The 144179-nt window shown below is 41.0% G+C and overlaps 7 protein-coding genes across 7 annotated transcripts; 2 read left to right on the top strand and 5 right to left on the bottom strand.

The window, feature by feature from the left end:
- Window positions 1–19279: 19279 nt before the first annotated feature.
- LOC115375525 (gastrotropin-like) lies at window positions 19280–20817 on the bottom strand. The gene is made up of 4 exons (XM_030074953.1): window positions 20698–20817; window positions 20406–20581; window positions 20218–20307; window positions 19280–19330 (listed from the first exon to the last, which is right to left on the bottom strand). Exons 1-4 carry the CDS (start codon window positions 20762–20764, stop codon window positions 19280–19282), a joined length of 384 nt encoding a protein of 127 aa, XP_029930813.1. The 5' UTR covers window positions 20765–20817.
- Window positions 20818–38345: 17528 nt separating this feature from the next.
- elovl8a (ELOVL fatty acid elongase 8a) lies at window positions 38346–47306 on the bottom strand. Its single transcript, XM_030074636.1, has 8 exons — window positions 47248–47306; window positions 45324–45390; window positions 44924–45111; window positions 44249–44329; window positions 43447–43503; window positions 43068–43182; window positions 42676–42803; window positions 38346–38563 (listed from the first exon to the last, which is right to left on the bottom strand). Exons 1-8 carry the CDS (start codon window positions 47251–47253, stop codon window positions 38396–38398), a joined length of 810 nt encoding a protein of 269 aa, XP_029930496.1. The 5' UTR covers window positions 47254–47306; the 3' UTR covers window positions 38346–38395.
- Window positions 47307–54512: 7206 nt separating this feature from the next.
- selenop2 (selenoprotein P2) lies at window positions 54513–60960 on the bottom strand. The gene is made up of 5 exons (XM_030075181.1): window positions 60852–60960; window positions 58553–58811; window positions 57497–57709; window positions 56800–56905; window positions 54513–56072 (listed from the first exon to the last, which is right to left on the bottom strand). The coding sequence occupies exons 2-5, from the start codon at window positions 58777–58779 to the stop codon at window positions 55728–55730; spliced, it is 891 nt and encodes a 296-aa protein (XP_029931041.1). The 5' UTR covers window positions 58780–58811; window positions 60852–60960; the 3' UTR covers window positions 54513–55727.
- Window positions 60961–62146: 1186 nt separating this feature from the next.
- On the bottom strand, window positions 62147–66838 carry LOC115375564 (THAP domain-containing protein 8). Its single transcript, XM_030075008.1, has 4 exons — window positions 66362–66838; window positions 65474–65633; window positions 64405–64580; window positions 62147–63638 (listed from the first exon to the last, which is right to left on the bottom strand). Exons 1-4 carry the CDS (start codon window positions 66509–66511, stop codon window positions 63174–63176), a joined length of 951 nt encoding a protein of 316 aa, XP_029930868.1. The 5' UTR covers window positions 66512–66838; the 3' UTR covers window positions 62147–63173.
- Window positions 66839–67002: 164 nt separating this feature from the next.
- Window positions 67003–73849, top strand: toe1 (target of EGR1, exonuclease). Its single transcript, XM_030075007.1, has 8 exons — window positions 67003–67466; window positions 68373–68413; window positions 68521–68617; window positions 69047–69205; window positions 70131–70244; window positions 70617–70765; window positions 71560–71725; window positions 72631–73849. The coding sequence occupies exons 1-8, from the start codon at window positions 67353–67355 to the stop codon at window positions 73369–73371; spliced, it is 1581 nt and encodes a 526-aa protein (XP_029930867.1). The 5' UTR covers window positions 67003–67352; the 3' UTR covers window positions 73372–73849.
- A 1547-nt stretch (window positions 73850–75396) lies between these two features.
- On the bottom strand, window positions 75397–113170 carry tesk2 (testis associated actin remodelling kinase 2). Its single transcript, XM_030074882.1, has 14 exons — window positions 112745–113170; window positions 107026–107639; window positions 105926–106045; window positions 101125–101250; window positions 97526–97572; window position 97474; window positions 89419–89565; window positions 87027–87109; window positions 84746–84830; window positions 84017–84100; window positions 82760–82846; window positions 81777–81915; window positions 79114–79650; window positions 75397–78153 (listed from the first exon to the last, which is right to left on the bottom strand). The coding sequence occupies exons 2-14, from the start codon at window positions 107146–107148 to the stop codon at window positions 77630–77632; spliced, it is 2103 nt and encodes a 700-aa protein (XP_029930742.1). The 5' UTR covers window positions 107149–107639; window positions 112745–113170; the 3' UTR covers window positions 75397–77629.
- A 4365-nt stretch (window positions 113171–117535) lies between these two features.
- On the top strand, window positions 117536–120522 carry tmem53 (transmembrane protein 53). The gene is made up of 3 exons (XM_030075264.1): window positions 117536–117751; window positions 118000–118103; window positions 118926–120522. The coding sequence occupies exons 1-3, from the start codon at window positions 117697–117699 to the stop codon at window positions 119625–119627; spliced, it is 861 nt and encodes a 286-aa protein (XP_029931124.1). The 5' UTR covers window positions 117536–117696; the 3' UTR covers window positions 119628–120522.
- Window positions 120523–144179: the final 23657 nt, after the last annotated feature.

Genomic DNA, 144179 nt, shown 5'->3' with positions numbered 1-144179 from the left:
CTTTATTCGGGTTATTGAAGGCTATTTTAGCCACATATACACCTTCATCCTAATATGACATTCCATTAAGTTTTTGGAGCAAATTGCCACACAAACCATGACCCAACTGCTGGAAATTTGTGAATGGACATATCTCATCTTGCGATAGAGCGGTGTTCTGTCCAGGAAGTTGACCCGCCTTCCATCTGATGTGTGCTGGGATCAGCTCCAGCCCCCTGCAGCTCTAATGAGGAAAGCAGCAGAAAATGAGTGGATAAATGAAACGGTCATATCTTAGGGACTGTATGTTATTTAGAATGAGGGGATTTTAGAGTTTCCAGATTCATTGGATTATTGTCTTAATTGCCATAAAGCCAATAGTCAGATTATTTAGTTCATGTAAACAGAGTCATTGATTTCAATAGAGCGATAGTGGGTTTTGTTTGTAGGGTCTTTCTGTGCTACTTTGTCATACATCACAAGCAGCAGGGAGGGGAAATACAATTAAATTGGCTCCCGTTTCCGACATTATCGGGCGTATCACAAGATGTGTGTTTGAGAAAATCCTGCCTTAAACTCTGTATCACTGCCTCGCTGCGTTCCCTTCTTTCCCATCACCACCCCTTCCATCTTCATTGCCCAGAGCCATCATTTCACCCTCAGTCACCCTCTTGGTGCCCCGCCTCCTTTCTCTCCTCCGTGCTCCGTCTCTCCACTGCACTCTATCATTCCTCCTCCTTTCACTGCCACCCCTCCCTTTCCTATCCTGTTAATGGAGCTGCCCATTGCAGGGTCCAAAAGGGATCTTGAGTACTCGTCCCAGGCGTGTGTGCGCCTTTGTGTATATGTATATGTCTGTGTGTGTGTGTGTGGTGGGGGGTTCTTAGTGATCCATAGGTTCCAGACCAGTGCACGCAATGAAGGTAGCCTGGGTGGGGCCACATGTTCTCGATCCCTCTGCTAAACAAACACACATGTATATGCACACACACACGTACACACACACACACACACACACTCCATATGAGGCCATTGTGTGGTAAATTCTGCACCAGATGGTTAGCACTCGAACTGAGGAGGTATTTCTGTGACACTAAACAAACCTGCGTGGGAGGCCATGTGTGTGTGTGTGTGTGTGTGAGTGTGTGTGTGGTGATACTATGACCAACAGCAACACTACACAAAAAATGACTTACATGTGGCCTAGCATAGATTCACTGTGGCGCTGTGTTTACTGGCAAAGGTTGAAATGGTGTCGGGAAAAGTTGCATGCTTACTTCTATTGGAACGATTGAACGAGCAGAACAGATAGAAAGATAAAATTTTTTCACATCATTTCAGCAAATCTTTTCACTGGGTAAATGTCGTGCTCAAAGGTCCAGGCTTTATTTGGAAGGAAATTGCTGGTTTACAGTAAATAAAACGGTTATTTCCTCATCTTACAGCCTACGAGTGTGAATACATACATTTTTAATGCTTGTCTTTTGCACAGTTTTGCATTCTGGCGACACCAGTGACAAGCTAATAAACTAATATCACAAGAATGAAAAAGATGAATTAAGCATCCATGAGGTGGTCATATAGTAATCACATGAATAAAAGGTTTAATATTAATAAATGCTCTCAGTGAACTTTTCTTTCGTGTTTTCTACTTGTGATACCTCCCCCTGCCTGTGATTGGTCCTGGTGTCACATGGTTGGGTGCATCACCGGGGGGCAGATTTCAACTTTACTTTTGACTGCCATGCTATTTGGAGCAAAACTTCACTGGTGCAAAGAGGATAAGCAAATACAATCATATTAAACACGAAAATGACAAAAATATTAGGGAGGGAAGCCTTAAAATATGCACCTTTCACAGTGTTCATGGGCTTTTTACGAAAACAACACTTAAACATGCATTCATTTGCGATAAAGTTGTATGTTTTCGCATCAGGCTTCCCTCTTAGTAGTTTTTATAGTTCACTTTTCGCTTATTTGTGAAACCTGTTTTTCCATATTTTGTGCCTTCATCCGATTTCAAACATGACATGGTGGCAGATCAAATAGGCACATAGGGGTATTTGCTGGTCTGTGTGGTGTTTCTGGCGTCAAACTGGTTAGACACCAGGTTTAATATGACCGTATTTGCTTTGACGACTGGTTGTGACAGTAATGCGCGCCCCCTTCCTGCATGGAGCAGCGTGAAACGAGCTCCACTTGCCAGAGCTTACAGGGTGCGGTGCTCCAGGACATGTCCATCGGTCATTTCGTCTCACTTCTTTCAACATGTACTGCCAGCTTAACAGTGGCTCGTGGGCTACTGCTCATGAAATAAGACAACCGTTTCTTGTAATTTGTTAAACGAGATTTTTGCCCCTTTTAGGCGCTTTACAGACTAATATATCATACATCATAAGCACCAGGGAGGGTGAAAAAGGCTGGTGGAGTGATGCAGGTCATGTTTCAGACATTATCGAGCACATCACTTGATGGAGGGAAACAAGGAATCAATGGCAGTGGTAATGGTTGTAGTGAAACAGTGAATTAGTCGTATTAACAGTGGTACTAGCAGGGCTGGAGCACTCTTTGAAAGGTTGCAGAATTTACCACACAATGGACTCATATGGACTGTGTGTGTGCGTGTGTGTGTGTGTGTGTGTGTGTGTGTGTGCCTATGCACCTGACCCATCTGTTTGTGCTTGGCTGTGTGTTTACAACAATTTGCGACGGCATGCGATATACTCGGTTGAAAACAAGCAAACAAATAAACAAACAACAACAACCTGTCTGTCCCATCTGTGATTTCTGTTTAAATCTCTTCCTCTCCCTGGTCAACAGTGGATGAGCCAATGAAATTTGACAGGCAGGGATGGATTTGTGAGTGTATGTGTGTGTGTGTGTGTATTGTGGCGGGGTCACAACCCTTATAATGCACTGCACTCCCGCTAATGACTGATAACATGAAAAGTGCAAGGTGTCAGCTCCCATTGCTCACAGCAATTATAGTATTGGCTGGCTAGACATACAAATACACACACACACACACACACACACACACACACACACACACACACACACATACACAGACATACACATGCATGTATGGACACATAAATAATCATGTGCATACATGCACTTTTTTATGCATACATGCATGTATGTTAGCATTGTAACAACAGTACTAACACACGCGCGCGCGCGCGCACACACACACACAGTCTAAGTGGGAATGCTGCTGTCTGGCTGTCTATCTCAAAATGCATTTCTAAATGTTCAGAGATAAAATGAAAAATTCCCTTTTAACCCATGTATATCATAATGTGCAATATATACCAACAATAGATAAATAGATAGATAGAATACAAAAACTCTATTTCTTTGTATTTTTTAAATCAAAATGCAATCCTTATTCTCTTCCTGTAAAACACAATATGATGCAAGCTTACATAGGCATGACTCAAAAATTTTCAACCAATAATATCATGACATCCACGTGTCAATCAGTCCTCTGCTTTTAGCAGCACAGAACTAAGATTCACTAGTTAGTGGGGCAAGAATTTATTCACTTTGAGGAAAGCGGAATCTGTGGCAGCTCCAGATGATGCACAAGGCATTTTACACTGGACACAAGTTAGATACTCTCAAAATGCCGTTCCATCTAGACTTTAATAACTATTCACTTACATTGAAGAGTGGGGCCACAGTCTCTCCATGTGTCTGTAGTTGCATAACAAGATGTTAAATGCAGCAAGACTGATGCAAACATGCTGCAACTGCCATAACTTGTTTGCAAATTTGCATTGTTTTCTCTGTTCCTCTAAGTTGCGTGACATGAACCGATACATTGTATATGTATCGGTTCATGTGTGTTCCGTGTTCCATTCTAATGATACAATGTATCTGTTCATGCAAAGCCTAGAGAGAGAGAGAGAGAGAGAGAGAGAGAGAGAGAGAGAAAGCCAAACGAAGATCTTTAGAAAAAGTGCAGTAACACACAGTCTCATGAATCCACAGGTTAACACACACACATGCTGCTTTCACTTGAACTTCGACATCAGAGTTTTGGTATAGTACATTTTGACTAGTAAAAGCATTTAATACAATTTTTTAAAAAAAGATTGCCAAAGCTTGGGTGGCAGCTGGGGTGGCATTGCATTTTTTTTAGGGTGCAGCTGCCTACCCAGGTAAGTTACTTGTCAATATTGTTGCTATACACACTTCACCAACATAGAGCTACAAAAGCTGTAGATTAATACACCTTTCAGCAATGGAAAATGAGCTTGACCTCAAGGTGTGTTTCTAAAGAATCAGAATCAATATCTGGTCCTTTACATTTGATTTGATGTATCTTCACTTTATGGTGAAGTTTCTAATGGCCCAAACATCAACAGCAGCATAAGCCCAAAACACCGTTTGAATTCAGTGGAAGCAAGCACTAAAAGCACTTCACTTTCAAAAAGCAAATGACCCCTACAGTGAAAATGACATCCTCTGAATATCCTTGTTCATTCACTGTAAGTCTTTCTATTTTTTTTTTTTCTATTCAGTGTAATTCAAAATACAAATAATCCTGACCCAGGCTCTTAGCACGGCAGGTTTGAATCTTGTCAGGTTTGATAATTGTTGCAAACACAAGACCACATGAAGTCATATCAATGTAGATTTGTCCTTAGGCCACCCACCCACCCACCCACCCACACACACACACACACACACACACACACACACACACACACATACTCTCTCTCTCTCTCTCACACACACACACACACACACACACACACGCACACACATCCTCTTGTCTATTCAGATTTGGCCTTGGTTTCATCAGCTGTGACATCTGAACTCAGTGACCGACAAACTAGCTGACCTGTCACTCCAGTGACAACTCACTGATTGGTGTGTGCGTGTGCATGTGTGTGCATGTGTGTATGTTTGATATGTCCAACAGTGTTTGGTTCTTATCGACTTGTGTAGGATAAAGGGAATGTCAGGGGGTAATAATCTGACATATACAGTCAGATTGATTGTGATACCTTGATATAGTGACTGTAAACAAAGGAAACCATGGTCAAACCAATTGGTAGCCTCTATCTCACAACGGTGGTATTTTTCACTGCTTTTGCCTCTCAACATGAAGACCACGTTTCCCATAAACTTCATCACCTCCTGTCGCAAACGAGGATGGTGCGAACCAAAAGAACTTATGCTCCCAATTTCAGCTTTGTGCCCTAAAGCATCTCGATGCCACACAGGGGAAATGCAGTGTGGAGGCTGCCAGTCATCTCGGCAATGGTCTTATTTCCTTACAATGCCTCAAATTTAAAGGATAATTCTAGTATTTTTCAACTTGGGCCCCATTTTTCCACCTTTTGGGGTCCAAATGACAGACAGGGACAAAAACACGGAAATCCTCTCCATAATATTGTCATCTTATAATAACAAACTTCCTACATTTGATTACATTGCAGCCCATTTCACAGCTGCCTGCTGAAGCGATTGAGTTCAATAATGGACCAATTTCAAAAATTTTTGTCCCTATCAGTCATTTGGACCCCAAAAGATGGAACAACAGGGCACTGGTTGAAAAATAGTGGCCTTATACTTCAGAATGGTAATGATTTAGTGAAGCTAGTAATGCAAGTAACACTTTTAAAATTGATGCCATAATTTCCATCTTGGCAGAGCTTGATTAGCCATGTGTGACCATTCACATCTGCCACCCAGTTTCTGCTCAGTGTTTTAAATATGTTCACATTAAGGCTGTGGGATCTCAACAAGAGAGGAAAATGTGTCATTCAATAGAGTCTTGTACCTGTTGCAACCGTCGATGTCACTGATTGTCTTACATTTTCACGGGTTGGATGGGCCAAGAGTTGCCATGGAGATGGAAACAACTGTGTGACTTTTTTGCTCAAATGGAATAAAAAAAAATATTAGCAGAGCAGCGATACAAAGATCCATTGCTTCGCTTGAGCATAAAAGCTTAAGTGGCATGCACCGGAAAAAGATCAATGTTTATAATCTGGAGACACTGTCCTCTCTTCCCTGCACATATCTATCAGCTAATGGTTAATTATCATTATTTTTAAATACGGGTTCTAATTAGCATATAACGGGAACGCCTGAGGAAAAATTGTAATAGAATTTAAACCGAGTCCTCCTGGAGGTTTTGAGCTGTGCTCTCTTAATTTGTCTTGTTTTTTAACCGGGCCAAAACTACCTGAGCACTTTTATTTAGACATTAGTGGAAATCTTCATCTGTGACAGGCGCACTCACACTGCCGGATGATGAGCATTTGCTTCCTCATTGTAACCCTCCCTCATGTCTCTTCCTATTATTCCCTTCATCATGTTTTTTTTTTTTCCAGCTCCCCTTCCATAACATGTGCGTGGGTGGGGTATGGGTGACATATGTGTTTATGTCCATGTGTGGATTTGTGGTGCTTATAGATCCGTGTGTGTATTTGCATACGTTTTTGGCGCATGCCTGTGTGTTTGTATGTGTGTGTGTGTGTGTGTGTGTGTGCGTGTGTGTGTATTTTCACTTGCTGTTGTTCCAGATATTAGAATCAAATGAACTGTGAAATAAGCTCTTTTCTCTCTCCTGAGTGTAGCTGTGGGAAATCCCTCCCCAACCCATCACACATGTTCACCATCCATCCCTCCATCTATATACCCTCCCACCTTGCCCATTATGCCTACACTAAAGCTAACATTTCATACTGAGAAGGTGGGTATAATGCAATGGATATGCAGCCAAAGAAGTAGGCATACAGATGATAATGCTGATGGAAACACTGTGTACAAACCCACATGTACCACATATTTAATGGTAATTTGCTGATAAGTAGGTACGAGAATACCCTATATTCTCAGAAAACAAGATCTTATTGGGTGCCCCAGTTTATCTAGAGGGTTTTTATACCCCATAATATCCTGATAAATAGATAAACATACTTTATATTTAAAGATAAGGTAGTATGTACTCTAAATGTCCAGAAAAAAATGATATGTATTGGGGAAGCTCAGTGTTTAATAATCAATCCTGATCCAGTTTCACAAGACAATAAGTGAAAGCACGCTGTTCTTACTTTCTAGTCCTTTTGTGCTCGTTCTCACACGGTGTTGTTTGCACAGTTATGCACTCTTCACAGTTCTTTGTATTTTATGCAGCCTTACCCTCAGGAATTATGTCCATGCTCCATTTTCCTTCAAACTTATTTCATGCTTTTCGTCCTGCTCAGTAGAACTGTCTCACGGTGCACTGTCCCAAAGCACCGTCCTCCTTTACAGCTGCGAGAATACTTTATTTCATGCTGCATGAAACTGAATGAAAGAGTTTTTTTTTTCCTTAAGTGTTTTTGGTCCTGATATCCTAGCGGTAATGTCTATTGTGATACCAGGAGGTTTGGCATGGATCCCCAAATTGAGTCATACCCAGGATGTAAAAATGGGACCTGACGCCTCTGTGCATGGCACTCAGAGGGAAGTAAATATGATTAGTAGAGGAGAAGCCTGGGCGAATCTGTGAGCATTATGTTGTATTTGCTCTGGCAGATTGGTCTGCCCCCCAGACTGATTTCATCCTGACATGGCCCGGGTCCGGTGGGACAATCACAACCGTTTATCTAATATGGGGCAGGTTTGATACAATGACTGACAGAGGAGCACCAAGATAGCTGATGTGGAGCTGTCTGTTGAATCCACTATTGCAACAGTGTTAAACAAGCTGGACGGTATATTTCTCTAAAAGAGGAACACACGACTCCACTTTAAGCTTTAGTTTTGTTTTTCTGTGCTCAACACTACGTCACATGGTTTGTTTGATTGGCTGTAAGTCTATTCAATTACACCCAGAGGCATTTCGGTCAGCGACTCTTGAGAACGCACCTTGAAAATCGAAAATAAATTGAGGGGTTCCAGGTTAATGTGCATTTGCGAAATGGTGTAACGAAGCCAAGCTAGAAAAATCCTGTACATCGAATGGAATCTGTCACATGTGACTGTATGTGATAGTGACATTATGATACAAGTGTCATTTCATTTGGCTTGGAACATAATGGCTTTAACCATCTGACGCCCAGGTACCTGCTGTCAGATATTTTGGTTTTGTTTGTTCTCTTTTGAAATGCTATCTCCAGAATACCTGCAACTATAAACTGCATTCAAAGATTCTTGCACATTCTGCAGATAAATGTATCCAAATTTCAACAATTTTAAATGCCAGCGCAACATACAAAAGCATCCAAGTTAAAAAAAAAAATAAGGCTTGAAAACTCCATTGGGCTTAGCTGAAGTGTAAAGTGGAATACATGAAGAGCTTCTTTTCAGGATTCTGTCCATTGATTTTGAGAGGAAAATGTTGACCGCTATATCTATTCCTACATTCCTTAGATGAGTGATAATTTTAATAATATTCTGCGAGTGAGTTTTACTTTAGTGCCATCTTTTTCACATGGCAACACATAAGTGCCATCTCATTTCAGAAAGAAATGATGAATCAAACCAAGTACATCTCATTTCAGAGTGATACTCTTCAAATGATGAGAAATAACTGCCGACTTTCAGAGCTTTTTTCAGAGCCCTCCGAGGAACTCAAGAGTACTGGAAAAAAATCACTTTGTGATAGTAAAATTGAATAAATCTGGTATCTCATGTCACTGATTACAGTTTTAAGCATGTAAACAGAAATGTGCAGTGGATTACATTTTTAATCCCCGGCCCTGCCCTTGCGGGGCGGTCCTGCAACCCAACAGTGGATCTCCATTAGCAAAAAACACCAGGGGAGCATCAGACCCTCACCTTGCCCTGAGGCTCTGCTCCAGTTTTCATTTATTGGTAGAGGGCAGTCAAAGACACTTGTCAGTGCTCCCATTCACCCAAACACACACAGACAGGTGCACACACACCATAAAAACATGCAAAAACACACTTACAGTACCATGTTAAAATGCTGAAAAAAGCACCCCCTCTCTCTTTTCTTAGGATAATCTCAATGTTTTTAGGATAATATTGTAGGGATGAAATTTTCCATAAGACCAGTAACCCACGCCTGGCTTATTTCTGGCCATCAACATTGTCTTCACTAGTCAGAGTTTGGAGGTACTGATGAATGGGAGATGGGAGATGACAGGTCTCCAAATCATTCATTTCCATTCTGATGCTCAATATCTAGAAAGCGGTCTTCTGTTGCTAAATTTATTAACACCATCAGAATCTGACACAACACATTTGAAATCCCAGTGACTCACAGTTTTTCTCCCATTTCTTTGATTCTTCTCCTCTGTTGGATTCTTCCCCCTCACCTCTCCGCCTTCTTTCCAGCTGTTAAACCAATTAAATGCTCACAGAGGGTAGACTGCCCACTCTCCTGTCGAGAAAAATACATGCAATAAAAGCCTTCTCGGCGCAAAGCCATTGTGTGCAGGCGAAGACGCCATCTTTAATTATGGCCTACGCCCCCCCTCCCTTCTCTTTTCCAAGCACAAGTGGGCTGTAGGTATAGACGGCGACTGGCACCGGATCAGATTGTTGGGTTCAATGCTGAATGGCTACAGAGAGCTGGTCGGGTGGACGAAGCTGATCCTGGACCAGCCCAGTGGTCCGCAGCACCACTTGAATAGCTGGTCCTGGGGGTGGGAAATGGATACTGGAATGTTTTAGAGAAAGGGAAAGGGCGGAACAGCGGCCACAGAGAGGGAGGGGAGGCAAGTATAATTATATAGGTACATAGGTGCTGTATTTATACCATTCCAACATACATACAGCTTTTTGATTCAGGCAATTTGCTAAGGACTCAGAACCTGGCGCAACATTTTCTAGATTTGTACATTTTTTGTTTATTTTAATACTGGTTTCTATAGCTTCCCAAAAGAGCAATCAGTCATGCTCTGGCAGAGACTGTCTTCGTTGTTTGTTATATTTTGTGACCTACTAAAACACCAAATTGACTCAAATGCCTTCCAAACTTACTGGGCCGCTAAATCTGATTGTAAAAAAGGAGAGGAAAGAGAGGAAAGGGATAAAAAGAGATATCTGGGAGCCAGAGAGAGAGAGAGAGAGAGAGAGAGAGAGAGAGAGAGAGAGAGAGAGAGAGAGAGAGAGAGAGAGAGATGCCTGTTAACTGCCAGCTTTATGGCCAAGGGAAAGAAAGAGGGAGCGGGTAAGGATGTCTGTAAAAGCAAAAGGGCTGGAGAGAGAAAGAGAAATCCTCAGAAAAAGAGGAGAGGTGGGTGGGCGGGGGCTGATAGAGCGATGATATCAGAGACCAAGAAAGAGAGAGAGAAATGAGGGAGTATAGAGGCCCATGCCCCTCCCCGTGCCCTGTGCCTTGAGGGGGGGACCCAGGGCAGCTCTGGGGAATGTGAGGCATGAGAGGGGAACAAAGCCGACTACTGTCCCCCAGAGAGAGGCCTTGTTCTGGGATGGGGGTACAAGGAGTCAGCCTCTCCCCATATGTATGAATGGAGGGATGGAAGACTAGCTGTCTGGATGGATGTTGGTTCCCTGGCCGGCCAGCCGGCTGGCTGACCAGTTTGCCCACAGCGCAGGCATGTCGAGGGAACCAGGGCAGGTCTGGGGAATGTGAGGCATGAGGATGGGAACAATGCCGACTACTGTCCCCCAGAGAGAGGTCTTGTCCTGGGCTATAGGGCACAAGGAGTCAGCCTCTCTGGATGGATGGATGGATGGATGGATGGATGGATGGATGGATGGACAGATAGAAAGGTGGATGGACAGATGACTGGCTGGCTAGCCGGACCAAACAATTTGAAAGATATGAAAGAGATGTACCCATTATTGTAGTCTTTTTAAACATCATCTAAAAGGAACAGTTCACCCAAAATGCAAAATTTTATTAATTCCTATAAAGTTAGGTTAAGTTATAGCTTATTGAAAACCTGTATAGATTAGTTATAGAAAAAAAGAGGCTATTTTATGTTGTATGTTGATATTTCATAACTGAATGTGAGAGTGCTGTGCCTTTCAAGAGTGCAAGAAAGACTTGCTGTGTTACTGATTATTGTTGAATTATTGAGTTAAGGACTAATATTATTATGGCACTGAAAATTGTGTTCTGTGTGATTTTTTAGAAATAAATCATATGATTTCAGAAGCAGCTGCTCACCATGTATTTTCATATAATCTGCCCTTTTTTTTTTTTAATTTATTTATATTTTCGCAAATAATATCACTGAGAAAATCATACTAGTCAGGTAATGCATAGGAAACACTGGCTTTTGCAACAAAATTTAGGATTTTGGATTACATCTTATTATATTAACTATCCCTCCAGATAGTCTGTATGATTTGGCACAATCTTCCTTGTCCCCTATATTGTTATGCATTTTGAGTGAACTGTTCCTTTAAAGTAGATCCCAAAATCCTGCAAAATCTGCACGCTCCAACTTTAGATTCATTTGCACATATGTATGGCTGGATGTGCTGAAAGCTGGATGCAGTGTTTAATATTCGCGTACTTTAACCAAGGTGGCATCATAACCTTTTGCTTTTGTGTATAACAGATGTTGTTCCATTATTCAGCGTTGCAGCCTATTGCAGAGCGATGCGGGCATGACATGTTTGCCACATCCTGCCAGCTCCTACTATCTGGATAATTTGCATTGAGTCTTTCTCAAACCTTCGCTATTCCTTTCTGTTTCCCATCTGTGTTTTTTTTTTTCATTCTCTTCACAATCTTTTACTCCCTCTCTCTCCATCTACACCACTCTCTCTTACCTGTATTCTTATTTGCATACTATCTTAATAATCACAATGATTCTGCTGCCTCCTTTTTATCAGTGGGCAAAATAGCATACCAACCTTTTGACATTCATCAATTTTCCACTTCATGTGAGGCCTTAGCATAGAGCAGTGGTACTCAACCTCTCCAGCTCAGGAGCCACATTGGCAAAAAAATACATTTTGCAAGAGCCACAACCCTAAAACATCCCTTTCCTCCATCAAACCATTATGCATTTTAGAAAATGGGCTTTGGGGATATGTTACTAAGGATTGAAAATCATGATGTATAGAGCAATAATTGCAATTTACTATTATTACCAACCACAAATGTTGTTATTGGCAGTGTTTTGAAAGCATCAAACTCATTTTAACTTCCATTCCTTTAAACTGCAGAGTAATTGCAATTTAATTACTGGTAAGTGCTGTGTAAGTGTGGAGTAGCGCAGTTCTCTTTGACTCTCCCCAGCTTTACCCTCCTCAGCTTTCTCAGCTCGGTCCACGGCTCTCCTCCTTTAGGGAAGTTGGCACTGAACCTTGAGCACCATTGCATGCAAAGAAAAACTCAACTTCTCACTCCTCTTAAATGTTTGATATTCTTCCTCAGTTTTGCCATTTTAGCTTCATGCACAGCTAGTTTTCCCACTATGACCACTATCACACTGCAAAGTGAATGCGAGACCTGACTTAAATGGCTGTGGGCGGTTCAGAAGGTTGGGGGATAGGAGCGTCAAAGACTGACGTGCCTTATGGCAAATGAAATTATTTTGACGATGCTCACGTACACCAGTTAGATTTGTTTAGACTTTACAGAACCAGAAGGAGTCATAAAAGAATCACATGTGGCCCGTGAGCCACAGGTTGAGTACCACTGGTGTAGAGCATCCACAGTGACTAAAGGGAAATAATTTTTGAGTAGTCATCATAGAGTCAGTTATAAACAATGGATCAGTTGTTACCTAATAAGAGTTTTTTCTTATTTTGTAATTACCTATTTATTCTATAGAACAGCTCATCGTACAACTTTCTAAAATGCAATGATACCAGAACAAAGGCGTGTATGTGGGCATCCTTGAACTGTCAGGGATGATATTATTCCTCTTATTTGGGCTCAAACCGATCCTCAGAAATAGTATGTTCATTCCAAGCTGTTTGAAACTCCCACACATTAAATTTTCTTTACAGTAAGCAGAACAAAAGCTCTCGCTGCTGTCATTAACCACGAGAAAAAACACAAAAACACACACACTGATACCATGATCCGGCACACATAATACGTCTCAGGACAGGATGAAGTTTGATTTCGGCGGCTGCAAGAAAGAACAAGTGCTGAATGCAGCTCACAGATCACAGCCAAGTTATGTCAGGCTGCTAATTTTTTATTAATGTGGCGCTTGGTGTGTATTGTTTGATTTTGTTCTGGTTGCGTTGTTAGGGATGTTGCGACCGGTAAAATAGCGAGGGAGTTTTTTTTTTTTTTGGAAGGAGAGAGATTAATGGTTTCAGTGTAGGAAGTGAGAAGAGACAGGAGCTTATTATGACCTGTTGAGTGAGCTGGTGTGAATGACTGTCGCATATTTACACTGTGAGGGTTTGTCGAGGTTTGTTTGGAAGCCACTGTTTGTTTTTAATTTGCTGGAATTGTGTTGGTGTGCATTAAAATGTCATGAATCAGTTATTATATATCAGGCAGCCACTGCACCACACCATCCTATGGCCCCCTCAAAGGAATGTAATACAGATGGCCAAGTGGGGTTATTCAGCTTAGGCCATGTTCCCTCATTGCAATATATATATATATATATATATATATATATATTTTTTTAGAAAACTCTTCCTCGTGTTTTGGTGTCCTGTCCACACAAAAATGACATTTTTTGGTCCCTGAAAACTAGAAAATTCTCTCCAGGAGGGAATCTTTTTGTTGTGTGGAAACTGAAACTGCTGACATCACCTTTGTTTCTTTGTGTCCGTCATCACATTTCTTCAAGTTATTTGTCATTTTCAGGCAGAGCACTGCCTTGTTGTCTGTCTATATAAACAACTTACCTTTCTGTTTGCCATCTGGCTTTGTGTCCTGCAGTTTGGGGCACTACTGGGAATTTTTTTTTTAAACCATATGTGCATTTAAAACTCAGATGATGAGATGTCAGCAAACTGCCCCAGTCACTCCTCAGCTTCTTTCAACATGCTCACATAGCGGAGAGTTGTGTGTTTTCACATTCCTCCGTGTACAGAGATATTCTGAAAATGTGCCCATGTGGATTTTTTCTGCTCAAAACTAGAAATAAAAGTTTTCAAAAATATCCATATCTATGTTGATGCAGCCACAGGAGTAATTAGGGTTGCTACCAAGTCCTTTAGACAGTAGTATAGGCCGAGTCGCCTTTGTAACCACGTGTCAACCATTTCACATTTTACTGATCTTAGTCTTGAGAGTTAGAGCGCTGAAAGGGAGTGAGGCGTGGGTGATATCAGGAGAATTAACTTCATCATCTGAAATGTAGGTGTTACTGCCCAATATAAAGTAGCATACAGTGGTGATAATTATGAGTTATATCTCCCTCAGTTAATGCTCTAGAGTCGCCTTTTGGACTTAATAAATATATAATCTAAATATTAATTGCTTTTTAAAATGATTGCTAGTGTGGGACTGCAATTTAAACCATCTCAATATAGGACTGTCCTCGTTCCACATTCAGTTCTCCTGCATGAAGCCCAGGGTTAAATCTTCCATTCGGTCTGGTCTGTGCTGCGCCTGGCATCCTATCCAAGGTGTTTCTGTGCCCTCCACCAAATGCATGCTGGGATAGGCCGAAGCATCTCCTGACCATGCATAGAAATAAGTGGGCATCAAGTCCTTCGTATAGCCCGGCACACAGGTCTGACACAGGGGAGATAGAGAGGAAGATGGTGAGGATGGTCACAGTTAACAGGGTAATGAATAATAATGAAGTGTATATACATTTTTGTGTTTGTGTATGCATGCATGCTAAATGATAGAATTCCTTTTTGTGTGTGTTAACCAAATATATTTGACCACACACACTGTAGGCACATTCACATACTGTGTGTTTGACTGGTAGACGGGGGAGAAAGCTTCATAATTCAAGATGTCGGTCTACATTAACATCGTATTAATACAGTATAAATCAGTGTGAAGCCTTTAACAGCTCCAAAACACACATAAAATTTAAGTTACGCAGTCACACATTGCCTCTGCTTGTCTCAAAGTCTCTGGCAATCAAATATAGTGAAAAATAAATCTTCATTCTGTGAAAGTGTCATGTAAACAAAGCCAGTAGTGGAGTGAGGACATTGGCCCACCACCATACTGCAATTAAGGAAGGGACCTTTAAGAGAAGGGACTGAACTCTCAAGTGTTGCACACTACTTTCATTATTCTTTCGCATCCGTGCTGGGAACTTCACACACATAGGGGAATAGGACTGTTTTTCAGAAATGGACGGAAATATTCCCATCAGGGTTAATGTTAATAGTCACCTTTACGCACTTGAGAGACTCAAAGAAAGAAAGCCAGTCAGGGAGAGAGAGACAACAAGAAACTGAGAGAACAAATGCAACAGAATCAGTGTAGGCCCATGGAGAGAAAAACTTGCGCTTCTTTGTCACATAAATACAAGCGGACAATACACGCAATTAATGCTAAGGCGAGCTGCGCAGACGTTGGGGAACTAATTCACAGCTCACTGGTTTGCCTCTCTCTCCAATCCAACCGGCCACCTTTCGCCAAGACAGGGGAACGTGCAGCCAATTACCATCGTGTTACCATGGTTATTACAGACAATGCCAGGTTATTAATGCTAAATGTGCCAATCACATCGTGGTTTTTCACCCTTTCATTATCCAACCGGGGTATTTTCCCTCCGTGGATGTTTTTTTTTGTTTTGTTTTCTCAATTGTCTCCATCCCTCTTTCATCCTCGCAGACTTACTTTTATTTCATTCTGTCTTTTCCTCTTTGTCTGATGCTTTCTCCAAAACACTGTGCAGTTAGCTGCTGGATTGTACCTGGACCTAGTGGGAGGCAGTGGAACTTCAATGGCAATCCACTGGTAGTAATTTTTTTTTTTTAATATCTTCAATGGAATGGAGTGAAACTCAGGGCCAATTTTGCAAGAATTTACCACGGCTATTTGAGACTAATTCACCAGTCTTAAACCATTTCAGGAAATGAACACAAAGTCATCAAGAAATACAGGTCATGTGTTGTGGACATGAATAATTTTCATTTCTTTGCCACCAAAGGATAATTATTAGGATTGAAGAACTGGAAAAATTGGGCACTCCATTTCCAAGTGTTTGTCTAATGAAAGGGTTAGGTAGTGTTTCATTTTGGGCAAGTCGAAAGAACTTCAGCTTAAAGTTACTGTCAAGGTTGGCTGAGAAATAAACTTTATCCACAGTGGAAAATTTGCTCACCTGATTTGGGAATTCCACTCAGGTTGCAGGAGATGAAGGTAAATGTATTCACACATTTATTTCAAATGTCAAACCCCTGCCTGTTTCTAATTATCTGGTCTCAAAAGACGTCTCGTTGTCTGGTCTCCAAAGATCCCATTAGCGACTGAGGTATAGTTGTTTACAAGATTTACTCACAAAGACAACCCCTCTACCGTCGGAGGATACATTGAACTGAAATGCCTTTTTTTTGACAGTTCTCCATCCATGACTACACCTTCATTCAACAGTATCAGCACAAATGTGAGTGTTAGGTTACTTTTGGGCTCCTGGGCTTTATGAATACCACGGACACTACCTTGTGCGATCAGGGATAACATAAAAATCTCATTCAAACTTAAAATTTAATTTAGCAACCTTGTTTGGGATCATTGTAAGGCACAAAGTGTTTGGAGAAGTCCTTATTCCCTGCTAATTAACTTGCAAAGCTGTTAATCAGCATTGCCAGCATTTCATTGTCCATGCTCCGGCTTAGGTCAAAGTCAGCCACCCTTTCAAGGCTGCTTGTGAGTCCAATAGTTCACAAAAACAGAGAGACAAACACAATATGTACATGTTAACAAGCCAGTTTCTCTCCACTTCTGGTTGCCAAGATGGAGGCCAATCAGGGCCAGGCAAAATGGCCAATCAGAAACAGTAGCCCTGGAAATAGCCAATTAGACCTGTTTGTCTGCGAGGACAAAGGAAGTGATATTGCAGAGTGATTGCACCACCATTGAGCTACAAAAACATGCCCAAATGACACCTTGCTTGTTGCCTTCCAACCCTAATTTTTCTGGAGTGTAAGATGTTGATTGCATCGGCGCTGGCAAGAGATGACTTCTCATTATTACACCAAAACAATCGCCACCTCAGAGGCAAAAACCTGAGATTTTGTTTTCATTAGGGAGCTATTGAGTCGCCGGCTTTCAAGTCAAGGCCAGCGCACGTGCATGCACAAACGCTCACACACACATACACACACACACACACAGACAAAGACACGCACACATACACACACACACTTACACTGAGGATCAGGTCTGGCAAATTTATTCTAAAGATATGTACCTTTCTCCAGTCGACTTAATGAAGCTGTAAATTTAGAGACATGAGAGCCTTTACAGTGCTCCTCTGAGAGCTTCTACACTGTTCCTGGGAGTGAGCTGGTTAATTAACTGATTGTTTGCTTGGCTGGGAGCCACACAGAAATAGGATAGAGACAGTCAGAGTGTGAGAGAGGAAAGAGGAGGAAAAGAGAGGACAGAAGAGAATAGAAGGACAGGGGAGAGGAAAGAAGTAGCGAGCAGACAAGAGGAAGTGAAGGGGGGGAGGGCAAAAAAGGGAAAGTACAAAGGAGAGAATGGAGAGGAAATGGACAGGTGAGAAGAAAAGGGAATAAAAGAAGAGAAGCGCATGGAGAAATAGAGACGATAGCGCCGCAAAGACCGAGAATGGGGGAAAAAGAGGAGGAGAGATGATAAGAGGAGAGGAGCAGCGAGGGGAGGACGTGAGGATCAAGAGAATGGAAGAGAAGCAGAGAGCAGATTAGCCAGCGGCTCGGCCAGCATCCACTCTGCTCTCTCTCTGTTATCGGCAGCAAAAGCAGGCAAACCCACTGAAGGTCCTTCTGGCTCCGACGCCTCTACAGCTCGCTCTGTCGCTCTGACGGCTGACCGGTTGGTCGGTCCACAAAAATGTCCCCACCCTTTGGCAGCCACAGTTTTCACCCGAGGAGGCTGAAATTTGGCATGGAGGTCAGGTGTGTGTGTGTGTGTGTGTGGAGGTGTGTGTTTGTGTTCATGCCAATTGGCTGAACGAAGGCATGGCAATGGGAGTGGCCTATCAGGCTTGCACAAGATTTTGTGGAAAGGTCAGTCATGAGCCAAAGGACAGCTGAGTATCTGTTCACGTTAACTGGTTAAAAAAAAAAAAAAAAAAAAAAAAAAAAAAAGGGGGCGTGGCAGTGGCAGTGGCCTGTAACAAAAAGGTGCATAAGTTCTAAACGTATTCACATAATATGGCAAAATATGGAGTGTTGTTGACACTTGTGGGAGGCATCATCGGTTGCATCAGAGTCCCTGTTTGAGTGATGTGAATTAGCCCCGCCCTCTTTAGCCACGCCCCCTTCCATGACTCATTAACTGTTTGTATTAGGCACTTGTTGGAGTTGCCACTGGATTAAACAGAGTTCATTTTCATTGGCGAGGATTAGCCACGAGCCCTATACTTGAGCCACGCCCCTTTCATAACTCATGACCCATTTCTCATAGACTATTGTGGGAGACTTCAAAGTCTCTTAACAGTATTCCATCACTGTAATAAAGTCGCCCACATTAGTTTTCCTAAAAGCAGAAGCACTGTTGTGCTTTCATGACTTCCACCATAAAGTAGTCCAAGGGAAACGTTTGCTTTACACAGCCAATTATCAGCTCTGTGGTTTATGAATGGAGAAGACCTTGTTAGCTGCAGAAGCAGAACATTATAAGGTCACTGTTTCGACCAAAAATTCAAATTTGAAAATGACAGGATTTTGATTACATATTGTCTTCAAATCTTCAAATCCTTATACCCCTGCATGATTTGCAAAACGGTTTATTATGTAAATGCCATATGTAAAATGTGGGTAAATTGTAGTAAGTGGGCAAAACATTCAAAATAACCAGTATGGACCTTTACAAATAGGAACCAACATCTCCATGGAAGACAATGACGCATTTGCAAGATGTCCACTGGCAACTTGGATCCACTGGCTTCCTGTGTCAACACATAGTAATTTATCTAATTTTCCTTACTCTAATTTTGACAAAATATCTCTCTTTAATGAGGAACAACTAAGAACAGTCTCTTTTTAAAGTGAACACTGGCTGCAGAGTCTTCACTTATTATGTCCAGAACTCAAACATGGTCCTTGCAAGTACAGACACACACACACACGCACACACACACACACACACACACACACACACACACACACACACACACACACACATACACACACACATAAGCACAGAGACACAAGCTCATATTGGTATTAAAATTATAGTTTATTGATTGCAACAGTGGTTGTTCTGAGGTCTGCACTTGTTGTAACTGAGGCCAAAGGTCAGCGTTTAGATCTTCTTGCTGGTTCTCTTCAGCACGACAGCCCCAGCTTTGGAGGTCTGGAGAGAGAGAAAGAGGGAGAAGGAGAGGAAAGAAATACAGAAGTAAATTATTAAGGGCTATTCCAGTGCCTTGGTGTAGTTTTCTGTGTACCATCAAACAATCAACAGAGTCTCCCATGGCCCAAAAGAAGAGAAAATAGTTTATCATGTCCCTTAATCTAGACAGCATCATACCAATGGAGAGAAAAATGGAAATGGTGACTGTCACAGTGCCCAGAATAATTTCCTGGTGATAAGAGTATACATTTCAGCTGGGAATTGATAGCTCTGCTATAAAATGAAGGTCATTGGGATATTAAAATTCAGACAAACATTCAGCCGCTCAATCATTTCCACTGGAGTGGCCTGGCCCTCCATTCTCCTGTGACATCAGATATTAAACTCTTAGTTATCTAGTCCCAGTGTTTCATCTTATTTTTCACCGAGTGAAAGGATCAGCCAGTGGGGTGAGAAAAGTCTTGCTTCCAATCCAGATCACCTTGTTAAAAGAATTTTCTCAGATCAAGTGGACTTTCTCGGTAGTAGCGGTGGTGCAAGATATTAACATAAAATTCCTGAAACAGGTTAAATTGTGTAGGAAACAGGTGGAATTGTCTCCTATGGATCGATAGACCTTTTAGCTGTTTCATCATTTAGGAAAAATAAGATTTAAAGAGTGAATATGAGAATGTGTTGTTAGGATGGGTATTTTTTCAGCGTTTCAGCTTTGAAACTTATTTTCCTTACTAGCTCATTGAACTACTGTAGGCCATGAAAATATAATTCATAAATTCTTAAACTGAGTGACATTAACCTTAACCTGTGTCAGTGAAACTTTAATAATCCCCGTAGGGTTTTGTGCTATTTACTTAACATGATAAGACACTATCCTTGTTTCTGCTCACCTCTATGAGCTTTCCTCCGCTGATCTCAGATGTGTGGTGGTAGTTGGGGAAGTCCACACACAGCTTGCCTCCCTCCATGTACACTGTAGCCTGTAGACACAAAGATGATATCAGACAGACTGACATTACAGAATCCCTGGAAACAATCAACCATCATCCATCATCCTGCCTTTCCCGTCTCTCCTCACTTTGAATTTCTTCCCTCCGATGGTCTCCATGTCACACTCCTTGCCGACAGTGAAGGTGTTGGTGACTTTGGCGTTTGTGGGGTAGACTTGCGTCCACGAGAAGGTGTCGCCGTCCTGGGTCACCTCTGTGATCAGCTTGTAGTCACGGCCCTTCTCAATGATGTCAGCAGGAATACCTGGAAGGCGATATTTCAGTGCAATTAGAAGAAGAATCTACACAATAACAAAAGGAGCATAAAGCTGCAAGGATGATTTCATAACTAAAGCTAAAGTTTGGAGTCGGCGGTCTCACCAAGCAGCTTGCAGAACTCATCGTATCCCTCCTGGGTTTCGGTTTCCCATTTTCCGGCGAAGGCCATGTCGAGCTGAGTGCTGGTGAGTGGAGGAGTGAGAGAGGAGATGCCGAGGCAAGCTTGGGGAAGAGCAAGGTACTGAGACCAAGACCGTCTCTGTTTATATACTCCCTCCTCTTCTGCAAGTGATGACACAAGTACAATTACAGCTGAGGATGATGACACCGAGAGGACAATTGCCTACGAGGGAAAGGGAACGGGCAATAATTCACATAAGCAGGCCGTGAATGTTTATGGAGTTTCCAAGCAGTGAGTAAAATGCTGACAACTCATCAAGGTGATGTAGTGGTCCATCCTCTAGGTCAATGAACTCTCCTTCAATGGCTTTATGGTCACACCCTTGACTTTTACTGCCAGGGATTCTGCTAGGACGGGTACAAATAAAACACAGAGTTGTGTTATAAAACGCTATATATCAATTTTGGAAGAAAATATATCATTGTTTGAAGTTGATCATTTGTTATCACAAGGGGCTGGTCTGTAAAATGGATCGTTATCTGCTCATCCAAGGACTTAATTCACCTCTTCTCATTTATACAGCACCACAATATGTTTACATTTTGTGCCAATCCGTCAGTTTATGAGTACATTAAGAACTTTTTTTTTTTTTATGAATGGGTGTGGAGAGGACCTCTTGTTTGAGTAACTTGCAGTAGTAATGCAAGCTTGGGACTATACATGGCCACACCACACAACCATAACACATTCACATGTCCCTATCCTGTGTGTACATTGTATCACATTTTGAATGTGTGCTCGATATTGAGATGAAAAAAAAAAACAAACAAAAAAAAACACTGATGACCAGAAAAGGGTACTTCTCATTTTCTATAATCAGTGGAAGAGATATACTGTAGAGCGTGTGCCGTAATTTGATTCATGACAATGTATTTTTGATTACTACAGTAAACTGCAACTGATTCCAGAGACTACATGGAGAAACTGAGTTATCAGTGTGTTATGAGTGTTTTATGAGTGTTATTATAAAATATACACAGTTTCAGACACTGTCTGCTATAACTCAGTTGTTTCAGGAGTGTAATCACTCCTGGATTAGCCCAATTTATGTGACCTTTATGCACAGAACACTGAGGGTTTTAAAAGTGAGTTTTAAAACATTTAAATGGAAATATGATGTACAGACTGTCCTGCCCTGATACCAGCCTACAAAGTAGTGGCAAATTAAAGAGTCCTGAGCACACCTGTTAACATTACACTGAAAAAAGGGCTTCATGAATGATTTGATTGAATCGATTTTTAATGATGTGTTGCAGTATTCGGTGGGATAGTGAAAATATTATAGATCAGTTCTTAGTAATTAAAAGGTTTATTTAAAAAAAAAAAATCACTGCATTTAGGAGAGCAGGGCATCCAGTAAACAGCAACACAGTAGAAAAAAATGAAAAAAAAACAAAAAACAAAAAAAACCCACTCTGCATCCATGAATCCTCATGCTGACCTTCTTCTTTTTCCTCTCCTCCTCCTGCTTCTTCTTCTTCTTCTTCTTCTTCATCTTCTTCTTCTTCTTCTTCTTCTTCTTCTTCTTCTTCTTCTTCTTCTTCTTCTTCTTTTATTGGCTGGTGCTGTTTGATTGAATGACTTGTCATCACTACATGTTATCCACTAATGTTTTACATGGTGCCATCTTTCCTGGAGGAGATGCAGCAAACACATCAAATGTGCCTGGTGTTTAGGCATAACATCAACTTTTTTTTTTTTTTTTTTTTTTTTTAGAACAGTTAAAAACACAGAGGATTTCTGAAACAGGAGGACAGCAGGACAGAAAGGTAAAATACAGAGGAAAATAGGAGGGTTGAGGGGAGGCTGGTCAAAAAATAACAAAGCACTGTATAAATCTGATAAAACCTGGTGAGGTATAGCCATCTTGTTAATAGAATTATAAAATAGTGGTTGAAAATGATCCATGAAGCTGACTCCACCTGAACCAGCTCAGGCTTCCAGCTGGCAGAGAGACAAACTGTGAATAGGTAAAAGCTCTTTATGCTGCACTTAACTTCACTCTAACACAATACAGCCATTTTCACAGACCATTGAGGGTGGCTCTGCACCGACTATGGCCTATGTCAGCTCGGCCTTGGAGCTCTTTATAGACATATAAACATACAATTGGTCAATACCCTAAAACACAGCCACAATCACAATCACAGGCACACACACACACACATGCACACACACATGCACGTTCACACAAGGGGTCAATGTCTTGCAGTGCACAAGTGCAGTTAAAATCTAATCCCTAGTTGTATTTTACGTTATTACCGTAGTGCACTTACAATATCTTCTGTCTTTTACAGCAACTTTGTGTGTGTGTGTGTGTGTGTGTGTGTGTGTGTGTGTGTGTGTGTTGTGCTTTAGGACAGGACTTCACCTTGGGATTCGTTTGACCTTCAACCCTCCTTATGAAACTTCCACAGCCTCTGGTCAAATTCGGCACGGTATTTTTCCACCGTATTTTTCACTCATCCTGATAACATTTCCTGAAATGTCATCTAGGCATTAAAAAAACAATGCTGCTATCCCCTTTTTGTTTTTTTTAATAGGCTTTGCCGGTCACATATTAAGCCTTTTGTTAATGATTGGCTTTCTGACATTTTTGTTGCTGCTGTCACTTCCCCCAGCCTGATAGTCACAACCTGGTTCATTTGTGGCTGCACCCACAAAACACACCCCAAAAGCCAGAGAGCGAAAAACCATTATTTCAGGAAAATGAGGAATTTATTTGTACACATAAGGCCACTAATAGGGTATGATATATCCTGCTTATTTATGGGTAATCTGCTGTCAAAAGCTTGCATAATGTGGCTTAAATATATTGTCAAACATGGTCAAACATGGCTAAATGCTCTGGATGCATTAATCAGGTGCCCACCTACCTTTTCATTGATGACAACACCACTGCCTATCACATATAAAATATAAGAACTGAGGTCAAATTTTGCCACAATTGGAAGTGAGTGACTGTAATGCAATTTACAAAATGCATGACTGGCAAAGTTTTAATTGTGTGGCCAAGCAATGTCATATCAGTGGTGGCTGCAGTGGTAAATTGTTGGGGATAATGTGATCATTTGGCTGGTGTATTCCATTGTAAATAGGGTAACAGGGTAACGTAATTTGTTTAAACAAAAATGAGGTCTACACTGTGTAAGTCATTGCAAAGAATATGCAGCTTAGCAAGTCATTTTTAGTTTCATGTTTCAAAATTAAAATCTTGTTTTGCATAAAAATGCCAGTGTGATGAGACAATCCCACTCGTTTACAATGGTAATCAGCTTTCAAAATTCCTGAAACAAGTGAAACTGCACTGGTCTCCAATGCCAAAGGACACATCTCATCCCATCCAGAAAAAATAGATTTTTAAAACACTACACGTGGGACTAAAGGACTTGTTAAGAGGTGTATTTTTGCAGTGAGGGGGAAAAAAAGGCAGTTTCCAAGCAGCCAAACGTCTAAAATGCCATGAATGCGGCAAAATGTTGTGTCTCAGCTCAGCTACTTCATTCACAATGTGCTGGACGTGTGAGCGGGAAATGAATGCTGGTTCTCTTTTAATTTGCACGTTTAATTTGAATTGTTAATTCATCTCAAGGTCAACAATTTGTTCAGTAAACACCAGGCCAGGGCCGGGGAGATGACACAATGAGCAGTCAAACTTTATAATCGGTGTTGCAACAGCGTGGTTACACTGTAATAGGAGGCTGTAATTTTGACATTTCGCTGAAACGTTTCCTTTAGTCTCTTTGATGGAGCCTGAATCCCACTGGACAATAAGTAACTAGGATCTCTGCAAGTTACTGATTGTCCAATCACCCGATTTCTCCCAGTCAGTGAAGTCACTCTTTACTCAAGTCTCTCCTCTCCTCTCGTCTTTATTACAGGCATCTTTCTATATGGGGCCGATGAAGATGAGGTTGATGACGATGAATAGGAAGAAGAAAAAGAATAACACACACACACACAAAAAAAAATGCAAACCAGGAGTTAACCAAGAACAAGAGAGAGGAAGAGGGGGAAGGAAGAAAAGATTCTAAAGAAAGATACATACAGATAGATTCCTTTTTATCTACAGCTATAAAGGGGGGATTTGCGATGGAGGAATTAAAGGAGGGGAGGCCTTGATATGCAAATGAAGCTGCTGTTAATCAAAGCAATAAGATTAGCCTTCCAAATTGAGATGAAGAAAGGCTCCATTATCTGGGCCGAGTGTCATGTTTAATAACGCGGAACGGCATGGTAATTCACTACTGACGCAACTTTGTGTGTGTGTGTGTGTTTAGATGACTATGTGTGTATGTGGGAGACAAGTGTGTGTGTGTGAGAGAGAAAGAGAGAGAGCGAGAGAGAGAAAGTAAGAGGCAAAATATATACAGAGAGAGAATTATGTGTGTGAACGAGACAATGAACTTGTCTGTGTGTATGCATGGGTGTCACTGAGAACGAATGTGTTTGTGTGTGTGTGTGTGTGTGTGTGTGTGCGTACATGTGTGTGTACATGTGTGTGAGAGAGAGAGGAAGGGAGAGATGGTGAAAGAGCGACAGAAAGAAGAAGAGCTCATTCCCCTGGGAAAGAGGCGAGTGCATATGTGCGTGTGTGTGTGTGTGTGTGTGTGTGTGTGTGTGCGCTTGGCTTTGATGCAAAAATGTTATACTACATTGTATGGAGGAGGGTACCCTCAATGCATGAGTAATGGTGTGGTAAATGCTACATAGCAACCTTACACAGATACAGGCACACACACACACACACACACACACACACGCATATACACACACACACAATACACAAAAGACAGAGGCAGAGGAAGATGTGCGCTGCTGAAAAAAACACTAATACTAATACTGAAATTAAAGCAAAGTTACATAAGTCTGGATGTAAACATGTTTAACCATGCAGGCCACAGCAGAGCAGCGGGTTTGCTTAAATAGTGCACATACGTGCGCACATACATTTCCCATCATGCCTTGAGACTGGATACACCCCTAAACCAGGGCATTATGTCACGGTGCAGCTTATTAGTAAAATAACACGTCCTCCTCCCTGTTCAACATCAGCCATGGATGAAAGCAGCCCAGTCGGCAAGAAAAAATGTTGGTATTTTACGCTTCTGCGAACCAAGGATATGTTGAAATGTCAAGTTTTCAAGCTTTGTGATATAATCAGTATAAAAGTATATAAAAAAGTTAATATTAAAGGATGTTAGCTCACATTTGGTAACATTAACCATGACTTTCTCCTAACCTTAACCACGACAGTAAACCTTTTCCCAACCTTCTCCTTAATTTAGGGCTGATTATTGGACCTCAAGGTAATTATGTGAACCTTTTACAGAGCCAAAGGGTACAGATGTGTTCCCAAGCAGTAAAAGCTACATAGATGGACTGTTTCCTCTAAATGTTAAGATACAGCATCAGGAAACAGCATTGGTTAGGTCAAATACAATAAATAAATAAATAAATAAATAAGGTAAAATGTTAATTTAATGTAGATTTTTTATTTGTAGGCTATGGTTAAGTAGCCTTGAAATAACATAAGTTTTTTTTTTTTTTTTTTTTTTTTTTTTTTTTTAGATTTGTGGCTATGAAAAAATAGGTCAATATTGTAGTTATACTATACAAACGAGGCTGTTCTCTAAAAGGTACAAATAAGTCCCCATTGTCAATGTTACAAAAGCTGCACATTTTAAAGGCTTCTGTCCCAGCGACAAGTCATTGTAAAGGTACAATTATGTGCTTTATGACTTTCAATGTGTCAGCAAAATTTCCACCTATTTAACAATAAATGCCAAAGAATTCACTAAATGTTGATTACTTTTATATCAACATCCCATTTCTTCTGCAGTGCCTTCAGAAAGTATTCAGCCCCCCTTCACTTTTTGCAACTTTGTTATGTTGCAGCCTGATGCTCCTATCGTTTCAATTAATTTTTCCTCTCATTAAGCTACAGTACCCCATAATGACAAAGTGAAAACAGAATTGTCGAAATTTTTGTAAATTTATTACAAATAAGAATCTGCTTAATTCCTAAATCAATTATCCTACGCTATAATAAAATAATCAATTCAATCAATAAAAAACCTGTAAATGTAAGTCTGGTAAACCACATTTTATATTCAGTATTCCCTCCGAGTTTCCCAAAGGTGTCAATTGTGTGTGTTTGTGGTTTAAATCTGCTGCCAAGGACGTTTGTTTACTGTGACCGTAGCAGCGATACAGCTGAAAACAAGGAGAGAGACGTGAAAAAGAAGCAAAAACAGAGCCGACAGAACACTGTCAGTGTCAGGCTGTTGTTTCACACACGCTTTGAGCTGTGCTGGACCTCTTTATATAGGTTTTGTTATTTAACCAATTTTGGTTTTTGCACTGGTCAGGGGGTACTAGGCTGAAAAAATATTTCAAAGGTGGGGTACATTACTGAGTAAAGTTTGAGAACCAAGGGTTTGCGCCATGAGCGAGTGAGTTTATGGGTCAAGTTTGGCTCCAAAATCAGAGAATGTATGAATCGTGAGTTTTTAACATGACTTGTCATTCTGTCCGCATGTAAGAGTACTTTGCTTCCAGCTCAGTGTCAGGATGCCACCGGTGCCTACAACAATAAACAAAGCCACCACGTCCAAAGAAAGCTGGCCTCACCGACTTTCCAGCGCTACATTATCTTTTTGCCTCTGTCATGCCTTTGGCGTCCTTTGGTACCACAGATGTGCTTTATTTCCGAGAACCACCAGCCCTAACAATACCATGGGATGGGAACAGAGCTGTAGTCATTATACCAAAGTGTCACAATTTTAATTTCAAAATGACATAGTGGCGTTTAAAAGCGCTGTAGGTAGCACCTTCAGCGTGGGAGACAGCGGGTTTGACTGGGAAGGCAGAGCTGCCTCAGTAAGTCAGGCGACATATCAGTATCATTAAACTGTGAGACAGAAATAGGCCACGGTCGTCTACAGCAGTAAGCATTCTGTTGTTATCTTCACTGTTTCTCAATCCATCCTGACAGCCTTACTATCCTTTGGGGAAGGAAACTGTAGTCACTGGTGATTGTAAAGGCTCAACCCTCCCACTTCTTCATCCAGGGAGCCAAATTATGCCTGCATTAATATTTCATATTACATGGGACTTGCGGAGAAACCACATGTGTACTCAGCCCTTTGTCTTTGTGTCAAATGAAATGTGCTCGGCAATCATCAGAGGGTGAATTGAGGTGGTGAGGGGAGGGGCGGGGGCTGGAGGGGAGGGGAGGGAATAGCGGAGGGGGACGGGGGGGATGGGGAGAGGAGGAGGACAGGAGACGGAGAGGTGAGGGAGGAGACGAAGGGAGGGAAAGAGTAGAGCGAGGAGTTGAGAGGAAAGGAGGAGAAAATAGGAGCGATAGGAGAAGAGTCCGTCAGAGCCGAGGGCGAGGGAGGAGAGCTGAGATGGGGAGAACAGATGAAAGCCAAGTCGAGCAGAGGGGAGGAAAGCAGAGAGAGGGAAGGAGAGAAATACCTTGCTGCTCTAAATAATGTAGAGAGGTGAAGGCGCACAGTGGGCCGAGCAGGAGACAAAGGGCCTGCTTAACAGATGTGAATGTTTCACACGGCAGAGAGCAGGTCGCGGAAAACCAAACACAAGCCTTTAATTACGCGGGCCAGCTCATTTCAAGACCTACAGCATTTATGACCAAGCACTCCAACATGCAGACACGGCTGAAGGTGCAAAACTGGGCTGTGAATCAGGGACTCCATTTCATTTTAATCTTTCAAAACTCACAGGCCAATGAATATTTTGCATGGGGATATGTTACCACTTTGCTGAAAGTTTTTTGTTGACTCTCCGGTTTAATCGGCAAGCCAACTTGTTTTTGCTGAAAAAAAATGTCTGTGCAATGAAAGTTTGAATGTAAGCTGTGCCAGAAACGCCAGTGCATCAATGAATTTAATCCTTTGAAACCTGAGCAAATTCACTCAGTTTCTCTCAAAACCATGGGAAAGAGGTCATGAGAAAATTATCAAAAAATGACCTGAAAATGTACAAAAGAGCCAGAAATAAAATCTAATTATTATAAATATATAATTAAAGAAAATTACTATAAATTACCACAAAATTGCCACAGAAAATTACTTAAAAAGGAAAGAAAATAGCAAAAAAAAAAAAAAAAAAAAACACCAAATAAAATAAAATAAAATAAAATAAAATAAAATAAAATGCATCTTGTTTCAGTTTGGTTTCAAATGGGTAACAGTGGCATACTGATGCTTAAAAATGCCATCCGTAAGATGAGTTAATGCACTGTATGTAGGAATTGGTCTGCATTCACTTAAAATGACACTTGGTTCTTTTCTTCTTTTCTACTCTTCTCCCTCTGTGTCTGCCTCTCTCTGTCTCTCTCCCCCTCTCTCTCTCTCTCCCTCTCTTCACTGCACAGTTGGTTGCTTTTGTCTTTCTCTCCTCCTCCCTCGGTCTTTGTCTCTCTCCTGTCTCTGTCCCTTGTCTGCTGTCCCTTCTCCCACCCCGTCCCAGTAACCTCGGGGTCGTGGACTTTGCCAACGTGACACGCCAACCTAGAGGTCCCGCTGCAGACTGGGGCGATGTAGGTCGCTGAAGCCAACGCAGGCGCTCCAGAGGCGAGAGGGCAGGACAAGTCATCCAGATGTCACACACTGACCTCGAAATGGCCTCGTCTGCCTCTGGTCCTCAAGGCACCACACTGAGAAAACGCTGACGTGTGTATCTGTGCATTGAGCATTACTGGTTACCAACATTTTAACTGAAAAGCTGCCTTCATCATCAGATTGTGCCCTAATCGGTTCATGAAATTCACAAAATCCAGGTGGAATTTGTCATTTCTTACATCCAATTTGAGAGTTCGTCAGCCTGTGTTGTCAATCTGTCTTTGAACTCAAATTCTGTTTCATTCCTACATGTGGCTGCTAGATGTACAGTGTGGGTGTGTGCTGAGAAGTGTGTGTCAGACAGGCCTGACTGCGGGCCAGATTTAGATCTGATAAGCTGGCTACCGATGGAAATGTCAGCGCAGTGTGAGAGAAGCGAGGCCAAGATGACTGGGTGGAAGCTGCAACACACACACGTTGGCCTTTTTGTTATTTTCCACCCAGTCCTCAGACACCGTGCATTGACGGAGCACTCCTTACTCGCAAACAAATCGCGAAAACAGCTTAATTGAATTAATCTCATAATCGGAGAGAAACCAATAAGTGTGAGCGTGCAAATAGAGCGCGTGTATCTCAAAGGTTTATCTGTCAGTTTGTTTACGCTGTGTGGTATCGGCCTGCGCTCACAATGCCCTGGCCTGCATCATTCATGTCTTTATCTCCATGTTGACTGAGCTGATCAATTTATACAAAGTCAAATAGAAGTTTAGAGGCTATTAGTTACAGATAAGACAACGGTGAAATTGAGCACTGAGAGGCTTTACATGCCAGGCTACTTTGTAATTAATGCAGATTATTTGTGACCCCCATTTTCTGAAGCCTTAAATCAGTGTGAAGATATCCGAAGTTGGGATGAGAGAACCTCGGCTAATTTCAGTCTTTAATGCTGTGAGAGAGTGTGTGTCACTGGACGAGGAGACCGACGACAGAAACTGCGGCTGTGAAAGCTCTGCCTCGCTTGTTGTATTCCCCAGAAATTCTTTGTAAACGGATTCACATCAGTGCTGAGAATTTTTATTTTTTTTTTTATATTTTTTTTACAGCTGCATTAGGCAACTTCACACTTTGGTGTCCCCAAGTAGCAGCAGGAGATAACTGTGAATTTGTGAACGTTTGAAGGACGAACCGTGCAGAGGAGGGCTGTCGCTCTCTGCTGCAGCCCCATGTCGTGAGTTAGGCTCATCAGACGATCACAGCTCTTGCCGTGTGCAGATTTAAGCCTCTGAAACCTGAGGAACTTGCCTGCAGGCTTTTGTTTGGAAAGTTTTAAAGTTTTTGAAGGGTTTTTGATTGAAAAAGTTGTATTTTGTGTGTTTATTTATCAATTATTTGGTACTTTTCTTGCATTATGATTTTATTTTATGTTTCAATTTTGGCGTAATTTATTGCAATGTATTATAATTATGTTTCCTTATTTGTGATTGATTTTATGGTAAAATTCTTGTAACTTTAAATACAGTATTGTAATAATTATAAATAATTTTCTTGAAATTATTTTATTTTATTTTATTTTATTTTTTTATTTTTCTCTTTTTTATTTTATTATTATTATTTTTTAAACTAGTATTTTGATACTATTCCACAAATTTTTCTTGTAATTTTCTTCCTTAATTTTTTGGTCTTCTGAGTTGTTGTTTTTTTTTTTTTTTTTTCAATATTTTATTTTATTTTATTTTATTTTTTATTTACTTTTACTCAGTTATTTTTGGCATTTTTATGGTTCTTATGGTTCTTACGGTTTTTATGGTCTTTTCTCGTATTTTTTTTTCTGCCTTTGGTGAGTGTGTGTGTGTGTTTGGCTTCTGTGGCTCCTGTCAAACAAATCTCACACTTGTGATCGTCTGAACCAAAACAAACAATTAAAGCCATAAATCAGGCTTATCTGTCCTTCAGGATAAATTGCACAACGCTCAGTAACTCTGATAACACTGATACAGGTGGCCGTGGGTACATCCCATTGTCCATAAATGGGGACAGTGTCACCAACAGATGGGGTTTCTCTTGTTGGAAGCAGACACACAAAGGCATGTGCTCACACACACACACACACACACACACACACACACACACACACACACACACATACACACACACACACACAAACACACACACACAGTAACTGTGTGACTGATAGGTGCTTTTTAACAAGGGAAAATTTGACCTTGAGGTGTGAAAGGCTGATTTAGATAGATAGAGAGAGAGAGAGAGAGAGAGAGAGAGAGAGAGAGAGAGAGAGAGAGAGAGACAGAGGTTTCTGAGGAGAGTGAACACTGACTGGACAGGATGCCCACAGTTTATCTGAAGCTGCCCAGCACTTTCATATAAACCTACTCTCTCTCACCTCATAACTGTTGGAAAAAAAAACAAAAAAAACAACTCAAAGATGTAAACCCTTCAAGGAAGCTGAATAAATACAGAACACAATGTGTGTTTGTGTGTGTGTGTGTGTGTGTGTGTGTGCTCTTTACATGGGAACTCTTAGTTCCCTTTATTTCTTTTCAAAAATATTTACAATATTGCAACTTCAAAGGTGCTTTTCTCATGAGAAAGTGTAACGTCTTGTCTTTAAAAAATAGTTAAATGAATAAATAAATGACTTCAAGTAAAAATGTGAGAAAAGGTCAAATATAAAAATTTTAAAAAATTGCTGCCTGATGAAACACACACACACTCACACACTCACACACACACACACACACACACACACACACACACACACACACACACACACACACACACACACACACACACACAGAAGTATCTTCATTGGCTAAAGTGGCAAAGAAAGGGAATTTCATTCTTAACAAGTTGCCAAACCGAACAGTTAGCAAGTTTTTATTTTATTTTCAAGACAACTTGTCATTTAAAGATTTCTATTTTTGCATTTGATTTTAGAGCATTGTTTTCTTAAACCACTGTCTTTTGCCAGCATTTCTAAAAACAGCTTGACTTGCCACAAACAGAAACAATAAGCATCGAAAAAAAAATCATCAAACATAGCCTCCTTGTAATAACGTAATCAGTATATACAGTATGTGCCCACCTAAGAGGTAAGCCACAATTCAATCAATGCACAAGACTGTGTGTGTCAGTAACACCATGTCTTCAGCTGCGATGCAAGAGAAATGAATAAATAACATTAACAACCTGCTGTAGATAGGCATTCCCCAACTGGATTAATATTGTAACTAAACTTATTCCGAACACATTAGCTGGCCAGATGTGGGTATAATCCAGAGGAAATAAACATTATTTAAGGTGCCCATTCCTTGTGGATGCTTTTTGAGGGGGGAGATCAATAATGTGATATTGTGCATTGTGATTTCTTTTGCACCAGATAACGCTGAAGTTCTCCTGGGGTGTGTGCATGTGGATGAGGCCTTCATTGTAAGGCAAACAGAGTCAGTGAGCTGATATGGAGAGCAGCATTTGCACAGCCCTGAGCACAGGTATTAAATTACTGACCGTTTTAATGCAACAGTATCAATCAATACGAGAGTAATGCAAGAATATCAGTCCAACAGTGGAAAATCTATAGGGCAGTTTTTTTTTTACATTTTGGAGCAAATTATGGTAGATTTGAATCAATGGCATTTAAGACAGCAGAGGTAGCATAATTCATTTCTGCAGCATGGCACACACAGTGAAAGTCTGCTTTGAACCCGGTTCGCTGACATTCATCTGCCAAGAGACAACAGAAATGCAAAGAGTGCATTTTTTGTAAATACTTCTGTCTTTCAAAAAACAAAGACACACTTGGTATGAGTCATGTAACCAGCAGTAAAATAAATATCACTGACAAGAGGTTGTGCGCTTAAGAATTTCAGTGGCACGAAAAAAAAAAGAAGAATCAAACTCCCTGAGGATGATCCTGCAGAGAGTCCGAGCTCCTCTCCTCCAGAGGAGAGATCCCTCTGGAGCTCCAAGCTGATCGATCCCAGCGAGCCTGTCGGCACGTGGCTGAGCCTCACACGGCTCCCAGCGCTGAGCCTCTCTCCGACTCCTGCCAGCACCTGGGGGTGTCCAGGCCCAGCAGCTCTCAGCACTCTGTGAGGGCGCCACCTCCAGGTGCAGCAGCTGCATCGAAGCGAATGAGAAAGATGCCTGCTGTTCTGAGGGAGAGGAAGAAGCAGCGAGAGAGAGGAGACGGAGAGAGGAGCTCTGCTGGCAGGGGGCGCAAGAGAGCTGCTGGACAGACAGACAGACAAAGGCCTGCCTTCAAACAAATGCATAAATCATTCTAACCCACTTTTAGTCCTGACCAAACAGGGCTTTTTATCCTCACTGATTTGGCAAATGGAGCAAATTTGGCATCAGTATGTTTTAAAACTGATTCAACATTGTGATTTATTTTCAACATTCCCTCTAGTTCTCTTCTCTTCTCTTCTCTTCTCTTCTCTTCTCTTCTCTTCTCTTCTCTTCTCTTCTCTTCTCTTCTCTTCACGCTCTTGATTTCAGGACACACTCACTCACCTTCCACTTATGTATCCAGGAATCTGTATTGGCAACTACTTGAAGCTTTCTACTTGTAATTGCACGCACACACACACACACACACACACACACACACACACACACACACACACACTTGATAGAGAGGTACTGGTTGGCTGATTGGCTGATTAAAACTTGGTTGTATGTGGCTGAGTGCGCTCGTATCACGCTGAGATTGCTGCAGCCTCTTGTTAACCCTCATTGTGTGAAACAGCCCAGTGGCTCACCTTCAAGCACTCTCATCAGCCCCTCATTCCCCCAGCTCTTGCTCACTCTCAGCAATTGTGTGTGTGTGTTGTGTATGTGCGTTTGTGTGTGCATGTATATGTTGGCCTGCACAAAAAGTCTGTTTGTGCACTGAGTGTTTAGTGAGGGTGGACAGAGGGTGTGCACGTGTGTCAGTGTGTCTGCATCCACATTACAGGTTAGACTGATCTATCAGTCTGTTTATATTAGCCTCTTTTTTATGATTAAAAACTGGATGTGATGGATGTGATGCAGATTATTATCCATTCCTTCTTTTAACTATGACACACATCAAAACCAGGGTCACAAGATTATTAATATTATCATTAATAGTAGTAGCATAATTTTATTAGTAATAATTTATTGCAATGGGGAAAACACCTCACATTTGTAATTTTAAGTGATCTTTTTTGGCATGAAAATGCTAAAATATGAATAATATCCTCCCAAAATATTGACTCTTTGCAGCTTGAATTCAAAAATGTGCATGCATTGGCCTTCAGAAACGCCTGTGTAATGTGGAGTGGTTTTTTTTTTTTTTTTTTTTTTTTTTTTTTTTTGGTGCGCACCTGTGTGTGCATGCCCATACCAGTGTGTGTTGTTGTGCTCTTGTGTACGAGTGTGTCCCGCTGCCCCTCTCACTAGCTTAATAGTTAACAGCGGTAGCTATGAGAGGGCTTCAACACCCCTCCCACCCCCGCCACCACCGCCACCACCTCCTCACCCGTCCCCTCACCAAACTGATTATTAATTACAGTGTATCTCTTCAGCCGACCGCAGCCCAAACACTGTCCAGCACTGTTGCCAAGGAGACCGGCCAAAAAAGAAAAGAAAAGAAAAGAAAAGAAAAAAAAACTCATTCACAAACAAGATTTAGGAAACCCATATATAAATACAGTCATAAAACAGCAATTCAGTTGAGTTTTCCAATCGATTCACTCATTTCTGTTTCTGCACCCAGCTGGGACCCGATTAAACAAACAAACAAACAAACTAACTAACGAACTAACTAATCTATGGAAAGGTCATGTAATCATTTCAGAAAATCCTGCCTTTCAATCATCAGTCAGTCCAATAATAACCAGTTTTGCCATTGACTGAATGAATGTGCGACGGTACATCCAGTATCATCTCTGTGCTTTTGCCATCTGCTCCATTTTGGACATTTGGTTTATCTGGAGGGTCATTTTATGGCCCTCATGAAGAATTGCTACAATTTTCATATAATATTCCTGTGGGAATCTACAGAGAGTCTGTGGTACTTAATTGTGACTTTAAAGAAACTTTATGGCACTTTATGGTGTTGTTATCTCCTGTGCCATCACTATCATATTCCTAGTGGGACTTAGTGATGCTCGCACAGTGTTCTTCCAAAATATATCATTGGAAGAGTTTCTTGCACAGATTCAGAGTAACCTCAGCTGACACCTAAATAGATTAGCATCATCTCATAAGCACGGCAGAGCACTAAATAATGAAAACACTGAGATGAAACTGCTACCAGTCATCTGGTTGCACAACAGTCAGTCGATCAAAGAGATTATGTGCCAAAAAGTCAGTCATGCCTGAGCTGCACTGCGCTGTGCAATAATCAACCTGGAGCTGTGCCTGCAGCAATGCTAAGGGACATACGTCTCTAAATGGGCTTCTGGCACTCAGCTGCATGGGACTAAAGCTGAGAGGTGTGTGTGTGTGTGTTTGTAACACACACTCATGATGGGATAGAGTGCAGATATACTGCTTGCCAGCAGCACACAATGACTTGTAATACTGCACAAGTGTGTCCAGTGTTTTTTTTCTTTTTGCACTGACCATATTGTGACGGTTATTACACACAACTGTGCACACATGTGCGCGCACACACACATTCACACATACACACACACATATACACACAGACACACACACACACAGTCCACAAAGTGCTTACTGTCTCCTGAGTCAGCCAAGTGCCAAACATCATACAGGAGAACGTGGCTTGAATTTTGAATGTGTGAATGTGTGCGTGTGTGTGTGTGGCAGGCATGATTTCAAACGTGAAAAGCAGCTGCGATGTCATTCAACACAGCAGCCAAGCAACCAAGGTCTAAAGTTGTGCTGTAAAAGACTGTGCAAGATTACGGACCGTTGGTTATCTAAGTCACTTTTCACCAGCTAACACAACAACGGACTGATCTTTGGAAGAGCTCCCACAATATCATCAAAGAAACTAGTAGAGCCAGTTAGTAGGGAGGCGATCAAAAGGAAGTGCAGCACAAAAAAAAAAAGAAAGAAAAAGAAATTTGACCAACTGTTTATTTACATATTCAAAATAAAATAGATAAGCTGGGGTGACTGCACCTAAGGCTCCACCTTGTCCATTCATTTTCTATATCAGGACACTTCAAGCATTTTCATGTTAAATTAGCCCTTGGTAGGGCAGGATATCTACAAATCCAAGTGGTGGATGAAATAAGTCAACAATATATGTGGATATGTACTACATAATAAGGAACAGGGCCACTCCCCCCCCCCCCCAGAGCAGCTCAATCATGCTTTGCTGTAAAACCCCTGCTGATGTTGTGGTTTGAGGGCTTCCTTTATCTTTCTCCCAAGGCAAACCCACCTGGATGAATGGAAAAGGGTTGGAAAGCCTTTCATCAAATCACATTCCTGTTTTCCATTGCTCAGGACTCTGGATTTGGCGCTCCTTCTACACCAAAGTTGTGTGTCTGTGTGTGCTGTCGCTGGACACAAGCCCTTTCTCAATAGCAGGCCTGGCATAAATACCGGCTTTGCGAAGCGGACAATGTTCAGCTGAGTCATAGCTGCTGTGATTTAATTCTGCGGTCACTTTTGAGGCTGCAGTTTTGTGGGACGTGGCAACTATCTGAAGTGTCTGTGAGCTTCAAGCAGCCACTGCTATGCCTCTGTATTTATTTGTGTCTGGAACAAGTTATCGTGATTTGCCAGACTGATGCCCTTGGAGCATTCTTTTTTTTTTTTTTTTTTTTTTTTTTGGACCAGCAATTCGAACACCAAAGATTTGACCTCTTTTTTTCCCCCTGTTCTTAGTCGCCTGGTGTTGCTTTGAAAACTGGCATATAAAAGTGGTGATTATCCGACTGTTTTAAAGCTGACACATAGGGCTGATTGTTATTCAACTTAATATGACTCGCCTGTGTAAGCTGCCTTTGTAATTGTGATTTAGTTACTTCAAAGTCCTTTTTCATGTGGTGCTCTGTTATTTTGTCCAACCCCTGTAGAGTTTGGAACAGAGGAGAGTCAAAACCAATATGCTGTTGAAGATAAAAAGAGAGACAGAGAGGGGGAGAGAGAGCTAACGGAGTGTGAAAAGGAGATGACGGCGAGGGAAATCTTTACATTCATTAATGCATGAGAGATAGATAGGCTTAATTCACCGACTCTTCCACCAGTCCTTTCATTTCTGTCCACAAGGGGGAGTGGAGGGGGAACATATGCAATTGCAATGGGGACCAGGCCCCCACAGTTATACCCTTACAACATGAGAGAAGGGAAGGAGGGGTCCTCAGATGGAAAGAGGGATTAAACGAAGTGGGGAGGGGGACACCAATTTACATAAGAGGAGGGGGACACGGAGAAGGTGGGAGTTGGAGCTAATGAAAGCCAGAAGTTGATTGGCTGGGACTGGCAGCCAATGGCTGGAAGAGGAACTAAAGCGACTCAACAGGAGATTAGATTAGAGGCAAAGACTGCTGAAGAGGGAGGGAGGGAGGTCCGCCCGGCTTTATTTCAGTTTGGCAGGAAGACCCTTCTCCTCTGAGGACCGATGGGGGGATGGGAGTGATAGAGATGAGGCTCGGGTGTGTATCTGCGTGTGTGCATGTGTGTGAAGCTGTGCACAGATACACATAAATCATAAATATTCCATAAAATACAAAATGTTTATTTTGGTAACAAACATGATGAATATGCAGCACTGCAGTATCCCTCATTTTTCCTTTGACTCCGACTCCCCCGAGACGTGTTCAGATCGGTAGCTCCTCTTTCTTTTTTCCTTTCATGATATATGTTTTCATATCATATAACATGAAATACGGCGGAGATTAACATGCATCACATGCGGGCAAAAATACTGCTTCCTCAGGCCTCTCCCATGTTTACTTTGCCGTCTCTCCCTCTCATCTTCTGGTTTCACAACACTTTCATCTCACATCTTCTTTCTTTCTTTCTGCCCTCCTCTCTCTCTCTCTCTCTCTCTCTCTCTCTAGGTCCTCTTCGTCTTCTTGGCGAGGTAGCTGTGGTAGTAGAAGTTGCTGAAGAGAGCGATGAGGCTGATGGAGTAGGCCAGCACAACTGCGTTCATGGAGTCGGGGAAATCACAGTCGGCAAACAGATTGTAGGTGGTGTGGATGGTCACGATGAAAAACTGGATCTGGGGGAGCGGAGGGAGGGATTTTCAGAATCCACAACATTTTGATACGAATACATTTTCCTTTTATATAATCCATGACTAGGAGTATCTGTCTGAGATTCAACCTAAAGCCAGTTCATGAAAACTTACACATTTGCTGTTCTAAACACTGAGCGTGAATGAAAGAATGGATGTGTTTCTTGTCATTGAGACATGAGTGATGATAGAAATATATAAAAACAAGCAACAGAGAAAACAAAATAATGTCATCTAATTGGCTGCTTGGGCTCGAGTCAGTGGAACTTCTCCTCCATGGGACCCAGACTCATTAACAAAGTTTAATAGTACTCTTTTCTTTTGTGTCCAGCAGCAGCTCGTCCCTGTGACCCATTTCAGTGTCCCAAGCCACACAGTTTAATAAACCAGGTTCCAATCTAATTTCGTTTAAAAGAGACAATAAGCATTATGACTCTGCATGACGCTTGGCTTCAGTACATATGGGTCTATTGTTCGTTACATATAGACTAATCCATATCCACATGGGAGTCACAGCCCTGCAGCTACACAGGCCTCAGGCAGGCGCTGCAGTGTGAACATAATGAACACTGCACATGTAAATGACCCCCCGCACACACCTCCCTGCCCTGCATCTAGTAATTACCCACCCAACACACACATGCACATGTGACCCCTCACCAACTCACACACACACACAAACCTCCTGACCCCCAATCAACTGAACTCAACTTTCAGCTTCAGTTCACCAAATTGTGAAGCCAACTGTTAATGAAGTCTTGACCTCCAAGGTCATTACAACATGACCCACTGTATGACAGGCAGTCACAGCCGCGACCTATATGTGCTGCAGCCATATAGTAGAACAACGTAAAGAAAACGCTGCAAGACGCCTTCTCATACAGGCCTTCCATAACAGACAGATGGTGTAATAGTTAGCTGAGGTGCCTATCTGCTGCTAATCTGCCTACCTGCATGTTAGTCCAAAAGACCAGCCAGAACAATGGAAAACCTCGCAGTAGTCCCTACATTCATCACAAGTTAAATGAATACGCATATTGACATATGAATAGATGTGTGAATAGACATATATTTCAAATACACACAATACATTGAGTAAATAAGCTTTAAGGTTGTTGTAAGGTTTATTTTTTTCATTTTCACAGAACCAGGCTAACGACTCCCATAGACTTTGACTCTTTATGCTAAGCTAACACGAAATGCTACCAATAGGAATGGAACCAGTGGATGCACGGAGGTGAAAATGGTATCAAACATCTTGTCTCAGTCTGGGTAAGTTGGAAAAAAAGGCTATTTTGCCCAGAACGTTGGAGTATTTTCCTTTAAAGGGATAGTTCATCCAATTTGAAAAAGGTGATATTCTCAAAGAAGAAGCCAGTCACCTGAAGACCACCCAGTAGATCATGGGCTCCTGAGCTTTGCCAGGGAGGAGGGGCCAACTTTGAATGTTGTGTTTACAAACTGCTATCGTTAAGTCCCTCTCATTGCGCCTTTTCGTTTTGCTAATGAAAAATTAGTCTGAAATTTCTGAAACTGAAATTTTACGATAACTCGAGATACACACTTCTACTTCTAAGTAAAGTGCAAATGCAGTGCGTCATCAGTCCACACACAGAGCCACAACAGAAACAGGAATAAATCAAAGCAAACAGGTAGCAGGCAGCTCAGATGGCGCTTAATGGACTGTTAGGAGACTCGTGGATGGGGGAAAAAGTGAGACAAAGGGCTCTAGTTTCCCGGCGCAGCGCAGGGTGGCGCAGTGAGGCGCACCCTGCGCAGAGCTAGTTTCGACAGGCGCAACGCGTGAGGCGAACGGTTTCCAAGTTTCGCAGACGGATCTGCGCCGAGATGGGAGTGGCGGCGCAGCAGGGGGAGGTGTCGACAGATTCATCTTGGCGCAGTGACAGTTTCGTGCCAAAAGGCTTCGCCGAGGTGCGCCAAAAGCTCGCCTCCTGAAACCACGTCTACTTTCGGCGCAAGGCGCAGCGGGGCCGGCGCAGTGGAAGTTTGGCTGACAGGCGGGCAGTGCGCACACGTCACCACAACCTCACAGGCAGATTTCCAGAATGTCAGGCACAGTAACAATGCAATAAATACCCACAGAAAGCACTATTCAATGCTACTATCTCAGTCAGCACATAAACGTATCTCCATATCGACTGTCCCGTCACAACTGATGTCAGATCAAAGGAGATTGGCACCGTTTGGCAGCGTAATGGAAACCCAACCTGATCACCTGTCAGTCAAACAATGTGTCCCATACAGTGATGTCTTTTTTCCAGTCATGGTGTCTGGCGCTGCTCCTGTTAACTACACAGTACTTCTTCCATATATATTTAAATATTCCACTCTGAGTTTTCGTTATCCGGTAATCACCGGACTATGACTGATAAAATCTGCCAAAGTCCGGGAATTTTTAAGTGTCCGGTGAAAATATTCACAATTTGAATTTTATTAAAACAGTCAATTTCCACGTAATTTTATTTATAATAAAAAAAAAAAAAAATAGACTGCGTGATCCCTGTCTCCGGTGTACCAGAGGGAGAGAGAGAGAGAGAGAGAGGGTTTTTTTCTCGCCTGGGGGAGAACAAGGTCACAAGACTGATGCGCATTGCAAGTTGCGGAGAGACACTTGAGACTTTTGATTTTAATTCAGCTGCTGAATTAAGTTTTTATTGCATCTATTTGATTTCAAGTTGGCAGCACGCCGCGTTATTAAAATAATATGTGCCCGTTTTTTTGTTTGCAAATTGTAGTTGCAATTGTATGCAATGTTCATGTTAAAAGAGCACAGGCTTGTGCAATATTTATTTATTTATTTTAGACGTTACGCACGTGAGTCAATTGACGGCAATTTAATTTGATACAGCCTGCTTTTCAATAAAAAGATTACGCTATAAATTGACATGCCTTGATATCATTATTATATAGCCTGCATATAATTTTAAACTCAGTAAATTCAGATAATATTTGACCGGAATTTCAAACATTTGTCCGGTAAACTGAAAACCTGCCGGTCACGTTGTCCGGTGCCAATTTTTTCTAACGGAAACCCTGATTTGCCCTGCGATGGACTGGCGACCTGTCCAGGGTGTTTCCTTGCTTTCGCCCTATGAGCGCTGGGATAGGCTCCACCACCCCCCCGCGACCCTAGTGAGGATAAGCGGTTTAGAAGATGAATGAATGAATGAAACCCTGATTCCACACATATAGAAAATGTAAAATGCATCAGTTCCTTGCCAGACTCTGGGCGTTTAGAACAGCGAATGTAAAAGCTTTCATGAACCGGATTTTGTTTTAATCTCTAGTGTGTTGTTGCATCAGTAAGTGATGGAGTCGAAAGTTGCAAAACAAACATGTAGGCTATTTATATGAATATGGCGAGGATTATCCTTTGATGTAAAAACATTCATTAAAAATGGGGGCTTCACAGTAAAATTTTTATTTGCTCGTAAAAATCAATAACTTTAACAGATGGTGACAGAGCTGGAAAAAAAGAGATGCGAGGCAGGCAGGTAATGGAAAGACAGGGGACTCAGGAATTTAAGGATAGATGCATGGATGGATGGATGGGTGGTTAGATGGATGGGTGGACAGATGGATGGCAGGTAGCTCCAGCAACATTGCAACAGCCAAGACTGGCCTCACTGCGTGTGTGATGCGGCTGCTCTCTTCGTCCATGTCAAATGTGTAGACTACCACTACGCCTTCGCGCAGCGCATTTTAAAGGCGAGGACAGGGGCTCATTTGATTGGTTTAAAGTGAATCGGCTGTGTCAAACCCACTCCACGCCTTCTCTCCTCCCTTGCGCCGGTAGGAGGAACGGCGCAGTAGATGCGCCAAGGCGCACGGCGTGCCAAACTTGCAAAATCCACTTGGCCACACCCAGTTGGCGCAGCGCAGCTGCGCTGCGCCCGCGCCTCGCCAGGTCTGCGAAACTAGAGCCCAAAGTGTTTCCTGTCAGTTTTATAGAAGGGATATATTACAAAAGGAAGTGATGCATGTCTGTTCTGGTAAGGGAAAGAGAAATTTGATTTCACTCAGCATGCTGGATACTTATTACACACACACACACACACACGCAGGCAGGTACTGACCAACTGCAGGGAAGTGAGGTAGCGTTTCCACCAGAGGTATTTGGTCATGTGAGGTCCTAGAGCTGCCAGGCCATAGTACAGATACATCACTACATGGACCAGGGAGTTGATCAGGCCTATCAGAAAAGCTGCGCACAGACAGACAGGATGAGTCAGTGTGTGTGTGTGTATGTGTGTCTGCGTGTGTGTGTGTGTGTTTGTGTGTGAATGGAATCACAAGAAAAATGATTAGTTACCAGGAAGACTGAGGACAAACAGTCATGCAGTCAAACACACAGGCAGAAAAACAAACTCAGAGATAGACACACAGATAGACACATTTTTCTATGTGTGCATGAGCGTGCGTGTGTGTGTGTGTGTGTGTGTGTGTGTGTGTGTGCACGTGTGCTCACATTGGCCCCCAGCAACATATTTGACCCCAGCCCACCAGTTGAAGATCATGGTGGCATGATGGTAAACATGGAGGAAGGTCAGCTGACTGTTCTTCTTCCTCAGGATAAAGAATGCCTGGAACACACACACACACACACACACACACACACACACACACACACACACACACACACACACACACACACATACACATGCATACAAGCATGCAACCATGTGTATACATGCATGCATTACAAGCATAAATGCATGAAGAAACACACACATTTAAAGGCTTTGGGGTAGTTTGTAAAATGTCACTTAGCAGACAAATGCAGGAGTTACAAATCAAAGTGAGCCGCTGAAGGAGCCGAAAATGATTTTGTGTTCTGTTGCACTCACAGTGTCGCTGAGCTCTATGACTTTGGAGAAGTAGAACCACCAGCACACCCTGGCCATCTGGAGAACAGGGTCAAAAACGTGATATCAATCTGCTCCCAACATCCACCATCCAAGATTCATTTACTGACATTTTTAAAGGTTTTCAGCATGTGGCATCTGCTGGTGAATCATAGTTTCCCAGATACAAACATTGCTTTGTTGTCATAGTTAAAGTACACTGCAAAAATATCCCCCAAGTCTTATATACCAGTGATCAAATTGTTTGCAAGTGGGATGAGATAATCCCACTTGTTCCCAATGCAGTTTTAATTGTTTCAGGAATGTTGCTGGGAACAAGTATGAATTTGTTTAAACAAGTCAGAATAAGGCGGATCAGCCCACTAGGATCAAGAAAATGACACTTGAAAAGACACAAGAAACAACAAGTTGATTAGCATTGGAAACAAGAGGGATTCTCTCATCCCACTGGTAGATTTAATTTATTTCTCTATTCATTTTTTAGTAATTTCTATTTTTTTTTTTTTTTTTGAGGACTGAATGTGAGAGACTGTGTACTGCAATGTACTGTAATTTGAGGATATACATAAAAATTGGCATTATTTAGAGCTGTGGTCTGAAATAAACTGGGCCTATAAAGGCTGCAAAACATTATTTTCTCTCAGCAAGGCTTACACCTTCAAAATGTTTGTGTATGGACTCATAATTGAGACAAAACAGCCAATGAATTCTGGATTGGGGGAGAAATTATTTGCTGCATGAAATATCACCTAATAAAGTCCTGAGAGTTTAGGAGGAGATTTACCCTCATGGCCAGCGGGCTGTCGCTGTAGTCGACCGGCTGGCACAGCAGGCTGTATCTGGCCAACCAGGAAGAGGCTGTGAACTGCAAAGACAAAAGCTGTTTTTCATCCCTGCTCTGGTTTGCCTCCATCAGTGCAGGGAGCTTTCATCCCGGCCTGCCATGTACAAATTAGCTGAGAGAGAGTGAGTGCTACGCTGACTCACTTTCTGTTTCCCCCGGCAACTCTCACAGTAAGATGAGAGACTTTTCATATGAGGTTCACGGGACAAAATCATATCAGTTGGATTTTTGACATGAAATATTATCATATGGTATTGGTTTTGGCTCAAACTGCCAGGCATGACCCCTGCTGAGGTAACATACCAAAATACTACATATATATTTCAAATTAACAATAATAAATAAATAAATAAAATACATTGTAAATTAAAATACATGGAAATTACCATACAATTTGCACAAAAAGCAATAATAATAATAATAATAATAATAATAAATGTATCCGATAATAATAAAATTTTTAAAAAATACAGAAAACTGTGTATGTGGGAGTTGTTAAGAATTACCAGAAAATATAGCAGAAATTTTTAAGATAAAATTTTCAATTATAGATTTGAAAACAACGTTAATTAATTAAGGTCCGAGGTGTGTCCCTCCCCCTCTCCTCCTCCGTACCTCGTAGAACATGTAGGCAGACAGGCAGACCATGGAGAAGTTGTAAACTATCAGGACGGGCTTGAGGTTGACCGGCTGCCTGCGCGCCATCAGCTTTGGCCCCGCCCATATGATGACCAGGTAGCACAGGAAGATGCTGCTGATTGGTAGAGGAGAGTAGACCAGCAGCCAATCATCTGTCCTCTTGTCTGGAGGGAGAGGAAGTGACAGAGACTGGTGGGTCTTGATGTGCACAACATGCAGCCTGATGAGCAGTATTACACGGCTGTGAGGAAGATGAAGACCACCAGAAGATCTCCACTTGGAGGTCACAGATCACACTTTTTATTTACCACTGCATCACTGAGTAAAATTAATGCTATCATGCAAACACTTTCAGGAAATGAATTTAAGATCTTACCTCCATTCTCCAGAATCCCTTGGTAGAATAACTGTAATTTCTGCCACACGGTGACAGACTGGAAGCCCTGAGACAGACACAACATCAGGAGGAAGAATACTGTCCATCAGTCAAAATGAAGATGAAATTTCCTCTTTGTCAGGACAAATGATTTATTTATCTGCTATTCCTCATGTTCTTTCTTTCTGTCCTTTTTCTTTCTTTCTTTTTTCTTATAATTAATAAATGACTTCTTGTCCCCAATGCGGACAATATGTTGTAAACAGGGAATCAGCTACTCATGACATGATGTAAAACGGCCAATTTGCATTAAGAATTGGTGGATAAGGTACTTATTGTTATGGAACAAAGGACTTTTTATATCTCATATTTGCATGCAACATACGCGCACACACACACACACAAACACACACACACACCCCTTTTTACTATAAACTGTCCAGGACCCTCTAAGAACCACAAGGTGTCTGCATCCTCCACCCCTCCGCAAATGTGATTAAACCACCCAAAGATGATCTGGATTAAAATCCATGGATTATATTCACTAATCCAGTTTATAAGTATCTCATGATAATGGATATTAACCAATAATCCGCCTCATAATGAATGCGTTCATAATTTGGACCAGCAGATTATGAATTAACGTCAGCGATTGACATGTAGCAGTGCTGCCATCTAGTGTCTGATCAGCAGAGCTCAGCAAAGGGTCAGGGACACGACTCGTGGCTAAATCCACTTAAAACTGAGAAACAACGTGCTATATAACAGGGCGACCATGAAAACAAAAGCTAACTGTGTAATCTGGTGATCAAATGTGAAATCTGTTTGATTTTATTCTTCATGTATCTTATTCCAACAATAATCCTACATGCTTGTTCCTTATAATCCTGGGTTAAACTGATTTTCTAGTTCAATCCATTTGCAATGATTTACTGATGTATAGCACAACAAAAACAACTGGATGGGCCTAAAATGCAAATATTATCAACTGCATTTCACAGAATGTATGATTGAAAGCAATTTAAAGTGGTGTAAATGACAGTAATAATAATGTAATTTAATGTATCATAATGAGTTGTTTGCAGTACAAATTCATTGTGCAAGTTTCAGGATCATGAAGTTTCAGGATCTTTTCAGGAAAAGCTTAAATGAATGCATTACTGTAAGTATTAATTGCTTCATGATAATCACCAACTCAAGGTTGGCATATTTACCCTTTTATGCAAAAATCCCACCAAATGTAATTGGAAGCACTTATTGAACTTTGTTTTCTTCCTGTTTCTCCTGCTTTGCTGGACTGTGATAGAAGCAGCAGCAGCAGCAGCAGACGGAGGACGGAGCTAAGCAGTTTAGCTTCTCTGGTAGCTTCACAAGGATTTACTGAAGAAAATCCCCAACAGAACCAGGCTTCTGAAACCTGCTCAGACTGACTGTGCAGAGCTTGCCTGGAAGGAAATCCTCACAATAAAAATCATGTTCATTCTCACCAAACAGAGCAGCCTACAGTCATCATAATTATTGGACCATCATTATCAGTGCCGGTGATGAACGCCATACACCTCAGCAACCTTTGACCTTTAACTAAGACTGTACATGCCATCGACATTTGTTCTACTAGTCACCAACTGTTCCTCTAATCCTGCTCATTTCTGCTAGGAAAACAAAACTGCCGCATTGGCCTGTAACCTCTGATATTTGTTGATTCAACAGTGGAAAGAAGAGATACACACTTCAAGATTCAATGGTGCATCACCATTTCATCGCTGAAGGTAACGACACAAATGTGAGACATTTTCCTGATGCAAAAACTAAGCAAAAATGAACAAGCAAGCAAACCAGATAGATAGATAGATAGATAGATAGATAGATAGATAGATAGATAGATAGATAGAGTGATAGATAGAGTGATAGAGTGATGACATACCTTCATTGTGCAGGTGACTTCAGCTCATCCACCAGTCACAGCATGTTTCATCCCTAGTTTGTGTGGTGACCTGCGTTGGGTCAGGCAGCACTAAGGTAATCCACCTACTCTGCCTCTGTCAGTGTGTGTGTGTGTGTGTGTGTTTGTGTGTGTGTGTGTGTGTGTGTGTGTGTGTGTGTGTGTGTGTGTGTGTGTGTGTGATTGACATGACATATGGCAGTTATGTCCCCTGTGAGAGTGAATAAATAATTGGATTTCACATTTCATTAAATGCTAGGGATTTAACCAAATATTTTTTCATAGTAATCCAAAAATATTGTTTTTTTTTTTTCATAACCAGGGCTAGGGATTTATAAAGTGAATTAAATCCAACAAGAAAGTGGGTGAAGGTTGGTCTGGAGGCTGAGAATTTTTGTTTGTGAATAAAAAATTGCCCTAATAAAGAAAAAAAAAAAAAAATTACATACTGAAGACTCTTGTTCTTCTTATTTACGTAATAACATATAATATGCTTCAGGGAAAAACAATAAGACAAGTTAACAAGGGCAAAAATGTAAGAATTCAAGTCTGACCAAAATTGCATTGTAAAGTTACATTCAAAAACTAAGTGTTGTAAAGTTTCATCAACTTGCTTACAAAAAACACAAGAACTGCCCATGTCCATATATTTGGAAATCAGAGAGTTAACAGGATAGATTTTGTGAAGAATTCTGAAATGTATTTCTTTTACTTTGTTAGTAATAAAGTATTTGTGAAGTAACAGTTTTTTTCCCCCAGTCTATGTCCTCTAAATGAAAGTTCCAATAAAATTTTCCTCTTGGAGAGAATCTCTTTTTGTCTTGAAAAACTTCCCTTATATGTTTATTGGTACACCTTTTGTCATATATATTGATACCATTCAAAAGTAAAGCAGGGGTAGACGCTGGTATTTTCCCTTCACAGTAGGATAAGTGACTTTTCATTAACTTAAGTAATCCAGAGGGGATTGCTTTTATCACTGAGTTGTACTCTTTGAAAGTTATGGGAAAGTTGTGACGAGACAAAAAACTCTCATAAGAGAGGACAAAACCTTGTTTGTCTAAAACAGACAAGATATTATTTAGATTTCTCTCAAACTGTTTAGGATAAAAAAGAGATTTATTCCTTATGGTAATGTAGTCATTATTCCATAAAAAGGTTTTATGAGGAGAAAAATTGTGGATGAAGCACAGTTTCCAAGAAAGAAGGGATTGTTATTTGGACTGTGAGACTGGGAGCTTGCCAGGTGAGTAGTTGCAAGATAAAACAAGAGCATTAAAAATATGATTGGGGATATAGAACCACATTGAATTTTGATGTGTCAAACATCTCTTTAACCAGTTTATTTTAAAAGTATTTATAATATCAATAAAATTAAGAACTTCAAGGCCACCTTCCACTCTGCTGTTGGATAGAACTGCGTTTTTAAGTTTGTGAGTTTTATTTTTCCACATGAAGTCCAGAAATAATTTGTTGATTTCATTAGCTGTGGAATCATTCACACAAAGAGAGAGAGACGAAAAAGAGAGAGAGACGAAAATACCCTCAGCCTTTGATTGATGAATTAAATGTTGTATTGTATTTTTATTTATTTCTGTGTATGTTTTTTTTTTTTTTTTTTTTAAACTCATTCACGGATATATCTTTGTTTATTAATGTTGCAAAATATGAAATCTTAGAATTTAATTTCATTGTTTCATTGTTTAATGCATTTTCTTTGCATTTGTTTAAAAGCTCTCATGTAGTGTGGTGTTATTGTTTGACATGTTATGTAAATTATTTGTTTAAATAAAGCTTTTGGCGTATATAGGGGAGACCGGGGCTTGTTGTCACATGGGTAAGTTGTCACATTGTCACATTGTCACATTGCAATTATCTTCGCAGGGCGCAACAAACAAGTGGAATACTTCCTTGACATGGTCAGGTGTCATGTCCTGTCTGAGAAGAGAATAGTACATTGTGAGCTGAGGTGAGCACCAGTTAACCATTTTGTACAATCCAAAGTAAAAAATATCAACTTGATATATTTAAAAATAAGCTTCTTTCAAGTAAAAATCCCAACAGTGATAAATGTGGATTTGTTAGAGGAGAGATTAAGGCATCCTGTCATACCTCAGTCATTGTTCTGTTTTGAGCTAACTTTAAGCTAGAGCTAGCTTTAGCAAACATGGTAGTTTGGGGCACCATGTCTCATTCATTTTGGGGTTAGTTGTCACAAGACAGAAAAACAGTAACTAAATAGAGTGTAATAACATAAAATTTTATTTTCAGTAATCAATATACCCACGCTGGAATGAGACAATAATTATTACTCCACTATATTCACACAATTACAAAACGTTATCTTAACGGTAGTGTGGGCAGAATTGAGAGAGAAAAAAACAGAAAAACAGCAACACTAACATATTAGCATAATCCAAAATGTCCCTCCAATATGGGGATAATTTGGTTCATTTAAAATAAAATGGCATTTAGAAATCCTGTCTACTGTGTTGTGTTGCAAAGTGCAAACCCAGATAACTATGTGTGTACACATTACTTGTTGGCATCATGATCTCCCCTTCCTGAGTTTGCAGATCCCCACGCTGAGCTGAGGGACTCTCTATCTCTATATCCACTGCTATCAGTGACAGCAGCTCTGAGGATACAGTGTCCCTCAGTGGAAGACTCAGTCTCTGTGAGGGCTGGAAGTAACGCTCAAAGTCCAACCCAGGAACACTCTTTAAAGAAAAAAAAAAAAAAAAGAAAGAAAGAACATAGCCCAAGTTACAGATGCAGAGCACACCATTCATTCATGATACTGTAAAACAGTTTTGACAGCTAATGAGCTTCATTAAATACTGTAAACAGTAAAGGCATTTATATATTCATTAAAACTTTAAGAAACATTTACCTCATTGACTGAGCCTCCACAGGGCTCTGGACTGCAGGGGGAGAGGAACACACAGTGGGGGAGGAGAGAGGAAACTGGCTGTTAGCAGGGCAGGGGGACAGGGTCAACCTCAGAGTAGAGGGGCTACCAGAACCATGGCTGGTGGTGGTTTCAGGTGCGCCATCTTGGTCCTGAACCACAGAAATGGTTGGGTGTGACTGCTCCCTCACTGGGCTGCTTGGTTCAGCAACTGTAAAATGCTCAGGTTGGTTGGCGTCTTCATTACAATCTGAGGTGGCTCCACCCTGCCTAGTGGCTGACTCCAGTTGGTTTTCAGGGTGTTCTTCAGGTTGCATGCTGTCTGAAGAAACTTCCTTGACAGGTGAGAAAGAGAGGGAGACGTTCACATTGTACCTCCTGTTATGGGACAGCTGAGGAGTGTTTGGCTGAGGGCTCTGCCTGAGGCGGGCAGGTGTGTGGGCCAGATGAGCAGGGGAGGCATGAGACAGAGCAGTGGATCGGCGGGTGATTCTTCCAGGAGTTAGGGTCAGGGAGGAGCAGGGGGACGCCTGAGGCAACACAGCAGCACTCAGACGGCTGGATCTTCTCACTGAACCTGAAGAGATGGACAACACAATAGAAATGGGAGTTAGTCCAAATTCAGGCACGTGAACACTGTACCCTGATGGTACACTGTAAACACCCTCTGGCAGAAAACAAGTCCTAGAGATTCCCACTCCTCAAGCCATCCTAATTTGGCCAGCAGTCACTGACTATGTTTACATGCAAAAAATATATTCTGAAAAAGACAATATTCATACTAAGCTGTTTTTCTGGCTAATGAAAGTTAGTATTTCACCACTATTCCTGTTTACATGCAGCTGTGCATACTCAGATTCTCAGTTGAAAGGGGTCGATGGCCTTACATGTCATTTAACATGGAAATGTGGAACAGCTGGAACTGCTTGAGCCATTTTGCATATTTGGAAAAAAAAAAAAATCCTCTTGCGATGCAAAGTTTTCCGCTGATGGTGTATTTGTTGGACCATGCAAACACTGTCTCCTTCTTTCATCTGTTCAACGACCTTATTGAAAAAGACTGTGTTGCGATATTTGCACATATCCAAAAAACTGCTGATATCAAAACTGCAAACTATTGGCTAGTTTGTTTCTTTACAAAACACAGAGGTGACTGTAAACAGGCCAGAGGCCATGTGTCACAAACTGCAGTAAAAACCTAATTGAGATATATATGTCCAAAGAATGCGCTAACACCCAAATAATATCAGCGTATCCCACAAGTCTTTATCGGAAAACTACATTTAGAATAATGACTAATTCAGAATATTCAATCAAAACAGGCTGTTTACATACCCTGTATCAAATTCAGAATATTGTCATATTTCAAATAATAGTGGAAAATTAGTGTGCCTGTAAACATAATAATTGTTGTCTCACCTGGTAGTTTGGCTGGACTTTCAGTCTGAAAGAAACCACCATTAAACACACCAGTGTGTGGAGGTGGGGCCAACGCTGGGGGCTGTTGGTCCTGAGGTCCTGGGTCGGGACCGTCCTCAGAGATAACGGCAACCTTGGCTGCTTTCTCTGCCTCGACCGCTTGCTGTCTGGCCTTCATGGCAGCCTTAACTGCAGCCAGGCGAGACTTGGCTGCTGTGCTGCTCCCTGCTGCTTTGGCCGCTGTAGCAGAAGGTGGTTTCTGTCAAAAGAGCAAGACAGACAAAAAGTATTGGTTCATATTCACATGCTTTTCATCTCACTCTTTTTACATGAAGCACCTTTTTGTGAGCTGACAGATAAAAAGGTGGGGCTTTACCATACAGCTGACAGTTTACAGAAATCACAACCAGAATGAAAACTGAGAAACCACAAAATAGGTGGTTTGTGTCTGTCTAAAAAAGCAGGCCTTCACCTTGACTGCTTTCCTCTGCCTTGGTGGGGGCTTGTGTTCCTCAACCCAGCCTCGGGCCTCTGCCTCTTTGAGGGCGTCAAACCTCTTGTGGACGTCCTCCACCTGACAGAAGAAGCAGAAACAGGAGAGAGGGTGCCATGAAGTCAGTCTTCTATGTAATTATACAGATCCATTTCCCTTTGGTGTGTTTACATGTTGACTGTGCCCTTCTCCTGTGAGAGTCTCACCTGATAGTATACGATGTCCCAAAACCCCTGCAGGTCAGTGCAGGTGGTGATCTTCTCTCCTCGGCCCAGATCGCAGTCATCCACCAGACCGCTGAACTGGTTAAAACGCTTCTTCATCAGCAGCCTGGAACACCAAAAAACACCAAACTGATACCTGAAGATATCCTGCCCTTGTGTTCCTCAGAGTTAAGCCTAGTGCTTTGGTTAGTTTTATAATATCAGAAGTGTTTACTTTAGTTGCTAATTTTGGAAAAAAAAAAAAAAAAAAAAAAAAAAGGTGGTAAAAAATAGATAAAATGTTATGTTGAAATAAAGACCTTAGACTATTTAATGACTTTTAAGGCCTAATATTTTAAAAAATAAGACTAGGAACCTGCAAACAACCTGCACTGTGGTCACAGGCTCACAACACTACAAAAACATGTGCATACCTCCCTTCATAATTTGTAATAGAAGCCTTTCATTTTCAAATCCATTGCATATACATTTTTTGAATATGGATCTCGCAGGTTGGGGAACAGAGTCATGATGCCAAGAGCATATTTGGTTCGCACATAGGTTGGTGGGATCCTCCTTTAAAAATAAAAAATGTTTTATTTTTCAAGGTTTAAAAATATAAAAGCCCTTTATAATGTATTACTGCAATAGGAGAAAATAATTAAATTGCTTTTAACTTTTGCACAAGGTTTTGTGACAAGTACACAACCTTTTCCTAACCTGTTTTTTTTTTTAATGGATACCAACATCCCCTAAAAATATATTATTTGTAGAAACATGATTAGCACCAAGGAGAACATTCAGTGCTTACCCATGAACTTCAACCATGTCAGCCACGAGTAGGTTTACCATCTATTGCCAAGTACCATCCGTCAGTTTCTTTGTTTTTTCATACTCGCGTGCTCACCATCTAAAGGATGAAGAAGAACTAGAAAGGCAGTCACCATGTTTGCCTTTCCTGCAATAAAACCACACCTTGTCTGCACAGTATCTTTGTGTTTTAGGGTTAATAACTCATTTCATTAATTACAAAAACGGAAAGCAGGTAGCTGGATACCTCTTTTGCAGATTCCTGATCAGTGTGCTTTCTTTTCATTCCACTGTCTCTCTCAAGTATCACTGTTGCATCTGATGAATCAGATGGCACAGAGGATGATTCGGACCACACAGAGGATGAATTGGGCCGCACAAGGGATGAGGTGTCCGACACTTGCGATTCCAACAAATTGCTTGACAGATCTTGATGAAACACAACTGCAAGACAGTTAAAGAAATGTATACAGAATGTAATACACATGGTTAAAAAATAATAATAATTACTCCTAAAGGCCCACTAACAACAGGTGACCAGACTGATGACTGTAATATTTCAGCGTGTTAAACATGGTGTTACTGCTGTCGTGTGGAGTTAAGACATCTTTTTGGGTCACCAACTATTGATGAAGCAACAAGGAGTTTAACCTTTTGAGACTTGAAACAAATCTACCAGATTATTTTCAGGGTTTGTTAAAAAAAAAAAAAAAAAAAAAAAAAAAAAAAAGGCAAAAATTACAACAATTAGTAAAAAAAAAAAAAAAAGAAGAAGAAAAAAGAAAATTAGCAAAAAAAAAAAAAAAAACTCACCTGCATTTAAAAAATACAAAAAAATAATAAGTAATTAACAAGGATTGTTAAAATATATTTAGTCTCTAAAACATGCAACAGAAGACATTTTTCCTCTCATCTTGAATTACTTTAACACTTGAAGCACTGACATGTCACTGTCAAAACTTCTTTATAACCTATTTGCTCTGTAAACTATATCATGTTATCAACAGAATGGAAACACAGACATTTGGTTGTACAGTCCTCATGATCAACGCACAGCACCAACCAACACAACACTCAGTCTAGATGCTCTTCACTGTGTCAACAGCTGGGCCAAATATCAATGTTATATTGATATTGTTACATAAAACTAGGTATCATCTAGGATTACAGATATTGTTTGGTTGTGATATGGCCTGAGTGCTGTCTTTTCCTGGTTTTAAAGGCTCTTAAAGGATATCTGAAATTATTAAGCTGTTCTAGCTCTTTTACTGTCGGACTCTGCCTGCTTGGCCCTCGGTATCATCACAACATTGATATTACGATATTTGGTCAAACATATTGTGATATCTGTTTTTGACCATATCACCATCCAGTTTGATGCTGTGGAGACATTTAAAAACACAGACACATGTTGAAAATGTATCCTATTTAATTCAAAAATGATTTAAAAACTCATTCTACATTCAAGCGACTCATGAGATGAAAAGCGAGCAGCCGAGAATAAATGTTACATTTCATGTAGTGTTATCTACTCAGTTGATGACATTCTTGCTCTATTCAGCTGATGTGAACTGAATGTTACTGAAACTGGATTCAGATACTGACAGGAGCCACATGCAGCAACACTGCTGCTCAGTGTGCTACTTGAATCCATTACTGTGGCTACAGCATAATATATGCACACACTCACTTAGTTCTGCAAGTCTAAAAATGAAAAATAACTGAATCCAATAGCGATGACACCAATAGTACTGCTATAGTCCCTTTACCAATCTATAATATGATAATGAAATAAACTCCACCACTTCCCAAATTCTGTCAACACACCCATCTGGGTAAAGACTGACACTGGACTTGTTAGTATCACAGCACATCGCCTTCATGTCCTGTCCAGCAAGAACTAGAAGTGACACACGTAGGAAAGTAGTAGGGAAGAGGAAACTGAATCCAGTTTGGACAGTAATTTAACTGAGGTCTGCTGGGTGGTGCCGCATGCCGTCCCGTAACTCTGTCCGACCTGAGGTGCCAGCTGGTCCATCCCATCTCTCCTCACACATCCACCTGCAGCCTCCTGCAAGGCAGGTTTAAAACCGTGGGCTTCATTAGCGGGAGGAGACGGGAAAGACCCGGTCCCTTCATCCACACAAAGCCGAGACATGCGGCCCCGCCAGCAGAGAGAGCCACAGTCACATTACTGCCCAGGACGGATTCAACTTGTTTGCATTAAACATATAAACTGCTGCTGTCGTTTGGGAATTTGGGAAGTGATGTGTAAAGTTTCAGGCCAAAAATATCATCTATGTCTAATCATCTGTTAGTATAGTTTCTTGCATGACTATGAAATGCAGTTAATGTCATTTTTTCTCATTCCAAGTCTGTATATGATTTGTTGATATGTTATAGATAATACGGAGATTCATATTCCCAATCTTCAAATAAAAGCACAATTACATCACATTAATGCCATCTAGTGCATCACAGTGCGTCAGGTTCATGATTCATCACATCAAAAACAGCATCATAGCAAACATCTCTAATTTTAACACAAAATATATTGCGCCGTACAAAAGCCAAAATGCTAGCTAATGAAGTAAGTAACTAAAAAGACAGAAAAGGTAATAGAGATTTAACCAGCACCCTGCGTATTCACAGGATGATGACGGTGTTGGTGTGGATAACTGTGATGGTCATGATGATGATGATGAAGAGTTTGATTCTGACTTGGATCGACAGCTTGACTGTGATTTTTATTCGGGCTTGGATCGTGGTGAATGCGGGGAGGATGCTGATGAACGGCATGGTGATGATGATGATTATGATGAGGATGATGATGATGATGATGATGGCTGTCGTGAGGACCAGTTGGAGGAGCGTCGGTGCTCACTTGGATTGTGGGTGGTGTAGTTTTGTCACTGGATGTGTGGTTCATCCCCCTGGTGCTGTTCCCACCAGCAGGCAGGGTGTAATTGGCCTGGAAAAGGCAAAATACCAGTGTTTTAGTAACAAACCACATGATATGATTAAGAAGCAATAAACAGATGCTCGAAAAATCTAGTATGTATGTATATGTGAAGCATGATCACCAGCACTGGGCTCATTATTAAAAAAAAAAACAATCTATTAGTCATTACATGTTTAGTGAAATAATATAATTCATGCACTTTTGACTCCCTGGGAGCAGCAATTTGCTCTATTCTGGTGTAACCACTGGAGAGCTTCTTGACAAGCCCTGTCAAGTAATAAGCCCTGCCAACAAATGATTATTTTTTTCCCACTATAATTTTTATATGTGGGAACAAATAAATGAAATGCCTTTTCCATTGCATCCTCCAAACTGGCAAATATATCCTATTTGTCTTTGGATAACTCTGATGTTTTTGTCATTCTTTTGTTCCATAATTGTAATGAGAATACTTGAGAAAAATCCTCTACCATCTCTCAACTGAACTAGCTCAATCTTTGACTAATTATGAAAATAAATAAATATATAAATACATAAATAAATTGAGACATTGCTGGGGTGAGATGTTTTTTGTTTAGTAACTGTACTACTACTACTTTTTATCAAAGGAAACATAGGAATATTACTTTAACACTTTGTGTGCCAGCCCGACGCTCATTCTTTTCTGCAGGTACTTCTTGAGTTTGTTTTCACAGCATTCGTGTGTGTGTGTGTGTGTGTGTGTGTGTTTACTCACACATTGGCAGATATCTTTCATATAGGTGGCTCTGATTGCAGCCTCTACGTAGGGATAATATAGGAAGCTGTAAGGTAAGACGATGTGGAAGGTCAGCAGGCCACATCTAGATGGGAGACAGGGACAGAAACACACGGTGAGATTCTAAGAGGAGTTGCTTTCTTTGTTTCCACAAGCCCAAGATGATCTAGTAATAATTTTCAATATTCAGATTCATGTTCCTCTGCTGGCCTTGGGTTGAATGCTGTGCCAAAAGCTCCTTTCTAGTGTATCTCCTGCTCTCTATCCCGGTGTGATGGCTATTCATATTTAAAAGAAAAAAAAAAGCTGGTGGGATGAGTCACAATTCATTGAAAAACTACAAGGAGAGGTTGGTTCTCTTTACCCGTCATAAATTTTTGGATGCAATCCTTTTCATACAGCAAGGGCAGAATTTGGCAAAGTGGAGCGAGAGGGGGTGAGGGATAAATATGATTTTGAAATATGAAAGAGGCTAAAAAGAGTAATGAGTTCTTAAAATTTGACACAAATATGTCAATGCTGCTGAGGCGTGAACTTGCTGTGCGGTTTATGTTTGCACGGTGGATTGACATCAGAGTTCCAACCCTTTTTGTGCAACTCCAGCCTCCTTGTGAAGACCCACTTTAGTGATGCTGCTCGTGGTCAGAGGCTCTTACGTCCAGGGGCTGGGGCCTACCTGTCGTACACCAGGAAGTCATCTTTATCACCATCCAGGACCTCCCACACGTCGTCTTGCAGCGGAGCCTGCTGGTAGACGGGAATGCCAGGGGGCGCTCTTCTCTTCAGCTCCCAGTACATGGCCCTGGACAGAGGCTCGCGCTCGTTGACTATCAGGAAGGACACGTCGGTCAAGTTGCTGCGGTTCAGCTTGTCACGCAGGCCTCCGAGTCTACAGGGGGAGGGAAAGAGAGAAGAGGAACAAATGTCAACTCCCAACTGAAATCAGTGCGCAGTTCCTCTTGCAAACAAACAAACAGCATTATTAAAACACTCATCAGAGATGTAATGATTATCAAATTAATAAAGCTAGAAAAACTCCAGTATTCACTTGAATTTAGGAAGGATGCTTCACTGGACTAGATTCTAGGAGCTAATAGGCCTATTACAGTAAATATTCTTCAGAGTAACTCCATACTAAATCACTTAAGGCAGAAAAGGTTTGCTGCACTGCCCTCTAGGGGCTGAAACCTCCACACCCAAGCAGGTACTGTATTTTCAGCAGCTGTTGATGGCAAACAACCTGCTTCCACAACCCCGACTGGGTGTAGCCATAAGTGCAACATGCCTGAAAGTTTCAGGCACTCTTTAAATTAAGAACCTATTCATACCCCTGCATTGTGTGAATTACGATGAATGGTCGTCTGATTCCACAGAACTGCTAATCCACTCAGCTCTTAAATATCTGAGAAGTAAATGCTCATTCTGGATTGTTAAATGATCCTTACCCTTGCAAGAAAAAGTTTTTTTTTTTTTTTTATTGAAGTAAAAATATTAAGTTAACACAAATTAATCACAAACGTTGTGGTAACCCACTTTGGACTGCTTGAACGTGGGAATATAAAAGCTTAGTCAATGAATGATGCATGATGGCCCAAATTGGGCTTGACTGACAATTGTCTGCACCTTGTTGCTGGTTGTTATCGCACTAACTTAACCTCCATCTTGACTGCTTTAGTATTTAAGGCTGATATGGGCCGTTTACACTATGTCACGGTCAGGTGTGTTATCTTACTTGGTGGCCTGAGTGAGACAGAACTGTCAGCTGGCCTTCAGCAGCGCCACCACAACCACGTTTCCCACCAGCTCTTGCATGGGTGCCTTTCCCTGCACCTCCCAGTGGGGGGCAGGCTTGCAGATCCTGGAGGGGTCCTTGTCCCCTTCTACTTCGAGAGAGACTGCCAGGGTGCAGAGCAGACCTGGCAGGGCCGCACACAGCCACACCAACACGAGAGAGCGCATTGTCTCTCTCTGGCTGCCTAGACTGGACCTACCTGAGGACAAAGACATCTGTGTCAGTCCAAGTTATTGAGACTGGAGGACACTTGGTTCAGTGTTTTAAAGGTGCTATGTAGAGCATTCTCACATGAATTAATTGTTACCATATTAATTCTGAGACACTGTTATAATTACTTTACAGCACACTGGAAACCTGCTTTAAGACACAAAAACATATGCACACAGCATTTCCAGGGAAAATGGAGTGACAACTTTAAGTTTCTAGGAACCGTAAATAGCGGGAGGAATTTAGGACCTTCGTAAAAATCCCTCCCCATAGAGCTCTTAATTTTGAGAAAATTAAAATAAAAAATACTGTAGCACTGGTGTGAGATAGAGGGCAGCCACTGTCTTAACCATGGCCTCATGTGTTTACAGTGCTTACACTAAGGTATCACAATTAGATATTGTCCTGGATGAACGCAAGTCCAACTCCAGGGGGCGATGTAGAGCACTAAGCAAAATAAAATGAACAGCAGTCAATGGGACTTTTACCACAAACACATTTCTCTTTTGTTTGTTTTTTTTACCATTGGTAATTCTATTTGTATTCGTGAAAATTACCATATGACATTTCTATGTGAAATCTGGAAACATTCAGGAAAAAAAAAATCCTCGTGGTTGTGCAGCCAGTCAACAAAACATAGCCTGAGTGCTAGTGGAAATTGCAATTATCAATTTCACATCTTATACTAATGTCCTCATTATAACTATTGGGCCATGTAATAATGACAGTAACAGTCCTGGTAAATATCTGGAATCATGTAGAGATTGTTTTACAGCATTTAGCCCCAATGACCGCCATATATTCTGGGCTGCAGTGTTTAAAAATGCTCAGCACTGCCCTCCACTGGCCAAAACACTGTACTGCACTCATTTTCTCTTTTCAGTAGTCGGTGGCTGTGGATCAGCATTTCCTCCCTACAGAGCTTCATGATACTGATGTTCAAAAATGCAACATGTCCAATAAGGTAATAGTTACAATGGCTACCTGTCATTATTGTTGCTATGCTAGTATGTTCATAAGAGACAAATGTATGACTGTTTCTTTGTCCTAAACATCTAAAACCGTGATAATAACTAAAACAGGATCCTGAAAGTTCTGTCAGCATCAGCCAGTAACTTCACTAAGAAGCTAAAGTTTTTGAGCTCGTGAGCCAAAAGACATGAACTCAGTGTGGAGGTGACGGTGGCGTGCAACACGTGCAGACGGGCCTCTTGGCTGGACGCAGCAGAGTCGAGCTTTGGCAGGTTTCCCCTCAGCCAAAACGGGCGGGCAGTCTGATCCCAAAATAATTAAAAGCGAGCCTGCATTGTCTCTCTCATCACATGTGGAAATAATCCCTGAAAAGAGTTTGTTGTGGGGCAAACAGCTACATTAACAGACGCAATAATTAGGAACAAAGGGCCGGACAAGCAGACGAGCACGTAGACAGGAAGACAGAGAAAGACGGGGACAAAGACAAGAGAGCCTTGATGACTGAGGAGGTGATGTCCAGAGGCTACATTCCCTGTGCAAACACGCTCTAGAAAAGATCACATATTCACCCCAGATCATTCAGGTATTTTTAACACCTGTGCCATTGCGCCATGCAATCAAAAAAAAATCTTGGGGATTCTCTTGCAGGGCCAGCTTGCATGTGAGAAGCATGCTTTACCCCGTAGCTGCTGTAAAATTCCCATAAAACACAGCCTCTTGTGGCGTACTGCTCATTTATGTGACCCACAAACCAAGCTCACAAACTAAATTTAATCACATTTCAAAACGATCCAGCTTCAAAAGGCAAAAGAATACGCTTTTTCAGTTTTTTTGAAATGCAACTTTTGTAGCCGTTCTACGAAAACATGCACAAGTGATGATGAATCGCTTATTTTGAATGAATACATCAATAAATAAATCCCAAGATCTACACCTGTACATGGATGACAAGATGATATATATTTGTTAAAGCCTTTAAGACGTACTGCTTATCAATTGGTTGATGCAAGTTGGAATAAATGTCAAATACGAGTTAAAAAAAAAAGGAAACACTGACCTCTCTGTCTTCTCTCTCTCTGTGACCCACATAAACAGGCAGAGGACCCCTGTTGCTTTTAAAGCCCTTTGGGTTGACTAAGCACTTCCCCCAAAACAAACAGAGAGAGACTGACACACACACACACACAAACACACACACACAGTTGTGTAAGAGTTATGAGTCAGGACAAGTACCACAATAGGCAACCAGAGGGTATAATCTACCTATAAAGACACAAATCAACAAATCTGTAACTTTAGCTATCTTAAACAATGACACTGGAGAAATACCAGGCATTAATCAACATCCATGTCAGTATTCATTCTCATTATCACCATGGCATGATATAGCACATTTTTGAAATAATCAAATTTGTAATTGTATCATGATTCAAATGTAGTCAAAAAACAAAACTTGGCTTCAGTCTTTGAATGTTGGATATAGCGAGGAAAATGCTCACAACTTCAGATTCGTGTCTGTTTTAATCCGATGTTTGCCGTGAGCACGTCTTCTCAAGCCTCAATAAAAAAAAAAAAAAAAAAAAAACTAACAGAAAATTTAACTCTCACATACTGTCAGTCAAAAGATGAGTGCTTTTTAGAAAAATGTGCCCCCACCCCTCGCCCTCCACTACACTCTCCTTGGTGGTATTGATCTCATTACTGAGCAATATTTACTTTACTATGCCTAGATCAGGCTTTTGGACCACCACGTGATAACTAGCCCCCCTGGCTCTGTCTATGAAGAAGGCACAGAGCCAGAATCAATGTCACTCAGCAGGAGGAGGTCACTGTACCTGCCTTACTCCAAAAACAATCAACCTGTCAACCAAAGGAACCTACGTCAACTCCAGTAACTACCCACATGAAAGCCCACTAATGTGTAATCAGTGTTTTTTGTTGTCTGGAAGTTGTGTGAAGCTTTCAGTTTCAGCCTGAAGTTGTGTCGATTTGTCTTTGGCCCACTTCAAACAAATATTTCATCGTTCCGACAGAGTGATTGGGTCAAAGTCCGACCCGGGGCAAAGTGTCAGTGTTTGTGAGCTGCATTTCACAGAGAGCTACACTCACCAGTGCACAGTGTCAGTATATAGCTACTATAGTGGTATTTGATGAGGGTTGTGGGTTGTTTAAACATTTCAGAGCAGAAAGTAGAGTCACACATTTTTTTTGTATTGTTTTGTTTTTTTCATGTCAGGTCCAATCAAACGAGTGCACCAAGTAGGGTGAAAAAAAAAAAACAAAAAACAAAAAAAAACATTTGAAAATAAAAGCTAATGCGTGGGCTCCTGAATTTTAAAGAGTTAAACTGCGTTACTGGGAGAAGGTTTCATGCTTTTATTTCTTTGCTTGTTCAACTTTGAACAAGGTTCAACAACTTTTTGGAATAACAGCAAACATTTTAATTTTTCAAACATGAACAAAATCAGCAACATAAATTAAATCTATAAAAAAATAGGAGATGACAGCATTTGAACAGCATCTGTGATGGTGGGCGTTAGGGCTACAGCTGATAACGGCTTACATTGGGATTTCTTTAATTAATCCATTCATTGTTTAGTCTTAAATGTTGACAATTGTGACAAATACCCATTAAAAGTTACCAGATCCTGACCAGCAGTCAAACCTCACCATTTTGATATGAAACAGAATAAAGAAAAAAAAAAAAAACAGAAAACCTTAGACTTTGTGAAGCTTTAAGCAGCAGATGTTTGATATTTTTACTTGTCAAATGACTAAAACGATTATCAAAATTGTAATCAAGTCATTACTTGGGTAACTGTTTCACCACTGGCGTGCGTGAACTCAAACAGGATGGTCTGAAACTCAAACCAAATTAACTATTCAAACAATTCACTGATACTGAGCTTGAACATAAGCAGCAGATTCAGCAGCCTTTGTGCAAATTCTACGTCTCTTCAGACTGTCGCCCTCTCAGTGGCCCTCTCTGCTCTGCCAGAGCCTACACTGTCTCGTCTCCTCTTGACACAGCTGATCACCTACAATGCAATACAATTTCTTCTCAGGATACAAGCCTGTAGGTTGGCATTTTCATGGTAGGAAAGCACCGACAGCATAAACCTGGGCTCTCCTTGCATCTCAGATCACTGTTTCAACAAGACATGCTTTCATGGTGCTTCCTTGCAGAACTGAAGCACCGTGTGACATTTCAAATGAGTCAAGTTGCAGGTCCTGTCAAGAGAAGCATCATCTGACATTCCTCACACAGCAGCAGCAGCAGGCCCCCTCATCTTAAAGATGTATTGCCTGCAGTGGACGAGAGCCATCAAGACAAAGGTGACTATATTCTTTCACTTGACGTTTGTTTCTGCCAATATTTTTAAGGCAGCAAATTTTGCGTGTTCCTCCCTTGTTTTGATTCAGCTGGGTATGCAAAATGGCACGAGGGAAAGCCAGCACGCTCGGGACAAACCCCTAACAGTTCCTCTTCATCGTTGTCCTTAGAAACTCCTGTGGGGCTGTCGCAGGTGGCCATGAGCCCCAGGCCCAGCTCCGCCAGCTCCTCGCAGCTCATGTCCGTCGTCACCATGATCTTTGTCTCCAGGCGGTTGCAAAGGGTCCTGTAAGAGGGCAGCGGGTACCCAAGCTCTCTCAGGTACTCGTAGCCCTTGGTGCCGACCGCACAGCGGATCTTTCGCGCCCTCAGCACAGTCTCTGGGGACCAGACGGCACGTCGGGAGCGCTTGGTAAGGGACAGGGCACGGATTTGGTCCTCGTACAGGAAGTTCTGGAGGCCCTTCTCGATCCGGTCGAGCCGATACAGACGCTTTTTCATCTCCTCTGCCTGAGAGAGACACAGACAAAAAAAAAAAAGGTAATGATAAATTCGAACTGGATGCTCCAATCAATGCCCTCTCACAAAAATCTCTTGAAAATGGCTTATGCAAGCAGCAGTGCTGAGCCCTACAGCAATTCTTTGAAACAAAAAACTAAAGTAGAAACTAAAGTGGAAAGTGTTTGTCAAAAGTAGAGCACTTATCAAGATGAATGACAAGTGCTGGGGTGTGACTTGACCAACCAAAGGAGAGGAGGGCGGTACTAAACCTGCCATACTCTGTTTGTGTTTCCGCTGTTCACTACATAAAACAAAATTGTGGCTTTTGGGTTCAAAGCACGTGGAGAAGGAACTGCAGCGACAGGTGTTTACATAAATACATAGAAGGTGATTGGATCAAACATCTCTCTATTATCAGCTAACTCCAATCAGACAAATAAACCTCATTATGTTAGCATGTGCTGAAGCTAACAAAACAAACAGCAGCAGTAGTGATGGTGAAAGTAAACAAGCATATCAGTAAGCATATCACTAGCTTGTTAGCAAGATGACACACAATTCTTGCTTGATGCTGATTGGTCCGGCTGTTTTGTGGCTCCCAATCTAACGAATTCATTTCGAGCGAGGCATGCTATTTGAAAGCTAGAATTTGCTTGATGCAACACATGCTGTCTGAATACGGTGCAGTGTTTTGTGACATATGCACTAAATCATGATGGCCTCCTGCATTCTTTTAAGAAAATGAAGCGGACAGTGAGAGAGGCGGGCGTCCTACCTCCTTCTGTAGCCTGGCAGTGTGCTGCATCTCCTGCTCCAGCTGCTTCTTGAGGAGCTGACACTGCGTGCAGGGATGCTGCTCCTCGGCCTCCCGGTCCGCCTCCTCCTCCTCCAGGCCGGGCAGAGGGGTGCGTCTGGCGTAGCCATGGTCCCCAAAATTCAGATCCTTCTCCACTGAGGACACCAAACCACATTAAACTAGCTTCTCCCACTTGGGATGTTTATAACATACACACGACTCAAGCATGCCTTACAACACCATGCTGTGTCACTCTACCTGTCTTACTAGTGCTTTTTGACTTTGCAAAAAACCTTATTGGTCTTGAGCGTTAGCATCACAAGTAAACACGACCACTGCGTTTCAAAATATTTCCTCAGTGGAGAGCACACGCATGACTAGAAAGATGAAGATGTATCACAGATATTTATCAAGAATAATGGTACTGAATTTCTCTTCTGTAATTTATTGTTAATAAGTCATATTGTTGACAAGACATACTTATGATTGACAGCTACATGAATTAATGTTCTTAAACTTGATCAGGATTCCTTATATGACCAAAAATGATTTAACAAACTGAGTGCTGAAGATAATATAGGAGAAGAGCACTCCTGCTTGTGTGCTACTGCTCAAATATAGCGCAGCCCTACTAAAAAAAACATAGACACAATGACAATTCATTGTCCCCATAACCTAGCCGTGCAAAAATTAGTGTTATAGACTGTAAATCACAGGGCAGATGTTCATATATCAGGACTCCCACTGGAGACTCTGCAGTTTTCCATAACTAAATCCGACTTCTTAAATTTGTTATGCCTTCAGGGTTTGTCAATGATGTTTGAAAGGGGTAAACTGGCCCCTTTCTTCCCGAATTTCACCCAGAGAATTCCAAGAAAAAACATTTCAAAATTCAATTCACAACCGCAGATGATATAAAAAGTATCCAATTAGGTGTCATTATGGTGTAAGCCCTACTGGAGCTGATCCTGGAGTGACTGCAGGAGGGAACCCGAGTGTCAGAGCCAAATACTAAATGCTCTGCAGGATACGCCGTCAGCTTGGTTACCTGGCTCCGGTTTCAGAGGCAGCAAGATGTGTGGAGCGGTGACGGCAGGGTAGGGAGGGTCTCGCACACTGAACAGAGTGGGGATGGCGTTGGGCTTCAGCTTCTTCCCCCCAGCTGGAGACCTGGCGATCTCCTCAAACTGGCTCTGCTCAAAATGGTCCTGAGCGAGGGAAAGCAAGAAAAAGGTTTACACCTCCAAACTCATCCAATGACCAGTGAAAACACAATAAACAAGCAGCCTGCATACATACAGTAAGCTCAGAGTCCACACCTAATCATAAACGTGACTTTAAGAGGACAGTGGAGTGATACTCATGTTAATCATGATTATCAATGAAATAAAAACAGTTCTCAGTGGAGTGCTACACCCAATATCCAGTGGGCATATTCATAAAATGTGACATGGCTGGAAAATTTGGGAGGCACTGCCTTTTCAGAAATACAAAAAGAGGGAAAACAACACAAGAAACATGATTAAGTTACCATTAAGATTTTAATGATGAATTTCAAACTCAAACAATATATTCAGAGCTTAACTGAAAATATTCATCACACCACAGCCTACCCAAACTAAATAATGTTATTCTTCTAAATAATATCAGTAGCAGTACTGATGTAGAGATTGAAGACTGTGTCCAAAAACAACTTCCCTTTAAGAAGAGGTGTAGTCACCCCTGTGTTGGCAGTGCAGCTCAAAGCGAGGATGACACATTTATAACGTCCTTCCGACTTTGTTTATTTATTTATTCACTGATTACTGTTTTGTTTTATAAGCATATGTTGTTGCTCTGTCTACCTCCTTGCTGTTGTCATGAGCTGCTCTGGAAAATGACTAAGCCGGGGTTGTGGAGCAGGCTGACTCGCACGGTGAGACTCTTTGCAACTTGCCTGGCACAGTCTGGAGTGAGGAGTTGGTACAAAGTCACGGCGACAGTTCACCACCCATTTTTTCTTACGGGCAGGGTCTTTGGGGAACCTAAACAGCTGCTTCCCTATGGTGGTGGAGTTGGAGCAGTTTGGAGCGGAGCAGCCACCCATTGTGAGACTTCACAACACCCAGGCTAAATTTAGCAAAACGTTACCTTCGCTGGCAGTGGAGCCCAGCTGGGGTTTTTTACTCTAGTGCACCGACAGTTTCGCGGTGTCAAAACAACGCCAAAATAAATTAAATTAGGGTTCAGTTTTCACTCGCCGAAACCAGGGTTCTGTGCTGTAGCTGCCGTGACCGTGATAAACAAGTTCACTTTGAAATAGTCCACCAGAAATAAAATGTTTCTGACTTTGTTTGAGCCAAAATGGCGCACTTGTCCTCGACGGGTGAGTTCCGTGACGTAATGTTTATGTCTCTCCGTTGCGAACGCCTGACTGAAAACATTACAAAACACGAAAAAATAAATATATAGTCACAATTAATTTATTGATCAAATACCTTCGCACCAAATATGTAATACTATTGTTTTATTTGGCACAAAGGGTGCATATGAAAGAAAATATACAATACTTTTGTTCAAGTAATATGCCAACTGCTACAGGTTTCTTGTCGCAGGACCCCAAAAAGCACGTTGGAATGTTTACGGTAGCGTGTAAAGTTGTCAACATTTGTGAAACGTCCAGTTTAAGCGGTAACGACATCAACTCAGACAGATATTGGCTAAACAAACATACTGTAGCCTATGATATAACAAGCCAGCTATGGGCAGTGCATATGTATGAAGCGCAGCCGAGCATGAAAACTCTTGTAAGGTAGCGACGGTTAGCTCAGTGCTAACGTTGACTGGAAATAAGTGTGCAGCAAACTGTGTCAGCCAGCCGGTCTCGGCAACGATTTAACAACCAGCTCCCTGAGTGAGTGAGCCCGCTGGCTGAGGTTCACACCAACATGACGTCCTCAATGGTGGTTCCAGTTATCGACGTTCAGGGTGATAACTTTAAAGAGCTGTGGCCCGCCATGGTGCTGGCCATCAAAACCGCCTCCTTCGTCGCAGTGGACACGGTAAACGGCACAGACGTGTGTGTGTGTGTGTGTGTGTGCGTGCGTGCGTGCGTGCGTGCGTGCGTGTGTGTGTGTGTGTGTGTTTTAGAATTGATTTTAAAGTTTTGTACTTGTTCATAAAGTTTTAAATGACGGTGCTCCGCCATACATCAGCACTCTTTCATTTGCTGTTGCATCTGCATCACTAAGATCCTCCACAGCTTCTCTTTTAAATGTTCCTGAATCCCGAGGCTGCCTTCTGTTTTTATGCCCCTAAACTAAGACTAAAATATGCATTGTTATCATATCGTTATCTAGATATGAACATGTGAGATAATAATGTCTCAAGAGGCAATGATATGGATGATATCAAATTTATGGTTAGGGTTAGCCTGACACACTGACTGGTCTGTTATGATAAAAAAAAATATTTTGTGAGGTAACTGCATTTTCTACATCCATTTGGTAATATTGTGATGTTTTTAGAAGAATGCTTAATCTTCACTGTTGCTTCACTTAAAATTGCGAATACATGTGAACCCATAGTCATATTGTCTTTTGTATCGCTACAGAATGACATCAGAATGGCAAACTCATCTGGTGTTTTTAAAAGGAATCTAAAGACCTAGCGTTTTAATTGGGCTTTTATTTTGGAGTAACGTTACATCCTGTTTTTCAGTGTAATCATTGGTTATTTTTATCCTTTTGTTTATTATTTTATTTATTTGTTTTTAACATTTTATGTTTTTTTTATTGTCCAGCAACATTAAATTTTTTGTATGAGTTCTTTTAATCTTGCAACGTGAAGCACTTTGGGCTGCATGTTTGTATGACAGGTGCTATATAGATAAAGTTGAATAAATGTTCAAGCTCAAAGTACTACCAAAGTGGAACAACCGTGATATGATTTTTTTTTTTCCCCCACAGGAGCTGAGTGGTCTTGGGAACAGGAAGGCCCTACTGGCTGAGTGGGTAAAATTAGTAGCATCACGCAGCAGCATCTCTCGTATCAGTGTTCATCTGATTTTTATTTTGAGGTCGTTCTGAAGGCTCTTACGTTTTGGTCCTGTTTCAGATGTATCGAGGATCGCTACAAAGCAATATGCCACGCAGCTCGCTCCCGCTCCATCCTCTCCCTGGGAATCGCCTGCTACAAGAAACTAGACAGCAAGGTACAACTCAATAACGCCCTCTCCTGTTGCGTAGATCATATCCAGAAATAGCCTTTAGAGGTGGGACAGGTGTCAAAAACACACTTATAGACTCTCACTTGCTTGTTGTAAAATCAGCTTTGCACCAGATCTGTTGTTCTTTTTCTTGCCTGTCATGATGTTTTCTCTGCATGCTCAAAGTTGTCCGTCTTCATCGAGTTGATTGTTGTGTTATTCTGACTGGCATAAAGATACACTGGTAAAGTAATGGCAGCCGATTAGAAGAGGTGGTCTGTTTTGTATTAATGTGCAGATTTTACATACCAAAATGAGTAGTGTTTTGTACTGTGTCTCTGTGAATTTTACCCGATGAACACATTTGGAGAATTCCTCTGCCTCCTCACGTTCCTCTGGTTATCGCCCTCTTCCTCCATCTTCCTCCTGCCCCAGGCTGCGGACACGTACCTGGTCCAGGTGTACAACCTCACCCTGCTGTGCTCAGAGGAGTACATAATCGAGCCTCAGTCGGTCCAGTTCTTGGTGCAGCATGGATTTGACTTCAACAAGCAGTATGCCCAGGGAGTGCCCTACCACAAGGGCAATAGTAAGGTGAAGAGTAAATAAATACATTCATGTTTGCATGACTGGTCTTACATTAAATTGTAACCAGCATGAAAAATGTCTTGAAATTCTTACATTGAACTTCATGAAACTTGCCGACACGCTGGCACAGAGTGCTCTGCCACTCATTACAATGTGCAGTGCAGTCAGATCTGTCTGTAATAGAATGACATTTTTTCTTTGTTTATTTCTGCTGGAATGGAAATGATGAATTATGGAAAGAAGTGACAAATTCTGTTGAAAAAAACAAAATTATATTTCACATGTGAAACCCTCATCCAGATTTCCCACATTTCATTGACATTGTCACTAAACTGTGTTGTGCAGTGGTTACAGCACAACATCCATAAACTGTTTTGAGCATGAAGTTGAGTGCAGTTTTAAAAGTTGTTCATAGGGTATTTAAGTTACAGACTACACTATACAGACTGGGCTTCAGCTTTGGAAAACTTTTACAAAGACGCATTTTCCCAGGTTTTATCCAGAGTTTTACCTAGTATTTTATTGTGGTAAATGCATTCAAGCATGGCATTAAAGTAGAGCTGCAACAATTAGTGGAATAACCCATTAGTTACCGATTATTAAATTAGTTGCCAACTACTTTGATAATCGATTGACCAAACAACTGATCGATAAGTTGAGAAAATAATCGACAGGTTCGATCAATAATGAAAATGTGGTCAGTTGCAGCTCTACATTAAAGACGGTGGCCATCTAATATTCTGGAGGAGTCTTATATAGCCTGAGCTCCTGAGGTGGACAGGACTCAGTGCCACTGAATAATTTGAGACCGTCATCACACAGGACAGCAAACTACACAGGACTGGACGCAGCTTGATGAGCCTTTGCTGTAATGTTTAAACTGGATTCTAACTCTCCTTTCACTCTCGTCCTTCTCTTCTCTCTTCTCCAGGGCTGTTCGGACAGCCAGGGCGTCAGCAGCCGGGCCTTATTCACCGAACTGCTGCGTGCCAGGAAGCCCTTGGTGCTCCACAACGGCCTCATCGACATGGCCTTCCTCTACCAGGTCAGTGTTAGATTTGCTGTCTATTCCAGTCCTGTTGAATTTGATTTTAAGTGCATCTCACAAATTCACCTGACATAAGAGAGGGAAAAAAGGCAAAACCTTGTGTGCCCTTGTGTAAAACAGTGTGAATCATTTCCTGTTGTGAAAACAAGAGAGTGCACAGTTAAAAACACTCTCAGTAAATATATAAAATAATTCCCTGCAATTTCATTGTACGAGCACAATGACAATAAAGGCTTGTAATTCATGTTGACTTTTTGCCCTCATTGACTTTCATCATAGCACACTTCTTTATTGGCTGATTTTTAACTCATGCAGCGTACACTGAGTCTTTTTTTTAATAACATAATTTGATCGATTGTCTTCTGCTAGTGTTTCTATGCCCACCTGCCTGAGCGCCTGGCCACCTTCACAGCTGACCTGTCTGAAATGTTCCCTGCTGGCATCTACGATACCAAATATGCCACTGAGTTTGAGCTCCGGCTCACCGCCTCCTATCTGGAGTACGCCTACAAGAAATGGTGTGTACCAGTTACTTAGAAAGTAGAATTATTGTAAGAATAGAATTGGTTGCTAGGAGTTGGTATGGCTGCAGTTTTGCTGCACAATGATTAGGTTACATTCAAATGATCATAAACACACACACACACACACACACACAGAGTCTATCTAGGTGCAGCCGATGTACAGCTAGCTGGCCACACTAAACAATGTAATGTACTTTCCAACATATGTCATCTAGTATCATGGAATCAGGTGATCTAGTATATAGTCTTAAAATCTAAATTTTCTTAAAACAAGTCAATATTCTTTTCCTAGGGTTTCACCAATTTTCATACTAAACAAGGATTTTCTTGTATTAGAAAATGTGTAATTTTCTTAGTATTAGATTTACCATGCCACAGTATTTTACAGTGTAATGGAGTGATCAACGTTGTTTCAAACTATTGAAATGTTCTGGAAAGTTTGGGAAAACAGTGACACTGCAGCGACAAACCTTTTTGCTTGTTTCAAGAAAACCTTAGATTTGAAAACTGAATATGAGCTTAAATGATTTGCGAAAAAGATAATTTGCTGCATGAAATGCCTGTCAGAATTACAAACTTCACATTGATTTACGTTTTATTGGGCAGTCTATGAATGTGTCCTCCACATTAGCTTCACCTTTTGATATGTTTGTGCACCAGCGCTGAGTCATGTTTTCAGACAGGTGACACTGCCCCCTGCTGTCCCCTGACTTCTCTTCTTTTTGATCCTGTTTATCACTTTTCTCCTACTGGTTTTCATTTCTCTCTCTGTGTCCCTCTGCCTCCAGTAAGTTGGATAACAGCCGCAGTGTGGCGTCTGGAGGGAGCGGACCTCACGTCCACGTAGAGTTCTGTCAGTATGTGGGTCACATGTCCAGCTATGTGGACTACAGAGAATGTCCAGCCATGGCTTCTAATGAGGGACAGGCTAACAGCGTCTGCCAGCGCTTCTCTGTGAGTTTCACTTTTAGCACCACAAAGAATTCTGCCTGCTTGGTTTAAGGCTCATGGAGGGAAATTACGTTGCTCACAAACTGGGGTCTGAAAAGGTCCTTGAGGATTCCAGGAATTGTTTCATTTCATCATGATAATGTGGTTATCGAAGCCAGTCTAAATCTTAATCCATCAAATCTAAATCCATCAAGTGAAAGCTGGATTCACCAGCTCAATCGTCTTTGAAAGGTTCTTTTTTTCTGAACCATTTTCACTGAGAAGAAATTATTCAGATCCAAGGAGTGCACATTTTCCTGCCACCACATTCACCTACATTCACACAATGTTCCACGTTTTGCATGCAAAAGTGTGGGTTACATTACCCGGTGCTATTGAAGTGCTCTTCAGAAAAAGCTGCCAGGCACAAATGTTGAAAAATTCATACAGTGCTCTTTACTGCCACTTGGGGCTGCCAAAGCCGCAAGGTGCAACTTAAATTCACCAGAAAATGTTCCATTAAGAGACTGTACACTAATACACTAATCCTAGGTTTCACTCAGACTGGTGAAACAGCCAAAGTCCCTGAGACAAAATTTTATCAAATGCTGGTTCCTGGCCCTAATATGTGTCTTCTTGGAGGTTTGTGACATGAAAACATTTGAGAGCACCTCACTTCCAAGTACCAAAGGGCTGTTAACCACCATTGGCACTAGCAAAAGCACAGATGACTTTGACATACACACTAAAAGTCTATGTCACCCCACCTGTGTACTACCCATATGTAGTAGCACTGCATTGGTGCTTCTCTGTTAATGACAAATGTGCTTTTAACAAATTTAGCAAAGTAAACAAAGACTGTGTAATGGTGTATTTATTCAGTTAAATACCCCATATTGTGTGTGTGTGTGTGTGTGTGTGTGTTACAGGCATTTGGCTGGTGTCCCAATGGTGCCCAGTGCCCCTTATCCCACGATACAGACCTCATCATTCTCCAGGACGAGAAAGGCAAGGAGGATAAGAGGAGCAAGAGGAAGAGGAGAAAAGAGAGGAAGAGAGGCAGAGGAGAGGAAACAGAGGGCTCCTCTATCTTTGATGGGGCCCCCGAAAACAAAATATCCCACATGGAACTGGATTCTGAAGAACCACTGGACCTCCACCAGGAGGCCACCAGCGAGCTGTGCCCAGAAGGCAAGGCTCCTTTTGGGGCAGAGAATGCTGACGGAGGCCCTGTGACGGCTGGAGCTCCCGACACACCTCTAACGGACTCTCATGAAAACAGCCCGCAGAAAGAAGAGGCAGTGTGCATGAAACCGGACAGCGAGGGGAACAGCTCAGCTAAGACCGATGCTGAGAGGAAGAAGCTCGAGGCGGGCTCGCACCGGGCTGGGTTCGACGCCTTCATGACGGGGTACATCTTCGCCTACGCGTGTACTCTGGCCAAGAAAGAACAGGGAACAGCAGCGTCAGAGGAGAAGAGGCAGCAGGAGGAGTCGTGGCTTCCTGCCTGTGTCAATAAAGTCTACCTGAGCGGCAAGGCGGCTCCTCTCCACATCGTGAAAAGCACTTTCTCCAAGTCGTCCAAGGCCCACGTCCATAAGATGGAAATGGTGTGGGGGAAGAGCGTCGCGGCCACACTGGCTGACAGGGCTCCGCAGGCCAACATGTAGATTATACATGAGAACACACACTGTTTTTCTTTTTGTTTAGCATTCATTTTAATGACAGCTCCTGTGGTCTGCACACAGTGTTTCCTGGAGTTTTATACTTTTGTAGTGACATCACATTCTGGTAATACATTACCAGAATTGGAAAAAAAAATACTGTGCCAGCTGTGTGTATTGAGGAGCTTGGTTTCCACAGTGAAGGCAGCTTTGATAACATTTTCTAACATTAGATCACGGCTGGTCTTTGTCAAGGAAGAGCTTCTGAAAATGATGTATACACTGAAGAGATGGATCATATTTTTCTTAATCACCTAAATTACGTTCCTGTTGTCAAAGAATAAATCACAGGAAGACTTGAATTATCTAGCTTTCCTGTATAAACAGCATCATTGTTTTGACTAAACTGTGAATCTTATTTTGGACAGACACATTTGTGCATTTCATTTGATGTAAATGTCTAATAAACAGACAGTTTTGGCTATTTTGGTGTTATTTTATGCATCAGAGGACAGTATGGATGAACAAACACCATAAAACCATTATTTCAGCTACCCATGCTGTTGATATAGCCTTTATATGTTTTGTATTCAGCTATTAACACTAAAAGTATGTTTAAAAAACTGTATGTTCAAATACAACAGAGGTGGATATAAGAAATCAAATTGTATCAATTTAAGATTCAGATTAACAGGAGTACAGTGATAAATACAGTGGAATGCTTGGGGCCGAGCTGACATGAAACATTAAATTACTGCTGAAATATCTGAGATTTCAGCTTTTGAATAATAATAATAATAATCAAAATTGCACTGTTTTGCACAATTGCACAATTGCACTGTAATAAACTTGGATTCTTCTAATTCAGATTTTTAAAAAAAAATAAAAAAAATGATAATAATAAGGTATGACCTGTAGATTTAGTGGCTAAAATGCATAAAAGCTAAAAACATAAAGGAAAGTCTTCATCAGTATCTCACTTTCAGTATGTTGCCATTTGGTCCTGTGGACATGCACAAAAGAAGCTGTTGCACCTAAAAAAAAATACTACAACTTTTTGGAAAAATATCCATTTTTGACTCAGCCAGACTGAAGATGTTTGATAATATTTTAACTTCTGTGTGTGCAGTGGTCATACAGTGGGTAGTTTTTTGTGTTAGCTTAGCATAAAGACTTCAAGTCTATGGGAGTCATTAGCCTAGCACCATCAAAGTGGAAAAAAATAAACCTTATGGAAGTCCTGGGCTGGGACAGAGAAGGACAGGTTTCTAGCCATGAACGGAGAGGACACCTGCTACTGAGAACTCCATCTGTCCATGGATCAATCTGACTGCTTTCTACAACTCATGTCAGTGACCAGAGGCTCATTTCATCATCAGTAAAACACTTTGTGCATCAGCTTCCACCTAATCCAGCTGCATTCATCTGGCATGAGCTGCCCCCAGGATATAAAGTCTGCATCTTCATGCTTCCTGTCTTTTGTCTTAAACTGCACACACAATGCCAGTCTGCAAGTGACGAGAAATCTAGAAGCACAAATTTAACATTTATTTTGAAGCAGATATAATTTGTTTTTAACAGATATCGTTAGCTCTTGGCTTTCTGAGCTTTGGTTTGAACACATTCTGTCACACTGAGCATAAAAAGTAGTCAAGTAGAAGAGAATGAAGGGGGAGAAAAAAAAATCCAAGGATTCAAGAGGGAACTCAGAAAAGCTGTTATTAGATCAGCAAAACAAATCCATCTGTATTCATCAAGTCAACTCAACACATTTTTTGAGACATATATACAAAGTAAGACATCGAACATGGTTTCTCATAAATATCAAAATAGATCCTTTATCATGTAAAACTGTACGATAAAAGTTACATTTATTGCATAGAAATGTAGTGATAAGACAAGAGGAGACTGAACATTTGACATCTTTCAAGTGCAATTTAGTTTCTATTTAAGTAGCTAGTTAGACTGGGGCCATTTTACTGGGACCAGCAGAATGTAACCAGGGCCAAGCAACAGAGCCCTTAGAAGAAAAAAAAAAAAAAAACGACCAAAAATCAAAAGAATACACCCTCAATTTCATAAATAGACCTTAAATTTGTATGCGCAAAACATTCAAGTGAGCACTGAAAATGGTTTTGATGTGAAAAACCAACTACCAGTAATGGATTTTCATCGCCATTTAAGAAGCTGTAGATCTCTATTGCAAATTATGTAGACAACAAAAAATCACAATGGAGATTAAAAAAAAAAAAAAACTTACACAAAATCTATTTTAAGGTGTTCACTAGAGTGCAGAAATGAATGTACCAACATATGTTTGACTATCATGTGGGGCCAACATTGTTTCTTAAGTTAGGACAGAGTGCTTCTCAGGTTAGTGAAACAAAACAAGCTGAACATCAACTGCGTGTGGGAGTGCTTCTGCAGAAAATGATCTGTACAAAGAGTCAAGGCAGCTTACTGTGAGCTGAAGTGCTTCAGATGAGATGGAAATCTCAAAGTATCAGGCTAAAAATACTTGTAAGCTGTGCTGTGTAGTTTGGGGGAGGAAAAAAAAGGCCAAATCATTACTCATGAAATTTTGCCTCTCCTCCAAAAGAACAACTGGATTTATAGAGTACTTGGGATTAAAAAAAAAAAAAAAAAACAGAATTTCTTCCCAAAACTATTCAGGGCAGCTCTCAGTATGGCTTGGGCCTGGGAGACTCCCTACACAGACAGGCACATTTGCATGGAAAGTACCGGAACATCAGGCTGTGTTATAGCACTCAGTTCAAAAGAACATCTGAAATGGCTCTGACTGCTTGAATGATCATTATGGCTGATTGAAATCCTGTTTGCTTGCTACCACGTAGCAAAGCCTGCTCATATTGTGCAATATGAGACGAAACCTGACAAAGATCCTGTGACCTGAGGTCCATTTTCAGTTTTCAGGTGAGTGAATTTGAGGAATTTTGGTATCCAAAGACACCAAGTTGAAGTTAGCTGTGGCTCGTTTACCTTTGGGACCTATTTCACAAAATTAGAACTGAGTTGAGAGTTTGGGTTTTCATGGTTATTTCTGGTCTCAATTTACAAAGTGAGCCGCATTAAATGGGGACATCCTCATGTGCGTTTGGCACTGAGGTGTGTGTACATTGTGGGAAGTAGTGTGTGTTACACTGAAGGACCAGAAAAGACCAGGTTTGCCATCATCTAAACATCACCGACACCTAGAGCGACGTTTTAGGAACCTTACAGGCGTTCAGAGTTGTTGCTCTCATCGCACTGGACCATCATGTTACCAGGATACATTTAAATAACTTTTAGACATTGCAGTTCACTTTGTTGTTTGTTTCAGAGAGCTCAACAAACAAAATGTCCCTGTACATCCTTTGAAAATGTTGCCTAAGAACTGGGGCAGACAATGTGGCAACGGGGATGTTTGGCTGTGCTTAATCTGACATGCAAAGATACTTTTTGCAATACCTGATATATTTCATCCTCGACAAACCTAACCCACCTTTTCTGTAAATTCTTAAGTCTCTGTGCACAGAGCCATCACCTGTGACAGAGTTCATATGCCTCAACAGAGACAAAACAAAACTTTTGTTGGAGGAGATGTGTTTGTGGAAAATATTTCAGTCTGGTTCTGTGGTGCTACAGCTTGGCTTGGGAATAGAGCTCAGTTTGTGTTTCGAACACATTTATTTTAAGATTCTGCAGTTTTCCCCTAATCAATGCCAACGAAATGTCTGGTGAATCAAAATATACATATATATTTGTTTTTAATCCAGTATGAACACATCTCAAATAGACAAAAAGAACACAGGGAGGCATCAAGGAGGCAAGTATCAGGAAACAGTTTGGACTTTCCTAAACACACTGTTGAGCACACTCACGAACATACACACTCACAGACGAACGGGAGTTTCCACACCCCTCACTATGGACAAGACTTATATAGAGACCTTAGGAAGAAAATCTACACCATCTCAGATTATTAAATATAAACAAGCTTTTCAAAAAAATAATCTCTCTATGCGGAGCACCTGTTGTGCTGATCACTGTTCTTCTGTGGTAAAGGGAGACTCTTCTCTCGCAGAACTAGATGACCATCTTTGAAAATAGATTCGATTTCAAATGCTTGATCTACATCAGGCACGCTTGATTTACACAAAATCAAAATGCGGTACATTCACTTAGCAAGATCAGGTAAATCAAGCGCTCCTCCTGTTCATTTTTCCCAGAATGCCTGAAATGTGCTCAGTCTGATGCCCTAGTTTTAAATGCCAGTTGTCAGGGCCTCCATGTCCTCACACCCGGGGGCTGATGTCTCTTGCTCCTGTCCCACACTGCCGTTCATGCCTTGGGGGTAGAGGTGGCCCTGGTCCCCCTTGCACTGGACAGGACAGAGGAGTTTGTCCACGCCCCCCTCCATGTGTGTGTGTATGTGGGTTTGCATGGGGCAGCAGCATGTTAGGTCATTCATGGGGCAAGCGTCCTCCCCTCTGTCTCTGTCCTTTTCTTCCTCTTGGCTGCTAGAGCAGTCCATCGCCTCTCCGATGTCTCTCTCACTGCAGGCGACCATGGGAGACCAGCTGTCCCCGAACACGTCCTCGTCTTCCCGCTCCTCTTGATCTCCGTTCGTCCTCCCGTCTACCTCGCCCTCAAGTTTCTCTCCTCTCTCCTTGCGGGGTTGGAAAGGCGGGATTTCAATCACAGCATATTTCTTTGCCCAGCCGCTCAGTGCTGCCCTCTGACGGACTTCGTTTCCAAGCAACCCTGCCTCACGGGAGGAATTTGCTGCTGAGGGGATGACAGGGAAAAGAGGGAAAGGACACAAAATGATATGAAACCACAGGGAAAAGAGGATTAAAGAAAAATAGAAAAGAACATGATGGGAAACACAAAGAAAGGAAGCAGCATTATTATCCCACCACGGCTGGCAAACTGTTGAAGCTAGGCTTGGGTCGGTATTCAGTAACACTGAATATCGCCATATTTGCAACATCATGCAACGTTTCATAATACCAAATAATAAAATAAAACAAAACTGTTTTTTTTTTTTAAAATAAGTTGATGTTAGGTTACATAAATAACCATTCATGGGCACTGAAATATCACAATAATATTGGATATTGCAATATATCAAAACATTTTCAAATCTTGCCTGGTGTACTTTAAAACTGAAAGACGTACAGTATATTTATTCAATTGCATTTCATACTCTTGCCGTCTTATTCCTGTGGCTGTAGCACAAAGGTGCACATAACCATAATAAAGATCAAAATCAAGGACAGTCAAATTCCTGAGTGCTAATTAATGTGACTATTAATTGTATTAAAACTCTGTTGCTATACATCAAACTCTTTCATTACCATCTGAACATTTTGATGGCTTTAAAATACTTATTTTACTTTTTTCTCTCAGAGTAAGATGGCAATTATGCTGGAATTATGAAAGTGTAAGCAGCAAAGCATACCACTGCGCATGGACTAACATTTTAAATGGGCACTGTCTATCACTCCATATGGTTACTAGGAGACAAATGGCTTGTGAACCTGAGGTTGAGCTGCCACTCAAGATGTTAGTGAAATATTAAATACAAAAAAGTCCCAACTTATTGGATTCTGATCCAATGCACCACAATGCTTGCATGATCAACCATAATGTTGCTCAATAACGATGCTACTGCCTCCTCCATTGGTTGCCATTGTGATCTCTGCCTTACAAACTCCTGTGAGGCGTCTGAGTCACACAGCTTACCTGGCACAGTGGTGGAGAGCTGGGTGGAGTTACAGGTGGCAGAGCTGCTGTTATTAGAGCTAGGAGCAGCAGGGTGGAAGGCCTCCGCGAGGGGGAGTTGGGGGGACACTGGTAAGGAGTGACACTGTCTGCCTGGCAGCTGCTGCCAGTAATAGGACGCCTCCTGTTGGCTCTGGAGCCCCCCGGTGCCTTCGGAGTAGGGCTGGCTGCTGAACACGCTGCCCGGTGGAGAGTGGAGGTCAAACATGAGTGAGAAGACGGACTTGCTGGGCACATCGTAGAACTTGATCTTGCCCCCGCAGAGGTCCTCGCGGGCAGTGAATGGGTTGATCTTGCGGGCGTTGGCGATTCGCTGCGATGTGAGGGGGTTGTAGTAAGGGTCCTGGACGTTGACCTTTCTTCCTGGCTTGCGGGAGAAGATGTCCGATTGGCTGCGGCTGAGCCAGATGTTTCGGCGAGGGCGGGGCGACTTGGGTGGGATTTTGTCATCCTGGAGACCGAGAGGATTCAGTCTCTTGATGCCCTGAATCTTCTCACCTGGAATGAAGAGACAAGAAGAGACTATGATACACCTTGCATTGGAACTGTGCTGTTTTCAGTATGAATGGTTTTGCCAGCACAACCTCTTAAAAAAACTGTAAATCTTAAACTATATGGAAATAAAGGGGCAGTCACCATACAATCTCACTCATTTTCACTGTGTTCTCCATATTACATAGAACCAACCACTAGATGGCAATGTAGACTAAATACTGTAAAAAGCCCATAGCTGTAATTCTGTGAATGCCAGTTCTATGGATGATTTATTTAGCACTAGATGATACTAGTGGTACAAGAATTTAAAAAGTACTACGTGCGCATTAGGAGACGATAAAAAAAAAAAAAAGGAGATAAAGTTAGAGGCACAAGGCCCCTAACATTCAGTCCCAGTATGCAGCATACATGTTAGTGATTTCTTTACCTTCCACAACAGGAATGGTAAGCATATTAAGGGTATTTTCTGTACACATGTTGCCAAAAATACATTCTTCCCAATGATGAGGCATATAAACAAATGATTTAACAATGATTTCATCCTACTATTAAATCCCCTCGAGTCTGAGGGGATTTAAGTCTGAGGAGTTCTTGCCCTGCTGAGAGTTAATACTTTTTTCACTATGCTGGATAAAAACAGAGAGAGATACTTGTGTCACTTAGGCGTAAAATAAGAGCTATGCTGCAAAATACTTGGATGAGAATTGTTGTTATGTAACAGAAATATTTCAGAGTATTAGAGTCAGTCTGGTTTCAGGAAACACTGATACCATCAGGTAAATAGAGAGGGAGATGAAGGAGGGTGAACCTGAGGGAAGTCTTTCTTTCAGAGAAAAGCAACAGAGATGACAGTCACAGCTGAAAGAAATTAAAATACAACACACAAGGAGTTGACATTTTCATAGATCCAGGACATGTTTTCCATCCAAAAACATGGCAAAACAAGCCCAGTTCTCTGAATATGTATTTTTTGTATATAGCCGAATCTGTCTTGCCAAGACTTTTGCAGCTTCATCAAGGGCTGCAACATAACGCCAGATGTAGACAAACCACACTTGTCTCCAGTATAAATAAGGCCTGCATCCTATGACATCACATGCTCTTCCTCCTCATCCTCCTCCTCCTCCTCCTCCTCCTCTGTAGTTCTGAGGAAAGGAGCTACTTGGCTGGTCTAAACAAAAACAAAGCCACCTCCTGACTCCTTGACAAGCAGACATGCAGGCGGCTGTCCACCGGACCAAATTAGAAGTGAAGCCTGGGCCTGCGTGGATCAAGTATCTCAGAATAGGAATGTTGATCTCAGATCAGTTTTCCCCTGAAGTCATGGTGAAGTTTATGTTATCACGACAAAGAATCCTGGGCCAGAGCTCCTGTTTTTGAAGTGTGATAAAGACACTAATGTTGGGTAAATGTTTGACTCTTTTGGTTGAAAATCATTTCTTTGGTTAATTTGATTATTATATGAAGGCTAGAGTTCGGGATAAAGTTGTCGTGCAGGATTAGCAGTTCCCTGAGGAACTGGATGACCACTTAGCCAGCTGTTTGATCCTCTAACTTGAAGTTGTAGGCTACGTTGAAAAAAAAAAAAAAAAAAAAAAAAAACTAGCTTGAATGACTGGTTGTTTGTTGGGTGGGGACAGGATAATCAGTTTCCTCCTGAAAAACTAACAGGACAACCACGCTGTCAACCCTGCCAAAAAGGAACAGTGGTTAGAAGTGGACAATGTGGAGGGATATTTTTCTAAGTAGTTTTCTGACAGGCTTACTAGAAATGAAAGATTGTCTTGCTGACTTGTCGATGAACTGGCTAGATAAGAGCAGAGGGAGAGCATGTGCATTCATAAAGAGACATGAGAGGCTAGGGGAGGCCAGGAGGTTATAAAGTAGGGTTCTGTTGCACCACCTGGTTTAGAGGTTCCCCTCCTTCTGCCGCTTTTACAGGAATTCACTGGCATGTCCTTCTTGTAAACAAAAGGAGGAGACTTTTATTGACTGTAAAGTTTGAGGCTGAAATGCAACAGATCACAGAATCACAAAGTATCCTTGGGTATGTGCATGCAAGTCTGCGTAAGTGGATCCTTTTCTACAAACACATACGTGTGTGTGTGAGTACTGCGGGATCTTGTTACCTTTCGGTATTGTTTTTTTGTCATTGTCGCCACTGAGGGCAATGCGGTCACGCTCCATCTCTTCAGCTTTGAGACGTGCAAGGATCTCCTCCAGGCGCCTGACAATGTCTGGGAAGGAGGGACGGAGTTTGGGGTCCATCTGAGGGAATGAGAACACAGGGGTGAGAAATTTTACCTCTGACCTGCATTGATCTATAGGGTAGAGTGATTCTGAGGGATAAAGACAGCATATAGAAAAAGCCTTGAGTGGTTTTGAGTCTAAAACAACTAAATGAGCCAAATCCCATAAAATCAATCAATGAAGGAAGGAAGGAAGGAAGGAATAAAAACTACTTGGACATCATTATAAATCCTTATTGGAATAGATTAATAATTTCATTAAGACAACAAAGGTTTGATACCCTAACTCCTCCACTCATTTAATGAAGTGATCAACTTAACAGTAAATCTATGTGACAACATTGTGGAAAGTTGAGCTTGCTTTTTAACTGATCTAGCTTTCGGAGAACAGAAGACCCCCTGGGTGGCAAGCTGAACCAGATTATTCAGATAATCAGATTGTTCCTCTCCTTCTACACAATGAAAGAAGTAATTTAAGAGTTGAAAACAAAAAAATGGAGGAAACTCCTACAAAAGACCAAGAAATACCAATATGGATCATGGAGAGAATGTGATCACAAAGCTTTTAATGTAACAACAACTGAACTTCAACAAGGCTATTACTGTGTGCCTCTGGAGATAGATTCATGCATTAGAACTAATCAACGCTACATCAGAGAGTACCTTTTCAGATTTTTTAAAAAAAATGAAACAAATACAATGAAAAGCAAAACTGGACTGACGGACTGACTGACAGACTAATTTGATTGATTTTTGTAATGACAGCATGATTAGCTGAATTGGCTCATCACAGGCTTTTTACATCAAGCTGTGATTGTTATTTGTGAAATGACAAAGACAGACAGACTTGAGTGGAGACTCACATTGCAGCAGTTGAAGGCCAGCTGGAGGAAGTCAGGCGGACAGTCTCCGACCATGTGCTGGAAGGCATGGTAGTCCAGACCGAAGTTCTGGTGTGAAGAGATAGATGGAGCGATATTTATATAAAGAGATATGGATATGTGAAACATTAAACAGGAAAACCATAGTTTCCATTCTGAGAGTGGGAGTGACAGGGAGACAGAGCTACAACAGATGTGTGACATAACCGCTCCGGCAGAGCCAACTTCTTGTCAGACAAAATCCTTCGGACATGGTCCTTCTGATTGCCCAGTTCCCTCATGTTTGGCAAACTCTTCTGCAGTATTAATAAGAACCAATAACCAAGGGCCAGGAAAACCATTCAATATGCTCACTGCTGATTGCTGAGTTTGAATGTTCTCCTGTGCCTGATTTAAAGGCTCAGGCCAAACTTTATACGTGACAATCGACAAGCATTTGAATTAACAGCGAGATCCACACAGATGGTTTTGGGAGACGGACTCAAAGTCTGACATTTTAGCTCTATCCTTCCACTTGGGATGAACTGACACAAGTTGAGTCAAGTAATATTGTGTCAATTTATATCATCTTGGTTTCTGCAGGTTTTAGCAAGTTAAATTTAATTGCTTTTGTGATCTTTTATAATGGTGAAAACAATAATGTTTAAGACCAATTGTGTAACAAAAATAAAGCTGATAAGTTTTATTTGAACCTCATAAAAACACACAGACACATGCACAGACCTAATAAACACATTCACACACCTAACACACACTATGTGAAACCTGTGCAAATACAGGTCTGAAAACCAGGTGGCTTTCTCACTACAGAAACAGCCCACTGCACTTGTTCAAAGCCTGTGCTGTCGTAAATAAGACATAAAAGGCTGCATCCTGCATTTAAGATAAATGGACTTTTTTGTTCAATATGAAACATATTAGAATTTTTATAAACATTATTCTGGTTATGAGTTGATGAGTACATCTACATCTCACTGCTTGTGTTGTTCCACATCTAAAATGACAACAGCATGAGTCAATCATAACATTAAAAATGACTGATTAAAGGTGGAACTGTCACTTCAACTTTTTCTTTAACACTTCCCTGGTAGAGCTCTATGAGTTGTGAATGTAAACAAGATGAATTTTATGAGGTGTCAACAGAGAGACAGAGAGATCAACATGTGTATGGGACAAACACACACAGAGCATTTAAGGCTTATAAGGTAGAAATGAGGTGAGCAGGAGATGAGCGCTCACCTCTGTGCGGGGAAGGAAGTCAGGGTCAGCCTGGATCCTGGCGATGATCTCACACAGGATTATACCATAGGAGAACACATCAGCCTGAAAACACGCGGACGCAGAAGACAAAAAGACATGTTGAGGGCCTTTGCATTCATGCATCACTTGCAGACTCCCATTTTCTGTTTTATTAGCAAATTATTACAAATTATTACAGCAAATTAGTTCTACCTCTATCTGTAAACTGGAAAATAACTATGTGCATAGCTCACAGTTCCTATATACACATTAGGATGCACTTCTGTGTCATGTGTCAACCTATAAATCTGCCAGTGAAGATGCTGTATTGGGGGTTTCCACTGTGGTCCTAATGTTAAAATCCATGACTTGCCATTATTAAGACTATCCATTCAGAGTGCTTCCGTAGCTTGAGTACATTCTTCCTTCCTGATGTGTTAATGTTTTTTTTCTAAACAGTGTTCTTTCCAGTGCTGCTGGCCTTGCTGTGAAGGAAACCAGCTGAAAATCATCACTTAATACTATCTTGTTGTGCACCTTCAGCCTAACTTTTACTTGCTGAATAATTTTCCACACATTTCACTGCACATTTTACTTGTCTCATCTCTTTGCTGCTTCAGTAACGCTAAGTTTCATCTCATTATTTTCCATAACAATTCAGCTGACATCATTAACTGGTAATAACCACTGCAAAGGTGACAGGTCAGGGGTCAAGGTTATTGACCTCACCTTCTCATTGTAGGGTTCATCTCTGAGCACCTCGGGAGCCATCCAGAAAGGAGAGCCCACTACTGACAGCTTCTCTCCTTCAGCGCTACACACACACACACACACACACACACACACACACACACACACACACACACACACACACACACACACACACACACAGATGGTTAATGAGCTCCTCAGTAATGTTTGACATGCATTCTAAGCTTAATTTTTCCATCTTTGGTCCATAATAACAAGTAAGTCATCATTCCTGAACACTGTTGCTGACTGCATAATGATCTGTATCATTTTGTATCAAACTATCTTTGCACACCGGACATGTACTTTGTGTGAAATTCTAGTTTATAGTCTACCAGGCTGTGAATGACTGCTGTCCCTCCTTTCAAAATACAATGCAAAGATTTGAGATCTGAGGTTTGTATACTGAATTTCACTCAAAAGAAATAGCTCTCTCTGGCCTTTTCACTTCAGCAGCCTTCTGATGTATTTAGATTTAGATTAGATGGATTCTGTACATTTCAGCCTGTTTTGTAAAGAGGCCTAAACAGCGGAGGGTTTCCCAAATGTTTTTGCATTTCAAATCATTGTTGGGAAAGAAGCTTTCCTGTTTCTTTGGCAAACCGTGCCACACACTAGATTAAAGACAAAATTATAGGAATGGTTTCATTTTATGCATTATTCATCACGCACACATACACACATGCACAAGATTATCCAAATTATCATTTGGCAAAGCTCTGTCCACTCTATTCTTGAAAAAATTCCTCTAATGAAGAAAAACAAGCCCTGCCTTGTTGTGTGACTGTGGTATTACCAAACCAAAACCCTGTGCTGACAGTATCCTCCTGTTATCAAAACACTAAAGTGGAGAATGTGAGTGATACAGCCTGTTGTTAATGTTAGTGCCTGACCCATGTGTTAATAAATAACCCTGTGCCTGGTATGAAGAGGAGGAACACTTTTAAGTCCCAATATGGAGCTGGGTCACAACACCACTTTTTGTCCCAACTGCTGGCTTTATCCACGTTTTTTGAGAGCTAAAACTCAGTTACTGTAGCAACCACGGCTGAGCTGTGTGTCTGCATCCCATGAAGTACAAACATTGGTGAGTTTTAAACTGGTGAAGTGGAGAATAAAAAGGAAAGAAAAGAAAAAAAAAAGAAAAAATATATATAGAGAGAAAAACTGAATAGAAAACCTGAATGAGACAATCTATCTGCCCAGCTGAATGATTACATCCTGGAATAAAAACTTATCTTGTGACCATGTAAATTTATACTTGACAGCACCTGTCATCTGGACTGCTCGACTTGCTATTTGCTTTCTGAATAATAACTAAATACCTATTAGCAGCATCAGATTTTAGGCTGTGAACCTCCAGGGTTGTTAACTAGGAGTGTATAGGTTGCACTGATGAAATCAAACATAAGTTCTGCAAAAGTAAATAGAAAGAAACTCTTTTCTAGAAAGAAAATTTGTCCGAATCAATTAGACATGCTTTGAATTGATTCATTCACTGTTCTCTATTAAAAAAAACAACAACTGAAGGTTGTGTTAATCTAACACAAAACAATAACTGTAACTTTTTCTTAACTTTGTTTATAGTTTGAAGGTTTTAAAAATAAAATAAACAATGTTGTTTTGTTGTTTTTTTTACAGTATTGTATGTGTTTATTAATGGATGTAAAATTTAGGCTAACAGTATTGATGGCATGGTTGACCCAAATTGTGCTTTACAAAGTCAAATTGAATGGTATCATTCCAAAAAACAAAAATCTTTCTTAAATCAAACTGCCTCCTAGTGACTCATGAATCAAGATGAGTCACACCCAAATCTTTAACACTAATTAAAAACAATTGTTCCTGATGCAAACTGAGGAGCAGTAGAGACAAAACAACAACAGCCTAATGGCAGATGCTCACAAACATGAGATTTAAAAAAACTAGCAAGCTAAAACACAGGTATATCATTCCTGTGAGACAATACATTTGTTATGTTAACTCAATAATTTGAGCACTCAAATGGGGAAAAGTATTTGACAGCCATTTTTGGCCAAAACGTTTTGGTTGGCCACATCTTAAATAATCAGACGACAGGAATACTGCTGGAGAGACTCAATATCCAACCTCAACAATGACACAAGAGTGGAGCCTACAAAAAAACGTTCTTTTTTCAGTGTGTTAGTCATAACTTCAACATCGACAACAGTCTGGCATTGCATCTCATTTCCTAAAGCAGTGCTGTAATAACAGCAGTGGTCAGAGGAGTACTCCTTACTCATGAGTGGGGATCTTCTCTGCCAAGCCGAAGTCGCCCACCACCGCTGTATAGCTGTTGTCATCACATTTGATCAGGCAGTTCTGGGGACACAGAGAGAAACATCCTCATTATCAGCACACAAAATCTTTCAGTTGTGGAAGTTGCAACATTGAGGAATTTAAAGAAACATTTTGTGGCTGAACAACAATCTGCCAAAAACTTTGTTTCCTGGTTGAACTTGTAGGTAGCTTGCCAACATTATCTTATTGTACATTCTATCAGAAAACAATGGGAACTCTTTGAGCACTGAGTGAAATAACCCCAGGGAAAAAAATCACCCCCATGTATTCCCACAATGTTTGGACTGCTCCTCTTTATGCTGAAGAACTGTTTGTAAGCCTCCTACTGTTACTGTTTATTACCGTGCTATTTATTATTACCCAAGCAGTCCTGCCATTGCACAAACTTTGTGCATAATATTTGCACAACCCTGTGTAACTTCACACTGTGCACACTGTCACACTTTTTAACCTCAGGAACTGATTGTCTGCTTTTTATTCTCACAATTTATTTCATGCATTGCATTCACCTAGTACATGAGTATGTCTTGGTGGATTTAATCCCATTGGTAGATTTAATGCTTTTTTATAGACCAACATGTTTTGTTGTCAACCTGTGCTCTATAAAAGATGTAACTCTCTGAAATTACAGAACAAAGTTATGGTCAGTAAGGAAGTGTGTTAGGAGTGATTATGCACAGTGAAAAACAAAAGATTTATAAAGAAAAAAATAGGGAAGTTACAGAGCCAGTGACCTATCATAACTGAAACGAGTCATAAGCACATGGACTTTGAAGTAATTGGAGGAACACTTTAACTACATGGCTGAAACCATGCCACTCGGTGTCACCTAATCTAATCACACCACACCTCATTCAGTGGCAGCTATAAACCCGCTGTCTACTTCGTTCTTGGTCTATTCATCTTTTCATGGCCCAGCTGATCACTGCTTGGATCACAGGACCATGTAAACTCCACATTAATTTCTCAATGTAACTATTTTCCTTGAATATATATTCAATAGCTTTTAGAGTGTCTTCTGCCTGTATGTTTTTTGATCTTGCACGATGACTGTACATAAGTGCAAGCTAATTTTAAATATCAAAACTCTGAATAAATATTGGTCCTATCTCAGATAACAACTTGTAACCCAAGACATGGAATGAGTATGGCCTTACAGCGGACCATCTACAGTCCTTGTCCACTGTCAGTCCAAAGCCAACATGGCTCTGGGTCAACTTGGAAAACAAGAAACTGCACAGGAGAGATTATCACATCTGACAATCACACCATGTTCTTTAGAGAGAGGTGGGAAGGTCTGGGAGTAGGGCAGCAGGCTGTGGCATAAGATAGGGTGAGACTGCAACTTCAGTCTTTGCTCTACACTTTTTAATTGAAAGCACTGCTGCACGTAACAGCGATACAAAGACAGTTTTTCCAGTTCTGCCACTTCCGTGTTAATGTAAATGTCACGTGACAATACGCACATGCTTCATGCATAAGAGCTGTGTCATAATCCTGGGATAATGTGCTATGTCAGCAGAGAACAGTACATGGGCAGAATTCATTTCTGAGATCTACCTGTAGGCTATGGCTTGATGACTCAGTTATATTCAAGATGCTTTATTTGCACATTTGCACAAATAATCAAACGATTCCTCATCTCAATCTGACAAGAAGCTTCACGGGAAAAGCAAGAGCTCTTTAAAAATCACTAAAAAGCAACCACTAGTGGAAATGAAATAATCTAACACCTACACTGAGAGACATTATTTCTTTATTGCATTCCAGGTTGTAAAAGCTGAAGAACTCTGGTTTAAGAGTTTAAGGCAGGTCCATATCTCACAAGGTAGACTGTGCAACGATAACACAGTGCTTACTTCACCCACCAAACCCTGTCCTTTACTCCCTGGCAGGACTTTAGATTACAGGTTCTTAAATTAAAAAAAAAAAAAGAAGAAAGAAAGAAAATTTAGTCTTCCAGAGGTACCCATATTCTTAAAATCATACTTATTGTTCTGGTGGCCCTTTTACAGCAGGAAAATTGCTAGAAAATGTAAATACAATAAAAATTCATCATTTGCTGTTCTTGCTCAGCCCACACTCAAAAAACACTGTTATTTCAGTTGTTCATATATAATAATCTAATATCAAAATAACAGCTGTTCTTGAAATTTAACATCGTCTGGAAGTGTGACCAAACCTAATCAAAGAACCACCCACCTCAAAGCCTGCATTTCTACAAGATTAAAACAGCTACAGGAAACACTGCTATATATACTGAGACCCGAAACAGGCCTGCAACACTTCCTCTAGTCAGGGTTTCTCATCTATTATCTTATCTAGCTAACCTTGGAGGTGAGGTCACGGTGGAAGATGCCTTTAGAGTGCAAGTAGGCCAGGCCGCTGGCGATTTCACAGGCCAGTTTCACCCTGGTCGGCCAGCTAAGGTGTTTGTTGCTGTCCAGGAGCTGCTCCAGGTTACCACCATTGATGTACTGGAGACAGAGAGAGACACACAGAAGCAAATAATTCAATATATTGACAAAACATTAACAAACAATGAAACACAAGAATAAAACTTGCAAATGAAGAAAAAAGGTTGAAAAAAATATTTGAAGTTCAGGAAAATATCCCATTTCAGAGGGAAGATAACAATTTTAAAATGAAGGAAAGTAAGATATGTGCCTAAGGAGTCAGTTAGGATGGATCCTTTTTCACAGCATCCCTTCTGACATGGAATAGCAAGGAAACATGGTTGTTCTGATTAATTGAGGTTTCTTTCTGGTATACTTGAATTAGGGTTGTACCCGACTCACAGTTTCTAGAGTGGACTCAGGATCTGCATTTGAATACGATGATTCAACGTACATCCCACGATTTGTACATCCTACCTACCTTAATTGCACATCTACCAGTTCTAAAAGGATATACAAAAATATACAAATATTTTTTCCATTCCCTATTGCAGTATATTCCCGGGGCATTTTGAAGAGAATGTGTCTTTGGGTTGCTGTCATATTGCAATACCAAGTAACTATCTTAAAAAAAAAAAGAAAAGAAAAGAAAAACAGGACTGCTCAACTTGAGGAATCTCAAGTCACCTCGGGGGTTTCCTACATGTGACTGGACTTTCAGGGGACAGCCCTAACTGAAATGGAGCAGAACCTTAATTAATGTTATTAGTAACACCTGTGTTTACCCTGCTATTCATATCAAAATAGCCACTGTGAAAAAGGTCAACTGACATTCCCTATAACAAACAGGCTCAGTGGAAGATGCCTTTAGAGTGCAAACAGGCTGTGTTAAGGACTAAAATAGAATTGAAAAATAAAAAAAATAAATAAATAAAATAAAAACTAAATAGAATAAATTATGCAAATTCTGAGTACAGGATTCATCAACCAATACAGAAGTATTCATACTAAATGCTCTTGTAATGCATTGTAATGCTCTAAATAGTCAGTGTGAGGTTGACATGGTGGTTGCTGTGGTTGCTTGGGTAGATGTCAAAACCGCTTTTCACAGGAAACAAAGTCAGGTGTTTCTATTCAGTTGCCATGACAACTCTAATCATAGCAGCAGCATCCTCTCCAAATCTAAGCAGATAGCCTGGCTGGCTAGCTGACTAATTCACTGACTAACTAGCCAACTGGTATATTGACTGACTGTCTGACGTGTTATCTGGCTAAAAATACACCAGGCAAACTGAATAGCTGAGTGGTTTACTGACTACCGAACACACCAGATAAAATGGCTGGCTGACATATTAGATAAACCAGCTGCTTGTGTGGCTGGCTCACAGATTGGCTGATCGATGCGCTGGTTGTTTGAGTGTTGGTATATTGACCAACTGTTAGTGGCTGGGTAAAATCTGTCTGTCAGCCTGTGTGACTGACTGATAGAAATGCTGGTTTCCTGCATGAATGCTGACCATCATGTAAGCTGGAGAGCTGAGAGCCAAGAGGGAGAATCGGCTCAGTGGGTTTTAAAGTAGCCAGGGTCCTTCTCTCTTAGTCTGTCAGCTTTGATCAACAAGAACCCGTCTGACCCTGCTGCTTGCATGCTAACACATAGCTAATCCCATGTCACATATCATGAACAAAACAGTGGTTAACAGGACAGAGCCGAGACGGGATGATGAGGTGGTCTAGTTTAGCAGTGGTGATTGGTATGACTGACAGTCACAGAATTAGGACATGAGGAACTGATGGTCTGGGGTGGGGGTCTCTACTGCCCTTATTCACACTATAGCTGTACAAGATGAGGCACTGCAGGGTGCTCTGCAATCAAATTAATTGCAATTTGTTGCCAAGTTCACATCAACATATGCTTACAATAAATTAACTAATTTATTTTATTAATTTCAACTATAAACTCCATCTGAATGGGTGATTTAAGGTAAATGGTGTAATATACCTAAAATACCTGTAATATAAAATATATCACAATCAAGAGAACTGTAATATCAATGTTTTCTTGACTCACTGAACTGCCTAGCTACACCAAATTTCATTATTTCCCCTTAACTTAACTGTAATAGGCTATGTGATCCTCCTGTTGACTGTGGTTTGAAGGCTTCAGTAACAGCATCTCTCCAGAACACTGGAGTCATAAGTATTATAATGGATTCAATCTCCCAAAGAACAAAAGGCATTAAAACATCAAAGGGTACTGATAAATTTGAAAACCTTCAAAATATTGAATGCTTAAAATGTTTTCTACTGGTTTTTCATATTATTTCAGGGTATTCGTAATGAGAATTCATCAAATAAACTGTGAACGATCTGAAACCGTTTAGAAGAGGCACAAAAGTGCTCCACAAAAAATAAGCCATTTACTGTCGAATGTAATGGAAGAATTTTTTATTCAGCAAAAAGTGCTAATGGTGTCTGAAAGAAGGTATCCATCTAGCCTATGGTATTATCTCTCCCAGGCAGTAGCCTGGAGGAGATCATGTGTTTAGTCGTGTGTAAGTGTCCGTGTTTGTTCATCTGACTGCAGCTAATCTCACATGCTACTCAGCTTACCAGCCTAACATTTTTGTGCCCAGTTATGACTGTATGATCAAGGCCCTCTCAAGGACTTCACTTTATATGGGTTAGGGTTAGTTGTCAGCATTTTTACTTTGAAACTGACATTTTTCATTGCTGGTGTTTTGGTATTGCTTTTGTCCAGATCTGCACACCAAGTTAGGACAGCCGTGACTTGTATTCATTCAAATAAACATTACAGCATTGCGGTCATTTGAAAACACTCAATAATGTCAGCCAGCTGCTGAAATGCCTTTGTCGGTTTATTTATTACTGATGGTGGCGATGCCCTGGCTAACTTTTTGGCCAACATGACCAATAACCTGCCCTGCAGTACCTGTTCACCATTGCCCCAGACAAGCTTGGCGGAGATCTACACTATACTGCGTGCACTCTTGTAGCTTGACTGAAATATCAGAATAGTGTTAGCAATAAAACAAAAATCTCTCACAAAACAAATTCCTTCTTTTGCTCCTTTGGTCCAGGCTAATGAAAACATACCAAGTTGCTTAAATATCATACAAGTATTTTCAGACTCCTTCCACTGTGCACAAGGCACCAAAAAACAAGTTTATTACCACTGTTGGATCAATTTCAGCTCTGTCACAGTGAAGAACCTAACCTAACCTAGTTGAGAGGCAGTAAAATATGTATAAAATCGGGTGCCTATGCACCCAAAGTAAAATGTTCCCCAACTGGGGTTGAGCTCCTTGCAGCCTTATACCCTTCAATGTTCTCACACACACACACACACACACACACACACCAATCCTAGACGCCGTAGAGGATTACACTGTCTTTGTGCAGCAAATTCCTCTGTAGCCCCACAATTCAACATCTGTTGTCTGCCTGGTTGGGGTCTGGGGCAGAGGGATGCACCAGGGGAAACCTCCACTGGAGACAATTAAAACACAGACTAATCCAACTTCCTGTCTGGGACGTGCAGCGTTAGCCAATAGTAGAGGATCCCCATAATACATCTATCCTGTATCTGTCTGCCATTGCTACTACAGGGATCTGTTTCCGTAGTAGAACAACACAGTATGCATGAATGATTGCTCAGTCACCAAAAATAAAGTAGCTGTTGGGTAAGTGACTGATATGAGAAAAAGAGTCTTAAGTCCAGAGTTAAGCACCTTGATCCTTCCTGCTCTTTCCTGTCCAGCTCATTCACTGACTGACATAGTAACCCACAATAGTCTACAGCCTTGACATCAAGCCTACTTACAAAGAGATCATGATTAGCTTAACCAAGTGCAAAAACAGACTAAGGCCATGATCGTACAGGATGCTTTTTTCATCATGCTCAAATGCACAACCCAGCTGTGTAGCTAGGAGCAGAAGGAGTGATTATTCAGATGGGCACAAGGAGAATTACATCATTCTTATTATTATGCAACAAAAAATGTAATACCTTGCAAACCTAAAATAACAAAGTTTGATCATTTTGCCTAAGAACTTGACAGTGTCCATTTGACTATCAAGTTTATTTTCTGAGATAATGGCCAGCATAGCTAAGGCTGAGATGTGTTCAACTCAGTATACCTGGCCCCTGAAATGTGCTGTTCCAAAACATGAGACACACAGTTTGAAGGAGACATGTGCCTTCCATATCCAAACCATTGACAATGGCTGGAACAAGGCACAGGCACATTCATGAGAGTGGCCTATGCAGGTGTGGCATTTTTCTGTGGAATTTTCGCTATCCTATTTTCTGAGTTACTGAAATACCACAGTGATTAGAGTGCACAGTGAACTGTAGAGCCATATCAGTGCCATGCCATGACTGCCCCTTCTCACCCCTCAGAGCTCCACTTAAAACGTACATCAACGCCCGATTATGTGCATGTCATATTTCATTACATATCATTCACACTGCAAAAACCCACTACCGTGCGTCTGACATGATGTCAGCTAACCTATTAAAAGCATGTATGTGCGATCAAATTTTTCTCCTTTAGCTGAGCTGTTACAGCAGAGGCATAATAGGCATATTTTGGACACAATGTAGCACAACAACACTAGCCTCAGTTTGTATTAGGTCTGGTATATATGACAAAATTAAAGTGCTTAACATAGAGAGCATAAATAATAAAAACCATAAGGCTGGTCACAACTGCTAAGAAAACTATCCTGCTGCACTGTCTGTGTCTCATGTCCTTTTCAGCTGATTGGTTGGACATGGAGCTAAAAAGCCTGGAGAGAGAGGAACAAAGATTCTTTGTTGACTACTCGGAACAGCTTCAAACAATAGTATAATCCTGCCATGGGCCATGACTTACCATTAGCCAAGGCTATGATTGCAGTAATAGCCTTTCCTATAAGATACATCAGACTAAAGCTCTCCAGAGAAAGAACAAGACTCAATGCACAAGCTCAGAAGCCAACACCAAGGAGGTTTACTACAATAGAGACCAGTGAGAGAGACTAACATCATCCACATGTTGGTTTATATCTTATATCTGGTCTGGATCTGCAAGCCTCAGTAGCAGGTAATCTACATTTCCCCTAAAACTAACCATCATTCAACTTGAGTTCTTCATGGCCTATCAGCTCCCAGGGAGAGTTTCTTTTATGTATTTGTCTATTTCTGAGCATCTGATGAAAAATATCAAATTCACAAAATATTTGTTTATTTTCCTTGCCTAAGGCTTCTGAGCTCCAAAGCAGCATTGTCTTTGCATGGGGCACATGAATGAGCTCAAGTAGCCGAAGATTTGCCTCCAAAGTTTGTTGTGATGTCCCTTCCCCGCATGAAACAAAATCCACTGGTGATGTTATCTAGCTAAACCTAGATGTCTGTTCTCTGCATTTCTCTCATTTTTTGCAGCCCTCATATATTCATACTCTAAACTACAGGTTTCTGACGAGTACAAAAACCAAGATTGCGGAAGGGGTTGTGAAACCAATTCACTCAGAATTAGTTTGTTTCTGAGAATATATGTATAGAGAGTTTTGACGTTTTATGCAGAGACTGCATCAGAGTACAATATACAATGAACTAATGCTGCAAGGAAACAAAAACAGTTTTGATTATTCCCAGTGCTCATATCACTCTCCAACAGTTAAATGGATGGGATTCAGCTGGAAAGTATCCAGGGGGAAAGAACTTCATTAAACAAATTGTTTTGCTTTGTTTTTTTATTTTGGAGTTTCATGTGGATTTGTGTGTGTATGTGTGTGTGTGTGTCCAGAGGTAGCTCGGGGCCATGCAGTTACTTGAGTCTTCATTTCCTCTTTGCACGCCCTCATAGCGGGGGTCAGGTAACAAAACAGCAAGGCCCTGCTACCGGGGTCAGAACACTCAGCATGGTCCTGTCACGACACAACAGGATCTGTTTACGCTGCAGCAAGAAAACAAGACCTACCACAGAGTGCATGTGTCTGTATGTATGTGTTGTCGCATGTTAGTATGTCTTACAACGTGTGGACTCACTTCTCAACAAGAGGACCAAGTGTGTGTGTGTGTGTGTTAAAGTCTTACAATGTGGTCACTGTGCAAATGAAGAATGAAGTGTTTGTGTGTGTCAAGGCTACAATGTGCATATTCACCACGCAAAAGTATAATGAAGAATGTGTCGTCCTACACTTTCTTGTGTGTGTTTGTTTGCATGTATTATGTACATTGCATGCAACTGTACATAGAAAAGTGTGTGTTTGGGCCTTGGAAAGCCAATAAAGAGAGCATCTTGAATTACTGCTTAAACTGTTTTCGATGTCTTCAGGTGTGTGATACATGTGCAATGTTTGTGCATCTGATTGCAATTGTGATTGTCTGTTTGTCTGTGGTGTGTGTGTGTGTGTGTGTGTGAGAGAGAGAGAGAGAGAGAGAGAGAGCGTGTGTGTGTGTGTGTGTGTGTGTGTGTGTGTGTGTATGTGTGTGTGCATGCGCGGTGAGCTCAGCACTGTCAGCCTGTCAGACAGTGGTGTTATTATCTCTGAATTAAACAATTTGGGTACCAGGAAGCAGAGCAATGGTGCCAGTATTTGTGTACATTTGCAATACACATTTGTCACTGGTTGTACATTTACACCATGCAAATATTTTTAAAGACTGCAGTGTGCAATTTGCAATTACTGGCATTGCTTGAGGTCTGCAGCTGTTCCCATCTCTGCTTCTCCATCAAGTATAAATCCACCTAAAGCTAGCACAACTACTCTTCTGCACATTGTCAAAGTTTTGGATTGCAATATCCAAACTGGGTTTTTTTTTCTTTGTGAATGGTAAAATATGTGATAATATAACAGTATATGAATTATTGTGGTGCTATAGAAATGTCCTGGCCTTCAAATCGTATTCACCAGACATAGAAAAACGGTTTATAGTTCATACCCCACAAAAAAAAAAAAAAAAAATCCATTTTTCATCATAGGCTTTTCAGTGAAAATGAAAATTATGATGCATAAACTAGCATTTCCACACAACTTATGGATCATATCATAATCGTATTATCTGACAACATAAAAACAATATGATGTTTTTTTTGGTTTTTTTTTCTACCTTTTCAATCTTTTCATTTAAAAAGGGAAATAATGAAAGAAATTTTGCTCAGAAGGATGAATAAAACGAAATAATAGTCCACGGGTTTCAGAGGGTTAAGCAAATAAACAGAAACAACCCTCATTAATGTCGATTAGTCTGGATGGAGCTGCTCACTATGATGGGAATACAATGGGAATTCTGCTTAAAGTAGACTTTCTTCTTCATAAGGTTTCTCTCCTCTCTCTCTCTCTGCCATCATGGTTTTAATCAGAATTATACCTGATTTTTTGTGCCATGAGCCTTTTCATTAACGGAGCACTGCAGCTTAATATATCGTTTGCTTATCAGGCATTTTCCTGAGTAATTAATGACACTCAGTGCCGTAAGGTTAACTGGATCGCTCTGTCTCTCTCTATCTCTCACACACACACAGGACACAGGGGTTTAATATAGGTATGTGCGGCCTGAAGCATTGCTCACTGTAACCCTAATGGTGTATGACTTAACATTTAACATCTCTGAAGAATTTTATTAGGTGGTGGTATCAAATTCTCTCTCTCCAATTCCTTCTCACGCACACACACACATACACACACACACACACTAAATGTTATGTACCCTTGAGGACATAGAGTTCTTTTGGTTTTCCACAATTACAGGCTGGTGTACTACTTGTAATGCTCAAGGATGACGTGATGTCACCCTGACAAACACTATAAATACTAGCAAGTACTAAAATACACATGGGATATGAGGCTGAAACACACACACACACACACACACACACACAAGCAGCAAGCAATGGACACACCCTGCACACATGCATTATACCTCTTCATTACAAAAGCCACTTTGATCTTACATACCACTGATCTATACATAAGCCTTACTCTCAGATGGTGTGTGTGTGGTGTGTGTATGGTGTGTGTGTGTTCTCCCCACTCTGTCAGAGCATGAAGCTGGCCCTCTTGAACACACACTCCATGAACCTACAAAACAAGAAAAGACATGCAAAGTTGAGTTGTTGTTCAGTATCTCCTTCCTGCTCCAATCCTTAAACGACACAGTAATATCGCTCAGATTTTCTTTTAATCCTATATTAAGAATAATTAATGTGATTTTAGATATAAAGTAGAGGTGAAACCTAATTGTAATAATAATGAAAAGATATAAACGTGAATCTGTGTAACTTATGTTGAGTCATTTAAGATATGTGGCAATATTCAGGAGGAATAAGGCACATTATGAGGGAAATAAGCTCAAGATATATAATGTTTGCTAAGATGTGATATGTTATTTCACACACAAGCATATCTATCTGTCTATATACAGGATAATTACAACACAAGATGCAAGGTTGACTTATTCTTGACTATTGATATCTTATTACTTCCTGGTTAAAACCTTAAATATGAATGTATATTTGTTATTTTACCAAGTTGAGAATTAAATCTGAGATACTAACGCATGGCTGGTAGACATATAACTGCCATTTAACTTGTCTTTAAATCAAGAAATATGACAAAAAAAAAAAAAAAAAATTGAAATCTGCACAGCATTTCATAACAAAGTGCATACTTGAGTTTGTCTGTCATGAGTAAACAAATGGATGCAGGAAGAAGCTGGGAAAGGTGACATATTCTCCACCCAGTGGGCAAGACCAGGCAGGCGATCCCAACAACACAGTCATTTAGGCAGGAGGGGAATACCTGCATTCCTTCCACTTCTTACCTTTTATCTTCCACCGTCACTCCCTTTCTCTACCGATACATTTTTCCATTCTTACTAATCAATCTTCCTCGGTGTTACTTTCCTTTAACTGTGTGTTATAGACATCACTCAAGGGCAATGTTCTGCTGAAAACCATGCATCTCCAGGTTTTTTGTAGCTTGATGACAATGCATACTTTCAGTGTATCCAATGGCTTCTGGAAGTGTTTCATAAAAATTCCTCAGTCCACAGAGGACTCCTGTACTCCCTAAATTTAAGTGAAAACATGAAAACCATAACTGGAGTACGAGGTTTTTTGCACAACTGTGTCCTGTGTGTGTGTGTGTGTGTGTGTGTGTGTGCCATATGTGTATAGAACAAGATATGAACCAGCTTTATTCATGACCGGCGTTTTGAAGCCCTCATAGTTCTACAGGCAATGAAAAGGTCAACTTGTGGGCCTTCGTTGGATTTTTAACTAACAATGACCCCCTAGTGTCCGCTTGTTAACACACAGACACAGAGCACACACAATCCAGCGGGCACGGTCAACAAAGATGGCATTGTAAAAGATCCTGCGCATGTGTGCGGAAGCACATACACGTGCATATATGTGCATGCTCGTATACACACACACACACTGTCCCACCCGTGAGCTCCAAACAGAATGTGAACTTGACATGACTTGATGAACATCTGGCTGCTCTGAGTTGCAGTGAGTGTATCTGAAAGTACTTGGGTTTTCAATTCTCATTAATTTTGTAGGGTATGTTGTATAGTGTTTCTTTTAGCTTATGTTTACTTTCAACATCCCAAAGAGGTGTAAATTTGGAGGAAAATTTGTTATTTTGCCTCCACACCTGACCAATAAAGCAACAGACATTTTATGAGGAGAATAAAAGGAGAGACCCAAGTGCTGCTTGCTTTCCTTCCAGTGGGTGTGCATGCTGCTGCTGCCTCAAGGCATGTTCATACTATTATGCACTGTGGAGAAAAAGAAAAACACTGGCTGGTCTGCATTTAGTGCTTGTAATACGAAGAGGCAGTTTGCATGCCATGCACTGTGATTCTATAGCAGTCAGACACTTTGTTAACTCTTCGAAACCTAGGAACATGGCCAGGATTTTATTCTGACCAAGAAAAATAATTAATAATAATAATAAAAAAAAAAAAAAAAAAAATCAAAAAACACGTTCATCCTCTTAACAAAATTCTCTTTTCTTTTCTGTTCATTTTTAATTCTGTGGAAGAATTTTTGGTAAATTTCTTGTATATTTGTTTTTTGTTTTTGTTTTTTGTGGGGTTGGAGGTAATTTTGTTCTAATTTTAAATAGCAGGTAAAATGCTTTTCTTCTTCTCATAATGTTCTGGTCAATTTTCTGGTCTTATTTTTGTACAAAAAAAAATCACTTTTTGTGATAATTTTCAGGTCATTTTCTTATAACCTTTTCGCAACTTTTTAAAGATGATGTTCTGGTAAAATATTTAATTGCCTTTTTTTTGCACGTTCTTGAAAGAAATCAGATGCATTCTCTCAAGTTTCACAGGATTAATGCAGGTAATAAAAGGTGTTATCATACAGGCCAAGTTTTGCAGCAAACTGACTGACTGAAGAGATGACTGCCAGTGCAGGCACTGGCCACTGAGGCAGAGGAGTCAAATGGCTACTTATGGAGCATAATCTTCACTGTTACTCATAAGTTCATTAGAAATACAGTCCATATAAAAAATAATAATAATTTTAAAAACTCTAAGAATTTCACAACGGTGAAACAGGCTGCAAATGTTCTTGGATACATAACAAATCAACAATAACTAACTAACTAAATAACTAACTAACTAAATAAATAAATAAATAAAGAGGATAGTGTCAACACAGTAACATGGACCTAAAGGTGAGGGGTTTACACACTGTTATGTGCTACTTCTCTAGCATGACAAATCACTGACTGGATTCTCTTAAGAAAAAAAAAAAAAAAAAAGAAGAAGAAGAGTGTTCTATCTCAGTGTCAAAAAGCGTCCTCTCCTCGCTTCTCCCCTCTAGGGTGCTGCAGCAACTCTAACAGGAGCTGGCAGTTGAGAAAATCCATTGTTAATAGGCTCTCTGTTTGACCCGGTTTCTGGTCAACACCAGAGAAAACAGGCCACAACCACAGCAAGAGAGAGAGAGAGAAGGGTAGAGACAGACAGAGAAAACGACATAAAACATCTCAACAGCATGGCTGCAGGGGTTAGAGGTAGCCTCCACAAAAGCTTTCTTTAGAAAAAAAAAATTAAATAAAAAAATTAAAAAGACCGATAATGGTTGTCATGTCATTTTGTGGAAACAAAGAGGATTAGTTACTCACTTACCTAAACTCTTAACATAGCAATATAATCCTATTTGTGAATTTAGACAGCAGCCCCATTCCAAGTATTAATGACATCTCTTTTGTGAAGTTGTTGTATAACAGCTTGTACTTCAGTGATGCATAACAGGCCATTTTGGATTTGGCAAAGCATTTAATCAGCAACCACATAATGACCAGTTTCTTGCATTGACTGAATCACATTTCCCAAAGTTGCTCTGGTGTTATATAATAATGGAGTAATCAACTAGTGGAATTATTAACTCATAACACCTCAGCCTGAAAATATATGTATTGCTGACATATGCCACATGCTATTTCTGTTACACTACACTATTGCAACTAGCTGGGATGTGACAGCGTGTTCACCATTTGGACTTCTTTCAACATGTTGTTCTGCCTCTTTATTAGCTATGATAAGAGTCAGTACAGTTGGAACGGTTTATCAAGCCCTGGGGTTATACCAATTACTTATGTAGTTACTGACCTGAGTATGTTGGGATGTGAGAGTCGGTTCATCAGTTGGACCTCTCTCAACATGTTAGCTCTGTTGCTGCTGAGCTTGTTCATCTTCAGAGCCATCACTTGGTCTGACGCCCGGTGACGCACCTGCAGGACAGACATATGAAACCCAGGCTCAATCATGCTGCATGTGCAGACATCAGCAAACACAAGCAAACAATGCAGTATCTGGGTTACATATAAGCTACATTCTGCTGACGGCAAAGGCTGAACAAGAAAATTGAAAAAAAAAAAAAAAAAAAGCTTGGTACTGTATATGATCAAATTCTGTAATCAAAACTTGTGAGTAAAGGGTCTGTCTCATGAAGCAAGTCAATAGAGGAAGCAGAAAAAGGAGGTCAGTAACTGATGACAAGCCATGCCATGGTAATAGTGTTAGTCTAGCCCTGTCAATTGTGTGCACTTTTGTACATTTTGTCTAGCCTACATATCATAATTGCTGGATATTGGCATATCAGCATCACTGAAGCATATCAGTTCTCTTAGAATGCCTGCGAAAGCTGAAAACAGTCAACATTTTCATGCAAGATGCAAAATGTGGGGTAAAACAATTTTGCTCCTCAAATTTTAAATAAGTGAATTGTAAGTGAGATCATTAGAGCAGAAACACAACTGACATACAGATATGACATGAAGTAAAACTGTATTTTATGTCCCTGCTGACTAAAATATAACATGATATTATGGAGTAAAACTCTCCATTGAAACAAATACAATTTATTTACAGAGTGTCTTGGCAGCTCTTTAAGCGTGGACAACAAAGCACTTATTTAAACTCACTGTCCTATGTCATCTCAGATATTACACCACAGTGTGCAGAGGAGAGACGGTGCAGTGATCATTAGTTAACCTCTATGACATTGCAGAGCAACATTTGGGTTTCTTATAAACACACACAAATTAACATATATGAATGCAAATAGGAAGTATTAACCTGTGAATCACTGGAGGCAGCGTGTCTGCTGCAGGCCAATCTATCAACCTACATCTGCTAACCCATTTCCTGACACAGAAGCGCAGCAGAGACACATTCAACCACGACACAAGTGTTTTATTTGGTGGTTTCAAGGCTCGGCTGGGAGCACAAACTCTATAAGCAAGACACAGCCCTCAGCAGCACAGAGACTAATACACTTAGCAGCTCTAAGAATGGACTACTCGACTGGAAATCACTCAGAACCACTTTACATGGAACATAACGCTGATTAACAACAGCTAAAATTATAATAATTTTAAAAAATGTACAACATTATTTGTACAACATTATTTAATTATTTTGCTGGATATTGTGAACATCACAGTGCCAGCAAGCCTTGATGTTTTGAAGATGAAATTTATTTTAAGGCATCTTGGTATCTTAAATCAACATCTTGACCATTTTAAGCTGCAGTTGACTTGTAATTGAGTGCAGGTATAATCGACAGTTTGTATTTCATCCACATTAGGAAGTCATTGGTTCTGCAAAGGCACTGGATCAGCCAATTTCCTGTGTCCATGATTCTCTCTCTCTCTCTCTATCACACAGAAGATGAGAGAGCAGGAGAGGGAGGAGAGGAGAGGGAGGAGAGTTGAGAGACGAGCCAGAGGCGAGGAGAGAGGAGAGGAGGAAGAGAGAAGAGAAGAGAGAGAGAGAGAGAGAGAGAGAGAGAGAGAGAGAGAGAGAGAAACTCTCTCTGTTCAAGTTCAAGGGAAGGGGGCCTGGCTGTAATAGCTAACAGTCTTCACCGCAGGACAGCAGAAACAACAGATGGCCACTCCTCTTTGGGCCACCTCCCCCCATTCCCCTACCCCCTTCATCCATTCTACTCTATTCACATCCCCCCATCTCCATTTACTCTTCATCCCCCTCTTTTTCCTTCTCGCCCCACATTATGCCCCCCCATAAACCCTCATCCCCAACTCTTGTCTTTCCCTAACACGCCCCCCACTTTCCTGCATCCACCACCCCCAACGTGCTTTCAACCTCAGCCCTACTCCATCACAAGCCCTCCTATCTCCTCCTCTCAGCTTCTATCTAACTCCCCATTCCTTTCTCTGCCACTTCATCCCTATCTTTCTTCACCTTATTCCTTGTCTCCATGCTTGCCATCGTTCCTCTCCCACCTCCTATCCTCTCTCTACCTATGCATTCCACTCTGTCATCTCTACTGACGGAAAAAAGGATCAGGAGAGAGAGAGAGAGAGAGGAGAGCGTCACAAAAACCTATCTGACTGCCACAGCATGTTCACTCCTCCTACAATCTGCTCAGTTTTAGCTTAGGTTGGAGTTGTTTCCTCCTCTCCTCCCCTACTGCCTTTTATCCTTCACCTGATATTCCCATCCAGCTAGGGCTAAATGTTGCTGAATAATAATCATGGAATAACTGAGCAGCTAGAGCAGCTTTTAATATCAGCAAACAAAAGACAGATATCCACAGAATCTCCATTAATACCAGAAGCCTGGTACTTCAGGTCAGGGTCAATATTCATCTAGTTTCTGTAAGAGTGCCAATCAGCACTGAGATGGCAATTCATGAATTGTTATATCAACACAATAAAAAAAGTAATCAAAGGGGCTGCAGTAAAACAATTCAAGAAAAACTAGCCTGTAACATGGTTCAGATCCTCTTAAAAGCCTAAAATCTTCCTTTGTAACACACAATAGAAAAGTAAGAGCTTTCAAGTATATGCTATTTTATTGATTTTAGTTAGATAAATATAACAAAACAGTGTTTCCCACTGGCTGATAACTGAGCTGTGGTGAAATGGGATTAATTGTCCCTATGTCCTTATGTGCAGTAACAGCAGCAGCAGTGTGTCAAGTGTCCAGTGCCCTGCACTCATATCAACAATCTGAGTGCTGGGTAGTTTAAAACATCTCTTAGTCCACTTACTGTTTACACACACTGTTACAAACAAAATGGAGCACATCTGAGCAAACTGGAGCAAATTTGATAATATGGATCAGTTTTATAAGCTGTGCATGGACCACAAATTGAGATAGGTGTGTGTGTTTAGCAGCAAAGCAGGGAGGAATGGCAGCTTGATGCATGTAAGAAGAAACAGTTAGCATGACCATAAATACCACAGGGACTATCAAAATAATAATGGTAATATTTTTTTCACAGCAATGTGAAATTGTTGTGGTAGAACAGTTTAGTACATTTATGGGAAACCCTGAAGCAAAAGGTTTGCACAGTGGTATTAATAAAACCTGTGTAACTATGAATCATGAATCTCCACTTTACAAAAATACCTTCAGGTAGCCGCAAAGTCTACCTTATAGCTGACACATCGGCTCTATTACGTGGCAGAATATATACATGTAGCCTGAAATAGCATAGATGCACTGCTAACTAACGCACTGAGGATCACAAAACATTCTGTGAGGCACAATGGAAAATGAATTTTAAGCAGGCTAAACAAATCCAAGGTCCAAACCAACAAAGAGCATTGTATTATCAACCTGAAGCAGATGTACCATGGATGACATAGCTACAGTATGTAGCTGTAGGTTACCTCCATCATATTCTTTTAAGTACTCTTGTACACCACCTATTCAAATTCTGTCTGAAAGCTAAAAATGGCAAATGAAGTTGAAGATGGATCATGATCTGCTAACCCAGCTAGGCCTGTTGTATATGCAAGATAATCAGACTCCTTTAGGCTCGTATAGGCTACAGGAGATCACAGACATCCCTTCCCCCTTCCTTGTCAACCTGATTCTGCGTCTTAACCTTTAGCACACAATACTGAAAGAGTGGGTCTGTCTCATATGTACACAGCAATGTGCACCCCCTCACATACATGGACATGTGCGTGCACACAAGCTCTGAATAAAGTGCAGAGAAGCACTTGACCTTCCTCTCTATAAGCCTGCTGAATAAAAAAACTATCAATCAATCAAGACAAGGATTAGGCTATTCAATTCACACAAAATACAAACCAACTAAAAGTCCATTCGCACTGCTCATCTAAACCAAAGTGTGCCAAAACCTCTCGTAATCATGGTGAGCCTTGATGTTATAAAGAAAAATAGGAGATAAAAGTGAATTTTTCTGCTGATAGATGCTGATAAGAGGACATTCATTGAGCATAGTCAAACTAATCACACTAACATGCTTGTGTGACTGCCATTCACATGCCCTAAGGGTGTAGAGACGAATAATAGGGTTAACAAACCCATTAACAGAGCACTTTCTTTGAAGTGAATGCAGTCTAACTTGACCTCAAAGTGTCAGTTAAAGGATAGCAAGCACATAGCAAGTTAAGCTCAGAAACAATCTCCGTCTTTGGGCCACCATGCACATGAACTTGACACGTCTGACTGAAATGGAAATGACTCTGGGTTTCAGTTATTTTCAAGACTGTTTAACTGTCTATGCCATTTACAACCACTTCTCTTTTATTATTTATTATTACAGTCAGACAACTTTACTAGTCAGTGCACGCAAAGTTTAACCATAATACACAAGGCATACTACAGTAGTAAAATGACTTCTGTCACGTACCAGGACAAAGGAAGCAATCACAAGAGGTCATATGTGTATCTGTGTCTGGAAGGCCTGTTATGGGCCAGTGACCCATTACAAAACACTTTAAGGATGGATGGATAGGGCGGAGGATGGGATGTAAATTGGCAGAGGATGAAATGAAGGAGACAAGGAAATAAAGGATGGAACAGAAGAGGAAATGGCACCCAGAAAGGAAAAAAAGGCCAAGCTGTAGATAGGGCAGTAAAAAGGCCCGCTTTCCTTGCAGAGAAAAACTGATGTAAACCCACCTTGTAGACCTCAGAGAAGAATCCAGAGCCAATCCACTCACAGTTGAAATCATCAAGCCTTGTCAGACAGGAGAAAGCATTGATGAGGGCTCTGTAGGAGGACGGCCACACCCTGCCCACCTGGTGAAGATAGGAAAATATTGACATGAAAGTGGACTTTTTCTGCTTGGGAGAATGATTTGGGATTGGACATAACAGAGGACCAAAGAAAATGTCTTGGCCAAGGTTCATACATCACCAATATGCATTAGGCATAGGCTAACACAGTTCAAAGTACTTCATTCAAAGTATCGTCTTCATTATTCTAAAGTAAAACTTGCAAATATATTTCCTAGTGTAGTCTCTATTTGTGATTGATATATTCTTGCTCTGTCCTAAATTATCTTAATTCTGGAAATCAATTTTCCAAACTCTATCTGATGTTTTTGAGCGGGTGACAGAACCTGATCCTTTGAGTGCCATACTTTGACTGCCATAGGATAGACTCCTTAGAGGAACTAAATACACAATTGCATCCTTTATAATGTTACCAGCATGCAGGCTGATTCGCATAAACTGGAAAAATCCAAAGCCTCCCAGTTATATTTTATGGTAGAGAGATGCAATACAGAACTTAAAATTGCAGAAACGTGTTTTGTGTTTTTACTTTGTCAGAATACAATCTTAAAACTAAAACTGAGGATGCATGTTTAAGTTTGGTACAAAAGGGATCACAAGACACATACTCTTTTGGGAATATACAGACTACAGTCAAGAGGCTCTGCAGTCAACTCTTAAACCTGTAAAGCAAATATCAAATAAATGCTACAAGTTTATTGCGGTAAAGAATATTCCATCAGGATTCAGCTCTCCACCATAAAAACATGTCCTAATCTATCGTGACCTGGAAATCTGGGGTGGGAATCACCAGAGATCTCTGCAATGAACTCTGAATGTACTGTGGGCTTGCAACAGAGCTGCATATGTAGCTCTGAGAGAACTGCGGGACTGAAAAAAAACACAACTAATGAATCCATATTTGGAATTTGTAAATCAATGCAAATTGCAGAAAACATGAAGTCGGTATTAGTAATGTACTATCCCTCTAAAATCAGGCTGACCTGTGAGGGTGGGTTCATGCCCATTTCTGCAGCCCCTCCACCGCCGACGCCATCTCTCTCATCATGGAGACGGTCTGGTCTCATAGGGAACCCGGCGATGGAGTTGCGTTTATTCCGGTCCATGGTGATTTTGGATGGGTGGTACCAATGATGGTGGTGTATTCTTTCACTGGTTCATCCCCATTAGTTACCACCACGGGTAGAGGTGACTTCTGCCTGTGCTCCTAAACTCGGGAGGGCAGCTGAGCTCTGGCACCTCAGGTTTGGGTTCTTACACCCAAGCAAAGCAGATCCAATCAATCCCATAGACCAGCGTCTATAAAACTATGAGTCAGGACCCGAGAGGTAACATGGGCCCTTTTCCGGTAGGTCCCCTCATGACAAAAATAATAGATCGAGATAATGATATCTAGGGTCCCGGGGCAGCACAGAAGTGAGTTTGTGATCTTGGTGAAAATATGTCACAAACATAGACTTTAATTTCAAATTAAAGTGAGGGCGCCTCCAGTGACAAAACCCTTTTTGAATACAAGATGTCTCCCCGCAGTTGTGAGGTCCACCAGGATCAGAAGCCTTTCACATCTTCAACAGATCTCTAGCAAGCCCTTGGAGACCTAAGGAACGAAAACACAAGAAATTTAATTCATATTAGTGGTGTTAATGTTTAATCACTTAACTTCTTTAAATTGTTTCACTCAGTTAAGCACAAAGATTTGAATCACATATTGTGATTTGTTCAATCTTCCATGCAAGGTCTATCATTCATATTGCCGATTTGGTCAACACCTGGCATGCCCAGTTCACCTTCATCCTGGCTCAGTATCATTATAAAGGACTTGTGCAAGCACTCATAATAACTACAATCATAAGCATACTTCACTTGATTCCTCTTATTGTTGAGTGGGTCACAGTTTAATGCTGTACTGACATTAATGGTCTAACAGTTATTAATCACAATTCGGTCAGCAGTTGATTCATAGTCAGGTCAGTCAGCTTGGTCTGTTCCTTCACAAATCCTGCCACTCATCCTATCAGTCAATTCTGAAAAGCTGCTTCATATAGCCTATGGTGTCTTAAGTCACTTAAACAAAAGAGGTCAGACACAATGTGGGTACTTTTCTTGTTGGATCCTACTTCTGTCTAAGATAAAATATTAATACAGAACACATAATATTGACCAAATTCACTTCTGCTCAAAATAAAACATAAACCTTTATGTGATAACCATGTGGTGTGGGTCTGAGTTTTGCCGTAGGAGCTATGTGCCCAGCCTCTTTTCCTCAACCAACTCAGATGTAATGGCTGTAATAGGGGCCGATTGTCCAATTATGGGAGATTAGCCAAGGAATAGCTCAGGTTCTGGACCTTTCTGCCATCCAAAACAAAATCAGCAGGGTACAAAGGGGACAAGGAAGGAAGTCTGTGGCTAGGGGTCATTTTTAAACTGGTAAACAAAGTGGCTTTTCACGTCTGCCTTATTAAGAATACTTAAAAGCTGGAAGGAGATTTATCTGGTTGTGTAAACACACTGAATCTGATTTTGAATCTTACCTGCTGTAGCCAATCATATTTCTTCCAATTGACACTGAAAAAGAATCTTTCCAATTTCAATCTCTTTGAAGCATCTGTGAAAAGCTTTTTTTACTTGAGTAACTACACCTTAACACTGAACCTTTGTCATAACTGTTAAAAGAAGTTAATAGGAAAAGGAACCTTTGATGGAGATTATGACTGAGTGGAGAGGAACAACCTCTCCCCTTAACTAAAGCTTTGAAGTTCTTAATGGCCGACTGACCAGCAGCTCATAAAGACAAGCCCCTCATTGGCTGTGGCAGAGGTTAAGTTTTCTCCTCTATTTTTATACTGTGCATGCCTCGATTTTTTGGAGTATCAATTATGTGTAAACAAGATAGATGACTTGAGCATGTAATCTGCTGTAGGGTTTCATGGCCCAAAATGCAAGCTATTCACGGTTCATGGTTTACAGATAACTCTCACATTAATTAATCATGTCCAAAATACATTCAAAACTCTGTCACATACTGGTAGTATTTGTATCAAGATCTCAGTTAACACAATTAAGAATAAAAATAGCTATGGACAACAATACAGCAACAATCTAACAAATCACCAAGTAAACAAAGGCCACTATTGAGGCCAGAGTGGCTTGGCACAAGTCCCCCAACTCGTATTCTAGATTTGAGCATTTTACCTACTGATCAGAATCATAGGACTAAACTCACTTCAAATGATAACAGGCCTAGATACACATCATTTGAGCCACTCATTCTACACTTAATGCATCCGTATCAAAGGCACTGCCTGTTTTCCTACATGAAGGAAACAGGTAACTTTACTGTATAATATTTTCTGTTTCATGGCCTATTTAACAATGTGCTTCATGTATTTGGAGAGCAGCTATTTGACCAGTTAAATAATATATATGGATCATAAATAACTGTAGCAAAATGGTATCAGCTAAATTCTCTGCTTCATGAGCAGTCTGATATGACATGTTGTAATTGAAAGCTTTTTCTCATGCACATCTTTAGCTTATTGCAGTTTAATTTACTACAAACACATCATGTCCTTCTGCCTTGAAATAGGTCAACAGTCGATGCGGTTTAGTTTCAGAGTCAGATTTAGATTTATTTACTGTAGACCACACATCGTGGTATGGAGTACAAACTGGAAACTTAAGACTATGAAACCAGCTGTTTTGGTCCTCTGCTGATACCCCAAAATTAAACCAGGTTTAAAGCAGATATGTTAAAATATTTTTTCAAGCACTACTTCACACATTTAGGTCACACTGGGAAACTGAAAACAATGTGCACATTCAAAATAACATGCATTTCCAGTGTGTGTCTTTTGTCTTTAGCCTAAACTGAAAATCAAATCAGCACTCTCATGTTACATTTACAATGTAAAAAAAAACCAAAAAAAACAACAACAGTTTGTTTAAATTTTACTAATGTACTACAGGAGTGCTAACAGTTCAGTAGCAGATGTGACCATGTCTTTAGTAGATCTCTGGGTACTGTTATGGTGACCATCAAGTTGCTCGCAATGTGTCACTGGATGACACATTCCATCTGTGATGGCCTTCTCCTTTCTAGCTTTTGTATTTCATCTATTTATAGTCTACATAAAACATGACCAAAATGCTTAAATAATGTCAAACACTATGTTATGCACAAACTGTAAACAACAATCATAAAGTTTATGCTGTCATATTTGAGGCTGTAAAGTCTGACATCATGTACCCTGTGACCTTTCCTTGTTCCTTCGCACAGTCTCTCTCTCTTTCTCTCTCTCTCTCTCCCTCCCTCTCTCTCCCTCTCCCTCTCCCCCTCTCTCACACACACACACCCACACACACACACACACACACACACACACACACACAAACACACATACACACACACACACGATTACTGCATTCCCATCATATTTCTTAGGTGTGATTTGGAGGTAATCAGACCTCCATTGTAATCAGATATTTGCAAACCGGATGCAAAATAAATAAATGGGCAGAAAAAGGGGATGCAAAAAGTGGTGTGGATACAACCTCAAATCCATGAAGTCACAGGAGAAACACAAAAAACATTCTTGGGCACGGTGTGAACACAGAAATGAGGTCTCATGAGATCCTAAAAACAGCCCTGAGATGACAAGTGTAACAGAGGTCTTAGACAGCCTGCTTCTGTCTTGGTCCTTTAGCATTACATCACAGACACTAGACTGTAGACCTACTGGACAACTTCTGAGATCATTCTCTGTCTCAGCCACGTCCTTAAAAGGATTTTCATCCTCCTCTTGTTTTTCTCTCCAATGACGCCTCATTCGCTGCCTTTTTGAAATGGTACGACAGTAATAAAAGTCCCTGTGCCAAGAAAAATATAGGCCACAAGTACTAGGCATAAGCTTTCCTATCCGATTTCATTGGCTTTTTCATCAAAGTCTTTCACAGACATACACACTTCATCTATGCCACAGTATCTGGGAGGATGAGAATAAACCAGCAAGTAAAATATAAATTCTCACTTCCCTTGATTCAAAACAACTACCGACAACAGAGAACGGATGCTGTATCCACACACCCACATTAGTGGTCACTGCAGGCCTTCTGTATGCAACCAAAAACTGACTAAACACAAACTTCCCACACTGACTAACATTTCAGTTATACGAATGAAATTACAAAGCCAAGCCTGTGTTATTCTACATGCCACTGTGGGTGGGTAAAACCAACCTTCATTCAGGACGATCTCCTACTTGTAGGGCAAAAATGAAAAGCCTCCTTCCAAATCTGGAGGAAATATGAGAAAGAAAGTCACCAATCCCTCATCAACAGCCATACTACAGGGAAAGGACCCATGAACTGTGAGATGGCATTATACCACCAAAAATAAAAATCTGTGATGCAAATTTTGGTCATCATCCAGTCCTATGCATCAAGCTGCAGTCTGATATCTTCTTCAAACTATGCTGTTGCTGGAATCTCCTCCTTCATGCAAGTGATTGAAAGAACAAAATAGGCAACGGGCAACTATATTTGTTTCCAAACCATCCCCCGTTGCCTACATATCCAAAGGCATACATTTAAAACACCACAGCAAAGGAACCAAGCGTGGAAGAGGGGGAGGAATTTTAAAAGACAGACTTTTTTGGTCTGTAAAATGTGGCCTAGTACTTCTCCAAAACAGATGGGACATCCCAAAAGTAGCCTGAGGCCAAATCTTTTAGCGGTAGTTTAGGGGCCTGAACACTATCCAGCTGTGCCCCTGTGGATTACAGGCTAATAGAAAATGTCAATTGTAAATCAAACCTTGAGTGACTTTATGATGGCTTGCAAAGGGGCGGTGAGAACGTGTGTGAGAGAGAGACAGAGTGTGTGTTTGAGTGTGTGTCTGCAGAGAGGGGAGGAGGGGGGATGTTCATGAAGAATGACTGAGTGTATGCCTCTGTGAATCATGAGGAGAGATGCAACAAATTGCGCTTTCACTTCTTTTTCACTCTTCATCCCATGATTCCCGATTCCCCCTACTCGTATCCATTCTCTTTCCACTATGTCATCTCACAGACAGGCATGTTTTACAGGTATCCAAACACATGAAAACTGCAAAACTACTGTAGTGACCACAGTTTAAAAAAGAAAAGAAAAAAAAATAGACGACTTTGATAACTTGCTGAAAAAATCATGTTTTTGAGTTATCTGCTGCTCCTTCCCCTTTGGGAAGGAACTAGTTGTGAACTAGGTTAGGTCTAAAAGCCACCTTAACCCCTGTGTTAGCAGTAATGTTTATTAAGTATGTAAGTTAAGTCACATTCACCAAAACTGAGTAGCTCTCTCTTATCTTACTACAATCTATTGTGGTAAACTGCCATGATATCTGAGCCGCTGCATACCTGTCATTCCTCAAGAGTTTAAAGTAATGAACAAGTCTAAAGGGCAGGGACTATGGAAAAAACCTGCCCAAGATCTGGATCATACAAACAGCTAATGAGCCAATACCCTCAGAGGAGTTTCACAGGGGAAGTCGTATTGCCTTGATAATTATGTATAAGCTACTTACTAGGTAAATTAACATTTATAACATGTTATAACGTTACATACAGGGGGTGGATGCTACAGTGCATGCCAGCCAGGTGGAAAGTGTAAACAAAGCGACAGACAGGTTTATCTTGGGTAGGAAGAAAAGTTCAGTTGTCTTACCTGCTTTTATTTTCATAAAGGCGATTTTCCAACAAGGGGCAGCTGATAATTTTGCTGTTCACACTTAGTTTCATGCCATCCCGTGGAAGCATCTATCACCAACTGAGAGCTAAACCTGAACCAGCTACGTTGATAACCTAGCTAGCGTACACAGACGGGCTGGCTAACGTTAGTTTGTCAACAAAACTGAGGCTAACCAGAAAGCTAGCGAGCAGTCATTAGCCAAAGATTTCCCAACAAACAAAACATTAAGTTTTTCGCTCGCGACGGTGAAGTATGTCCTCACAAGCCAACGATAAATTTAGGAGGCGAACTCCACCTTTCTTTTTCTGTTGTTGGAAAATCCCGTGAAGCAAAGTATAACTTTTTTGTCCGCTCGGAATAATATTTCAAGCGTTTGTTGCTGGTTTGACAGCTCGGTCTCTCTGCTCGCTCGCCCGAGTCAACTCCCACTATCCTCACCCACTTTTGGACTATACTTTGATTGACAGTTAGCTGCACCAATAGGCAACGGTTATATCTGCTGCTGCTTTTTTAACTTCGTTGCCTCCAAATGCTTTCGAAAATATCTACATTCAAATGAGCTCACACTTACGAGTCAGCAAAATGCGGCTTGGAAACATTTTTTTTTTTTTTAATTTGTTGAATGAAAGATTCAAGTACAAAACCTTATTTGGGGAAAGACAGACGACTTCCAGTGATATTATAACAGCTTTCAATAAATTTACTTTAATTACTCTTCTTTTTGAGGAGTTCAGGAACCTTGAAAATGAAATCTCACCTCTCTATATACAGAAGCTATGTGCACGTAATGTTTATGGGTCAGAGAGCATGGACGCTTCATTACCAGTAGTATAATTGATGCTTTATTTTTTTTATTCATTTATTCATCCACTCATTTATGCCTATTATGCTTTGCTTGCTTTTTTTTGTGTGAAACTAATAGCTATTGTGGTATGTTTCTTTATCAATATTTATTTAGCATTTCCTTTGTCATTCATATGATGCATAAATTAATTCAAACTAGTGACCTGAAGCACATGAAGGCATCATAAATTGTTAATATAACTTGCAGCAGTTGGGTCATCTGGTGGTTAAGGATTACTTCAGCAGCTGACGTCTGGTTACAAAACCTCTGACTTTTTAGGATGACTGACACAGTGAAACATCTTGGAAATTTATAGAGAAACATGACTAAATTTGCAAACAGAGTTGAGAAGGACAACAAGACACATTTCAGTAACTAAGATATCTTAATGCCCCCATCCTCCTTCTTTATGCAAAGGTGGACCAGGGGGCCTGAATTTTGTCTGCTTCCATGGACATTGTGCCTCCTCTAGTGGACAAAAACAGGAAGCACTGCTCCAGGATTCTCATATTGACAGAGACACCTGAGACTGCTCTTGACCGCACTCTGCCTTTGAAAAACTGTCTCCATCTCAGGCTCTCTTTCTCCATGTCTTGATGCGCTGGCAGTAACAGTAACTAACTGCTGGTTCAGATTCTCCTCTCCTCATTTCTCCTTATTCTTCACTGCCTTTTTCTGTCCCACTCTCAGTAGCGCATAACCCTATTAATTCCGCGGGAAGATTTTCTGCCGCTGCTGTTTTGCTACTGCTATTTGCACTACTTTTGATATAATCTGCTGTATGTCTTCTTCAGTCTCAGCTTGTGTTATACTCATCTCACTTACTTCCACTTACAGTTTTTCCCAATCATGGCTAAGGCCAAGACAAGATGCGTTACCAGGACTTGCATCTATCCTAGACCCTTTTCTATCACTGAAATTAAAGTCCTTTCTCATACTCAGCTCAGACATTGTTTGACACAAATAGAGGTGTATTATATTTCTTCTTTTGCCAATGACATTGGTGCTTCCCTTGTAAAATCTGCACAATATTTGCTCCAAATTTGACTAGTTTTTAGCTTCTGTCCAGGCCAACTCACTTGAACCGCCTTCATCCTTTCTTACTCACTTAAGTCCTATGTTATTTTTATCATATCACATGACGATTCTACCTATTTTTCCTTCACTGAGTTAACAAACTCTTAATTCAGGGCTGAAGAGATAGAAGATGTTGACAGTTCTGATGATTATGATTATGATTATGTTGATGCTTAAACAACCAGTGATTCATTACAGTACTGCTGCATCAGTGCATCAATGAAATGTTTAATTTCTTGCAATTGTACACTGAACTTGGACTTGAACCTGCTCATTATTTTGTTGTTGGATGCTCAAGAACAGTTTTCTCATTTGGGATAAATAAACGTGTACATTGAATTTAGATATTCCCTAATCTGTGTCATTAGCATGCAGTAAAAGCAGTGGCACAAAGACTGCAGCGGCCTCACAGGAAAAGGAAACAATGGCGTTAAAAAGATCAAGCTCCAAGGAACGGATTGCATAAATATGACCTCTTAAATATTTCTAATCCCCAAATGGCAAACAAATTACTTGAAACGCTGCATAAACGTCAGGAAAGTTTTCTCTAAAATTTGAACAGCAGTGGTGTTGCATTTTTCTCTCATGAGAGGGGATGTTTTCTTTAGCTGCCTTAATCAGTGGCAGCAGAACTTGACTGGCTCTCAGACAAAATGTAAATGTACAAATAGCACAAAGAAAATCAAGAAGAAAATATATATGTGTGAATATAGAATGCTTCAAAAATAATAATAGTTTTAATTCCTGCTTTGTAAGAAAGTGTATAGTATCACTGTTTTGTAAGTGTATGTTATTCCTGGATTTTGCTGTTGCCCCACTGAAAATAGCCTCAAAGGTTTAGGCGTTCAATGCTATGAAAAAAAACTGAAGTTATGCAATTGAGAAGAGATGGTTGCTCAACTCAAAGCTGGTGTCTAACGTCTAACATTTTACGCTATATGTTGGAAACCAGTTTTGAGTTTCCTACATGCACTATAGCTCCAAGGTCATCTTTGTTCAGTAACTTATGCTGGAACAAGATAATTTTAGGTTGCTGTAGGATGTGATGGCTTTTCATGCTCTGACGTCACTTTCAGTAACGGTCACTGTAATCTCATGCTCACATGCACTTCATTGCCTGAGTGGTGGAGAGCAGACTGCATTCTGTTATATAAGGCCATTTCTCACTGTGGAGAATCAGTGCCACGGTCCTGCATTTTTTTTTTCTTTTTTTTCATTTTTTATCTGTTGATGGTCTAAAGGGTTAGTGTAGATAATCTTACTGGGACAGAATCACTCACTGCTGTTTGAATTTGAATATTATTATCCCTGTGTTGTCAGGCTTATGTTTTCAGGTTATGGCTTCTGGGAATCCAGCTGCCTTGTTTCAAGTGCTTTCTAGGACAAGGTTTGACACATGAAATACACTGTTCTTCTCAAAACTGGATCACAATGTCTCTGTGTCCATCAGGATAAATAGGCTATGCATATTTAAAATGGAAACGAAACCCTATGAATATTGATATACTATAATATGAAAACTACATTTATATAACATATTATTTTAGCATTTAAATGACATAATATTATACAAATTATTTCTTGTACTGAGATGTCATATTTGCTTTTTCCTCGCTTTTGCCTTCATTAAACTGGACCTTTCTCTTTTGGCCACAGAAGGCGTGTCTTGTCTTGGTGGACAAGGTTTGAGCTGCAGGGAGGGAATGTCAAGCTAGCAACAGTTAGAAGGACTAGTAAAGGAAGTAGCTTACATATTGTGTGTGTGTGTGTGTGTGTGTGTGTGTGTGTGTGTGTGTGTGTGTGCGTGCGAATTTTTGGACTTTGACAGACAAAACACCGGATAATATAAGCAGCTCATGTGAAGATGCATTAGAGTATCATGAGAAAAATGTCACATTAATTAATATCTGACTGTACAAGCACAGAAACATACAGATAACCATACTGCAACACACAGATATACATACAGATAACCTTCAACCCTCCCAGTGTCCCAGGACATATACTTCTATCACACACAGAGATAAGCCTGGGTCTATACTGGGTCTGCAAGTCACTGTTTAGTGCTGCTATGGCAGAAGGTACGAAACTTCTGCCAAAGCTCTTCTCCATTTCAGAGTCCTGTACCTATGGCCTGACAGCAGGGGTGTGAAGTGTAACAACAGATCGTGCTCTGGGCTTGCAGATGACATGGAGTCTCTGTTTGGATTGTTTATGAATATCAGTGATGTGTTGATCAAGGCTGAGTTTATTGTCCAAAGTGAGTTCAAGGTATTTAAATCTGTTCACCTGTTCCATTGTCTTGCCAATGGATGGAGGTGCGGTTAAGTCTCGGGAATGTTGTGTTTGATGAGTTAATAACCAGTTCTTTTGTTTTGTCTGCGCTCAGTTGGAGGCAGCTGTCAGTGCACTATTGTGTGACATGAGAAATGGACTGTTGATAGGCTGTGATGGAGTTACTGTCCTTCAGTGGACAACAACTGAACCCTGAAACTGGTGAACAACCGCAGACACTGATTTTCTATTAAATTTCTAACTCATGTCCAATTTTTTTCTGTTCTCACGTTTTTATTATTATTATTATTATTATTATTATTATTATTATTGTTATTATTATTATTGGTGGTGGTGGTGGTGGTGGTAGTAGCAGTAGTAGTAGTAGTATCATTTATTATTCCAAAAAATAAAATGATAAAAAAAAAATTGAAAGCACAGGGCATTTGAGTGTAAACTTGTGTATTTACACAGTTCCCTAAACAGATTCTTTATTTATGACTTTTGTTTTAGGCTACCTCAAAATTCGTTCGTGATACGTTTTATTTTGAAAGTGGACAGCGGAAGTTGTGTTTTTCATTCAGCCTCTCTTGACACTGGGCTCTGCATTCATTTGTCAGTAGCTAACGTTACCTGTCTGTAACACTGTGCAAATTGGCTGCCATCCAGTTCCACAACAACCAAATGAACCAAACATCGGAGGAGCACAGCTGATAAAACCCTGCGCACAGAGATGGCAGACGATGAAATCGACTACAACATCGTGTTTCCAGATGCAGTGACATCGGGTGAGCATCTCCTTCTCATTGTAGTGAGCTAACTCAGCTAGCCTGCGTGCTAACGTCACCCAGCCGAGCGAATGTCACTTTGGTAGCAGTTAGCTTAGCTATTTAGCTTAGCTCTTTGAGACAGCTCTGCTCTGCCCCGAGCAGACACATTGGTAGCACGTTTAGCTGCTAAATGAGCGGCCTCGTGTTTGTGAACTGGTAATAGTACTGCTAATAATATCGTGTTTCAATGTCTGTCCTCTTCTCAGAGAGACACTGGCAGGGGACAAAGGAGCCAGTGGTCATCCTGCTGGGCTGGGCTGGCTGCAGAGACAAACACCTCTCCAAGTACAGCTCCATCTACAACGAACAGGTTGAAACTCAACAAGACAGCGTCATCAGCCACATCGCTCTCTTTTGTGTCCCTATTGTTTTAGCCACTCACTAACAGATGAATAAGGGCATGTGCCACAATTTCCCACAGCTGAACACAGAAAAACAAAACAAAAAAACAAAACAAAAAAAAAATTGTTTTGTCCCCAAAGAAGAAAGATTAAAAGTCACTTTGTTCTCACATTGAATATGTGACACTGAAATCAACAAATCAAGCCAGAAATCTTGGTGTTGTCATTGACTCTGAGCTAAATAGATAGATAGATATACTTTATTGATCCCAACCAGGGAAATTTCAACAGCCATGCAAAGTCAGCCTACTACCACCTCCAAAACATCACAGTAACTATCTCACTGTCTCAAAATGATACAGAAAGACTTGTTCATGCATTCATTTTCAGCAGGCTTGATGGTGTCTTCACAGGCCTAAGCACATTTTACCAATTCCCGAATCATTGCACTTGCTTCCCACATGTCAAAGAATGGACTAAAAACATTATTACTTGTCCAAAAGCACTAAATGATCTTGGACCTAGATCCATCTCTGTAGCAGCTGAGAAGCAGCTTTTATTTTCTGTTTTATTTCTCTTAATATATTTCTATGCCACTTTAAAGCAAATAGAATTGCTCTCTCTGTGTGAACGGTGCTTATACAAATAAATTTGCCTAGCCTTGTCGCTTTAGCATTAACACTAGAAACTGTATATCTATCAACTTCTTACTGACTTATTCCACTTGCACATGTCTTTAATTTGTTCTTGCTTTCTTCCTTTGTTGTTTTTTTTTTGTTGTTGTTTTTTAGGGTTGTGTCACCATCCGCTACACGGCCCCCTTGAAGACAGTCTTCATATCGGAGTCCTTTGGCTACAAGGAGCTGAGCAGCACAGCCCACAAGCTGCTGGAGATCCTCTATGACTATGAGGTGGAGAACAGCCCTATATTCTTCCACGTATTCAGTAACGGTGGCTTCATGCTGTACCGTTACATTGTTGAGCTGTTGCATAGCGACAAACAATTTAGCTCCCTGCATGTGGTTGGGGCAGTAGTGGACAGCGCTCCGGGTAGTGGGAATGTCCGTGGGGCCCTGCGTGCGCTGAGGGCCACCCTGGGCCCCAAAATCAACCCTGTTTTGAGGTACATCCTCCTAGTGCTGTTCGCAGTGACTGTTTTCCTGCTGCGAGTGCTGCTGTACCCTGTGACCAAGTACATCCACAAGAACCACTATGATGCCCTGCGGGAGAAGCCCCCTGCGTGGCCCCAGCTCTACCTGTACTCCAGAGCCGACCAGGTGATCAGGCACTCGGACATCGAGCTCATGGTGGAGACGCTGAAGCAGAAAGGGGTCCCCGTGGACAGTTTTGACTTTGTTTCCACTCCCCATGTCAGTCATTTCCAGGAATTCCCTGAGCAGTATGCCCTGAAGTGCCGTGATTTCCTGGTTGCCTGCATGAAGGATGCGGACGGGGCAGAGATAAAAAAGAGACACCAGGTTCAGAATCACTGAAACATGGAGATGTAAGGTGATAACATGAGCTTTTGCTATGAGGAATATGATGAAACCCTGTTTTTTTCCCTTCTGAAGTCTAAAAGAATGCACTAAGAAGTGAGGCAGAAAATTTGGCCATAATGCTTAACTTTATGCTGAATTATTAACAGACCTTGGCAGTGTTTGTCCAACTCAGAGCACATAATGGGCTAGGTTCCATAGACATGGCCCAGGTGTAGATTCAGAATCTTATTTCAAATAATGTTTCCACTGAAAAGGCTTAGTCCATGTCTGTAAAAACCAGCCATGATACACTGTAACTTATATTCCCAAAAAACATGTGGCACAAAGCTCTAACCTACCATACTCCGATATATTTGCAACACTACTGTCATGTACCACATGTAGAAACAATACAAACAACTGCCATACACTGGAAAATGGGGACTTTAAAAAAAAAATTCAGATAATATAAATGGAGCTAATACGGTATTACCTATTGCTGTGAAATGTGATGGACTGTAGACTAGCTGTAGTGATTCTGAAACTGACAGGGCTATAGTATTGAAAAACGATCTAACAATTTTTATGGTTAAAATCTTAGAATGAGATCTCAAGGGTGCTAATAGGGAATGGACTGATTTGACTAAACAATGCAACTTTTGTGAAAACTAAACTAGCAACAAAAGTGCTTTCTTTGCACATGGAAAGCCTTTGGGGAAAAAATAAGTTGCCTTACAAATGGTAGTGTATTGAATTTGAAGCTTTGGCCAAAAAATTGATTCCCAGCCCTAGTAAATGATACAGAATTGATTCATTTCAAGGAAATGTGATTGACGATGAATGTATATGTCCAGCACAACTAGTGTGTCCTTTCTAACTAATGTGCCTTCAATAAATGAGAATGACCATAGATCAGTATGTCAGCGCAATTAATTTGAATACTTGGCATATGTATGGTGTGATTTATCTCCTCCAGACAAGACAAGGAAAGTCAAGTGGTTAAAAAACATTTCAGGCATTCTTGATTGTAAGAGAAATGCATTGTACCACATTTAAGAGGTTTGCAGAGTCTTTGGCCCCCTCTTGGACATTTCCAGGATGACGTACTTTGACTTTAAACATAGACTGTGCAAACAGCTATATTTTATTTTTCACATTGCCATCTTCTGCTTCTTGACCTTCATGTATTTTAGCTGCAGTTTGACTTTAAATATAGCGCTAACATTGCACACAGTGCTAATAGGGAAACCAAGAGTGCCCATGTCCACTTCAGAAAATGGTGATGTGACTTCTGTATTCTGCTGCCATCTGCTGGATCATTTAATTACTTGCTCTAAAAGGGGGTGCGCCATACTACCTACTTTGTTCTATTTTAATTGTGTTAAAACTTTTTATTGCACCACAGTAAACTGCAAAACAAACCTATGAGAGTCACACAAGCCTTGCAAACTGCATAATGACAGAACAGAACTACCTCTCAACCATCTCTTTAACCAAATGACACATAGGCTATTCTGCAGCATGATCTTTTGATAACTAATGAAAAATCTATTTATTTAACATCCTTAATGAAAATCTTTTTCTCCCCTGAGGAGTCCTGACTCCCACTGTGAAAACCTCCGCTTTATTTGACCTTGAAGTGTTCATCTGTGGTGAGCCGCAGCAAAGGCCTTGCTTACACTGCAAAATAGTGTCAAACTTTGACATGTGACACATGAGAATCCTTTGATGATAAAAAATCAGATTTTTGTTGGCCTCCAAAAAAAACAAATCCATTTTGACCTGTATGTTGAGTTATAATGGAATTTAAGATTAATCTACTATTATCTTCTGTGACTCACAAGACAATACTTAATTCAGTGTGTGTAAGCAAATATGTTTTAATGATTCTTCACATCTGCTTTGCGCTGTAACTGCGGTCACACAGCCACATGTGCAGAGAGCAAGGTGACAACATTGATTAGCCAACATGCCAAAAAAAAAAAAAATAAATAAAAAAAATGGTCTTGCAACAAAACAAAAGCTCCAAAGATCACTCCTCCTTTCCTGTGTGACCTGGAAATCCATGTTTCTGCCACCATGTTGCTCGCTGCCCCAACAGTGGAAGAGATGACAGAGGCCCCTCCTCAAGTCTCCTACTGGGACGCAAAGGTGCTTCTTCCCGTGGAAATCTTCAGCAAAGGTACTTGAATAAACTAAGATGATGCATTACAAGTCATGGCATTGGCAAGAAAATGGCATACATTTTCATTTCTGTGTATGTTTCCAAAGTGGCACATCATTTTATTATTTGTTAAGCTATCAATGCCTCTGCCAGCCGTCCAGCAGCTAGGATAGGTTCCAGCCGTCTCACCACCCTGACTGGGATAAGTGAGTATAGAAAAAGCTATTTGAATTTGGCAACAAAGACTATCAGCAGATGGCAGTTAACTAACACAGAGAAGGTTACTTTTCTTCTGATTTGTTCATCTGAGAAATACCAGTTTAGGACCATAATGTTAGATCTGTGGCTTGTGAAAAGTGAGGCTGATATTGACTTCAGTGACCATTAGACATAAGAATCAGTCCTAATCTATACTCAGGTATGTCTTCTTCTGCTGATCTGAACGGTCTCCAGACCTTCTGTTGGTCTGTTAAGGTGGTGGCGGTGAGGTTGAGTAATGTCGAACCCACCTGACACAGCACTAGGGAGTTTGGCAATCCTGCCTCTAAATGGTCTCTGCTTTCCTTTTGAGGGTGACCTCACTGTGATGATACCCAGAATATGAAATCATTGACAATTGCGGGTAACAGGTTAATGTTATACTAAGAGCTGAGTTGTTTATGAACTTGTAACATTACTAGTTAGCATCGGCAGCTTCAAGTCAATGTACAGGCACTGCAGTGGGTTGAGTGTTTTGAAAATTCAGTGGATGTGGATTCATTCCAGAAAGACTGGATAATTGGGTTTCAAAGACAGAAATCATCTGTATATTATGATCATTTTGTTCTGTGGTGTAGTAAAAGTCTTATTTGCCCTGACTGCCCCTTTAAAACAATAGGTATCATAAAGCAGCGTTTACTGTTTGTCCTCATGAGACAGGTTGACCCACATGGTTCCTGGTTTGCTGAACTCCTTTAACTGTAACCGTTCCTTGTGCTTCTACGTTTGGAAAAGACAAGGTGTCTATGCCATCTCATGCCTGCAGGCAGAAAAAAATAATCCAGGCATTTCTCTTCCACTCTTGTTCTCAGATGTCAGAGATTGTTTGAAAAGCGTGGTTCTGAATTGGTCCGGCAGGGATGGTTATTGAATGTCTCTGACTGTCAAATTTGACATTTGGAAGAGCGAGTGGTTGGCATTTGTCTCTGCGCCAGCCCTGGCCTTGGCACTTCATGTATCATTTAGAGCTGCTTGGAGGAAAGGGAGAAAGAGGGAGGTTTACATATCAGCACAGACAGATGAACATCGCTTACTGAAGTGCATATGAGACGGGCAGGGCTGCTGCTCATTTCCTTCACCGGTTCAATAACTTGCTCTTGATGTTCTTGATGGTTCTGAAGTTTCTCCAAATCAGTGTAATGAAAATGCCGCCATTGTCTTTAATGAGTAGATTGACAGAGATTTCCTCTTTTTCTAAAGAGGAACAACCAGTCCACGTTGAGCTAACAGTATTTCTGTCGTACAATCTTTCCGCCCCAAAACAACATGCAATAATAATAAAACTCACAAACTTGAAAACATGTTTTAAAATTTTATTCAACCTTTATTTTACTGGGAAGTTCCACTGAGATCAGCGTTACTAGCACAAAAACAGGAACACGTGAAAAATAAAAGCAGCAGCACTGTTGTGTTTTGATGACTTGAAACCTTACATCTGCTAAAAAATAGTCCCCAGGGAAACTTTTTTTTTACACAGCCAATTATCAGTTCTGTGGTTTTTGAGTGAGTGTAAACTGTGGGTAAATTGTAGTATACAGGCCAAAGATTATAAATCACTGTTGTGGTCCTTTAAGAGCCAGGAACCCTTAACCCCGTTTGCTCTGGAGGAATGGAGGTTGAGTTCCTGGGCCCCAAAATAATTCCTGCAACCGAGGTAGGGCTCTCTGAGTTCCTGGTTGTAGCTTGCATCCCTGAATGATTCAATGTATTATGCAACCAGCATGAAAATATCACGCCTGCCACTTTTCTATACAGAAGCGAGCGACCACAAACAAAAATATTCATTCAATCATGAGATTGCTCAGCTAGTAATTGAGAGAAAAGCCAAGCATGTGTCTCTTTTTGCGTTGATCTCCATTACTCTACATAAAATCAATTTCCTGTTACCAGCTCTTGCTTTTCTAGTGTCCTCAATCTCATTTCTCTGCACGGCCTTTTCTCCAAAACCAGCTGCAACATCAAAGCAGCGGTTTGGTAACTAATTATGCACATAACAGCTTTAGCATGTTTCATATTAACTGCTTTACTGTTGACAGTCGGGCACAGAATGACTAGACAGCTCCTCCTTATTTGCATTAACTTCACTGCTCTCTGGCTGTGGTGGAAACACAAACAGACAAGAGCTCACTTTGCACCACAAACCCTCTTCCAAGAGCAACATCCAGGAGCTTTTGCCAGAACTTTTTGGACATAAACCCGCAACACTGCATGAACATACTGATAAAACCACATTCAACTGCAAAACCAGCTCAGGACTGCTTTGAAAAAACAAATTCACCATTCAACATTCCTGTCCTGATTTTTGTCTGGAATCACCTCATAACATCCAAGGAGCAAGGCACGTACTTGGATAACACACTGTGCATACAGTGGCGCCGTTATTCCCAAAGAGGGCAGCAGTTACTCACATTTCCCGTCATGCAACATCCCGCTGAGGCCCACTGTGTGCATCAGGCAAGCTCTACATTCAGGTTCGACAATGGATATTATATTATATTATGGGCTCAAATGTGCAGGAATACAGGCTGTGTAACAGTATCTTAAGAAGCTATTATTTATTTCTGTGCATGTTTGCATTGCATTTACTTGGGGAAAAGGCAGGAGGTGGTGGCGGGATGGGAGTTATCTGTGTCAGGATTATGTAGGTGAAGAACACTGTGTATTCTTAGTGCTTAAGTATTCTCCATTCAGGGCTGATTTTTTTTTCTTCTTTTGCTTCTAGCCAAGAAGAGTTTGTGTTAAAAAACACACAAAATCCTTCCTCCCCTTTTTGTCATGCTGTTTTGATGATATGCATGATACTCAAGTGGATGAAAACAGTGCATTCTTAAATTAATAACACACACAGCACAGGTCTTTTTGATGGGGAGAGCAGATGGAGGCAAGAGAAGTGAGGAACCGACTGGAAGAAAACGTCATAACAGCCCCCCCCCCCCCCCTCCCTCTTTTCAGAAACGCACTGAAAGAAGAAATTACCCCATGGAAGTTAATGAAGTTTCACAAGTTGATGAGGGGAAAATTGCGGCGAAGAGGGGTCAGCGCTTTCTCTTTAGCCTTTCCCTCTTCCACGGAAAATGGCTGCGGTCAAGATCCATACTTTTAGAGGACGCAGAGCACTCCAACGGAGAGATAGAGTGAGAGAGGGGGGGCGGGGAGGCGTCAAGATTAATGGTATTAAGTGGTAGCTCTTGGCAATGCGGTAACATATCGTATATGTTCTCTATTCCAAGCTGATAGTTTCATAGACCTTGGCTTTACACATTGACTTTTAGCCGTGATTTACAGGATTCAAATAATCCATCTGGCGTTTTATCATCACAACTTAGCTCAGACCGGCGAGCATCTTCAGCCTATGGAATCAAATCAGTGCCAGTCATATGGAGAAAACACAATCAGCGCCTTTGAAAGAGGTCGATGATTTCCCCACCTCACTTTCGAGTGCTAGTTATCACACACCGCAACATAGCCTTACATTACAGCTTGCTAAACTGGAGTGAACTTTCCTTCAGCGGTGCGTTTGTGGCTGGCAAAGGTTTCAGCGTACGCCTTGGTTTAATGTCACTCCGAATCGAAGGGTGAGGACGGTTTGGAGATGTTTGTGTTAGTGTACATGTTGACATTTTGGATGCTACCCTGTGAACTCCCTTTCTAGATCATTGGATGGGGGATATGCAATACTTTATCTGACAGGAGCACACACACACACACACACACACACACACATAAACACACGTATCAGATAGCATCTTATGGCAAATCTCTTGTGCCGCTCTCTCTGGCGATTTGCAGTGATTTCGTATAGTTTGACATTTCGATTTTAAGTCTGACATGCTGTGATTTTTTTTTCTGGCATGATGATAACATGACGGTCCTCGGCTGAATTTTCTATGCACGCTCTTCTGCCGTAACAGAATGGCAAAATGTAGGCAATTTACTGACAGACAATTTATGTTCATTTGCTTTGTTTGCTGGGATTTGTATGCATCTGTTATCGAGACAATTACCTGTAAAAAGCAAAAAAAAATGTGATGTGTGCAGATGCCTGTATAATAGATAAATGAAACATGATTAAAATATATAAAATCTTAGCATAAACTTTTGGTTTCTTAACATATTTTTAAAATCATCACTTTATCTTTCATCTCACAGTGTCCTCCATCTCCTGTATTTATCAACAGCCTCCAAAAATATAATTTTCTGACTAAATAACAAAATAAATAATTAGTACTTTTCAGAAAAACTATTTTTTGCCCTCAATTTCTTGTAAGTCACATCCTCTGCCAGCTGGAAATCATAGTTTATCCACCTTTTATTTCATCAGTCATCACACTAGGCCCGGATAGTCCTTCCATTCTTACTTCTACACACACACACACACACACACACACACATTTTCAAGTGTATCACGCTGTCTTTTCCCGGCGACACACATGGCGTTGAGACCTCGCCTTTCCCTCTCTCTCTACGGGACCAGACTTGTGATCAAGTTGAGCAGGGGAGCCGACGAGAAGTCACTCAAGTCTCCCTCTCTTCCCCTAATGAGCAAAGTGTCCCGTGGTAGCCGACTTCGAGACAGCATGGGAGTGCACACGCACATACACACACGCTCACTCACACACGTATACACACCCTCAACATGATGAAATCCAGAGGATCAGGACCAAAGTCCCGACTGCCTTTGAGTAACTTTAAAAGGTTTCCTGGTGTTTTGGATTGAAGAACGAAGAGAGAATTGACGTATGTGTGTATAGGTGTGTGTGTGTGTGTGTGAGACTGTGTCTGTGTCGTTGGGAGAGGGTATCGGCTTGTTGGACCAGACAGGGAGCTGTCATCAAAATCCCCCCCAGTCTATCTCAGCCCCTCAGCCCTCTACTTAAGACCAAAAGCAAAAGAGCGATAGAGCGATAGATAAGGAGCAAAAAAAAAAAAAAAAAAGACAGAGAGCCAGAGAGAGAGAGAGAAACAGCAGTGTAGAAACCCCTCAGCGTGTGTTCAGCCTCTCTCCCATTGTGTGGTGCAGCAGGCTGCCTCTCTCAGCCTGTTCAAAGCATGTGTATGTGCGTGTGTATGTGCGTGTGTGTGTGTGTGTGTGTGTGCATGTGTGTTTCTTCACAGATGTCCTTGAACAGAACCCCCTCGGCTCTGCGGATCCCTGCTGCCACTGGAGAACATTTGACAAGCAGCAGGCTCTTGTTAGAGCGCTGTCAAATTAAAGGTGTGTGTATGTGTGTGTATGGTGTGTGCAGGAGTGTGTGTATTTCACAGGCTCTATTCAGAGCCCTGTCAAATTAAAACTACCAAACAAACTGTGTGTGTCAAACAGACAGGCCAAGTCCTGTGTGTGATGGCAGTGGTAGGCCCAGGGCTGCTTTGTGTGTGTGTGTGTGTGTGTGTGTGTGTATACATGTAGGAGAGAGAGGGATTGTGTGCCGTGTGTTTGTCTGTGCTTTTCTTTTTACGTATGTGTTTCACTTGCTTGCAGGAAACAAACACACACACACATTGGTGTTAAGGAAGAATCTAATGAGGTGTGTCTAAAAGTAAAACAGCGTGAAGGCGTGTAAGTGCCACACACACACACACACACACACACACACACACACACATACAAATGCACACACTTTGTGGGTCAACTTGAGACCAGTTTATGAAGATTTCTTTGTTACGTGTCAATTTCAAGTATTTTTCATCATCACATAGAAGCATTACATACAAACTGGAATATTTAAAAGACGGGGGAATAAAAATGTTAAGGGCTATTACATTTTGGGATTCTTTTTTGATGACATATACAGTTTAAATATGTAATTTCATCTCATACATGTTATCATTTCCCTGGAATAATTGTAAGACAATAGATTATATTATCAACAATATGAGAAGAGTTAAATCTTTTTACTTAATCGCTGTCCTTCACTCTTATTAGTGTAAAAATCTGAGGCTAAATACGACTTGGCATTGTGATGACATTTGCTGATGATAGTCAGAAGTAAAGACACAACATTGTTCCTTTATTAAAGTAACAACATGATATAAATGTATGAATGTATAACAGTGTAAATGCCTTGACAGAGCAGTGGAGCGGCTGAAATAATGTAATGAAAATCAGATGAAAAATGACGGTGGAAAGCGATAGCTCTCCTGCAGGTAGCATGGACAGACGCTGATGTAAATATAGGAGACCTTTGTGGCAGGGCTGTGCATCATTTACATGATATCCCATGGTGCCTGTGTGTGTGTGTGTGTGTGTGTGTGTGTGTGTGTGGGCGCAAGGACCTAATGTCCTCACAGGGAGAGAAAGATGGAGACATTTCTGAATGGATGGCACTGACTTCTTGTTTATAATTGGAACTGGGACATAGCGTTAGGATTAGAACTTGGATTATTTTTACATTAGGTATGGTTTAAGAGTGAAGTTAGTTTAGGATTAGGACTAGGATTTAGAATTAGAGGTGGGATTATGTTTAGGTTAGGTAAGGGTTACGGCTAAAGTTAGTTTAGGTATATGACTAGGATTTAGGAGTTAGGATTAGACCTGGGATTATTTTTGGGCCAGTAAGGGTTAAAACTAAAGGTAGTTTATGATTACCACTAGGATTTAGAGTTAAAATTAGAACCTGGATTATGTTTAGGTTAGATAAAATTGAAATGCCAGTTTACTTTAGCGCTAGGGCTACAATTTATAGTCACTGTTACAAGTGGGATTATGTTCAAGTTTGGAAAAGGTTACAACTAATCTTAGTTTAGGATTATGACTATGATTTAGAGTTGGGAATGGAACTGGGATTATGTTTAGGTTAGGTACACCTTAACAGTAAAGTTAGTTCACCATTAGGGCTGGGATTTAGAATTAGGATTAGAAGTGGGATTAAGTTCAGGTTAAGTAAGGGTTAAGACTAAAATTTGTTTAGGGATTAGGATTTGGGTTTAGGGTTAGGGTTAAGATTAGGAATTGGGGAATAAATGCAGTCAGCAAAGGTCCACATAAATCTACTATTGCCTGTGTGTGTGTGTGTGTGTGTGTGTGTGTGTGTGTGTGTGTATACAGCACAAAGGCTGTGTGAGTGTTTTAACATTGCCTCCATTAGTAAAATGTTATGATTTATGCAGTCGCTGGCTTTTCTTCTATCTTGTGGCTGGGAAGCCGATTCATCTTAAAGAGTGATGAGGGGAGGTTGCTCTCTATGCAAAACGCATTAAAGCTAAATGAGGAGTCTATTACTCAAATCTGGCTGATAATCCGTTAGCTAAAGACCCCCGGCCGCTAACTAAGCAGATTAAGATATGTCATCGCCACCGCAACCCGGATGAGGAGAATAACACACCAATTATGTACATACATACACACACACACACACACACACACACACACACACACACACACACACACACACACACACACACACACACACATACACCAGTGTGAGCCAATTAATCCCATACTTTTTCACACAGTCAAACATATACACACACATACACACACACAGGCATATACATACACACACACACCTTCCACAACCCCACCACTTATCTACATACAGTGCCTCCTTGCCAGCTCACTTCATAGAATTAATTCTCTCTTCTCCACCCTCTCTGTTGTGCAATTCGTGCATAAGTGTGTGTGTGTGTGTGTGTGTGTGTGTGCTCGTGTGGGGAATGCACAGGGGACTCGTGAAGAGGCCGTGTTTGTATGAACATGGACAATTCATCATGGCTTGATTAACATACAAGATTTTATCTCCCTCTCTCTCCCTCTGTCTCTCTCTCTCTCTCTCTCTCATGGTCCAGTGGTGATAATTACAAATAATTCATTGCTACTGGTTAATTAACTGATATCCTTTGCACAGAGTCCTGAAAACACTGGAAACATGCGGCACTGTTTCCATTCAAAGTAAAGCCAAGTCGCTTGCAGTTGCAGTAATCACTTTACACATTTGCCTCCATATTTCTGTTTACAAAATGAATTTTGTGCCGGCAAATGATGGTAACAGAGAAGGTTTTCAAGAAAAAATACCAAAGAAAAGGCTGCTCGTCTTATCAGAGGTTAATGATAATACTGTGAATTTGTAGATAAAGGACATTCATGTTCAAATTAACATCCTTGAGTAGGTCAAGGGTTTGTTTTACAACAAATTCAAATGTTCCTGAATGGATCCAAACATTATCTTCCATAACCTGAATTCATGAATCCCATCCACTATGCACACATAATGCTGAACATAAGGGGAACTACCTTGAGCATACCATTTGAGATAGCCAAAAGAAGACTTAAATATGTGGTTAAGGCGGGAAGCCCAGCTGGAGACAGGAGATGGCCTGGCCGTGCTGCTGAGGGCGGACATCAGTGTCCACATCACTCCAGGCCTTGGAGCTGGTTGACCTGTACAGGGCCTGTCGTGTTTCCAGCGGCCGTTTGTTACTAATTAATGGACTGGAGCCCATTCTCCAGCACTGAGTGCAACACAAACCACATGCATTAAACATGACCATGCCTCCTCCTGCTGCCAGAGCCAGGAAGAGAGAGAGAGAGAGAGAGAGAGAGAGAGGAGGGGGAGATGGAAAACAACAAGCATCCACCAGGTTTCAGATGACTTCACAAATTTGCAGTTATGAACAATTTATTTGCAAATTTCAAAATAGCAGTAGGCTCTTGTTAGCGATGCATAGGCTGTGAAAGTTTATGGAGCTGTAAAGGCCCAGAGGATCGGGAAGGGACTTCATCGTCCAGACTATGGAGGGAACATCGCTCCATCACCAGGGACTCTCATGTGGAGTAATGATAAAGTTACCAAGGTCATGGTCGCACAGTGGTTTACCCGCCTTTTTGCATCACTGCAGGTAGCATGCACCTACGTCTTTTCCTGGGTGTTTGCAGTCAGCTTATACCCACCCACCAGCCCAATTACTAATAAAACACTCAGGATAATAGGGTCCCATCACACACACACCTCTCCCCATCAGCACAGCCAAATCCACTGCCACCAAAACTCCACTGAGCTCGGCCACGGCCTGTACATGGCAACAATCAGGATGCCATGAAGGACGCTTCATAAAATACTGGACATGCCCCTTTAAGACTAAATGCATCCATGGTGGCACTTCACATGCACACACACACACACGCACGTAAGCATGCACGCTCACACCATAGCACACACCAACGCATAAATCGCCATTATCTGGGCTGCCGCCGGTGGCAGAAGCACCCCCACCAAGATCACCTCGGCTGACAAAAGTTAATTTGCACTAATGATGTTTTACTCCTCTCATTACCTTAAATCATCTCCTTCCCTTCTCCTTCCTCCCTTCATTTCAGAGAGAGAGAGAGAGAGAGAGAGGGAGAGAGAGAGAGAGAGAGAGAGAGTCCCAAACAGGGAGGTAAATGGAAAGGTGCAGAGAGAAACCTGCAGAAAAAGAAACAGAGAGAGAAGGGGCCAAAGAAAGAGTAAGTGAAATACACACTGGGCAATCAAAGGAAGGAAAGAGAGAGAAAGCAGCCTCCAGTTTGCAATTATTATTGCTGCGGATGAATCTGATGCTCATTTGAGCTGCTCTAAACAGCTCCCTCTCAGCCTGCTCTTAAATATTTTACAGCATTGTATAATTATCAAAGCTACTCAAGTTAATTTTTGAGGGAATGCATGTGCACTTTCCAGCCTGCTGCAACATTGTATTTATGTTGTGGGCTTAAGTGGTGGACTTTGTAATGATAACGGAGTCTAAGCTTAACAAGTGTAGAGTGTTTAATGTGTAAATTAAGGCCCTTTTTTTATAATGCAAGTTTGCGTGTTATAATTTTATGAGAAGAATAATGAGTGTTTAATTGTGTTTTCAAACTTCTTCAGCCTCTCTACTCCTGCCTCCAGTCTACTGTTGGCCAGTGTGTTTTTTTTTTTTTTTTCTGTGAATCAATCACTACATTTTTTATGGAACGAATAGAGTAGAACAGAACTTTATTGTCCAGCCGAGGCAGAGAAATTTAATTCCATTTAATGTTACTGTTAATACTTTTTCTAATCTTCATCTATTATTATTATGATCCAGTCGAACTATCTTTTCTGGTTAGATTTGTGAACATAAACATGAATATTTATGAACTTTTTTTTTTTTTTTTTTTTAGCAAAAGAGCCAAGACTCTATTGAAAATTAATAGGATAAAAAAAAATGGGGGTGGTTGAAGTTGTATTTATAGGAGGATTTCTCAAGGGCAGTGCTGTTTCAGGGCCAAAAATAATGTCACTGATTGAATTAAACCTTGATGGGCGGAGCCAAAGAACAACCATTTTTTTTTACAGGGCATAACATAGCTAACTGACTAACCTAATGGAAAGATGGGATTCCAGTTGAAATATGAATTAAAATATAATCTGCAAAGAGTTATTACTTAGCCTGAAAAACCTGGTTCTTTCACTCCAGTCACTGAGGTTTAGCACAATCGCCCAGAACTGAGAGTGCTTCACGTTAAAACAATCCTTATTTGCACATAAATGCACAAAAATACAGCATTCAAGTCCTCAGAGCCTGTCTCCAGCTCTTTGCCCGTGCAGCAGCCTCAGAAAATGTAGCATACCCATAATGCCATGACTTAAAATCTTGAATCTCTGGTTTCAAGCTTGTTATCGATTAAACAGTCCTGAATACTTCCAATAACATACGTGAACCTTGTGAGTTTCACCTTAACCGTTACAGCATCATTCCCCAAAGTTCCCAGACGATATTCCCCAGACAAAGTTATGCGTTTGAGTTAGCCGCCGACCCTCGGCTCACATCAACTCTGAAACCCTCCAGTCATTAGCAGCCGATTGATGAGGGGAGCGGTATTAGTCTGAAAACATTTGCAGCTCATCCAGAGAACGGGCCATTTTTACAATTGGTTTAGAGGGTTATGAATGTGGGCGTGCTCTGTTTGAAACAGGCAGTGTTCATTTGTTATCTTTAATTGTTTCTGGAGGAGGCTTTTAGTGAGAGATGAGTTATGAATCTATTAGAGACCACGGCTTGCCTTTCTTTCTTTCTTTCATTCTTCCTTTCCCTTTCTTTCTTTCTGTCTTTCTTTCTTTCTCAACCCAAAATGACATCAGCCGGGATGTCTGCTTTCCGCTGGGATGTTTCCTCTCGATCCATGTTGATAAAATGATGGGTTCAACTGCTGGATCTGAGAGGTGACCTCATTTATTGTGCTTCTCCTGAAATGACTTCCCACAGAATGACATTTTATAGATATTAATTTAATTAAATTCCCTACTGTGTTTCAGATATTGTCCTTGTAGTGATTTGAAAAGGACTAGTGTGCACCTGTTTGTATAACTTGTTTGGCATACATAAGATTTTTTGGGGAAAAAAACAAAACACTGAATCTGGCTCCTAGTAAGCTACTTTTTGCATAATTTTACCCCAATGTGGGCCTTTATTTAAAGCATTTCCCTAAAATCAGCTTTTTTTTTTTTTTTTATTATTATTATTTTTTTTGCATATACACTGCAGGGGGATCCTTGATTTGGTTCAGTATTCAGTGCATCTTGTATATCTGTTTACCAAACTGCACCATATAAACATACAGCAGTGATCTACTATGTAGTAGTGTAGTTCCAAAGTCAGCGTTACGGCAATGTGTAAAACAAAAATTCTGTGCTTGAAGTGAAAAAGTAATCTGTCCTTTACTTCTGCACTTAAATGACTGAGTGAACACCAGGATAAGAGCTGTCGCCTTCGATAACGTTCACCACCATCTGCCCTCTTTGATAACACTCGCAATACGTAAAGCAAAAAGACACCGGGGAGGCTTTCTCTTTGTTGTTGGTGGTTTGAGGTCCATCTCTATCATCTTTCTGTTAGTAGCCAGGAGCGCTACATATGTCAACAGGGATACAGCGAGCACAGCTAGTGACACAAACATGCATACCACACACACACACACACACACGCAAGCAGTGTGATGTAAGGGGCCATGTCTTGTGAGTGATGATCAGTAGGAATGAAGGTTGAGGGTCAGGAACTGGCTTGCGTGACGGATCAGAGGTTCACATGACAACCAGGCGAGGACTTCCTGGTTGACAGAATCGGTCCTCAAAAAGACAGCACAAGATATCAAAGATGATGAGTATATGTGTGTGTGTGTGTATTTGTGTGTGTGCGTGAAAGAGAGAGAAAGAGACAGAGAGATCCACCCTCCAAAATGGACAGCAAGCTGCATCCAGGGTGACATTGTGTTTCCCGTATCACAGGACATTATGTCTGTTTCTTTCTAAGTTTCTCTCTCTCTTTCTGTCTGTCACACACACACACACACACACACACACACACACACACACACACACACACACACACATATAAAATCTAAGACTCTCCCCCTTGTATGAATTTAATATTATTTGAGGGCCCATTTGCTCCACTGGTCAGCTGAATCCCTGCCCTATAATGAAAACATACAAAGAGTTATGTTTCCACCATATTATCATTACAATGAACAGTGATGAAAGGTCACATTGGTCAGAGGGAATAAAGGTACCTTAGTTGATAGATTTTTTAAAAAGTATTATTTGTTTACTTACTTTTATTGATGGCAGAGGATAGAAAAGGAATATTTTAGGGCATTTGGGATTTCATCATTTGACCCCTGGTTATAGGAAATATTTTGTATCCACTGCTATTGGGAATGAATTGGATTCCTAAGTGCACGTCTTAAAATTAACAGTTGCATAAGTTTTACCTTTTGTCCCCTTTGTCACCATGTAAACAAACCAAATCCTTCTCTTCCGGCTTCGAGAGCCTCTTTTCTCCTTGCATCCTTTTCAGTGCGTTCCGTCAGCCTTCGCTTTCATCAAATCTCCGGTTTGACATTTGCGAAAAATTATTATGCCGTGATTGATCTGTTATTAGCCACACAGAGGCAAGCGAGACAATGATGGGACACGCAACACAAGGCAAGAGGAGAGAGAGCTCGCCGGGTTGCGCGGTGCACAGTATTTGTGTAACGCCGTGCAACACCCCAGGTATAATAATTCATCAATTTCCATTACAGGCAATGAAGACTTTTCTTTGCGCTTTTGAGGAAACCCGGAGCCTTGAAGCCCATCTCCATGTATCACCACATCCAGAGCCCCGCGGCCTCTGGGAGGGTATAGAATCACACGGACCAAACATAATAAAGGTAATTTACTGCCAAGGCAAATTCCATAGCTCTGGGCCTCCACCCCATGTTAAACAGCCCGCTGACCTTTAGCGTCTGATTTCATAAAGAGAGACACAATCTGATTAGGCCTGGACGGGAAAGGTCAAATGCATTGGCAGTTGTGGCCGTCGGTAACGTCGCTGCTAGCTGGCTGGAGAGGTAAGGAATGACCGGCGATGTGTGTGGACTGCAGCTCCGTGTGTGTGTCTGTGTGTGTGTGTGTGTGTGTGTGTGTGTGTGTGTGCAAGTGAGAAAAAGGAGGGAGGGTGTTTGGGGTGGTGCAGGGGGCAGCGTGGGCAGTTAGCCTCTATGGCCTCTTGAGCTGGTAGCAGAAAGGGCAGCATATCAGACATGGACGGCATGCTCCTCTTTTATGTCCCAGTGACCACACACACACACACACACACACACACACACATGCACGCACACACACAATATGCTGAACCTTAAGTATGGCACCACATTTACCTGACAGGATCTTCAACTTCACTGAGTCTTGAAGTGCATCACTGTTTTTTGGGGTTTTGCTTGTTGTTTGACTCTTTCTGAATCATGGATGATGTAAATGTCACAGCACATTGTGAAGGCCCAGGCCTCATGGATTGACTGAATCCCTGTTGTTCTGTTTTACAAGACGCAAATTTGGGTCTGTGCCGCCTCCCAAATGTATTTACAAGGCTTTCTGGGGGGCAACATGGCTTAGGGAGGTAGTCATAGAGGTTTGGTAATCTTGAGGTTCCTGGCTCGATCCCTGGCCTCTCCAGAGAGTGTGTGTCAAAGTGTCCTTGAGCAAGACACTGAACCCCCTAACCGCTCACCTGGACAGTTTGTTTCATGGAAAGAAGCATGTATGCTGTTGTGCTGTTTTCAAGACTCAAATTTGGGTTTGTTGCCGCATCCCAAATACATTTGCAATGAAAAACGGGGGCCATGAAATCAAAACCCTGAAAGACGTGGGTGTTCACATGAGTTGCCAATTTGTCATAAAACCACAAAAGTAAAGTTCGTTCCACTATCTTTCAGAATATAGATCTGAATGTTGAGGTGTTTGGGTTCTCCTGTGTTCATTTCATGAAAGAAATAACAGACATTAAAGGTGCACTATGCAAAATTGCAGAGGGTCCGGACCATTTAGACTCAAGTGACAAAAAACAGGCGGAATCAGCTCCAAATCCGATGGTTTAGTCTGCATCATTCACCTGACGTGCTGATAAATGATGTGCTTCTTCCATGGTTTCAGTCATGGTCCTCACTTCGACTCTCGATTCTGCATAGTGCACCTTTAATAAAGGGATGTCAAATGGCTGGAGCAAACTGTAATACATGTGTTGCACAGTTATTGAAGTAAACACTATTCAGTTCCTCTTCATATATTGTAATTGTGTGCATTGCAGTGAGTGTGTGTTCCTAACTACTGTATGTGCATGTATGTCTGTATGTTCCTGTGTTCATGTATCTAACTATGTGTGCTTCAGTTCCTGTGCACCTTTAATATGTGTGAATGTGTGTGTGTGTGTGTGTGTGTGTGTGTGTGTGGGCAAAGGTAGTTTGTCTTCCCTGTGGATGGTCTCGGCAGCAGAGCTGTCGTCTGTTTTACGAGGTGCCCATTAAGGAGCTCACATGGATAATGCTGATTGCATGCGGCGCTGCCAGAATATACTGTAGTGTGTGTGTATGTGTGTGTGTGTGTGTAGGAAAGAGAGAGGTTGAATGTGTGTGCCAGTGCATGCACCTATATGTATGAATAAATCTGCAGGTGTATATGCATATATGTGCAGTGTTTGTGTACAAATTCTTCACAGAATACGTGGATAAATTTGTTGCTGTGCTGTATGTGCACAGTTTTAGATGTATATACACAGTCGATGTGTCTGTGTGAGTGTGTGTGCGCATGTGTGTGTGTGTGCGCATGTGTGTGTCATGGTTAATGTTGATTGTGTCGGGGCACAGCGAGGTGCTGACAGTAGCGCGGCCGCTGAATGACGGAGATGATGTTAACAAGCACAGGGAGGCGGTCGCCACCCCCCTGTTTACAATATGGGGGTGCTAAAGCTGTCGAGACCATAACTACCACACGCCTGTGTGTGTGTGTGTGTGTGTGTGTGTGAGAGAGAGAGAGTGTGTGTGTGTGCGCACTAATGCCTCCTTGTCCTCCACCTTTTCCTCGTCACACTCCTCATCTCTGGATCGCTGCAGAGCTGCTTGCCTGACACTCTAGCTGAGAGAGAGAGAGAGAGAGAGAGAGAGAGAGAGAGAGAGAGAGAGAGCTTGTCATACAATAGTCTCTATGCCAGAGGAATAGACACAAATAAAATGACACAGACAAACACGTACACACAGCAGCGATGATAATTAGGGAGCTGAGAACAATACATCTGTAAGTATGTGTGTGTGCATGTGTGTGTGTGTGTGTGTGTGTATGTTGGAAGTCACACAGTGTCTGGGATATAAATTAAGGTGCGCCCTACGCTGCTATAGGGCTTTGTTTCTGTCAGAGGATGTGTGTGACAAAGCGCGAAACCTCGACAAAGGTATCACCTCTGTGCTCGCTCACTGCAAACAGAAACACGCGGCTCCATGAACACAGCCGCTCAAATCTGCACGGAAAGCATTTTTCAAACAAATTCTGCACGGTTAAACTATCTGTGGTGCAGCTCGGACAGGACTGGAGACACACTTTTCACAGCAGGCATTTGGACATGAAATAGCAGCGAAACACAGGTGTTGCTAATTACATTAATGAAGGTTCTGCTCCATTGAAATACAACAGAGTCTCTCCAGTGAGCCAGAATGACCGGCAGCCGGCTCTGTTAGACTTAAACGGAACAGAAATTAATATCATTTGTAACACCTGTGTTTACCTATTTCATGTCAAAGTGTCTGCTGTGAGAACGGTCTATTGTCAAAGCCCTGATCTGCAATTTATTTGGCTGTATACGTTGGAAATATATATGAGACATACTGATATATACTGTCCGTCCTTGTCACTTGACCACAATAAATGCACTTTTTGCAACTTCTACAGCCTGTTGTGCATCAAATGTCTGCCAGGTCTTTTTCAGCATTTGGAAAATTATGGATATGAACAAGTCGTTGACAAAATGTTGCAACAGATCATGCTGGGGAAGAAGTCTTCAATTCACTGATTAACAAAGCCATGTTGTCAGTAGAGATGCACATTAATGCTGGCATGCTGTCAGTACTGGCCGATATTGACTTTAAAATGAACGGCCCAAAATACAAATTTCTGCTGATATTTACAGGCTGATATGTGAAAGAGGTCACATTTTGCCCTGCTTGTGGCTGTGGCTGGATTGTGTCAAGCAGAGCATCATCTAAGCCTGTTTAAGTAGGATGAATCTTACAGTTTTGTTTGGAAAAAAAAAAAAAAAAAAAAAAAAAAAAAAACTTTGATAAAAAATAAATATGGCACATTTACATAACCTAAGTCACATAAGTTTCTTATTTTGCCCTGTCAATGTGTATATTTTGAAAAAAATTGTTTTTTTTTTTTATTTGCATCAATAAGAGTAGGGATAATAGTATTATGTTAATTCCACTACAGGAGAGACTATATGTTTTCTGCAGTTCGGTGGAAAAAACATGTGCATATATCGTCAGTGGGATGGGCAATCAGCTGGAAGAGTTGGAAAATATCGGCATATCGGATATCGGCAAAAAAATCCAAATTTTGTGCATCCCTAGTTGTAAGTGTTTCAGTGTGAAAGTCCAGATTGGGTTTTGTTATGATTCAGTATTTCAACATCTTGTAAAGTTATGTAATACTGTTAAATCCATTAAAGAATCCCACAGATTTGAAATGAAATCTCATTTGTATGCATTCCTGATTGTTTTGCAATAATGAGTGGAGCGCTCTCCCCATGAAAAACTAGCGTTTAAACCTACGCATTTCTTAATATTCGTATTAACATAATGGCCTGCATCCCGGGTCGCTTATTATTCTGGCTCAACTTTCCGACTTTGGATTTCAATAGTTGTTCCTTGGAGAGAAACAGCAAGATACAAGCCCCTTAATGGGCAAAAGTTAAAAGCTTGGCTCCTGTAGTGCACCAGAAGTTAAAAGCTTACACAGAGTTATCATAATAGGCCACGCTCGACGTCAGCCAAGTCGTCTCTTTGAAGCGAGCCTAATTTCCCATGATGATGATGATGATCGGCCGGACAACATGCTCAGAAACAATTAGCAGTGGTCGCTGAAGTGGACACTTTCTCCCAGTCAGGCATCGAGGGCCAGGGCATAAATAAGTCCCCTTGTCAGCCCTCGCCAAGCGACAGCTAATGACTCTCATTAATATGCAAAATAGCAGCCATTTTTCTCTCCCTGTGTGTATGTGTGTGTGTGCGTCGCTCTTCATTTTGTGCACTCGGTCCGTCCGGTGCAAAGTGACCAGCTCAAGAAAATTTCTAATTGCGAGTCAATTATGTCATTGAGCCCGTTTAGATGTTCATTTGTACGCAAATTTGGAGGCTGCTGGGAGTAGAGGAGAGGAGAGTCGGCATCAGACAACATGGAGGACAGAAGTGGAGACTGATCGTCCAACAGTGGACCGTGCTCATCCAAGACGTGGTTCATCATCGCTTTAGCTGCTCAGATGCTACGAACTGGAGACCCGTGCTCACACACACACACACACACACACACACACAGGAACAAACACACCCCTAATCATCGTCAGTGCTGATGAAACAATAAGTGATCACAAGGGTCCAAACCACAGTGGACAATCTTTTTTTTTTTTTGCGTCTGATGTGTTTAGGATCATGCTTCCTAATTAGAGGTGAACCAGGGATTGTGGTTAAAAAGTCACTAGCAGCTTGTTGATTGGACATAATGCACTGACACGTTACACAGGAGATCCACAATCCAACACCAATTCCACTTCCTGTGACTTCAGCTAAACATGGTGAACATGTAATTTACTTTTATACGCAGTTAAGGAGCAACTTTGCTGATTTTCAACCTCATCTCTATGTGCTGGTCATTCTACAACATAATTACACTTGCCGGTATCCTTGTCAGTGCTCTCTGTATCTTGTAGGCAGGCTGTATTCACATTCAGAAATCCAGGCAGGAGTGAGACAGACCACTTTAGTTTTCCTGGTTTCAATAGTACATTTACATTTGACAGTTTTTATGCCAAATATCCCAAAACATGGCAAGGAATAATTTTCATTCTTATAAGGATAAAAAAGCCTCTGAAACAGCATTTAGACTGTTACGTGGCACAAAAACTCTTACTAAAACCAAAGATAATGGTGAATGATAATAATAAAAAAAAAAATATTCATGGACTATGAAAATGCTGGAATAAATTTCAATTAATGGCTTCCTAAAGATCGGTGTATTTTTATATCTGTATATTTGTAATATTGAGCTATTAATGTGCACAAATAAATAAATAAATTAATTAATTAATTAATTTGTAAAATAAAATATGTAGGATTTACTCAAATATGTTGCATCACATCGGGTGATGCAACATATTTGTCTCTGAATATTGATTTTTAACAAGGCCAAGACTGGCATTGCATAACTGCATTTTTTTTTTTTTTTCGTAAACTAATGTACTTCTAAGCAATGGAGTCAAACACTGCCCTCCTGCAGGGAACAGGCACCAAAGTTACTCCTGCTCTTATTTAATGCAACCTGACGACTCCTCAGTCACGGTGTGGAACGCAGAGCTCATCGTTTCATCAAGCCGTCGCACCGGAGAGACGGCACCTGTGGTTCAGCAGAGTGGGCCGGGCCCACTAAATGATTCCTGGATCCATCATCCTGCTGCGATCTGATCTGATCCCCCTCTGCCGTTGATTAGACGCTTAGTGGAGCGAGGAGCCGAGACGTCAATACGAGGAGAGGAGGAGGAGGAGAGGGAGGAGGAGGAGGAGGAGAGTCAAGGAAAAGACAGAGAAAGAGGGGGAAGAACAAGAGTAGGATACAGGAGGCAGGGGAAAGAAGTGAGAAACGGATGACACCCTCCAGTGGAAGAAGCCGAAAGAGCTATCTATCTATTTGTGTGTCTGTCTGTCTGTCTGTCTGTCTTTTGGGGTGGTTGAGGACACACCCTTACCCACACTTATGAGGGGCTTTATTGGAAAAGTGCACAGACAGAGTTGAAACTCAGCCCCAGTCCATAGGAGAAACTACAAATTTACTGCCACCTGTGTGTGTCTGCATGTGTGCATATGTGTGTGTGTGTGTGTGTGTGTGTGTGTGTGTGCTTGCATGTTTGTACAGTTTTTTAACCTTTGTGTGTGCTTATATCTTATTTGCCTGCATCTGTGTCTCCTGTTCAAATGTACTCTGTGTGTGTATGTGTGTGTGTGTGTATGTGCATGCACCATCTCCCCTACTTTGTCAATACCGTTAGAAAATCCCGGTGACATTGAGCAGTCATTACAGCAGCCATCAGCAGTTAATGAACGGATGGAGTCCACAGCATTCCCACTAAATTCATTATCACTGTATTGGACTTGACGGTGCAGATTAATAATTGGTTTGTCACACATATTTTGGATGATTAATATGGGTATTGATTACGGAGAGGTGTAGCGGGAGGTGATAGGGGTGATATGAGGGAAAAAGTGCGCACAGCAGCAGCCTGGATACAGGACGTCAATGGGCGGTCGGTGCAGGGAGCGAGCAGCGCGGCGAGAAAACCCACTGCAGCCCAACTTAATCAAAGCTGCGGTTTGTTTCTCTCTCTTCGTCTTACTCTCTCTTTCTGTCTGTGTACGTCTCTATTGCTGTGTGTTTGCATGGCAGAGCTAAAATGTCCCTGTAAATAAGAACCATGTTTTTTTTGTTTTGTTTTGTTTTGTTTTCTTGCTCTTTTTTGTGCTGCCTTTTTATCTTTTTTGGCTCATTTTGTCTCTGCCCTGATCTTTCCCTCTCTCTTTCCCACTCATTCTCTTTCCCTCTCAATTCAGTTCAGTGACTTTCCTGGTTTTACATGATTGGCATGATGCAATATTGTTATTATGGAAAATTAACTTCTAAAAAATGTATGCAAAAACTATGTGTGTGTATGTGTGTGTGCTGATCTGGACCCATATGGCTGACTCTCTGAGGACACATCTTGTTGTCTATCTACTGAGCTCAGATTCATTACTATCGATCAGCCATGTACTGGATATATAGATCCACCAAGTATATAGATAAGCCATTTATTATGGTAGATCTGTGTCCACGTCTATAGATCCATCATGTGTGTGTGTATAGATCGGCCATGGACAGTTTTACTGCATGTAGCTCTGTGCCTCCAGAGAAACTGTTTGGGAAATTTAGGCTTGCACCTGCGTCCTGGCAAGGCAGATTGAGCAGCCAGGTTTTTGACATTTAAAAAAAAGAGAAGAGCGAAGAGGATGCAATATGTACCATTCAAAATGTTTCCTCCCTAGATTTCCCCTGATGTACTTTAATAGTTGGAAAAACCTTTTCTTTTTTTTTTATTTGTAAGGCAGTGTCCTACATCATGTTTATATTGAGTGAAATATTAAACCCAGATGTCATTGTTTTATGGCTGCAGCATTACATCAAATAGAAAATATCTACATACCTTGTGCATCATTTTATACACGTACCTGTGATGCAAACAGGACATATTTGGTATCTTTGGAAACCTTGGGATCTCCACTAGAATCTAAAATAAAGTTCTGTGGGTGTATAATGATGAGCCCACCGAAGAGGCTGGCAGCGTTGACGAGGTTTAAAACTCAGTTTTAAATCAGTTGATTTAATTTAACAGTACTTTAAAAGTCTGCTAGAGGAAAAATCCTCTGGTGCACAGAGAGCGATGACTTTTACTTTTCTGGCAGCAGCAATGGAGATTTGTTTGAAATAAATAGAAGAAGAACTGGGTAGTTAGCATGAGCAGCAATAGCCACCATAGCTGAACTAATAAAGAAAAGAGCGCCACCTACAGAAATTCAAACTTCATCACAGAAAATGCAGAAGATGTCACAGTCCCACCCACAGTGTTTGACTGACAGGTAATCTCTGTGAAGTGCAGTGCAGAAACACCACGCTGACAAAACCTTCACACCAAACATGGAGACAAAATAACATCAACAACAACCAAATCAGCTGCCCCTGTATTACCACTTTAAGAGGGCAGCTGAAAGATGGGGCTTAATGAAACGTTGAGATAAAACTCTCAGAAATTTGCTCAACTGGAGCAAATATGCCCTAAAAAAATGCATAAGATAACAAAATAAAAAGATGTAATGCATTCATACAGTGTTGGACGTATGAATAGATGGATTTACAAATGTAAAGCCCAAATACCTTTTTATCACACCTTTATCGCAGAGGATTGCTATCTCAGATTTGGACTTTATTTCGTTACGAGGCACTCGATTTCACTGAATGCCTCTTAGTCCGCAAATAGAGATTTTTTTTTTTTTTTTTTTTTTTTTTTTTTTTGGAGAAGCAGGATTGGAATCATCATATATAGAGTTATCATTACCTTCACCTCCACCCTCCCCCCAGCCACACCCCAACATTATCCTATCAACAATACTCCCTCCTCCTCTCCTTTTTAATTTACACACACACACACACACACACACACACACACACACACAACATGTTATTTTGATACATCCATCCAGGAGCCACCGGCTACCCGTCATCATCATCATCTGTGGAGATGATAAAGTGACACTGGGCTTCGTTTCAACAGACAGAGAGAGAGAGGAGGAGGAGGCCTCCCTCCCAGATTAAAGAAAGCCTCCGTTTCCGTCGGGACAATAGGGAGGAATTACCATATGAATATGACCACGGCACCCCGGCCTCTTAAGACCATCAATCTCCCCGCGCTGAGCGCCGTGATGCCAGATAACCCCCTGGATATCCCCTCTTAACCTCAATTTCTCAGGATGTATTAAGAGATGGTCGCCACAGAGAGAGAGGAGGGGTGGGCAGGGCCTCCCACCTCCCCCCCCATCACCC

This window comes from Myripristis murdjan, chromosome 17, assembly GCF_902150065.1.
Source record: "Myripristis murdjan chromosome 17, fMyrMur1.1, whole genome shotgun sequence".
Classification (NCBI taxonomy): domain Eukaryota; kingdom Metazoa; phylum Chordata; class Actinopteri; order Holocentriformes; family Holocentridae; genus Myripristis; species Myripristis murdjan.
This window is presented reverse-complemented; position numbering and strand designations above follow the sequence as displayed.

Coding starts and splice junctions, on each gene's coding strand:
- LOC115375525 (XM_030074953.1), bottom strand. CDS start 20,764: ATGGCCTTCGCCGGAAAATGGGAAACCGAAACCCAGGAGGGATACGAT. Junction 20,308..20,405: donor TCGGAGGGAAGAAATTCAAA/GTGAGGAGAGAC, acceptor TTGTGTCTACAG/GCTACAGTGTACATGGAGGG. Junction 19,331..20,217: donor GCGGAGGAAAGCTCATAGAG/GTGAGCAGAAAC, acceptor CTCTCTCTCCAG/ACCTCCAAAGCTGGGGCTGT.
- elovl8a (XM_030074636.1), bottom strand. Junction 45,112..45,323: donor AGGGATTCTGGAGAATGGAG/GTAAGATCTTAA, acceptor CTCTCCCTCCAG/ACAAGAGGACAGATGATTGG. Junction 38,564..42,675: donor ACCTCACTTCCCTGCAGTTG/GTCAGTACCTGC, acceptor CCGCTCCCCCAG/ATCCAGTTTTTCATCGTGAC.
- LOC115375564 (XM_030075008.1), bottom strand. CDS start 66,511: ATGGGTGGCTGCTCCGCTCCAAACTGCTCCAACTCCACCACCATAGGG. Junction 64,581..65,473: donor GCCTCTGAAACCGGAGCCAG/GTAACCAAGCTG, acceptor TGGTGTCCTCAG/TGGAGAAGGATCTGAATTTT. Junction 63,639..64,404: donor CTGCCAGGCTACAGAAGGAG/GTAGGACGCCCG, acceptor TGTCTCTCTCAG/GCAGAGGAGATGAAAAAGCG.
- toe1 (XM_030075007.1), top strand. CDS start 67,353: ATGACGTCCTCAATGGTGGTTCCAGTTATCGACGTTCAGGGTGATAAC. Junction 70,245..70,616: donor ACATGGCCTTCCTCTACCAG/GTCAGTGTTAGA, acceptor GTCTTCTGCTAG/TGTTTCTATGCCCACCTGCC. Junction 70,766..71,559: donor GAGTACGCCTACAAGAAATG/GTGTGTACCAGT, acceptor CTCTGCCTCCAG/TAAGTTGGATAACAGCCGCA.
- tesk2 (XM_030074882.1), bottom strand. CDS start 107,148: ATGGACCGGAATAAACGCAACTCCATCGCCGGGTTCCCTATGAGACCA. Junction 97,573..101,124: donor ATCCCAACATACTCAGGTCA/GTAACTACATAA, acceptor CTTGTTTTGTAG/GTTCATGGAGTGTGTGTTCA. Junction 78,154..79,113: donor GCTCTCCACCACTGTGCCAG/GTAAGCTGTGTG, acceptor TCATCCCCTCAG/CAGCAAATTCCTCCCGTGAG.
- tmem53 (XM_030075264.1), top strand. CDS start 117,697: ATGGCAGACGATGAAATCGACTACAACATCGTGTTTCCAGATGCAGTG. Junction 117,752..117,999: donor TCCAGATGCAGTGACATCGG/GTGAGCATCTCC, acceptor TCCTCTTCTCAG/AGAGACACTGGCAGGGGACA. Junction 118,104..118,925: donor GCTCCATCTACAACGAACAG/GTTGAAACTCAA, acceptor GTTGTTTTTTAG/GGTTGTGTCACCATCCGCTA.